This window comes from Delphinus delphis, chromosome 9, assembly GCF_949987515.2.
Source record: "Delphinus delphis chromosome 9, mDelDel1.2, whole genome shotgun sequence".
NCBI classification, from domain to species: Eukaryota; Metazoa; Chordata; class Mammalia; order Artiodactyla; family Delphinidae; genus Delphinus; species Delphinus delphis.
Genome location: NC_082691.1, coordinates 25,969,827 through 26,114,005, shown reverse-complemented (window position 1 = coordinate 26,114,005; position 144,179 = coordinate 25,969,827). Strand labels below are relative to the sequence as shown.

The 144,179-nt window shown below is 35.3% G+C and overlaps 1 protein-coding gene across 3 annotated transcripts; it reads left to right on the top strand.

Moving 5' to 3' along the window:
- Positions 1-46,048: 46,048 nt before the first annotated feature.
- Positions 46,049-129,249, top strand: HGF (hepatocyte growth factor). Of its 3 annotated transcripts, none has more exons than XM_060020336.1 (18): positions 46,049-46,291; positions 54,002-54,167; positions 65,878-65,990; positions 67,486-67,600; positions 72,988-73,115; positions 79,080-79,200; positions 80,596-80,714; positions 95,172-95,346; positions 98,843-98,970; positions 107,501-107,603; positions 111,699-111,832; positions 116,864-116,902; positions 118,120-118,216; positions 120,738-120,812; positions 121,663-121,809; positions 122,326-122,432; positions 122,554-122,699; positions 125,335-129,249. In XM_060020336.1, the coding sequence occupies exons 1-18, from the start codon at positions 46,207-46,209 to the stop codon at positions 125,509-125,511; spliced, it is 2,175 nt and encodes a 724-aa protein (XP_059876319.1). In that variant the 5' UTR covers positions 46,049-46,206; the 3' UTR covers positions 125,512-129,249. The 3 variants fall into 3 exon arrangements, with proteins under 3 accessions (XP_059876319.1, XP_059876318.1, XP_059876320.1); XM_060020335.1 differs by having other exon boundaries at positions 72,973-73,115; XM_060020337.1 differs by lacking the exon at positions 46,049-46,291 and having other exon boundaries at positions 54,077-54,167; positions 65,865-65,990; positions 72,973-73,115.
- Positions 129,250-144,179: the final 14,930 nt, after the last annotated feature.

Below are 144,179 nucleotides of genomic sequence, written 5' to 3'. Positions count from 1 at the left end.
GCCAGAGGCATTTTGTATTATGATTAGCTTGTGTATCTATCCTATGAGTAGCTTGTGTATCTATCCTATGAGCAGGAAGGTGGAGTCAGTTCAGCCTGAACCATAGGGACCAAAATGAAGAGAAATAATTTTCCAAAAAATAACTAGGAAGATAAAATATGATGTCTGTTATGAATATTTTAAAGATATATAACCTAGGTATTATAGAAATAGAGAAGGGCTTAATCAGAGCACAAAGTAATTGGTGTCCAGTATTCTAGAGGGATGGGAAGGGTCAAGGAAGGCTTAAGAGATTAGGAAAACTTTGGCCTGAGTTTTAAAATATAAAGAAGATGTTTAATTTTTGTACCAATGTAGTAAGACATGACAGCAAGAAGAGAGACCCTGAGTGAAAGTATAGAAATATTAAACAGCCTGGGAACTTATTTGTTAGGAACTCATAAAAATAACAAAAACTGGTAAAGCTTTAATCCACAGGCAGATTGATCACTATGTAACTGTGTCTAGATGATAGCAGTTATTCAATAGAAGTTTGTTGAGTGAATAAAAGTTGAACAATTTTCAAATCAAATTGGGAGGAAGAATCAAGTGTGAAATTAGGCAGGAGATGAATGAACATTTGCCAATTACATTGATGCTTTTTGCAACAGTTAAGGTGAGGACTTGGCAGAATTTGAGTTTTAGGGACTTTAATTGCTGGACAAGTTGTTAGAAGAAAATGTGAATAAGCTAATTTCTTCATTATATCTTCATCATCCAGCAGGACATTTAGGTATAGTCTTCTCCTTGAAAGAGAACAGTCATTTTAGATGACACAGAATGCTACTGAAGTCTAGCGGCTGTCCAATGGTGCCAAACATTTATTTCCTTTTCCTATTGAGTTAATTTTTAGCCCAATTAGGATTTTTCCAATGTTCTGAAATCTTGTGACCATAGTCTCCTACTGTCTTCTCCCTTCTCCTCACTGTTTTCTCAACATTTTGCAATTCTCTGTCAAGTCCCCTAGCTCATGACTTAGGAGAAATGTCCTTCCAATAATGGAGACTCTAGGTTATGCTCCCTGAAGGGATGTAGGAGTGACTTACTTTTCATTGCTAGAAGAGATTTTAAATATTTCATATATTTCCTGTTGAAGCATAGCAAAGGCCAAATAAACTTTGCCTGCGCTGCTGTTGTCCTTTTCTTTTACCAAAGATATCCCCTGCCCTAATCTTACCTTACTACCATGGGTGAAGAAGGGAAGGAAAAAAAACGAGGAGGGAGGTATTCTGACCTCCAGAATTTCAAAATTAAGAAATTTATATGTTTTTAAAGAACCTTATGGTGAATTAAGAACATATTTTCTTCAATATTTATTAGCCATTTCCTATTCCATCATCATATGTGTATATATTCTCCTAACAAAAATTATCATGTATTATTTAATCTCCATTCTAAAACCAATCATTTAAAAGTTTTCCCCTGATATTAGACATTTTCCAATATTCTATTAAAATTAATGTGCACTTGTTGATAAAACTGAAATATTTTCTCATTGAGCCTATGAATAGAATGAAGAAATGGACAAAATAAAAAAATACATAAAATTCCAGAATCCTTTGTCTGGACCAGACAAATACATTGTTAGACAATCAGGTATCAAGTCTATGAGAGGTAATACATAAAGAGAAAGAAAACAGGACAACAAGTGCTTGGAATTAACAATGTCCTTTGTGAGTTGAACTATAAAAACCAATGCACAAGGCAATATGCCTAGTGGTTGTGGCATTGGGATTTAAGTTAACCCAAAATATATTTGATTTCCAGCTTCACCATATTTTTTTTTACTAGTTTTACTTTGGGCAAATAACAAATTTGCTGAAATTAGTTTTCTTTATCTCTAAAATAGGAGTAAGTTATCAAGGCAATTGTGAAAATTAAATGAGAAAATGTTTATAAACTACTTTGCATTAGATCTTGTAAATAATAAATCAGTGTTCATGAACATAACTATTATCTGAGAAATCTGCCTTTGAGGAAACAGAATAGATCCCAGTTGATAACAAAATCAAATGACGGTAGCAATTTATGTAAACAAAGAAGGTGTTGGTTAAAAAAGCAGTTATTCAGCCATAGGCATTTTGAGAAGGAACTTCACACGGGCAGTGCTCATTTACCTACATCCAAGGGACAGGAGATAAGGGTATGAACTGTTTAGCCAGGAGGCTGTTATATGTTTGATGTGGAGGTCAACTCATTTGATTGTCCTAGACTGATCCCAGTGCATACTGGATGATCTCTACATCATTCAACATGCACAGTGGTGCCAAAGAATTGTCTGAGTTGCTTTTAAAGTACAATTCCCATGCCCCACTCATAATCTCCAGAGTATGGCTAGATAATCTATATTTTTAGCAAGCTTCTGAGCTTATGACCAAGATATGCTGCCTATGTAATTCTCTCTGTTCTGATATTGTGCTTATCACTTCGAGTTTTGGTTGGGATCCCCACGCCAGTCTCCCAAATACAGAAAATGGTCACATGGGCAAGGTTTTCAATTTCCAATACAACTGTATTTCTTGCTGTAAATAGATAATCGTCATTCTGGCTTGTCCAGAGTTTACTGTGAACCAGATTAATACATTTGCTTTACACCGCTTCTGCTGTGATGACTAAATAAGCTCTCTACACTTCTCAGTTATGAGGATCAGACAACTCCCTTAGGGAGCTGTGCAATGGTGAAGCCTCTTAGAAAGGCACATAGGTGGCAGCCTCCAGTCTCACCCTAGCGGCCTTCTTCTCAATGACCCACAGTGCTGGCCACGGTGACGGCATGTGTCCTGTGTTTACGTACACGTTGTGCTTTCAGTTAGTGTTGCTAGGGGTCACTGAATAGTAGGGACTACTGGGCTGACCCATTCATTCAGTGACTGATTTTCTTCACCAAGTATTGTACAGCACTTTCAGAAATTAAGACTCTTGGATGTCTTAATTTGCTGCCTTCTCTTTCTCCCTAAAGTAGCCTTTGTGTGGTGCCAGAGCAGTCAGCTGAGAAGTGGAACTTTATTCCAGAGGCTTAGCTGTGCTGCATCAGGTCTTGGGGATCTGGTCAGAGCCTCCACATATGTACTGCCTTACTTAGGAAAGAAAAGAGGAATCTTCTCTCATTTGCTTGCTTTTTTTCCAACAACGGACTCAAGACCATTAAATAATACTTAAAAATAATCCTGCTGTCTCAGCAAGCAATCCCTGTGTTGTCAGCGCCAGGCTCTGGTGGACCACATGACCATACAGATTGGTGGGGTAAGTTCAGAGCCTTGCACTGACCGCTGTAAGCAAGTCTTGTAGTATATCTTCATTCCTGAATCCCTGAGAGACTAAGGTTTCTTCTGAAGACAGTATCACTTGCTTCTCTTTTCATCTGTAAAGGACCATTGCTCTGGTGTTTCGTTAAAACCAGACTCTTTTCAGCATGGTAAAACAAATGCCAGAAAGTATCAAAATGTAAAGATTATACCACTATAAAAATTTTTTGTAATAAACTCTCACTAAGTTCCCTAAATTAACTTTGGTATTTCTGGTGTGACCACATACTAAGCTCAGCTTCCCCCACTCAGTGCTTATCTCTGAAGGGATCAAAGTGTCAGTCCCGTATTGTCTTATTTCAGTTATAGATGAAACTATTTTTAAAAAGTCTAAGAAGGCCTCTCTTCTGAGCATGTAAGGTGTTTCCTGGCAGGCTGCCAATAATCCCAAAGCAGCATAGCAAAGATGCATTCAAGCTGTGCGTCTAAGATTTCTTTTCCCTTACCTCTTGCTCTAATGTTCAGTTTAATGTTTTCGGAAGTGTCACAAACAGAATGACTTTCCCTTGGATCTGCGCTCTTCTAAGTGAGACCCGAGTGGCGATTGTTATAAACCAGCTGATAGAAGGCTGAGAGGATGCCTCCTTGCAGCTGTGCAGTCCAGGATAGACAGTAAACCTTGTCCCTGCTACACTCTCTTGAGCGTCTGCAGTTAAAGTTGTGACTGACAGAGAAGCACACCCGAGGTCCAAAGAGAATATGAACTAAACTGTACTGCATTTTGTGTTAGTACACACCCAGCTTGTATTTATAAACTGTGGTTTCATTAGAAGACAATAAATAGAGGCTTTTCAGAACAGTGCCATTGCATCTTTCAGCCCTAAGAAGGAAAGAGTGGTGTGTGTGTGTGTGTGTGTGTGTGTGTGTGCGCGCTGCATGTACACACGCTCATGCCCTTAACCTCCTGCTCCCGGGCCAGTGCCAAGCATGATGGGGGTGCTTAACAGTTTTACTAGGTCTTGCATTGCCTTCAGTGGGTTGCTTCATTGATTGCTCCTAACAGCCTAGAAAGAAAGGGCTGATTAGCCCCTATTTCACAGAAAAGGCAAAGGGAAATGAAATGACTTGCCCTGGAAGCCAAGCTGATGTTTGACTAACTCAGCCTTACTCCAGTGTTTAGATATTTTTGATCTTATCTCTAAATGTAGTAAAGACCAAGCCTCTGAAATTAAAAAAATATTTTATAAAAAGAATTCTATGTGCCAAACTCTGGAATAGAGGAAATTTAATCTTTTCCATTGAAGGCTGCTGGTGCCAGAGAAGATAGCAGAATGTTTGTGAATGATTTGTACAGTATCTTTATGATAGAAATCACAACACTAGACATGATTGTTTCCCTCAGAATGTGAATGAATAGAGAAAAATATCACTAATTTTCAGATGAGTAAACATACAATTGTACATTTCACCGATTAAATATGGAAATGCCTGTAGGAAGTTCAGAGGTTTAGCAAAATGGAGGCAAAATTCCTTAAAATGGAAAATATACATATATTATATTGCCCCATTATTAAAATATTTACTTAAATTTTAATTGAATACAAATGCATTTTATAATTTTGCTATGAATAAAATGAACTTAGTGCCTAAATGCATTAATATATAGTGAAAGAAAAGAGATGTGTTTATAATATGCAAGTTATAAATCCTTAAAACTACTGGATTATTTTTGTTATAATTAAAATTTTAAAATTTCTATTTTAATCTTCATGATTCTAATAATCAATAAAAACTAAAGCTAAATTAAAAATAAATTTATAAGTTTATTTGCAATAGATTAAGACCATCTTCAATGCTTGTTTTCTGTTTTACCTGTGAAAGTAGGCATCTGGATGATTCTCTACATACCTGTTTTCCTGACACTGCCTTGATGATGGGACTAAAATGCTACTTAAATACAGAGCAGATGCCAACTGGGAGAGGAAAATTCTGCCAGTGGCAAACTGTGAGTGGACCAGGACTGCCTTATCTTCCAAGAACACAGGGGTAGGGGTGTCTATCTACTTGCTTGAAGTTCTAGACATCTGTTAACATTATTTTTATCCAACTCTCCTTTGCCTTAAAATGCAACCTTTTTCTCTATTTGAAAGAGATGTTTAAATCTTTATAAAATCAATAGTTTCTGAATTCAAAAATGTTTAATTCACAATACGAGTTGGTTTCTTAATTCCATTATGCAAACTATTCTGATGTCATCACATATTGCAAAACATTTGTGATTCTCATTAAAGACTAATAAAAGATAGTACTTAAAGCTATCACCAAATACTAATATTTACCAAATGCTCTAATTACATTACCTAATGTAAAGGTCACAAGACCCCAGTGAGATAAATATTATCATCTCAAGAGTACATTGAGGGAACTGAATTTCAGAGGTGACATACACTTAAAAAGACTGAAATCAATGTGATGTGCCCAAGGCTCCTGAGGCAGAGTTGGGATAAGAATTTTTTTAAAATATTTTGTTCAGTGCTTTCTTTCATACGAAATTGTAGGGAAGTTCTAAAATATTTCATTAAAGAAATCAAGAAATCAGAAAATACCAATGACTGGATCTCACCTAGAGATTAAAAAATATGATAAACACATTATGAACAGAACAATGGAAATTAGAATTCTCAAGGCGTAAATGCTAAGAAATCTTTGAAAATGTATTATGTGTAGTGAAAGGAGAGGAAAAGGACAATAAAATCTTTACCTTTTCAGTGACATCAATTTCTTTTTATAATAGTGAATTTCGAGGTCAAGAACATCACTATTGTGATGGCACAACAGTGCAAAGGCAGAAAACTCTCTCATTTCTTAGTGTTCCATCCCTTCTATGTCCTGCTAGATGTTGATAGATGATGATAAACCAGACTGACCCCAACTCTAGACTAGCGGCACTGTTTTCAATACTCTGGACCTAAAGATTCTGGAAAGCAAGGACTCCAGGTAGTGGGTAGAGGAGACACAGAAGAATTCAAGTATCAGGGCTTAGAGGCTGAGAAATAGCAGTGAAGTGTTAAAGTGATAAAGAGGGGCTCTAGACCACTTGCTGAAGATTGAAAAGGACTTAACTTTTTCTCCTTTTCCCGTGATTTATTCTCCTTCTCAACTTTACTCTTTGCTTCTTCCTTCTCCTCTTTCCTTTCTACTTCCTCTCTGTTGCAGCAGGAGAACTGTGGAATACTCTGGTTGCTAACAACCTGATGGCGTCTGGGACACAGGGCACTCTTTTCAGACCTCTGCTCTCCTCACTCAGCTGTCAGGGCAGCCATGACCCACTGCTCCCCATGGGCGTCTAGAATGGGAGAACCAGAAGGAATCGGTGTTAGGCAGCTGTGGGGGGTTGCAGTGGACTTGTTAGACCTCAACTGGATCATGTTCCCCATCAGTTGGGTAAGGGAAGTGGTATACTTTACAATAACCCCGAGTATAAGCCCCTTAGCTGGCTAGTTGAGGTAGCTATCAGGAAGTAACCAGCACAGACGTGCATAGTAGTCAGAAACTGCCATATATAGTTTATATCTTATGTACGTATCTTTATATCACTAAGAGTTAAGAACAAAATACAAATACAAAAAAAGAAAAAGATTTTTACCTATTGGCTAATTGACTAACCGGGGAGTTTAAAAAATAAATATAAAGCATAATTAGGATAAAAATTTGGATACTTTCTTTTGAGCTGGGAAAGGCCAAGGTTATTATCCCCAGCTTACAGATTAGGAGAATGATGTGCAAAGTGGCTGAGGCACTTATCCAGGGTCAATTGATATTAAGTTTGAATAAATGAGATTTCTTAATATGGCAGTTTGTTTTTACTTATATTAAAATTGAAATTAGTTTAGGTTTCCCAGTTTCCTGTTTACTAATTTCTATGGCATGCATCCAAGTGTCATAGTGTCATAGAAACACTTATATCTCAAGAGATATATAAACATTTATATCTCAGGAGATATATATCCGATCTTTCAGCAGTTATCCTGAGTCACAACTACTGGTAGGGCATTACCACTGAACTGTCTGCCACTACAATTAATTTATCAAGTCCTAACTGCATCATATCTCTCACAGATACTATTATTCTTCTAGTCATCTGAACGAGACTAGAAATTTTGGAGTCATCTTTTATTCATTCTGCTCCTTCATCATCTAAGTACCATCTGTCCCCAAGAGTTATCATCCCTTCATCTTTGCCTCCCCTGCTGGGTTCCCACAGCTACCTCACTACTCCGGGCTTTCATCACCTCAGGCTTAAATTACTGAAAGAGGCTTCAGGATGACTCCCTTGCCTATACTCCATCATCTGCCACTCTGGCCTCAGACCAGTGGCCCGTCAATATTCACAGCCACTAGCTAGTCCAAACACTTCTTCTGGGATTTTGAGTCTTTCTAATCTAAGTCAGTTTTCTAGGACAGTCTTAACCTTTACTCTCAGCTCAAGGGAAGCCATTTTCCATCCATCCTCTTACACAAAGTCTCCTTATTTCTGCTTCAGAACTTTGTCTTGAATAATTTTCTCTTCCTTCCTTCTTCCCTCTCTTCTTTTATTCAAACTGTAACCACACTTGGAGGCCCACCTCAAAATCATTGTCCTCCATCTTCTATGATTAAGGAAGTTTGTAATGATGTCTCCATTTTCTGAATTCACATGTTCTCATCAGTATCATATGCTCTGGTCCTTCACTGTGCTCTAACAGATATGGTGTATTTATTTTACCAAAGAGAATATAAATACTTCTTGTGTAGAACTAATATTAATTGCACTTTTCATAGCACCACAACAGTTAAAGTCACATAAAAGTAATATTTTGCTAACTGACTAATTCACTAAACAGGCATTATTATTTTTTATAAGCAGATAGGAAAAGCGGGCAAGGTATCCATCAGTATCAAATATCTCAAGGAGGTTAGTGACCTTCTTTAGATTTTACAAGTCTAATAATTTTGGCTTTATTTATATACTTATCCTGAGCCAAATATTCTGAATATTCTGATGACAAGGGAAGTATTGGAATAAGATGCATCCTTTACTTCATGGACCAGAGATTTACATGCAGAATTACATATTGACATTCTTCACTATTTCAAAATGTAACTCTGATGTCTGAGCTGCATCCTCTTTCTAATTGTCTTACCCTATTGAGATATCAAAATGGATGAGCATCTGAACACATACACATGGGCTGAATTTCTGCATTTTTTCATGTCAGCAGTAGAGTGTCACAAACCAAAAAACTAGAAGATACATAGCTCCCAGGTAGCTATCCTTGGACTTAAATAGAAAAACCTCTAAATCAAGTCTTTGCCATTCTTGCCACTTATTCAAAATCTTTGCAAGAAAAGGCAGAAAAGAAACAAGTTGCTCTAGTAAAATGAAACAACTGTGCATAAAATCCCCAGCAGTTCAAAACTTGGCTTTCTGGACTTTTTCACAAATTACAACTGCAAGTTTAACAGCCAGCCTTTGGGACTTCAATGCAACAGGTAGGGGATATTGTTCCATAGAATAATTGCTCTCTGGGGAAAAGGTATTTCGGTGACTTTCATGTTATAAGGCAGCACGAGCCAGTGGGTCATTAATCACTAGTGAGTGTCACTGAAGAGTTTAAATATAAAGAAAAGGGTCCAATGACATTAAATATCAGAGGAAAAACGAATCTTGCAAATTTTCATGGTAATCTGGCTTACTGACACTGAAGTTCCATACCTATATGTGTATGCAAATATCAGGTTTAAAAGAAATCTGATAAAATAAATGTAAAGACTAATTTGTTACATTGAATAAAAGTTTATGTCTTCACAGTGGATTCTTTGGGGCTATGTATAGGAGAGCAGTAGAGCAGATGAAAACGGGGCAATGGTTTGATAGCCTGAAATAAAAATATACCATCTCTATTTTTGATTTGATTTATTTTTTTTAAGTTCTGTTTTTTATTTATTCATCCATTTAAGCATAAAGTGAGCAACCTGGAATACAAGGCAAATCTTTGTTAAAAATTAAAATAAGGTAAAAAACTTCAAAATAAGGTAAAGAAGTACTAACAGGAAAAAAAGGCATTATTATTTTCCCCCCAAATCCTAGTTTAAAGATAGCTACTGTAGTCATGAACTATTTCTGGCTCTAAATTTTCTAGCAACTAAGCAAAAAGAGGAATAGAATAAATTATCTCTTGGGAAGCATAACAGAATGCCAGGAAAACAAATTTTCCCCTAGCACTAATTTTCAGGATTTTATCTCATAAGTGACACTGCACAGCGTTGATTCAGTTAGTCTTCAGTTTCAAACAGCAGAAACCACCTCTGGGTAACTTGAGGAAACGCACTGAAAAGATATATGAGGGAGCTCCCAGAATCAAAAGGATGGTTGAAATCCCAAGCTTGGACCCAAGAGGAAGCAAGCTTTTTAAGAGTCTCAACAGCTGGAAGAATCTGACAGCCTCTCCCAGGCAATAGCATTTCAGTAAGTCCCACTTTCCTGCTGTCCCTGTGTCTGGTACTATAACAAAGTGACTCGTGTCTCAATAGTAGAAAGAATTTGACGGTTTCTCCCAGGCACTATCACGCTAATGAATTAGTCCAATTTTTCCACTGCTCTTGCTTCTATAACAAGTATTTACTTGTGGAAGTCACTTGAGATCGGGAACTGCTTTCCTTTTCTTGCCACCGTTATCAACCTCCACCCCTTCCCACTATGCCAGTAGCTAGTAGTCCTTGTCAGGTCAAGATAAATATGGTTAAGCAAATTATTCTGAGGGGAGAGGGAATACTGAGCTGAAATTGAGAGTGAAATTTAATAATCTGATAAGACTACAGATCATTACACCCAGAGACAGAGGTTTTCAGGAGAAAATGAAACACTTTAAATGGGAATCTTAGTCTTCGCTCCTCCGCACCCTTACCCTCAGGCCAGAGTGCAGGAGGAAAGAGAAGGGGGAGGGAGCAAACCTATCATCCTCAGGGAAGGAGAGATAAAGAGCCACACCTAGAAAAGCAGAAGGTATATCAGATACTTTAAAAAATGGCTTCATGTCAGTAAGGTACTCGGGATCAAGTCCCGCGAGGGAGTGGTTGGCTGAGCTTGGTGACACACAAGCCCATACAACTGCTGTATGGAGCAGAGTGAGGAAGGATCTGATGTGAGGAGGCTCCAGCGAGCTCACTGGCTTCCCTAGTGGTAAAGGAGGCTCTGAATTTACAGTACCCCCAAGCCACACAAAGCAGGGGAGTGGCAATTCCTCAACAGGAGATCAGTGTTATCTTAAAAAAGGGGAAATGGATTGCTGGGCAATCAATCCAAAAGGATCAAGGTCCAGTTAGGGTGGCAGAGGCAAGAACAGCAACCAACAGTACCTCACCCGACACTTAGTGTCTGTTATCTGCCAGGCACTGTTTGAAGTACTTTACATTTGTTCATCTTCACAACCTCCCTATGAAGATGGGGTACTAATTTATAACTGTAATTTTAATAAATAAGTTGCCAAAGACACTCAGATGATCAGGGATGGTTCTAGGATTCACACCCGACCTCTGGACTCATGTTCTTAATCCCTATGGACACCTTCAATAGCTGTTTTAAAATAGATGCAGAAACTGCTTTCATACAGCTTCTTCTCACAAAAATAAATGCAAAATCAGAGCTCCTTGAAAGCACTGAGTGTATAATCAAATATATTCAGAAAAATGTATGTCAAATATATTATTTAAAAAACCCCTCTAGGACACGGGTTCGAACCCTGGTCCGGGAAGATCCCACATGCCACGGAGCAACTAAGCCCGTGCGCCACAACTATTGAGCCTGTGCTCTAGAGCCCGCGAGCCACAACTACTGAGCCCATGTGCCACAGCTACTGAAGCCTGCGTGCCTAGAGCCCGTGCTCTGCAACAAGAGAAGCCACCACAATGAGAAGCCCGCACACTGCAATGAACAGTAGCCCTAGCTTGCCGCAACTAGAGAAAGCCCGCGCGCAGCAACAAAGACCCAACACAGCCAAAAGTAAATAAAAATTAAATTAAAAAAAAAACAAATAATTAATTTTTAAAAAAACAACAAAAAAACAAAACCCCTCTAGTATCAAGTTCATACCAAAAATAAGGCTAAATAAATGAGGCCATAGGTGAAGGTCAATATTATTTTAGAAAAAATAAGAAGTTTTTTTTTCCTAATGGTACAGAATTTAAAATTGCTTTCTCTGAAAACGTATCTCTATTCTAGACAAGGTCTTTTAATTTCTTTTTCTACTTGCATATTTTAAAAAACAAAAACAGTAAGGAATATGTTGCCAATAATTTTATAAAAATTCAGATATTCTCCAACTTCAAAGGAAAATTCCTTGTCACTGATGCCCATATCCTCTGCCAGTCCCATTCCCTAGATGAAAATAGTGTGAGGTGTCATTTTTTAAAACACCCCTGGTCACAAAAAACAGGCAGACTCCTTGATGGCTGTGGGATATTTCTATCCCAGAATTAGAGCCAAATAATAGAGAAAGCTATTAACTGAAATTTTATGTCACCAAATCTTATATGTCTCATATTTCTCTCCAAGAAAATGATAATCAAATTATTTGAGTGGCAAGGTAAGAAATTGAAGAAATATATCTTCTACTATATCCCAACTTCTGTCACTGCTCTGTAGTCTTAGTTTCAAAAAAAAGGAGTGATTTTTTTTAACTTTGTCAATGTTAAGATCCATGGGAGAATTTGATAACTGAATCTACTCCATCTCCTTCTTTTAGGGAAAAAAAAAAAAATATATATATATATATATATATACATGTTTATATATGTATATATATATATACACACCCATACAGACATATGTACTTCCCACAAGTCTATAAATGATTTGGAGGGGGTTCACTGCACAATAAAGTCATTCAAGTGACAATAGTTTTATGGTAAGACCTCTCATTTTAATTTAGTATTCTTTCATTTGAGAATCAACTTATGGAAATGTGTACTAAGAGATTAAACCAGGAAATATGACTTTTATATGCAATGATGTCCATATATATTATACATGATATAATATGCTATAATATAGATTATAAACATATACTATATATGTTATATATGATATAAATAATAAAAGTTATATATTATTTTGCTACAAATTTAAATTGTGTTTCTATCACATAGATTGACATGGTACAGTGAACTTCTATTATTTTGAGTATATTCTGAGAAATATTATTGACTACTAGAAAATTTCACTTTTGGGGTATTTTTCAAATTTTAAAATTAGCAACACTTTGAATATGAAATGGGTGAGAATAAGACAGGTTAAAATGAAACTTGAGTTTACTAATTTTTCTCAGCATTCCCAGGCTTTTCTGAACATTTCTAACCCTCCTCAATGCACCAGCTCTTTCTATAATTAAAAATATGCAGGATGAGGCACCACATATGTGTGTATGGGACACACAGGGTTTAACATTTTCTCATGTCCACAGTAAACATTAAAGAATCTTACCGTGAAGTTCCCTCAGTATCTTCTATACCTAAACCAACTTTCTTATAAAGAGGCTCCTTTAGCTACTCAAACAGCATTTCTTCCATTAAATCAACCTTATCATTTTCTATTGCTTAACTCTTGAAATGAGTCATTTGTTAGATGTTTGATGATAAGATTATGAGATCATCATAGAAGGTGGATTTTTCTAGGAATATAATTTATACAGATGTATTCTGCTACATGTGGGGAGGATAAAGAGGGGTCTGTTTTCATTTGTACCTTGGAGTGACCCTAACTTGAAAGGTGATTGTATCAGTATTACATTTAATTAGAAATTTGTTCCATGAAGAAATTGAATGTCCCAAGAACAAGCTTTAAGTCCCTGCAGGAAGGGGAAGGCTCCTTGTCTGAGCAACTTACGGCAAAGCCCTGTCTGTATACACAGAAATCCCAAGAGCATTTTTAATCACCTCACCTTAAAAAATGCATAGGCAACCAAAGATGGCTAAAGAGTTGTAGAAAAGAAGCATAATGAGGCAAACAATGAGAAGAATAAAGAGAAGAAGAAAGAGCACACTTAGGACCTGGGACAGCCATATAATTTGTGGTGCCCAGTGAAAAACAGTTGGGTCCCTTGTTCAAAAATTATTAAATATTCCAAGACGGCTACAGCAGAGCATGAAGCCAAGAGAGACCTTCTAAGCAGAGGGCCTTGTGAGACTGCATGATTGCACACCCATGAAGCACGCCTTCCCCGTTTAGAACACAGAGCAAACTTGAATAAATCTTTATGGGTTACCCTCAGAGAGACTTGAAATGATAATCATTTCCACAAACCAAGAATAAGACAAAATAAAGAAAAAAACAAATAGAAAACAAGAAATAACTCATGAAGTTTAAATACATTTAAAGCCGCACCAGCCTTTAAATTTCCTTCAGCCTTTAAATTTGGCATGAATCTGCTAATTGGCTTTGGCTTCAACCTCGGCCTTTGGAAAGTCAAAAAGGTGAATGCTTCCACGTCATTTCTGGCATTTCTGAGCTTGTATATGAAAAGTAACTGGGTTCCCATGAACTCTAATTGCCTTATCAATGCCAGTAAAAGAAATAGACCACGCTATTCAGATTTATTTTTCATATCTGAATATTTACTTCCTTTGGAGTAAAAGATTCTTGGGTGTTTCATATGTTGAATCCTATTAGTAATTAAAGTATAAATATGTATGTATTATTACAAGTGTAAAATTCTGTATTATTTATATGATGACTCTATAAATTTGCATTTTTGTGAGAAAAGCAGTTATTTTCAAAGAGTTAAACTGAGAAATAAATGAGCAATCAAATTGAATATTGAACAAAAACTCATAACCTGAATCTGTGGAAATTAGTGGCATAGTACAGAATGCGAACGTTATAAATATTACAAGCACTTTTCTATATTTACCTTATTGGAAGCTCAAAACAGTTCTTTCAGATAAGTAGAGATCATCATGTACATTAGGTATTTCAGAACATGGAGGCTCAGAGAAGTTAGATTTGGCCAAGGTCACCCAGGTTGATAATGGAGGCAAGCAGACCAAACCAGATTCTGTTGCTCAAAACCCGCTGTTATTTATTTCATACCATATGTCTTTTCAGAAGAACTGTGGATGACTCATGTCAAATATTTTTATAAATAAATGGAAGAGATAATTATTTTTCTTTGAATAATCAGAAAGGGAGATGTATTCTTAAGGAATGTGTAGTCATTGTTCTTAATGAACCATTGGACCAAACGTTTTTTTTAACTGTCAAAAGACTCCTGAAAAGATTGTTTCAAACTGCGCATGGTGCACCAAGATGGTAAGATGGTTGGGACGAGGGTATGTAGGCCACTCTGGAAGCTGGAAGAATGCCAGGGTACCATCTCTGCTTCAGTCAGAGAAGATGGAGTTTTATCTGTCTTAAATAGGAGGCATATGAGTAAGCTATCTTTTGAAGTAAGGATTTCATGACTAAACAAAAAAATTTTAAAATAAATAGAATAAAATTATAAAAAGCCAGTGACACACTGACCTAGCTTATTGTTAATAAAACAATGTGCCCAGTGTTTTAACTATGGTCCCACAGATAGCAAATGAATAACTGAAATTTTATCTCTTGCTTAATGATCCCCTCCATATAGATCTTTATGGACAGCACACTGCCTATGATTTAATCTTGAACTTCTTTTCGGTATTATTTTCTACGAAGTAAACCATGACCACGGGCTTTGGTATAATGGCATTTAAAAGAACTATTTTCTAGTATTTCAATCTTTTCCTGAAAGAAAAGTCATCATTTCCATAATTCCTATTGTTATGGGTTCTCAGTAATTCCACTTTCTTCTATGCACGAATACCATGATAAAAAATCCCCTGGAAAAAAAGCCCCATTTTACACAGTCAACCATGTGTAAAGCCAGATTTACTTATAAGTGCATAAATCATGCATTTGCACCTGCATAAAAAATGCTGCATTGTACAAATTATTTGCTCTTGCCAAGATGATGTTTAATAGAGCCAAACCTAGCAAAACTGGCGTTTTCTATTCCTTTCCTCTGTCTGAAGTTTCTCCCATGCTTTGCTGAACCTATGTCCTCCAATCACATCAGTAACACTGGCTATCATTTATTAAACTCCTCTTCTGCACCAGGCATTTTACATGTGTTATTTGTGAAACTCAACACAACTCTGCAAGACATTTATTAGTTTCCATATTTTTCAGATGAGAAAAGTGTGGTTCAGGAAACTAAAGCGAGTCACACCAATAATCTCTACAGTTTCATAGCTACTTTATCACTTCACCTTCTGGAAGACTTTCTTTCCAGTCTTTGAAAGGAAACTCAGGATAAAATTTGATATATTCTCTTAATGGTGCTTTGTACCAAAAATAAAAGTAGCCTAGACCTATTCTGGAAATTAATTCGATCATACTTAGAGGAGTTGCTGAATATTGTTTTTATTCATATTTGATATCTTTCCTGACTTTCTGATACTTTTCAAGATCAAATATTCAGGAGTAAAATTCAAGTAAAATTCAAGAGTGTGTCACAATTTCATAATCAGAAGGTAACATTTTCTAACATTTTTACTTTGCAAAATAATGTTTATTTTTCCTTTTTATTTCACTCTGTAAAAATATCAACTGTAGGTATTGCTGACTTTATTTGTATTATTAACCTTATTATCAGTGACATTGTTTCAAGTCTTTCAAATGCTCATTTCCTTCCCCATGTTGAAGATCTGCACTTCAGCCAAACTGTTGACATTTTTAGTGTCAATTTTGTTGTTCAATTTTGTATATTTTGAATAGATTATAAAAAACAAGAATGATTTTAGTGCAATGGTATTTAAAGTTTTAGGATTTAATGGTGTTATGACTTATATTTCAGTATTTAATATTCACATGAAGGAAATAAATGAATGATCTACTTTGCCATACATAAACCAGCCAAGGAAAAAGAGAGCTGGAGGGCATGAGAGGGCGGTCACTGGGAAGAGGGTACTGCTGGGCTACAGGGAAAATGTAAATGACTAAAATAATCAATAACTTACTTATTCTCAGGATGACTATATAATAATTTTTATAGTTTTATAGATAAATCTATTTTGTCATATAAATTAATATTCTGTGTCCATTTCAATTTTTATTTTATTTTGCTTTTTTTTTAGCTTGGTGTGTGGTTCTGTAACATGCTTTCTTAAGCAACAGAAGTAAAAAAGAAAATAACACAGGGATTTCTACTGATCTTATTACAAAGTAAGATGTGGATGGATAGCATCCTAATTCACAGGAAACACAGTAATATGTTCCTCCCTACTTCAGTTTATGGACTTTGTTCCAATTAGTCAGCATGAATCTAAAATAATTCTTTAAACTACAGGTAAGTCTTAAATGTTTCATGATCAAATTCTTTTATTTAAAAAGGATCAAATAAATAATTTATTCCCTTTTATTAGAAAATTCATGCTCTTGAACCACTTTATTAAAAAAAAATCTCTAAAATGGAAACTTTTACTTTTTTATTATTATTATTTTTTTGCGGTACGCAGGCCTCTCACTGTTGCGGCCTCTCCCGTTGCGGAGCACAGGCTCCGGACGCGCAGGCTCAGCGGCCATGGCTCACGGGCCCAGCCGCTCTGCGGCATGTGGGATCTTCCCAGACCGGGGCACGAACCCAAGTCCCCTGCATCGACAGGCAGACTCTCAACCAACCACTGCGCCACCAGGGAAGCCCTAAAATGGAAACTTTTTATACAGGAATTTATTTAAATTTGTCACCTAGTTTTATATGCTTCCATTTAAACCTCTAGTTAAGTATGCCCACATTTTGTCAGTTACAGAGATACATGCAGAATATTTTATGAGAGACACTATGGAACTGTAAAAAAGTGTTCTGGACTTTGAATCAGGAAAACAGATCTCTAGCTCGTGTTTGCGAGTAACTGTCTGTGCGCACTGCAGCAAGTCACTTCAGTGATCTGGGCTTTAGTTTCCTAATCCCTGAAGTGCAGTGGTTAAATTACATAATTTCTAACTCTTTATGCTCCAATATTCTAATGAGTCTATTCTTTCTCCCCACCTCAGTGGAAAATCACAATGATGGAGAATGATGAGAAAGACTTTATACAGTTTTATTTGTTTCCTTTAAACATGTTTAAACACAAATAAAACAGATGTCATGGTCTTCAGAAGAAATCGCTCTCTCTCAGAGCTATCTATAAATTTTAGGCATTGAATAAATTCACTGTGTGTGTGTTCTTTGGTAGACTGGCAACTATTAACTTAATGTGACATTTCCTTCTTATTTTTCTTTTCAGAGAAAAGAAATCGAATTTAAAATTAAACATTATAATCCTTATTATTTCATTCTCTGTAACTGCATAAAATGGTCTACAAATGAGATTAGTATGTATTTGAGAGAGAAATTTGCAGGTTAACCTTCTTGATATTAGTTAATTGCAACCTTCTGTGAGTCTATGGTAACCTTATTTCCAGGGTTAGAGCCAGTTTTTTGCATTAGTTCTTCCAAAGGGACCACATGTCAAATATCCTTGGAACAGGGTACAATTTAAATTACTGGTGGTCTACTAGTTATTTTCAGTCTAGGAGAACAAACACCAGATGTATTATAGACAGACTTTAAAGGGCATTATAAAGAAAAGCGGGTGGCGGTAGGGGGAATGGTCTATTTCTCAAATTGTGGGATCCACCCATTGTTGCTCTGTGTAATAATCTCATTCCAGAAGAATTCAATTCATATTCGTCACCGTGTTCTTTGAAATGATTCCATGAATGAAGACTCTGTGTATAAAGCAACCTCATATAAGCAAGACAGAATTCACTACTGATCCCTAGCAAGTGACTTGGAATTTGCATGCCTGATTTAAAGAGACGAATTGATGATGTACAGTGTGTCAAATCTTAAGGTTACCTGATAGTGTCCTGTGGTTTTGTTTGACAATCAAAATGTTTACTAATTCAAGAAACTGTTTCAAACAAAAGCCTACAAAATGAAGCTGCTTATTAAAGGTGAAATAAGTGTTAAAGCCCAAATCATTTTTCTTCTCTGCAGGGCAAGGCTTTCCTGGGAATTTTCCCGATATTTCTCTTATAACCCCGTCTCCATTTTCCTTCCCTGATCTCCAACCATACACTGCTTTCAGGGTGACACTGACACTCAGCATAGCTATTAAACATGACTTTGTTAACTGCTCAATGAGGCCTGGTGTGAACTGAGTGGCCACCGTTGCCAGCTGTGCAAAGCCTTTGATCTTTATTTACATTTTGATTTCATGTTTTGGTGCTGGTGGTGGAGATTTTCTAACCAGCACTGGTTAAATGGATTTAACATTCTATACAAATATTATTTTTAGCCACTATCTAATTAGTTATAGTCTGTTAGTAACATTTTCAACATAGGGTTATAACACAGTGAAGAAAATAACGACCACTTACTTTTCCCAAACATAGAGAAATATACACACTATGTCTTAAGGTAAGCATATTTCCCATTGAACCTTGACTATTTTCTACCCTACATCTACATTTACATCAGGAGTAATTTAAATGAAAGTTCTTATCATTTATACCATCTCATGAACTTCACTGAACAATGTGCATTATACAGTTCACCTGAAAATATTTGCATTTTATGTAACAAAGAAACACAATTCCTTAAGGTATTATTTAGAGAGATCAAGATCAATCAGGGAATTCTATTAAAGTATCTATGTATTTGTCAATACGTATATTTTAAAGTTCTTTTAAATCAGAAGTAGGGGTTATAGAAAGAATCTCTCAGGCATGACTAAATATGTCAGCATTTAAATCTGGAAATTTTACATGTTCTCATGCGTTTTGATTTAGTAAAGCATATGTATACTTGCAATCAATATTTATAGAACAATTTGTATATCTATCTCTATCTTATATGGGATCAAAGAATTATACGAAGCCAAAGAATATTTAGAAGCTAATGATATCATTCTCTTAGACATTTCAGAACACATAATCTATAATGTTTAACCTGTTTCTTAATGAAAAGATATTATTTTAGAAGATGAGGTATTTAATCTAGAATTATTTACTATAAATCTAGAACCAGCCAAATCTATAATAACCCTGTTGGTCACCTAAAGGAATATCTTGAATGATTAATCTGATGTAATTATTAGCCCCTAAAGATTCTGGAGGTATAGTATTCCTTTTTGTCCTTTGAAAGAGTATCATATGGCATCTCCATTAGCATTTTAAGTGGATCACACTGTGTACTGAAATGTGGACTTAAAGCTTTCCCCAAAAAGAATGTTGTTCAAAGATAATTGACAAATCTTTCCTCCTGGGAGTGGCTTTCCAATGGTCTCAATGGTCATTGAGCAATCTCAGCAATCTCAATGGTCATTGCTTCTTCTTCCTTTTCTTTTTTTAAATTTAGTTTTTTTTTAATTTAATGTTTTTTTTCATTGAGCAATCTCAGCAATCTCAATGGTCATTACTTCTTCCTTTTTTTAAAATTTAATTAATTAACTTATGGCTGCTTGGGTCTTCATTGCTGTGTGCAGGCTTTTCTCTCGTTGCGGTGAGCGGGGGCTACTCTTCGTTGCGGTGTGCGGGATGCTCATTGCGGTGGCTTCTCTTGTTGCAGAGCACGGGCTCTAGGCACGCGGGCTTCCGTAGTTCTAACTCTTGGGGTCTAGAGCGCAGGCTCAGTAGTTGTGGCGCACGGGCTTTGTTGCTCCACGGCATGTGGCATCTTCCCGGACCAGGGATCAAACCTGTGTCCCCTGCATTGGCAGGCGGATTCTTAACCACTGCGCCACCAAGGAAGTCCCTGGTCATTGCGTCTCTTGCTGTTACTCTTTAGTGCCAACAGTAACATCAGAATTTGTAAAAGCTGATTAATGCCCTGAGTTTTTGTTGTTGTTGTTTGTTTTACATATTATATGTGAGATAGATATAATTATCCCCATTTGCAAACAAGGAAATGAAACCCAAAATATTGTGTCCAAGCAGATTGTGGATGAACCATTCACATTAGGGACATTGGTTAATGGGCTTCCTGGAATTGGGATGGGGGTTGAACAAACTTCTGAATTCAAAAAAGTAACCTAGCAGTTCTATCAATCTACACTTCAGAATTAGTAGAAAACTTTTAAAAAATATATTCTTCTTTAGTCACAAAATATTTAGCATTTGTTTTTTCAACATTCATGTTTCGTTCCTCTAGTATGTGCCTCAAACTGAAAATACATGACATTAATAAAGTCCTTGCCCTCAAGGAGCTAAGAGCCTAAAGTGAGAGAGACAGCCACATGACAAATATTGTAACCAGTTCATTGTACAAATGAGGAGGGAGGAACTACTTTTGTCTGGTGAAGACAGAGAAGATAATTCAGTGAAGGTGTTGGATTATAAGAGAGAATGATGAAGAAAGAGCCAGAAGGTAGATAACTGGGAAAAGTGTGTTCCAGGTGGAGGGGACACTCCATGGACACTTCTGAGTTAAGTGCATGGGACATTATAAAGTTTCCCAGTAGTTCTGATGAGCATTTCCTTGAGTGGAGGAATTTGCCATGAGATGAAACTGGAGATTTTGATTAGAACTGGGTTGGGTTCACCACCAAGCTGTGTACATGTGGATCTAACAGCCGACTAGACTTTGAGAACTGAATTAAGAGACAGACCACCACCAAGATTGCAGACTGGCCCAGACTTTGAGAACTGAATTAAGAGACAGACCACCACCAAGATTGCAGACTGGCTCCTGGTGATACACACATGGGGCTGATACACGTATCACCGGTAAAGTCTTTGAAAAAAAGAAACATTGAAGGCTTACTCACTGAAGTCTGATCAGAACTTGTGGTCTGAACCAAACCAAGTTTTACCTGCTAAAACTAAAATATCAACATTCACATCAGTTCCTCAGGCAAAGAAATAACATGATCATATTTTGAGATCATTCTGGTGTAGAATAAATTTGAGGACAGATAATGGAGACAACGGAGAAATGTAGAACATTATTAGAGTAGTACAAGAAAGAAGTGATGAGAATGTAAACTAAGTAGTAAAGAAGAGTAATAGAGGTTATTTGAAAAAAATGCATGAACAGGTAGATATTGGGGATAGATTAAATATAAAAAGGTAAAAAGAGAAGAAAAAGTTAAAATGAAACTGCTGTTTCTTCCTTATGAAATTCCCACTAACAGAGATAAGGAGGAAAGGCAGTGAGGGTGTATGGAGAAGATACAGTCACTTTTGGATTTTAGGACTTTCAAAATATCCACATAGATGGTGCTCAGTAGTTAGCAACTCAAATCTAGATCTCAGGAAGAGGTAGAGATGTTATGTAATAGTATTGTAGTCATGGGACTGTACAGAAAGCGAAAAATTAATTATTATAACAATAATATTATTAATATTAATAAACAAATACCATCTGTCTTAGATTAAGTTCCAGAGAGGCAAACTCTGAGACAAGGATACAGCTATGAGTGATTTATTAAGGAGGAACCCCAGATAAAGTGGGAAAGGAGGGGAGAAGCAGGGCAAGGTAGGGGAATAAGCCAAACCAAGGAGCATCTAAGGCAAAATCCTCCGGAGTGTAGCTTCAGCCTGATGCTGTAGAGGGACTCAGAAGTTTAGGATGTGCCTCAGGGTTATTGCCCCAGGGAAAAGGGAGCTTGAAAACCCTCAGGACTGCTTACCATTTAGAGATAAAATTCCTAAGCGCTTGCAGTCACTCTCAGAGGAAGAGGCACAGGTGCTGGATTTTGAAAGTGAAATCACACAGTGGATGGGTGGAGGGGAAGGGCACACACTGGGGGGAAGGACAACAGCATCCACCACTGTCTAAACACAGTGGTTAATTATAATTTGTTTTTAGAATATTAGGCACTCTTTGATGTGGGAAGGAAGCATGAAGTGTCTGGAAAATTGGAGTAGGAATGAAGAGATTTGGCCTTTAGACTATCTCAGTCCAATGTAGTGGGAAGTGGTTAGTTCCTTGACCTCTTTATACTACAGTTTTCTGATCTGTTAAATGGGCAAAATAACATTTGCCTTGCTGCTTGGGAAGTAATTTGGTGTAATTAAAAAAAAAAAAAGGAAAGTAAAATTTCAAACTGGAGCTGAAGAATCTGTTTCAAAAATTTCTTTTTTGGAATGTTACAACCATTAAATAATCTTTAATAAACTACATATTAATGCCAAGTGTTATGATCAAGACCTCTCTCTACTGTACTACCAATGCAAGAATGATTTAAGGACTGGGGAGAAATCAGCTTTATCAGTAATGATTAAAATGTTTCTCTTGAACATTAACTCCTATTGTTCAAATTCAGAAGAAAGGAAATTGTTGCCATCAACAGCTAAGAACTTTGAAAAAACAAATATTCTTCTTTTCCTGGTTAAAAGTTCTGTTCATGGTTAATATTCTTGTATTCATCCATCTTCTGTGGAGAGAGATGACCTAGATTTATAACCACTAATAGCTGTATGAGTATAGGACATTTGTTTAACATCTCTGTGTCTCAGTTTACTTATCTACAAAATGGGAGATAATACATATTTCATCAGTTGTTGGAAATATTAAATAGGTAAAGTGCTTTGAGCAATTTCCAGCACGTAAAAAGATTTCTGTAGTTGCTGGCTGATATATATATTTATTATATATCATATACATTTATTATATATAAATATCATATCCTATAGATCATATATGCATACATCTACTATATAGATATATATAATAAAACATAAATAATTTTTTGCATACCAGAGGATTATAACTGCTAAGGCCATAGAGAGAATTCAAAAAATATATGTTAAATGAGTGGCTGAATTCTGTCCTATGATTCTTCGGCTTCTAAAAATAGGGATAATAACTGAAATTATTAAAAATAAAAAATTTTCTCTCTTCTATTCTGCCCCCAATAATGTCCATGATATATTGAGCCTGGGGAAATTTACTTACTTTTGTGATCACAAATGTATTTAGTAGATTATGCAATTTATACAGTTTATATTCTTAAAAAGGGGGTTTAGTATTTTGCTTTTATCTTGTATGTCACATATGGGATGAAATAGTTAAAATTTCAGTTATTTATAAAGTAGCTTTTTTTTTTTTTTTTGCGATACGTGGGACTCTCACTGTCGTGGCCTCTGGCTCCGGACGCGCAGGCTCAGCGGCCATGGCTCACAGGCCCAGCCGCTCCGCGGCATGTGGGATCCTCCCGGACCGGGTCACGAATCCGTGTCCCCTGCATCGGCAGGCGGACCCTCAACCACTGCGCCACCAGGGAAGCCCTAAAACAGCTTCTTTTTACACATAAGATGGTGTTGGACTAATAGCCAAGATATTTACTTAACAAGATTGCTGAGAGAATGTCAACCAAATTTGAAAAAGATTAAATAATTTACTTAAGATTATTTACAAGATTTACAAGATTATTACAAGATTATTTACAAGATTAAATAATTTACTTAAACATGATTAAAAAGAGAAATCCTTTTAAAATGTTTCATTGTATATGCTATTTATGGAATATTTCATTTTGTAAATGTCATAATGTTTTCTGTTTGGTAGAATCTAAAGTTTTACTCAGCATTAATGGTTCACAACTCTCTTACAGTTAAAAAGCACACAATAGAACTGGTGGACCAGCTCCTACACCAAGAGTAGTTGGTTATCTGTGTCTCTAAAAACATCCAAGTTCCACATTTGTTTCTAGACCAATTAAATTCTGCCACCTATAATTAATTTACAAAATCCACTAAGAACCTTAGAGAATGATTAATCATTAAATGGAATGGAATACCTAGAGGTAGGATTAAATACTGTTGATATTATATCTATCATAAGAAAATGCTTGCAACATGGACAAAGCCGTGGTGAGGAAGGCAGCTGGGCTGCATCACTTTCTGTTCATCCAACTTGACCATGGGTTACCAGGGTTTTCAAAGCCAATGCTCTTTTTATTAATGCCTTATTCCCCTACATCACCAGGCTCGTTGTTTAGTCTAATATACTTTCTGCTTAGCCAGTTCCATTCAGGATTTTCTAGTTCCTTCCCATTTGGCTGTGGCAATGCATTCTTGTGAATGGGGGACATTCTGAAAAGTTTCCATTTTTCTCTTTGGGAAAGAATGTGGAACATAGAGCTATTCTAATTTTTATTCAACAGAATTCCATTTAGTATGATTTTCCTGAGAAAATAATTATAGTACTGACAATAACAATAATAGCTGAAATGTATTGAGTATGTAATCCATGCCAGGACGGTGCTAAACACTGTACATTTATTATTTTATTTAACACTTAAAACAACCATAAAAAGTAAATGCTAGTATTATCACCATTTTATAGATGAAGAAAATGAAGTGTAGGGATGGTAAGTAGCTTACTTCTAGGCCCTGGCAAAACGTGGTAGAGCCAGGATTCTAGTCTTCACAAGCTGACTCCAAAGACTGGGCACTCATGATAAGTTTTTTAAAAGATGTAGATAATTATCTCATGAGCTTCTTGGGACTTATGAGAAACTCATACATTGAGTAAGTAATAAAAATGTATACAATTAAATACTGTACTTTTAGTAGTTACCACAGACAACCGAGAGAAATCAAAAGATAAATGTGAATCTGGGAATCTTCAGGGAAGATGGTCAAGTTTTTGCTTTTTTAGGAAAAAAAAAAAAAAGAAGAAAAGAAAAAATCAAGAATTGAAGGTAGGAGCATTGGAGTGTAAAAACAAGTTAGAGGGTAAAAAGGAGGAAGCATTTCAAAGACATCAAGAAAACAGCCTGGCTCCTTCTGAAAGGCCAAAGCACCAACAGCAGACAAAGATGCATGAATACTCCTCAAGCCCAGTGGCTTCCAAGGGCTCTCCTGACCTCTAAAATTCTTGGAGTCAAGTGACACCATGACTGCTTCAAGTGAAATTGCTCTGCATCTATCTGCATATATGTGGATACAGATGTACATTCTGGCAGACACACAGCAAGCTTAATCCAGCCTCATGGCTTGTTTCTTTGCCCTAATCACTTTTCTTGAATAGTTAATATCCACAATGACAGTTTATGTCTTTTTTTAGGTTTACAGTTCACATGAATGGGTTTCATGACATGATATCCTTTAATATTTCTTACAATCTGGAGCATAGTAGGTGTTCAGTAAATGAATTAAAAAAGAAAAAAGGAAAAGGAAATGTCATAGATATATCAGGGACTCCTACTTTCTTGTTCCCCAAGAACAAGATTTTAAACTTTCGAAAGTTTATTTTCCACTATTGTCTCTCTTCTGCCAGATTAGATCTGAAAATAAAGAAATGTAGAGTACTGGGTCTCTTTCTCCCTGCTTGTAATTATTTCCTCCAATCCGGATGTAGTTTCAAGGGTGGCCAACACTGTCAATCACCTCTACCCTCCTTTGAAACTCCTTGATTATGGGAAAGTGCTTTGCATGTAATCACTTCAGTTACTCAGTAAAACTTCTCGTGTTCCTTCTGCTGTTTTTTGAATTTGGGTATTTAAAGAGGCTTTGCTACCTTTTCCTTACATTCTTTAAAAAATATATTTGGAAGGAATACAACAAGATGGCTTTTAAGTATGATCACACATCTAGTTGTCCAAATTAGCTTACCCAGCCTGGAGGGTCCCTAGGATTGGAGCAGACTATTGGGATGGCAGAGGCATCAGAATGAGGGGCTTTTAGCTGAGGGTTAATCTGAAACTGCAGATTCCAGGGAGATCACAAGCTGGGAACTTGGTAGCAAGCTGTTGCATTTGAAACCATTCATTTTGTCAGAAATTCCCTGGCATGAAGTTCTGGGGTAACTTTATGGGCGATACACTTCTCTGGCCTTGAATTTGGTTTTTTTAAAAAAAAGCAAAAACAAAACAAAACAAAACCAAAAACAAATAAAGCGACCACAGCAAAAGACCCTCTTTGCTGGACCTCCCAGTGCAGGGAATGATAGCTTCAGAAAGAGATTCTCTCTTGATCTTTGAGGGCTATGACCTGCTCTATGATATTATAGTCACTCTGCTGGCAAAATCTGCAAAGGAAGCTGCCAGGCTCCTGATCACAGGGGGTGGTATGGGGTTTACAGGACTGGGCGAGGACTCCCTTCCCAATTGGCTCAGTGACTACAGTCCTTTCAGAATAACCAGTCACTCAAACCACACAGTGCCAGGGGTCACAGATTTCCCCACGTGAACCTCTGCACCCTTAGAAACTCAATCATGAGAAGTATGATGAACTTTCAGATTCAGTAATACATCCTCCTCTTATTTGAAAACTTACTCAAGACTGTATCAGCATCACTTGAAAATAAATACATTTATTAAGCACCTACAATGTTCTAGGAACTATGCTAGGCACTGGTGATACTGAGGTGAATGAGATCTGGCTTTGACCTTCAGGAGATCACAGTTAAATGGAGAAGTTTCTCCTTCTAATGGAGATTGGAATCCTCCTTCTAACTTGCACTGGGCTTAGGCCTTCATTCCCAAGGGATTATTTCTGGTGGAGCAAAATCAAATGATACTTGAACTGCCACAACTCTTCTCAAAGACAGTTTCTGTCCCCTATAACCAATTCCAGTCAAAATCTCCAGGCTGTATGCTCCTGTGTCCCAATTTCCATTTGCTTGATGTAAGAGAGCTAAAGGCAGAAGGATTCTGAATTTTTCACTTAACAGCCAAGAATTAGAGAAAAATTCAAGTAAGAAGAAATGAGGATTTGAATCAGATGGTGACATTGAGAAGATAAGAGCAAAACAAAACAAAACAAAAAAACCTGACAAAATATTTTACATCAACAGGAAAGTAGTTTCTATATTAATTCCTTCAGTTCCACAATCAAAAGGACAAGGAAGGTTGCTTAACACTCATTAACTGTTTGTCAGGTTTTTTGGTGTAATATCTTCACCTTATTCTTTATAAAACTCTTGTGAAGCAAGTACACCATTTCTATTTTATGAATTCTCTTTTTATAAGATAAGGAAACTGAGATTAAACTAAGTTGTCACATAGAGACGGTGTGGAGAAAAGGGAAACTTCCTACACTGTTGGTGGGAATGTAAACTGGTACAGCCACTATGGAGAACAGTATGGAGGATCCTTAAAAAACTATTAAAAATAGAGCTACCATATGACCCAGCAATCCCACTCCTGGGCATATATTCAGAGAAAACCATAATTTGAAAAAATACATGCACCCCAATGTTCATTGCAGCACTATTTACAAGAGCCAGGACATGGAAGCAACCTAAATATCCATCAACAGAGAAATGGATAAAGAAGATGTGGTACAGGGCTTCCCTGGTGGCGCAGTGGTTGAGAGTCCACCTGCCGATGCAGGGGACATGGGTTCGTGCCCTGGTCCGGGAAGATCCCACATGCCGCAGAGCGGCTGGGCCTGTGAGCCATGGCCACTGAGCCTGCGCGTCCGGAGCCTGAGCCTGTGCTCCGCAATGGGAGAGGCCACAACAGTGAGAGGCCCGCGTACCGCAAAAAAAAAAAAAAGAAGAAGATGTGGTATACACATACAATGGAATATCACTCAGCCATAAGAAAGGATAAAATAATGCCATTTGCAGCAACATGGATGAACCTAGAGATTGTCCTACCGAGTGAAGTAAGTCAGATGGAAAAAGACAAATATGATATTGCTTATATGTGGAACTTTAAAAAAAGGCTACAGATGAACTTATCTACAAAACAGAAATAGAGTTACAGATGTAGAAAATAAACTTATGGTTACGGGGTGGGGGATAAATTGAAAGATTGTGATTGACACATACACACTACTATATATATAAGAGATAACTAATAAGGACCTACTGTATAGAACAAGGAAATCTCCTCAGTACTCTGTAATAGCCTATATGTGAAAAGAATCTAAAAAAGAGTGGATATGTGTATATGTATAACAGATTCACTTTTCTGTATACCTGAAACTAGCACAACATTGTAAATCAACTATACCCCAATTAAAAAAAAAAAAAAAAAGGAAAACAGACTTGTAGTTGCCAAGGGGGATGGGGGGAGGGAGAGGGATGGATTGGGAGTTTGGGATTAGCAGATGCAAACTATTATATATAGAACGGATAAATAGCAAGGTCCTACTGTATAGCACAGGGAACTATATTCAATATCTTATGATAATCCATAATGGAAAAGAATATGAAAAAGAGTATATGTATATTCTATATATATCTCAATCACTTTGCTGTACACCAGAAACTAACATAACATTGTAAATCAACTATACTTCAGTAGGGGCTTCCCTGGTGGCACAGTGGTTAAGAATCCGCCTGTCAATGCAGGGGACACAGGTTCGAACCCTGGTCCAGGAAGATCCCACATGCCACAGAGCAACTAAGCCCATGTGCCACAACGACTGAGACTGCTCCCTAGAGCCGCTGAGCCACAACTACTGAAGCCCATACACCTAGAGCCCATGCTTCGCAACAAGAGAAGCCACCGCAATGAGAAGTCCGCGCACCCAACAAAGAGTAGCCCCCACTCACTGCAATTAGAGAAAGCCGGCGCACTGCAACGAAGACCCAACTCAGCCATAAATAAATAAATAAATTTATTTAAAAAAACCTATACTTCAATTAAAAATTTTTAAGAAGTAAAATAAGTTGGCACAAAAAAAAAAGCCAAAAAAAAAAAAAAGTAAAAACAAGTTATCGCATTTCTGAGGCCATAGCTAATAAGTGGTGAGCTACATTTTAAATTTGTTTACCTCTTTCCAAAACCCTTGTTATTTCCTCTAGAAGTGTATACAATCATTACTTCTGTTTTACAGATGAAAAATTGTTTTAAGGAAGTCATGGAACTGGTCTAGGCTGACATATCGAGGCAAGTTAGAAGAGAGATAGGAGAGCATGGCAAAAGAATAGTAGCTGATGCTTCCTGAAAAGAAAGGATGTGGGTGTCAGCTAATTCAAGATTCTGAACCTGATATGAAAAATGGTAAAGTCACCAAAAACGTTTTAAAGGTAGAAGGGTTAGTAAGTTTAAAGAGGAAGTTAATATGGTGATTTGTTAAACTGACTCTGAGTTGATATACAAATATTTTATTGAGATGACCAGAAGGTAACTAAAGATAATTGAGAGGGTAGGTTATGTGACAGGCTTATTCTGGACATACAGCTTTGAAATTATACCTGCTATTTCCTTTTGATATTCTGGTCTTAACTCTCTTGTTAGCTCTTCCACTTAGCCTTCCCTAGTCCAATCTAAATTTTCCATTCCTACCTACCCATCACCATCTTTTTATGTTCTCATAGCACTTATTATTTCTGAAATAACCTTAATCATTATTTATTTACTTGTATGTTGTCTTTTCCCACTAAAATATAATCTCCAGGTGACCAGGGGCCTTTGCTTATCTTGTTTACCAGTGTATCTTCAGAGCCTAGAACTATTATTGGAAGAAAGGCACTCAATAAATTTTTATAGAAAAAATAAGTGAAAGAAAGAAGGAATAAATGTAAATAATTAAACCAAAATATATGTGCGTCTCTGAATTAAATACTGAGGATTCATAATTTAGTGAAGCTTACTACTTGGTGTTAAGGAGTTAAGGCATGACTATAAAGCAGTTTTCTGTGAGAAGGTATTTAGGTATAAGAAAAAAATGAAAGACTAAACTCTGGGGAGCAGCCAAAGACATGGTGTGTGGGACAAAACTGATGCAATGAAAAAGAAAAAGAAAAGTATGATAGAATAATATAAAAACTAAGTGAGAAAATTGCATTGTGGTGAACATTTGTGATACAGGATAAAAAATTAAATTGCATTCACTGATTAATTTCAGAGATAACAAAAATATGTAGGGTCTAGTTAGATGCTAAGTTATTAACTCTATCTTCAGTCTTTCTTATTCAAAAATAAGTAATACGTTAAAAATTTATAGTAATTTTGCTTTTGGCCCCTAACATTCCTGAAATGTTTCAATGGTAATGTGTGAAATACAAATTTGCCTGTGCTTTTTGGATCATATTTACGTAGTATAATAAATATATAATAACAATAGAAAAAATATAATAATCTATGCTACATCTGAAGAGTTAAGTGGAATTATCCTTCTCTACAGCAGAACACATTATTTGGCCTGTTACATATTATCATTTTCCTCTGAAATCAGTGGCCCTATGTGGAGATATGTGTAACATTAGTGGTAGTTCAATAGCTGGAAAAGATTAGCAAGAATGAAAACAATATTTCTCTTGGCAGAAAATTAAAATTACATTTTAATTACTACCACTAAAATTTTATTTTAGTGAAAGTTATACTCAGTTTGTAACTCATGGGGCCACTGTGTACTTTATAGTTAGTTTAGTCTCCAAATTTGTTTGAGTTTTGACTATTTTATCTTGAATGTCTTTGTTGTTATGATATATTCAATGGGAGGTAAAAAACTGACTTCTCTGTTTTTATTTCAGGAATTAAAATAAAGAACTTACAAAACAATTCTATTTCTTTCAGAAGTCATTTTCCTTTCTGTCATTAACAACAATCACTTTAAATTATAGATCCATCTAGAAAATTCATATCCTCTTTTTACATGACTAGATCCTATGCACATTTTTAACCATAGTAGCAGAAAATTAGGTTAATCATGAACACAATTAATGTACCACATTAGTAAGGCCTTGGGTAATTTTTATTCTATTGAAAACAATTATTTTTCATTCTTAAATGTATTGAGTCATTAAATTTTAAAATGGACTTATCTTTTTAAAATATTACACTTCCAGAAATCTTTAACGAATAGTTATCAAAATCTTGGTAAATAAAAGCAACACAGTAATTTCTCTGCACACATTTTGAGTAAATATTTATACATGTGCATTCATTTTTCATTAATATTTTCTTAATTTATTAATAAAGAATGGTGATTTAAATGCATTTTATTTCTATAAATGTTATGAAAGACTTCTTATCCATTGTTTTATTGTTTATTTTGAAACAGCTGCAGTCTAATGTTCCATGCCTAAAGTCCAGTAATACAGGCGTGATTCACCAAGTTCTATATAGATTCAAGTTTTAGGTGAACACAAATTTTAAGAATCAGTGTAGGTGACAGAATCATCTAGTTAAGATGTTTATCTTCATCTTTCTCCCTCATTTTCATGACACAGATTTACTTCAGTAAGATTTTGATTACATCTGCCAGAATGAACAGAACTCAGGTTGCAGTAAATCTGCTTTAGAACTTTGTTTCAAAAAAAAAAAAAAAAAGAATGGTAAGCACATGATAGATAAATACTAAAGGAACTCATTATTTCACCAGTTAGCTGCAACCTGCTTTGCTCTGCTGCTCGACTTTCAAGAGGTTATTTGTCTTACTCATTTTAAACTTTATTCTGAAATATGATTTTTTCTCCCACAGGCATTTTGCCAAACCTTAATAAATTTAGTGAGGTCTGACAAGTCTGTTTATATTTTTGTGAACTATGAAGATCAGGGGTTCCTGGAGTAGATGTGAAAGAGTGTAAGGTGTCATTTTGTTAATTTAAAACACATTATTGGACAGTTATTCCTGATCCTAACGGTATCATAATTAAATTTTATTCCAGTTAAAAAACAGGATCTTTAGTTTTAGATGTGGGTGAATATTTCAAAGGTTTTTCTTTGTGATTTATGAATACTTTTTGCATAGTTGTTTTAATTTTTGTGTTCCAAACAGCATTTACTTAATGATATGCATTTTCCCTAATTATGGTGGATTTCAATTTTGAACAAAAGATAAAAATTCTAACACCAAATATTTATCTGTAAATATTACATAAATCATATGTAAATATACGAGCTGATATAACCTTATAAGCATGAGTTAAAGCATGGATTACATGGGAAAATAACCGTTTAAAATTACTGCATTTATGAGGATTTATTATGTGGGAATAGTTTTACTACGTCGTTTTAATACTCCTATAAAATATATTTATGTACATTTTATATTTTATTGTTCCTAAATATCCATGAAGTATGTGAATATTCACAAGGCTGCTTGAAGAAGTGATACTGAGTGGGCACTGAGAGACCACAGTGAACAAAACGTGGAGAAGGAAAATTTGCATCTGGATAGAATTGGTATGCTTTGATCCCCACAGTATCCATCTCCTGGGGTTGTTAGGAGGGTTAAATGGTATGTTGTTATACAAAATTCTTTCCCAGTTCTGGGCACATAATAGTTTGTCAATAGATGGCAGAGTCTACATTATAAGAATTGAATCCAATTGACATCTCTTTAGTTTTTAATTCATGAATAGAGTTAATCTGAGTTTCACTCTGTGTGGATTGGTTCATGTTTATGGCATTCCCTTCTCCTCTGGACTTGGTGATTTACGAGGGCAGTTGAACTTAAGAAAAAGCTGAAGTGAGTGTTTGAAAGGATTGGAATAAGGTGCACTGCTTAAAGAAGCAGTACACATCTTTATGTGTTTGAATGGGAGTAGTTTTATTTTTCTGGCTCCGGGAGGCAGAATCAGGACCAAATACATGAAAGTTATAAATGGTAGACTTCAGATCAAGATGAAAGAGAATTATCTAATGGTACAAATGCTCAACAACAGACAGAGCTACCTAAAATGATGGTGGAGTTCTTGTCTTTGAAGAAGTAAGAGGGGATGAATGACTACTAGTTGAAGGTGTCGCTTGCAACAATGGGTAACTGGGATTTTGGAATCGATATTTTATTTCAATATCGAAGAAGCCTGTAACCACTAATAGGGTTCAGAAAAAATGGAAAGTTATATAGACGTACACAGGAATGGGGCAGTCCTGAGTAATGATCACGAGAAATGACTAATCCCACTGCCATCCACCAGATGGAGAAATCAGTTATATTAATGGACAGGTTTCTCCCCATTTTCCACATTTAATTCAAGTTCAAATTAGAGGAAACCCTTTATCCCTTGTCCTTAGACAACCGTGCAGTATATTACTCTTTTTGTTTTGTTTTGCTTTGTTTTGATAGAGGCTAGTAATGTAGCCTTCAGAAGCAGAATGCTTGGGTACAAATCCTATATCTGCCATATACTAGTTTTACGTAGTAAAACTCAGACCCTCATCTGTAAAGTGGAGATAATAATAGTACCTATCCAGATGTCTGTTGTGATTTTTTTTAAATATCTTCTATATTTTTCAAACATACTATTTCACATAACTCTGTGCCTTATACTTTTTTTTTAAAAAAATAATTAATTTACTTTGGCTGCCTTGGGTCTTCGTTGCTGCAGGCAGGCGTTCTCTAGGTTTGGCGAGCGGGGGCTACTCTTCGTTGCAGTGCGCAGGCTTCTCATTGTGGTGGCTTCTCTTGCTGCGGAGCACGGGCTCTAAGCACGCGGGCTTCAGTAGTTGTGGCTCGCGGGCTCTAGAGCACAGGCTCGGTAGTTGTGGTGCCCCAGCTTAGTTGCTCCGCGGCATGTGCGATCTTCCCAGACCAGGGCTCGAACCCGTGTCCCCTGGATTGGCAGGCAGATCCTAAACCACTGTGCCACCAGGGAAGCCCCTGTTGTGATGATTTTTTAAATTATTTTGTCTCATATTATTTTTTCCACATCTTTATTTGAGTATAATTGCTTTACAATGTTGTGTTAGTTTCTGCTGTACAACAAAGCCAATCAGCTGTGTTTTGAATAGTGCTCCCATAAATGTTTATTATTATTTATGATCTGGAGTTAATACGTTTAACTTACGGCAAAATTAATAAGGGAGATAACCTGGTGATTTCCCATGCACATTTCTTAAATTAATGAAAATGGCATGTCTAGTTAGTTTTAAATTAGAAAATACAGTGAAAATATTAAGGCTGCAGAAACTGGAAATGGATGGATAGTACTGACTAGCCATCATCATGACCAAAAACTACGATAAGTGAGGAAGAAAGGAAGAGAATAAACCCATTTCTACTTGCTTACTCAACAGTTTAAAAATCACAGGAAATGTAATACAAAGAATGGAAACACAAAATGAAATGTAAAAATACATGAAATAATGTAATATATCTCTAGTGGCTCTCTAAGGTTATCATTGCTAGGCTTATTGGTAGAAGATAACTCATCCTATGGATGGGGATCATATCTCCTTTCCTTTGTATGGTCTCATATCTATTAGCACATTGGGCAGTCAAAGATTATTAACGTTATTTCCCAGCAGGTGCAAGAATTGGAGTAGGTTTTGACATATGATTTTATGTTTGTAGTAAGATGTGTAAATACAACAGTCATCCAAGAAACTGTAAATGGGTTGGAGGGGATAAAAATACTTTCAATTACCCACTTTACACCCATAGGTCCTAGAGTATGTGGCCAGGCTTTTTAGCAAAATCCATCTGTGTTTGACAGACTTTGTGTAATTCCTATAACTATTTTTCTGCTCCTTTTTAATAAATTATTTGGCTTTTTCTTTGCACTGCTAAGTCAATTTTTCAGTTACTTTTGCACAAGAACTTTGGATTTACATCCCAGAGGAGGCTCTGGGAAGTTTTAGGGTATCAGATAAACTTGGACTGGAGGAGTGCCAGACATATAAAAGAGTCTCCAACAAGGATAATACTAGTTGTAAAATCCTCCTTCCTTAGGAATCTGAATAGATAAAGGAAAAGATAGTTTTGCAACTTCCCCTTTCAAACATACAGATCTCTGTCTTTCAAAACAGCAGTATTGTTTGCTAATCTTCCTGCACTGTCAAGTGTGATTTTTTTGGGCTTTCTCCTGATTACTTGAATAGACAGCACATTGCAAAACGTCTCTCTCAGAGAGTAGTTAGTGCATTATTGCACAGGGCAAGGCAGAAACCACTATGAGGTTAAGATTGCCATCACAGACTGGTTAGTACAGACGGTTTTTTTTTTTTTTTTTAAACTTCCATATTATATCATTCAATCAGGACTTCTTGAATACTTACTAAGTGAAAATACATATGAAGTGAAAGCATCTTTCCAAATTACCTTTCCAAAGGTAATTTGGAAAGATACAAGGAAACACAAGGCTTAACTCCTACCTTTAAAGAGTTTACAAACTACTCAGGGAGGTTAGACATACACATATGTATTAGTTTTTATTGTTGTTGTAACCAGTTACTACAAACCTGGTGGCTTAAACAATAAAATTAATTACCTTAGTTAGTGTAAGTCAGAGGTCTGACATGGGTTTCGCTAGGATAAAATCAAGATAACAACAGGGCGATGTTCTTTCTGGGGGTTCTAGGGGAGAATCTGTTTCCTTGCCTTTTTCAGCTTCAAGAGGCTACCCCAATTCCTTAGCTTGTGTCCCCTTTCCTTCATCTTCAAAGTCAGCAATTTGCACTTCTCTGACTCTTTATCAGTCATCATGGCTCTCTGAAATAGCTGGGAAAGTTTTTCTGATTTAAAGGACATTTGTGATGAGATAGCACCCACTTTGATAACCAAACAAAATCTCCCATCAAAAGATCCTTAACCTTAATCACATATGCAAAGTTTCTTTTTCTCTTTTGCTATGTATATTCATTGGGTTGATGGGTTAGGACACAGACATCTTTGGGAGCAATTCTTCTGCCTACCACAACATGTGTAATCACTGTGGCATCTTTAGCACCTAGCAGAGTGCTCCATAAATGTTTTGAATCAATGAATGGAAAGATTTATAAAGCAATATATTAAAGATACAAGGAAAGTGTGTTTTGGGTTTTGGAAACAGATATCACTTGTACATAAATTTACAAGACCTGGCTATGGCTACAGAAATATATAGTTGTTTGAAGGAAAAGATTTCAAGTCAAAAGATTCAAAGATATCTATTTAGAATTTATTATAAGTACATGCTTATAGATATGTCATTGGATGTTGTTAAATTATCAAAAATAAATCTAATTTGATGCATGTAAATAGTTCCTAAGTTTTGCTATTACAAATCATGCACTGTTAAGATAGTATTTATTAGAGCTGAAATCAATCTCAATAGAGCATCAACGGACATAGACCTTGGGTTTTGCCTTAAATCAATGTCTAAAGATGTATGTCTGAGAACAGGGGATATTTGAGTGTTCTATAAAAGTAGAACTTTGCTTTCACTTTAAATTTCTTTTTTTTGTAAAGAGCAGACTTTGGGTCACTTAAAAATGTAGCGGTCTACTAAACAGTAAACTGGCTTTCCTTAGAGGAGTTTATGGTAGTTTTGACCAATAGATTTTATTTATGCACTCATGTGTGTATCTGTAAGCCTATGTGCATAAAATTAAATGGTGAATTTACTACTATTTTGTCATGCTGTTTGAAGACAAACGTCAAATATTTTGGATACGTTAGGTGAAAATTCATAAAGCTTATTCAGAATCTAAATAGTTTTTGGTAGTCACTAAGATATTCCAGACAGTGCTGTAGGCTCTAACTGGCAAGGTGGACAATATCTATTCAACCATTTCCTCTGCAGACTTGAATGTAAAATGAGTGGGTAGCTTGAGTTACTTGGAAATAGGAAAAAAGCAGTGAACATTTTAGCATTGAGAAAGGGAGTTGATAAGAATCTTTTGGATAAAACATGCTGGCATTTAATACCTTTTTTACTGATTTAATGGAACAGAACACAAATACTGTTAGTTTCTTGATGCTGTATTTCCTTTAAGTAACTTCAAGGAATTTATTTTAATGACATTTATCCAAGCAAGATGCCAATGCAAAGCTGAGCATGCCCAAAACTTTTTACATTTTAAATTGCCAAATTATTTTACTTATATTTAATTTTCACTCACATTACTTTATACTATGGAATTCTGTGGCTCTTTCTACTTCCCTAGATTAGTTAATACATGGATACATATGGAAAACTTAAATTCATACTTAGTGCCACTTAAAATTTATCACAAAATATTAACAGACACTTCGGATTAAATAACTGTTAAATACTAGGGGTTTTCCTAACATCATCATGCCAAGAACATGTCTTCCCACTGAATTTTAATTTAGGTATTTTCTGTTTGAGATATTAAATGACAAGAGCGTCTAAAAGGACAATAATAATTAAAATTGTATTGCATTCCTAAATATTTCCCACGTGCTTTGTATGACTATTCACTAATCACTATGTTACCAAGGCTACTGCCCCAGCATCATACCCCTGCCTCTCCCTTGAATGGAAACCAATCACTCTTACCTAAATTTCAAGAGGAAACTGCAAAGAGAAAACAACAAGAACTGGTTAGAACCAACTAGGCCCAAGATGGTGGAAGACTTGACTTCCAGCAGTCCTTGAGCCTCATACACTCATTGTAACACATTAGCATGCTAAATGACACATCCGCCAGTGCCATGACAGTTGACAATTGCTATGACAACAACCAGAAAAGCCCAAGCAAGGACTGAAAAGGAGGGTTGCATCAGTTCCGGGTCCAAACCACACCCATGTGAATAAGTCATGACTATTCCTTCCAATTTTTCCTTTTCCCCACCCTTTACCTCAACCCTCCTATAAATTTGGTGTCTCTGCCCAAATTGGGTTGAGAAGTTGATTTGTGAACTAAGTTCTTGCTTTTCAATTCTTTGGGCATCGAATAAAGCTTGTGCTGTTTTAGTCTCAGCATCAGTTTCATTATTGGCTATGCAAATCCAATTGGAAAAAGAACCTCCCTGGCTGAGACAAGGAGGTCTAGGCTGTGGCTAGGGCCCCGGCGTGGGGGCCAGTCAACCAATTCAGCAACAATTACTATAATTAATAATTATAAAATAAATATAATTATAAATAATTGTTACAAGAAGTTGTCCTCTCCCTGGACCCACAGATCAGGCATCGCGAGATTTTTACGCTCTGACAGGCAGAGTCGATGTTCCTACTCAGCCCTGAAACAGCTACAGAAGACAGACCATTGCCCCTCTGCTTCCCATAAGATTATGGGAGTAAAATCTCTGAGCTGGGAATGAGACAGGAGGGAAGGGGGCAGGGCACAACTATTAGCCATTGAGGATAAGACAAAAACTGGTTAGAACAAACTAGGCCCAAGATGGCAGAAGATATGACTTCCAGTAGACCTTGAACATCATTATATGCTCATTGTAATATATTAGCATGTTAAATGACACACCAACAGGCGCCAGGACAGTTCTGAGGCCGACCATAAAAGGCCAAAAATTGAGGGGACTTCCCTGGTGGTCCAGTGGGTAAGACTCCTCGTTGCCAATGCAGAGGGCCCGGGTTCCTCCCCGGTCAGGGAACTAGATCCCACATACATGTCGCAACTAAAAATCCCACATGCTGCAAGTGAGACCTGGCACAGCCTAAATACATAAATAAATATTTAAAAAATTAAAAAAAAAAAAAAAAAGGAGGTGGAGAGGAACATGGGTTAAAGGCCTATGAAGCACCTCAGGGTCTTGTAAAACTGAGCAATGACCCAATTCCTGGAAATTTCCTCCCCTTCCCCAAAATGGCTGGAATAATCCTCTCTCTCATTAGCCTATGAAATTACCCAGCCTGTAAAAACTAACCACCCCATATTTCGGGGACTCTTGCCTTCTGAGATGGCCCACCCACTATCTATGAAGTGTGTATCTCCCTGAATAAACTTGCTTTCACTTAAAAAAATTATTACAACCCTAATTTTAATCAGTTTGCCAATGAATAGAGTGAATTAATTTTTCCAGTTTGCTCAGTAAGTGAAATAATTAGGACTTGAACTAGCTAGTCTTGACTTTGCACTCTTTGCATACATTAAGAAAGAATTAAATAAATCCATAATAAGGAATGTTAAATTGTAGGGCCTTAAGGTTATATATTGTATAGAAATCCTGAATTAAAAATTAAGCAAGACACTGTTTTTTTTCTGATAATTAACTTGTCAGATGATGCAGAATAACCATAACATGAAATAGCACTTCGGAGAGTTAGGAAGTTGTTTCTGAGCAAAAAGTTAGGGAGAAAAAAAGCAAAACAAAACCTAAAACCTGGAAAAAATATTAGTATACCTTTAAACACAAGAAATGTTATGATAAATATATTGTTTTGGGGTTGGATAGAATAGCTAAAGAAATTATTTTATTTACTTTTAAAAGGAGGTTATAACCTCTCTTATTCATAAAAATAAAAAATAAAAGTTTAAGATAGCTATAATCGAGTGTTCTCCATTGTGGGTGTCCTGCTAAATGTCATCACCTATTCAATAAATGAGGTGGAATTCTGTTTTAGAGTTTCAGGGTGAGAACACTTGGTTCATTCTAGAGTTATTTTTCTCCCGTCATTCAGGATTAGATTAAAGCATCCAGCAACATACTTCATCTGTCCTTTAAGGCTGGCATTTTACATAAGTTTGTTATTTTCCCCTAATATTGTGAATTGAAACAGCATATAAATTTAGCAATTAAAAAAAAAAAGTTTCAGGAACCATGAATTTGCCTCCTCATATTCAATGCCGCATTGCCAGTAAAAAGTGATGTTTCTGATGGATTTGGCTCTATAAAGTCTCCAGGGGTCCAGTGAGTACAAATAGTCCCAAACTTGAAAGGGGTAAGAAGTCAGCCAAGGACCCTACCGTTTAGAGTAAGGAGTCCCAGGCTCATAGATTAGGAATTTAAGGGTAAGCTTGCTTAACAACCTAAACCCCATTGCCTTACAAACAAACTAGATAGAAATTCAGTCATTTAAAAAAATTACCAAGGTTATTATGTTATATGGGACCATGCTATCATAGCATTAGTTAAATAGCTCTTTAAGTAACTCATAAGTAGGGCCAATAGACCAGATGAGCTATGTACAGTATAGAATATTATAAGGAAAAAACACTCCCCCCCCCCCGCACCCCCCAACACACATACGTCCACATTCATGTGAAAGCAGTACTCAACCAGGTGAAGCCTTTTTCTCTCAAGTTTGAAATATAATTCCTGGTATTGAGTGCCATCTGGTAAACGGAGTTGCCCTCAGATATCCCCAAGACCACAATAAACATGCAACATGTATAGATAATAAAAAGGAAACCTCAATTTTATTGTGTGGCTTTTTAGATGTAAAAAATAAATGGATCAAACAGTCGCTTTGAAAAATTCCTTACTGTGAATATTTGTTTTCTTATACTAATGATTTTATCACTGTGGGATTCTAAACTCAGAAAAAAGACATGATTCCCTAAATTCATACATTTTACTAATACGTCAGTGTCCAATGTACCAGGTGTGGAATACTTAGGCTTTATAAGTTTGGGGGCACTCCACATTTAACAAAGCAGCCAACACCTGGAAATACATAAACGCTGGCCTCTAAACACAAGGTGATAAGTGTTAGTTAACGAGGCCCCCTGGATTCAAAGAATGGCCCCTCGTGGCTCAAAAAAGAAAACTGAAAATGCAGCATCATAGTTTAGTTTTAGCTCAGATTTCCTGGTGTTCTCAATGCCTATCTTCTCTTTACTCCCCAAAGGCAAGGGATAGCTCTAATCATGACTGTCCTTTTGGTTTCAGAGGAATTTTTTCTAACATACCCTGCAATTGCTTTATAGACATTAATGAACTGCATGAAGAAAAATGAAGATTTCTGCTTAAGTATGTATGATACATTTCTACAGAAAAAATAACCCTGCTTTTTCACACACTGGACCATTCCTACCTTGTGATGATGTTACTGTCATTTTCCTGGATGTTGCCTTGTGGTCTTACCACAAATTCTGCAGCAGATTTCCTGGGAGTGTGGCAAAAGTCAGGGGTAAGGGTTGAGCCTATGATTTGATTGAGTAAACATTAACCTTTTTAGTGGTAAATCAATGTTGAATTAACTTTAAAAACTTTACGTTACATCTATAATGCATCCTAAAGTCCTGCCAGCCGTTTTCAATTAGGTCATTTTTTTAAAAAATGTAATAGACAAAGACCTACCACTTTCCCAGAGACCCTATACTTGAATGTATGGGTTGTATCACATTCCTTAGTAGACAGGTGTTTTGTTAAAAATACCTATTTTAAAAACATTTTCTCACGACAAATTTTTCTGTGCTTGGTCTGTCCTGTGCGCCTGACATATCCTCCGAACAATGACCTGTCTTCTGTTCAAAAGACAAAGTAATTTGGAGTCCTGTTATACTTGTTCAAACTATGTAAAATACTAATAGAAAGAAAGTTGGGGGATTTCAAAGTAAATGTCACCAACGTACAGATTAATTTTTAGTATTCTTTTTCTTTCATCTTTAACAGCCATTGTTTTGCTCTACCCTTCTGCTTGAGCCTACAATCACATTAAAAAGACATTTAAATGACATCTTAGACTAGATAAACATTATCTAATAGAACTTTCTGCAATGATGGAAATATTCCGTATCTGCATTGTTCATGATGGGAGCGACATACATTTGACGGTTAAGTATTTGAAACATTGATAGTGCAACTTTGAAAGTTTAGTTTTAATTTTACTTAAGTTTTTACATAGCCACATATGGCTTGTGGCTAACATGCTGACAGCACAGGGTGAGGTTTTTACATGGCCATTGTACCCTGTCTTGAAGAAATTTTCAAATAAACATGCTATCATGCCTACTTTTATCATATTGTTTTCTGATTCTGCTTCACTTATTTATAAATGTTTTCTATCTGCTCCAAAGTTTTAGTTGAACTAGTACTCAGTGTTAGACATTAGACACTTTTAAATTTTGTTTTCTGAACAGCAATTACCCAATAAACATTTTCTATCCCTAGAACATATACTCCTTCACTAGGAGCTACTGTTAAAGGTACCTGTGTCCTAGTCTTTTTGAGCAGCTACAACAAAACACCACAGAGTGGGTGGGTGATAAAGAGCAGAAATTTATTTCCCACAGTTCTGGAGGCTGGAATTTCAAGATCACGGCACCAGCAGATTTGGTGTCTAGTGAAGGCCTACTTTCTGGTTCATAGATGGTGCCTTCTTGCTGTGTCCTCACATGGTGGAAGAGGCAAAGAATCTCTCTGGAGTCTCTTTTATAAAGGCACTAATCCCTTTCCCAAAGCACCTCCCAAAGACTCTACCTAATACTACCTAATACTATCATCTTTGGGAGTTAAGATTTCAATATTTGAATTTTTGGGGGGACACAAACATTCAGACGGTAGCACCTTGGATATAAGTCAAGGCAAATTAATGTGTCGACTAACACTTTATGTACATGCTCTGAAATGAGCTGTATTATCTAAAGGAAATCAATACAAATCATAATGAATTTTGCAATATTTCCTACATTAAAGGTAATCAACACAATTGTTTAGTGGTGAGGCCTACAGATGAAAAATTACCATTTAGAGGGTGGAACAAATAAGTAGGGAAAGAATGAGAAGATATGGTTGCATGGGAAAGATAAGCCATCTCAAAGATGACACAGGTACTTTTTTTCTTACATTGAAGGCAAGAATTGCATAAAAGTATAGTGACCACTAAAGAATTCATATAAGTAGAATAATGAAATTTTAAAGCTAGGAAGAAGGTTGAAAATCGTTCAGTCTGGATCTGTCCGTGTGGCATAGTATTTGATAGCAGTGACTTGACACCTGGATAGCTGTGGCTTAGAATCGCATGCTATTGGCAATTTAACCTAAAGCGAGTTACTTATGATCTCTAAATCTCAGTTTTTTAAATCTGTAAATCAGAGACAATAATAATACTTACCTCTTATACTTATATAGCTTCTGTTCAGGGGTGGGTGGGTAAGTGAGATAACACATTTGAAATGCTGAGCCAAGTATCAATACCTGCTACAGAGTATCCCACTTTAGTGGTAGGGAAACTGAGTTTTAGGGAGATTAATTAACTTTCTCAATTGTAACTGGGATTTGAAACCAGGCATACGACTAAACTGAGTCTACAGGAGTAGCAGTAGCAAACAGAATGGTATCACGTATGTGCCAATCACTTAATAAATGAAACGACTAGTCCAAGAGTGCAGAACTCATTAGTGGTCTGCAGAGCACAAAGTCCTATCAGTTTCACTCTGATGTAAATGCAAACATCACTGGTGCTTGAGAAACAGGAGGCTTTTGACGACAAGGACCTTTCTTTTCTTTTTGGGGGGGAACCAAGTGCAGGCTTTAAAAAAAACTACAGGGGCGTACATTTTTCCATTCAATCAATCCAGTTTACATGGAATACTAGAGACCTTAAACTTATGAAAGATTTAAAATGATATTATATGGGCAATGAATATCTATCCTGTATTTAAGTAATTACACAAATTATAGCATTTAAAGTATTCTCCTTATATTTTGTTTCATCAAAAATTTTTCAGAAACAGTTTTGGGGATTTACACAGTTTAACACCTAAGGAGTATAAAGGTAAGAGCAGGGCATGGGGAAAACATCATTATTATAATTTAGAAAGAAAAAGTATTATCAAGACAAAGTAAAATAACAGCACAATTCATTATTTTATTTGTGTAATTTATCATAGTTTTGGGAAATTTTAAATTGTTTATATTTTGGTTTGTTTTGTAAATTATTATTAAGCATCTCCTATGTTTGGTCTTAGGCTAATTTTAGTGATTATAATCTTGTACAAAAGACATGTGGTTCTTCTTATGAGGTTTACAGAAGTTAACCCCATCCTATGGGTTGTGACCAACAATGTTCAACTCTCCCACCTGAGTCTTTATTCCTTTGGGATCTTGAACAAGTTATTTAATAATAATAATAATTTACTTAAGTTTCCTCAACTATAAAGTGGGAATGATAATAATTCTTTTTAATGTAGGTTTATTGTAAGGATTAAATAAGAATCTTTTTAAGAGTACTTGGTACAATGCTTAGCATACACTAAAAACTCAATGCATATTAGCTGTCATTTCAGTATAGATAAATCAAATAACCTGTCAAAATAGAAATATAAGTAAATAATTCTAAATAAGGTTAAGCATTTATTATATTTAATGTGCCAATAAAAAATTGTGAAAATATGTGACCTGTTAAATAAGTTTATTCAATGTCTTTTCAGTGCCCTGAATCTCTTATCCAGGATAGATTTTGCCCCAAGCTATAATGATAATTGCAATTATGCTTATGGCCCTGATTCTGTTTTCTCTGAGAAAGAGAAAACAAATAGAAAGACTGGTCTTCATTCTTTACCTATAAGAATTTACTTACAGAAAAATCTAGCTTCTTTAAAAGGCGTCTGAATCCCTAGTAAAGCACAGGAGATACCATGGGGCAATTCAGAATCATGGTCACGCAATATACTGAAATTGAGCATTGTAATAGAAAGTGAAAAGGAAAGTAAAATAGGCTGACAAATGATTTTTAAGTTTGCTTGGTTTTGTTTCTATAAGGAGAAAATGATCAAAGAGAAGGATTAACAATAGGAAAAGGTAAGATGAAGTGGATTCCTCAAAACTAGTTCTTAATCACTAGCTTCTCTAGCTCTCCCCCAACCTTAGGTTCTTTCTGGAGGTGGGGGTGGACGGAACTGGAGGATGAGTGAGCACTGTGCAGGGAAGGCTGTCTGTGGATGGTTTTAATTTCGCCCACTACCATCTCTGTACAGCTGCACACTGCTCCAGAGACATTCCACATTATGCCCACTTTCCTTTCTTCTGTGGACAGAGACACTGTTCCTACCTGTACCCATTTCAGAGATACACAGGGGCAACTATCCTCCCAAATCCATTAAAAATAAAGCAAGCTCTTACCTAAAGTAATCAAAGCATCACCTCAAGGTGCAAAGACAAATCTCTAGATAACAAGTGTCTGTCCCTTATCTCCACCGCCACCCCAGTGCAAGCTCCTCCTCTCTCCGCTTAGATTTAGGGAGGCTGCTGAGCGCATGCAGGTGGGACGGAGCTAGAGAAGAGAGGGGTATGAATTATTTATGAATTCAGCCCCCTTAAGAGATTTCCAGTGAAAGTCAGTCTTAGAAGTTACCCACATGTGTGAGTGTGTATGTGTGTGTGTGCACAAGGACATCTAATCCATGCCACATTTATCTGTCAGGGAGAGGCAGTGGGTGATCCCAATGTCTTAGACGTTTTAAGAGGAGTACATGACCAGATTTTATCACAGACCCCAAATCAGACACATTTCTTCTATGTGCTTTTGGTACCTTTGTGGTGACTGGGGAGCTTAGCTCAGCTTCTGAAAAAAGCTACCTGCTTTGAGCCCATTGGGCAGGGGCAATTTTCCTGCCTGACAATGTGGGTGCTTTTGTTTTGCTTGTTTATTTATTTTTACCCCACAATAACATACCCTTTTCTCACCGGACCTCTTGCTACCTGGGCTGGAACTGTCTGCGCTCTGCCTGCCAGCCTGCCTCCCCCCTCTTTCCCGGGCTCTGACCACCTGGGGAGCCTGTGTCCGTGTTTGGAATCCCTGGATTGCTCCAGTAGTGAAACGAGAGAGATTAGGAGCTGACGCACATTTGACAGAAAGGCAGTGCTTTGCTTTCTTCTTATGCTGCTTCCCCTTCCTCTTTTCCCAAATAGAGATGTAAACACGTGTATTTTCCTGTTTTAAATTTAGCGAATTGGTCCTCTGCCTGTGCCTTGATTTAGCTACTGGGCTGAGCCTTGCAGCTCCTTTCCCTGCTCGGATAGGAGCCACTGGGATCTGGAGCTCCAACTTCCAAATTGAAGCTGGCCTCAGGCCAGGTGACCTTCTCTTTGTAAGTTTCTTTCCTCAGCAGAGTGGGGGTGGGGTCGTGGGGAGCTGGGATCTGTTTGGTGCTGTTGGGGGGTGGGGGGTGGTGAGGAAAGGAGGGGGGTGGAAGAGAGTAAAGGGCTGTTGTTAAACAGTTTCTTACCGTAAGAGGGAGTTCAGACCTAGATCTTTCCAGTTAATCACACAACAAACTTAGCTCATCGCAATAAAAAGCAGCTCAGAGCCGACGGGCTCTTCTAGGCACTGAGTCGGAACAGGATTCTTTCACGCAGGCATCGCCAGTGGGATCCGCCAGCACATCCAGCAGCACCATGTGGGTGACCAAACTTCTGCCAGTCTTACTGCTGCAGCACGTCCTCCTCCACCTCCTGTTTCCCATTGCCATCCCCTATGCAGGTTAGTTTTCTCTTTTCTTCCTTCTTCTTCTTCTTCTTTAACTCTCTCTTGCTAACATCTCCTTTTCCTAATGCTCTCTCTTTACCCGATTCCCAGCATCCTTCCTTAACTCTGTATGTGGTATGGGTTTTTAAAATCTCTCATTCAGCTTTCTTTTGACATTCTCTTTCTGTTTGAAAAGCATTTAAAAAGATACTTAGCATCCCCTCTGTTGTTTCCATCCCCCTCCCCATTGATCCAGCCCCCTCTCACTTAGCCTGATAGGGATGGTGGGATGGGAGCGAGATGCTAACACTGGCTGAGCTTTGCTGGTTTGGATAAATTTAAAGCTGAAGAGAGGGGGGGAAAGTGATGGTCAGTACAGCAGGGACATGGTTTTTTTTTTTCCCAGAGGAGAATTTTCCATGACAATCCACTACCCCACATCACTCAAGTCAACATTCAGGGCCAAATCATGACTTAATAATTTTCATTTGGAGAAGGCAGATTAAAGTCTGAGTATATGCATGTTATAAAAATGAAAGAGAAAGCCTCTCTCCTAAGGTCTCATTCTTTCTGGGTATGGATGCCTGCCCTTTTGAAACTGCAGGGCCAAGGAGGCAAAAATTGTGTGACTGATTATAGCTGTAGAAATGCTCCTTTCAGTCTCCCATTTTCTCCCCAGAATTTACAGGTTGGGAAGGAGTTGCTTGGGAGTTCATATTGCCTGGAAGTTTAGAGGTTTCATTTGCTGCTTTGGGAAGTTTTCTGTTGTTATCAGGGCAAGAGGAAACATCTGTATTTGGTTGTGTTATCATTGTCGTGGCTGGGATGCCAACGGGAGAAGGTAGTGAGCATCATAGGTGGGCACAGGGGAATAAAAGAATGGAATAAATGCCCAGACAGTAGACATAGTTTTTTTAAATAAGACAGAGAAATATCTCAGTTATATCTTTTGAGATAAGTTAAATATGACATCTATCAGACCTCCAATCTAGTTTCCAATGTAATACAAAGGTTGAAAACACCAAGAATTTGCAAAATGATGAGGAAAATCAGTCCCACCTGGCTTTCTTCGATTTTGTGATGTCCCTTTTGGAAAACAATGCTGTGTGGCAAGTGTCAGTTCGAGAACATTTATGTTAGATTTCTGAAGAGGTGAAAAAAAAAAAGTTCAATCTAGCAGGTTATCACCTTTGAGATGGGTCATGTTAAAATTGATTCTTATATGACATTGCTGCTTTGTGGGATTCTGAGTATAAATTGAAATGACAGCTAATATTTTGAGGAGTTTCATTTTCAAAGATCAAAATGTTGATGGGCTGAAGTAGAATATGGTTACCTGGAATCATCTGTGCTTATGCATGGGGAACACAGTGTGGAAAACCCAAACAGTAGATCAACCATAGACAATGTCTATTTGTTTTTGGCATGCATTGCGAAGTTTTGGCAGGAGATATACATTTGTAATTATATTTCATTTTGGCTAATGTTGAAATGACTGCGTTTCCTGAGGATAGGGGGAATGCAGCCCAAGAGTATGCCGCAGGCAAGGAGAGGCCAGTTGGGAATTACAAGTAATAGAATAATTCCTAAAGTGGATAATGCTAAAATTGTTAACAAAATAGGGTCTGCCTTTGTCTGGGTGGCAACTTTATTTTGATAGTTTTTAAAAAAAATTACATTCCTCAAAGTGGAAAACATGGATAGTCCTCTTAGAACATATAAAGAAAGTCTGTTCTTTTTTATATCATCTAACATTGAACATTTAGAATTTTGTTGTTACTTGCTTAGGTTATACTTTTTGATTTAGCTTATGAGTCTGCTTTTTTACCTATTGTGAAATAAGACAATATTTGAAAAGAAGTGGATACTATAATGAGGTGACAACCAGTTATGAGCAGAATATATTATGGAGATATTTTTAGAGAAGTTTCAAAAAACTTAAAGAAATGTTCAATATAATAGACCCAAGCCATCTTTATAGGAATTGGTTTACATAGGATTATCCTCTGTCCACTCCCACCTACACTGGATACAAATATCCAATCCCCTCTAACAACAACAACAAAACATTAAATGAGCACCTACTATCAAGGAGGCTGTGGGAGATGTACAGATGAACAAGCGAGAAAGAAACCTACATTTGTTTTTTTTGTTTTGTTTTGTTTCTTTTACTGACTCTGCACCCCAATACCTTCATTTTTCTTTTAACATTTTATTGGCGTAGGCGTATAATTGCTTTACAATGGTGTGTTAGTTTCTGCTTTATAACAAAGTGAATCAGCTATACATATACATATATCTCCATATCTCCTCCCTCTTGCGTCTCCCTCCTACCCTCCCTATCCCACCCTTCTAGGTGGACACAAAGCATGGAGCTGATCTCCCTGTGCTATGCGGCTGCTTCCCACTAGCTATATATTTTACATTTGGTAGTGTATATATGTCCATGCCACTCTCTCACTTTATCCCAGCTTACCCTTCCCCCTCCCCGTGTCCTCAAGTCCATTCTCTACATCTGCGTCTTTATTCCTGTCCTGCCCCTAGGTTCTTCAGGACCATTTTTTTTTTTTTTAGATTCCATATATATGTGTTAGCATACGGTATTTGTTTTTCTCTTTCTGACTTACTTCACTCTGTACGGCAGACTCTAGGTCCATCTACCTCACTACAAATAACTCAATTTCATTTCTTTTTATGGCTGAGTAATATTCCATTGTATATATGTGCCACATCTTCTTTATCCATTCATCTGTCGATGGACACTTAGCTTGCTTCCATGTCCTGGCTATGGTAAATAGTGCTGCAATGATCATTTTGGTACATGACTCTTTTTGAATTATGGTCTTCTCAGGGTATATGCCCAGTAGTGGGATTTCTGGGTCATATGATAGCTCTATTTTTAGTTTTTTGAGGAACCTGCATACTGTTCTCCATAGTAGCTGCATCAATTAACATTCCCACCAACAGTGCAAAAGGGTTCCCTGTTCACCACACCCTCTCCAGCATTTATTGTTTGTAGATTTTTTGATGATGAAACCTACATTTGTTGAGCGACTGTTATGGACCAAGTTCTAAAACAAAGCTTATTTAATTCTAATAAGATTGGCATTACTGGATTGACTCATCTTACATGAGGAAACTGAAGTTAAAGATCTTAATTTTTTTCTTATTATCTTACATATTGGATAGAGCTGAGATTCCTACCCAAATCTATGTGAATGAAATATGCAATGTGCATTTTTCCCTTTTATTTATATTGAATACAGCAGCGATGAAATCAACTGAAACTCGCTCTAAAAAATCCATTTTGCTAAGTAAGAACAATTCTGTGTTAGAAGTATTATTATGTTACGGTTGAGAGTTCATTTCTAGTTCAGAAGATCGAACCAGGTTTAGGGAGTATGCAATACTCAAGTTGAGTGTGAAAATACAGGTAGTAGTACGGTCATTACTTAAGTCAGAGGAACACAAAGTGGCTGAAGGTACCGAAGCGAGGACAGGCAATCATGTAGGGCTGGTGTACTGAGTACCTGAGGAGGAGTATGGCCTGGGTTTGGAAAAGTAAGAGAGACTAGCACGTACGCTTGAATATCATGCTAAATTACACTATTTTAAACATTATGGGTCACAGCTGGAAGGTTCTGAGTTGACAAGATACCTGACTGAAGTGTGGTTGTTTTAGTTGGTGTGTGGAGGAGAGCTGCAGGCAGAAACAGACAGTGAAGGAAGAGACCAGGAGGAGGATGAATGAGGAAGTGGCATGGAAGTAGGAGGAGGGAAATATCTAGGGAGGTCCCTATTCTCACACTGAACATCATTTCATTTGTAAATCTTTTTGGAAGAGATACTTATGCTGCTTCTCAAATACCAACATTTGATTTAAATCTGACTTGATCCCTTCCTGACATCTTTATTTATGATATTGTTCCCTTCTCTAAAGAAGGGATGAAAATTGTCCACTTGTGAAACCCAAGTCCTAGATAATAGAAATGAAGATTTGGACTTGTATTTATGATTTTTGCCTTTGGGAAGTAAATCCCCAGTCACCACCATTCCCTTCCATTAATTATTTGTGTACTTTCATCTTAACATCTTGCCACTTCAAGCTGTTAATCACTAATCATGTGGGTAGATTTCTCAGAATATGTGGAGCCAGATTCCTGCTTCTTTCCACACCCTGCAAATCCTTTCCTTTGCATGATTTTTCTTTGAAGTCAATGGTTAGTCCATACAGAGAAGAAAATATATGAGGTACTGAGAGAAATGAGTGTGAGGCCCAGGGACCAGAGGGAGAAATGTGTCTTTCTTCAAGCACCTTGATACATTTGACCCTACTTTCTGTTTGTAGCTTTTCACTAAGAGCCTAATGATTTCAGTTTTAAAATAGGGACTTTGGTTTCTTCAGGAAATATAGCTACAGAATGTTTTCCCATACTGAGGGAAGAGGGAAAAGGAGTTGCAATTTAAAATATAAGAAAGCATGACAAAGTTGCAGTGATCTCTTACCCTTTGATTTCATTTCAATGTTTTGTTTATAAACTTCAACTAGCAGTCATGCACAAAAAATAGTAGGGAAAAATCTGATCCAAAGATATTTTTGAGTTTCTTCCCAAATTAAGCTTGTTTTTTAACTGTTGTTAAAACAAGCATCAGTTGTTAATACATATGGAAGAGAAAGTTAAAAGTATTTTCAGCAAAGGAATTTTATTTTCAGATGCTGTTTTTTGAATGACTTCTGTTTTGAATTTTTCTTTTATTGAAGAAGGAATTAATTTTATTGATGTGTGGATTACATGACGTACAACTAGCTTGAACTTCGCATTTTTGAATAATTAGTTACTGACCTAATGATATGACTGAATTATAAGGGAAAGCTTCTAAGTCATGAGAAATAAAGAGTGAGAAGGGAATCTTAGTATCTGGTTCTGATTGCCCCTGATTAGATTTGTAGCCCCAGACAAGCTTTTCTCTCCTATTTATTATCTAGTAAAGGGAAATCATAGATTTATTTGCTTTTCAGGATACTTTTTGATCTTTAGATGAAAGGTAGTGATCGAAAGTTTATCAGCAAGCAAGAGTAGACTATTTTTATGACGTACAGCCAGGCATTAACACATTTCAATAGGACAGCTGAGGATCTGCAGAATTAAATATAATCAACGATCCCACAGAAACCACTTTTCTCTAGTCATCCTCAGTGCCTTCCTTCATGTTGTATGGTTCTGAGAAAAGAAACCAGAGCATTGACCAGGTATTCTATTTTATTTGGTAATTGGTAAAATACATGTCTGAACTCAATGTTTGTCTTAGACTTTTAAAATTTAGTTTTATGTTCTTCTCTCACACTTAAACATAGGTAATAAATACATAATACATTAGGCCAATTTTAATCCTATACTTTTAGTTAATTGAATTTATTTTATATATATGTGCATATATACACATATATGTATATATATACACACATATATATGTATATATATACACACATATATATACATATTATATATATACATACATACATATATATATATATATACCACAATTTTTCCACTTTGGCAGATAGTTTTTTGAATAGATTTTCTGCGTCCATTAACCACTATTTGTTTCTGAGAAGTATTCCAATTTATACAGGAACTCAAATGATTTTTATGCTGTGAAACATTTCACAGCACCTAAGAAAGAGTGCACTAATGTCAAAAGAAGTGGAAACTCTTAGTGGAGAAACGTATCTCCCATTAACATGGTCCTGTGGCAGAAACCAAAATTTGAAAAGACTAATACCACTTCTTTGCTTGGGAGAATAACGGTTTCTTCTCTTATGCCAGAAATTAAAGGATGAAATTTCAAAAACAAAACTAAAACTTTGCATATTCATAACATTTTTAACCCAAATTGATTTCCAAATGATTGTAGTTTAAATAGCTCCTTTTAGTTCACATATAATATAACTTTCATTTTGTAAATTGAGTAATGGGATATTAGCATTTAAGGTAATTAAACAAAGTCACTTGGCAAGTCAATAAGAATGCCAGAATTATCATCAGTCTGCCAACGTTATGCAAGGCGTTTGGTCCACACTCAATAAATAACATGTTGAAGGATTATTTGGTTGACTGAATTTCTATGTTAAGATGTCTTTTAAATTATACCTGTTCTACCATAGCCATTCCATCTTATAGGGCAAAGAAAAGTTGAAGAAAAGAAAAGAAAAGAAAATGAAAGCGTTATTACAGAAATTAGTACCAGTCTTTTGGGGACTGTGTTCTGGAGTTTTATAGAGAACCAAAATTTAGAGGAATTCATGTTTTCTCTTATTTACTGTGGACTTCAGGTTAGGATAGATATTAATGGGTAGCATCTCCATGTTTAATAAAACAACTGGAGCCAGTGGTTGCTGGCAGACCTAAGAGTATGATGGCATTCTTGGTACCTCACTCTGTTAAGCCATATTTCCAAATTTTCTGCAGAAAAATTTTCACCCTCTTTTCTTGGCACGTTTCACCACGTTTAAAGACAAGAATTGATTTCCTGTTCTGCCATCCAAGTCACTTCTCTACTGATAGCTTTAAGCAAATCTTCAGAAACTGTTTACAAGCCGTTATTTCCACATGCTTTCTTAGCAAGTCTTAGAGAGAGATGGCATCATACGTGTTTAAGAGTGGGGGCTCTGAAGCCAGGCAGCTGGATTTTCAATCAGATCTTCTAAGTCATCAACTTTCCCGTGTCTTGGTTTCATATCTTAAAAATGTACGTATTATTACTGCCTTTGTTATAAGGGTATTCAAATGAATTGACAGGCAGGGGAGGGGCACAATTATATCCATCCTTGTTCTACAACAGCTGCAGTCTCTTAGACAATTTGATCCTCATTGTGAAGAGATGATTATCATTAGAAACCAGGTAACTTTGGGCAAATTAATAATGAAGAAGCAAGTTCTTCATATTCTGAAGTTATCCATAAGATTAAGTCTCTTGGGATGTTTTAGCTTTGCTCTTCAGCTTTTTAATAGGAGGCTTCATGCTATCTAGGGGCCTGGTACAATACTTTGATGAAGAAAAATGATATTGCTACATTAAAGGATGAAGTTTTACATACATTTGATTTACAACATTTGGCTTGATTTCAAAACAAACACTTCAGTGATACTGAGAAATAGTGCCCAAAAGCACAGAAAACACTTATGCAGGAAATGAAAGGGCTAGAATATGAATAGTATGAAATACTTTAAAGACCAAGTCAGAAGAATTTACCCAGTGCACCATTTTTAGTGAGAAGTTTCTCACCTGTCATTGACTTGGCTTATCTAATTAGTACTATAATTTACATAAGGACCAATTGTAGAAGGAAATGACAGATTTAATTATAGAGCATGATATGATATGTCCTGGCACTTCCTTTCATACTGTTTGGAGAATACCATGTTATTTATTTCTTAAGAGTGAACTCTGTCCTAATTTTTAAAAGCATCCTTCATTTGAAAGAATGTAGATGAATGACTCTGTATGTGAAGTTATTTTTTCTTCACTGATTAACTATTCCTCTCTTGCTCTTAAGTATCTGAGAGTATCATTACCCATATTACTCCACCCCCCAACCCCTGGAGGTCTGGTATGTTGTCAGATAAAATCATTACCTCGTAGATGATTCTTAGGGATATTTTTTTCTATATGAGCCTTAAAAGCTTTTCCCCTATGTTTTTAAAAAAATATTATTATTAATAGAAGGACAGAAGAAAAGAAGAAACACACTTCATGAATTCAAAAAGTCAGCAAAGACTACTCTAATTAAAGAAGACCCATTACTGAAGATAAAAACAAAAAAAATGAACACTGCAGACCAATGTGCCAATAGATGTATTAGGAATAAAGGACTTCCATTCACTTGCAAGTAAGTTGCTTCATTTCGTTCTTAGAATAATTTTCCAAATATAGCATGGACTCATTATCATCATCTTTTTTGTATTCAATGCAATGTACTCTTAAAATTGTAAGCTTGATTTTAGTTTTAACTCATTGCAACAGCAGACTTAGCTCTATTTGATGGAAATATGAGTAAGGGAGAACACATAAACTGAGATCTTTTAGAATCCACAGTGGCTTTAGTTATGGAATTTATATTTTCTCATCTTATGAACAGTTGAACTTTAAGAACTAAAATTCAATTAGATTAACTTTTTATCTCTCTAATATTTTACAATATTCAGAGTAAACTTTTTTTTTTCTTACAAGAGGAGTGGAGGAATTTTCAGAATAGAAGTTGGCCAACAACCAAAACTTACTGCAACTTGTATCATTGTCTTTAGGGATGTAAATAAAAAACATTGAGATAATTAGTTTAAAAAAACTAGAGGGACTGTTTAAAAGAAGTTAGCGGGTAGTGATGATGAAGTTTTAGGTGAAAAGTGTTGGGGCAATTCAAAGAGGCATGAGGGGACTCAAATGGAGAGTTTTCTTATCTTTTGAAAGTTTCTCTGTGACCTCCCAGGGAAAAATTCCTTACAACTTTGCCAGTATGCCAAAGGATAAAACTTGGAGTTTTGGGCCATGAAGGTGACAATTTCATCTGAATAGTTTTCCAAATTGCCAGAAGAAAATGCATTTCCTAGTTCTTCATAAATATTCCCTCCCCACACTTACTTTCCACCTTTTTATTCCCTATTTCATCCCACTTTAACAGGAGTGCACATGGTATCCTGTCACTTTTGAATTCTACTCTATTACATTTAGGTAGTTAACACATAATGTGAACACAGATTTTAGTAATGTCATGGCAAGAGGTCCTAAATTCGTCTTGCCTTTCTCAGAGAAGTAAGTGTTATGGGCCCGAGGAGAAGGGACATGGTTAGAGGAGCTCTTCAATAGATTTAGCAGGAGGAAAGACTATCTCTTTTCTATTCATTTAGATCTCCTCTGGAAGTATTTTTATAGCCAAACTGCCACTTTCAGGGAGATATTTCCTGGCACTGGGAGTGGGGAATTAACTTTCCAAGTAATTCTTATGATAATTCCTTCTTTCCCTGACTTTCCTAGAAAAGCCTTGAGATTAAAAAAAAATAAATTAGAGAAAACTACTCTCAATCAACAACTCAGCTGTGTAGATTTATGGAGATGTTCTTCTGGCAATTGAGGAGGTTGGATTTATTGTATTTTCCCCTTTCAGGGTTAGAAGGGCAGGGCAAAGGGAATGGAAGAACCACATCTCATTGTTGATTTTTAACTTTGAGTTTGAAAATACACTCTTCTGGATCCACAAGTAAGGAAAGTATTGCTAAGCCTCGATTTTCACATTAGTCAGCCTTATGCCTAGAAAAAAACCCAAACAAAACAGCTTTCCCTTTGTTTTATTTAGGAGAAACTAAAATGATTTTGCTGCATTGGAGAACATATGTGACCAGATTAATAAAACTTTACATATCCCATATATATGAGGTTTCATGCTTTTCAACCATATTCTGGTTGAGTTATATTTAGTCTCCAAATTTATGGCAACCTGTGCAGAAAACCACATGTAGTAATACCAATGTACAGCTAAAGTTCTCTGCTCAGAAATGGTGTCATCCTTCACACTTGTGTATCCTAAATATATATACATACTTATTTGGAATCACTAAATACATTTCTTATTCAGAATTGAATGGACATACTTGTGATACGCTGAAAGTAGGTTCTTAATGAATTAAAGACCTTTTTGAGGACTTGTTACATGAACTAGAATCATTGAAAGACAGTGGCAAACACACTAAAATGTTTGGAAAATACCAACAATGCTGTGTGAAAGCATCTGTGATTCAGTGGGCATAAGGTGGAGGTCTCAAATTTTGTTTCCTCTTGAGAAGGTATCAACAATATTGACTTTATAGAGACTGAAGTTGGTTTTTGCTGGATGAGAAAGATGACCAGAATGCCTGATTCTAAGCGTTTCAAAAAAATTACTGTACATGAACTGACTCAAGAGATGAAAATTTCTAACCATGACTGAGTAACTGGTACTGGAATTGCCCTTCTGCCATAAACAACTCAACAAAATAAATTATTGAAAGGAAGATGATAGTTAAAATAAGGCTAAGAGAAAGACTCCTAAAGTCAAACTTCAAAGAAGATATGCAACGCATGGAATTTGTCAGCTTGGATCCAGTCCATATGGAGGTGTAAAATGATACAAGCAAATACAATTTTCTGAGGGTATATGGAATTGTAACGGAATGAGAGAAAAGGGTGAATGAAATCAGCAAACTGGAAACCCTGTCACCCACTTTCCAGATGGAATCACCTTTGTATTCACAGAAGCAAATCTCAAATGTTCCTGATGGGGCTTATGAGTCACTTGCAAGGCAATCTCATGTCAAAGCCATATTACTGAAAAAAAAAGTAGTAGTTTATATATGTGTGGTACATTTTTATTTTAATGTTAACTAGTAGGTATTTGAGTCTGTAATTTTAAAATTTCTTTTTAGATGTTCGTTTAATTATCTTCATATGTATTCTTTATCTAATTACCGTGCTTTCAAGGTTATTTAACTCTCCCCCCAACACCCTACAATAGGGATATAGGAAATTTTACATGTATTGCATAAGTTTACTATCTACCAGATCAAAATTCAAATATATTATCAGCTAGTTTTTCTCTTTTCAAGTTATTCTGCCACAGTTGCAAAAACAGACTTTTATGTTTGTTCTTTAATACTATTTCAACTGTAAAATGTTCTTGTAGGTGGACATTTCAAAATGTCTACGTGTAAATCAAAGCACAAAGTTTATACATATAATTTTTGTAGTTAGATATAGAATAAAATGTACTATGTAAAAATATAAAATAATAGTTAAAATACTTTAATTTTATAACATCTTTTTAATATTTGTTTTATAAAAGTTATTTCCCCTTATTTAAAATTACTTAAAAGTTGTTACAATGTTAAGAAATAAATGACTAATTTGAACTACATAAAATTATAAGAAAATTATGTGCTTTCAAAAATATATGATCTGGGGCTTCCCTGGTGGCACAGTGGTTGAGAGTCCGCCTGACGATGCAGGGGACATGGGTTCTTGCCCCAGTCCGGAAGGATCCGACATGCCGCGGAGCGGCTGGGCCTGTGAGCCATGGCCACTGAGCCTGCGCATCCAGAGCCTGTGCTCCGCAGCAGGAGAGGCCACAGCAGTGAGAGGCCCGCGTACCGCAAAAAAAAAAAAAAAAAAAAAAAAAAAAAAAAAATATATATATATATATATATATATATGATCTGGAGGAGGACCTTCAAGATGGCAGAGGAGTAAGATGTGGAGATCACCTTCCTCCCCACAGATACATCAAAAATACATCTACACGTGGAACAACTCCTACAGAACACCTACTGAACGCTGGCAGAAGACCTCAGACCTCCCAAAAGGCAGGACACTCCCCACGTACCTGGGTAGGGCAAAAGAAAAAAGAAAAACGAGATACAAAAGAATAGGGACGGGACCTGCACCTCGCGGGGGGAGCCGTGAAGGAGGAAAGGTTTCCACACACTAGAAGCCCCTTCATGGGCAGAGACTGTGGGTGACGGAGGGGGAAAGCTTCGGAGCCGTGGAGGAGAGCACAGCAACAGGGGTGCGGAGGGCAAAGTGGAGAGATTTCTGCACAGAGGATCAGGGCTGACCGGCACTCACCAGCCAAGAGAGGTTTGTCTACTAATCCGCCAGGATGGGTGGGGGCTGGGAGCTGAGGCTCGGGCTTCGGAGGTCAGATCACAGGGAGAGGACTGGGGTTGGCTGCGGGAACACAGCCTTAAGGGGGCTAGTGCGCCACAGCTAGCTGGGAGGGAGTCCGGGGAAAGGTCTGGACCTGCCGAAGAGGCAAGAGACCATTGTTTCATGGTGTGCAAGGAGAGCGGATTCAGAGCACCGCCTAAATGAGCTCCAGAGACGGGCGCGAGCCGTGGCTATCAGCATGGACACCAGAGATGGGGATGAAACGCTAAGGCTTCTGCTGCTGCCACCAAGAAGCCTGTGTGTGAGCACAGGTCACTATCCACACCTCCCCTCCCAGGGGCCTGTGCAGCCCGCCACTGCCAGGGGCCTGAGATCCAGGGACAACTCCCCCCAGGAGAACACACAGTGCACTTCAGGCTGTTGCAACTTCACACTGGCCTCTGCCACCACAGACTCACCCCTAATTCCATACCCCTCCATACCCCCCAGCCTGAGTGAGCCAGAGCCCCCTAATCTTAAAGCTGCTCCTTTAAGCCCCTCCTCTCCGGGCAACAAACAGACGCCAGAGGGCATCCTACATGCAGCAGCAGGGCCAAATCCAAAGCTGAACCCCAGGAGCTGTGTGAACAAAGAAGAGAAAGGGAAACTTCTCTGTGCAGCCTCAGGAGCAGAGGACTAAATCTCCACAGTCAAGCTGATGTACCTGCATCTGTGGAATACATGAATAAACAACGAATCACCCCAAAGCTGAGGCAGTGGACTTTGGGAGCAACTGTAGACTTGGGGTTTGTCTTCTGCATCTAATTTGTTTCTAGTTTTATGTTTATCTTAGTTTAGCATTTAGAGCTTATTATCACTGGTAGATTTGTTTATTGATTTGGTTGCTCTTTTCCTTTATATATATATTTTTTCTTTTTTTTTTCCCCTTTTCCTCTTTTTGTGAGTGTGTATGTGTATGCTTCTTTGTGTGATTTTGTCTGTATAGGTTTGCTTTTACCATTTGTCCTAGGGTTCTGTCTATCCATTTTTTTTAGTATAGTTTTTAGTGCTTGTTATCATTGGTGGATTTGTTTATTGGTTTGGTTGCTCTCTTCTTTTTTTTAATTACTTTTTTATTTTAATAATATTTTTAATTTTTTATTTTAATAACTTCACTTATTTTATTTACTTTCTTTCTTTCTTCTTTTTTTTCTCCCTTTTCTTCTGAGCTGTTTGGCTGACAGGGTCTTGGTGCTCCAGCTGGGTGTCAGGGCTGAGCCTTAGAGGTGGGAGAGCCAAGTTCAGGACATTGGTCCATCAGAGACCTCCAGGCCACTTGTAATATCATTTGGTGAGAGCTCTCCCAGATATCTCCGTCTCAATGTTCAGACCCAGCTCCACTCAACGACCAGCAAGCTACAGTGCTGGACGCCCCATACCAAACGACTAGCAAGACAGGAACACCACCCCAACCATTATCAGAGAGACTGCCTAAAATCATAATAAGTCCACAGACACCCCAAAACACACCCCCGGATGCAGTCCTGCCCACCAGAAAGACAAGATCCAGCCTTATCCATCAGAACACAGGCACCAGTCCCCTCCACCAGTAAGCCTACACAACCCACTGAACCAACCTTACCCACTGGGGGCAGATACCAAAAACAATTGGAACTACTAACCTGAAGCCAGTGAAAAGGAAACCCCAAACACAGTAAGTTAAGCAAAATGAGAAGACAGAGAAATACACAGCAGATGAAGGAGCAAGGTAAAAACCCACCAGACCAAACAAACGAAGAGGAAGTAGGCAGTCTACCTGAAAAAGAATTCAGAGTAATGACAGTAAAGATGATCCAAAATCTTGGAAATAGAATTTAGAAGATACAAGAAACATTTAACAAGGACCTAGAAAAACTAAAGAGCAAACAAACAATGATGAACAACACGATAAATGAAATTAAAAATTCTCTAGAAGGAATCAATAGCAGAATAACTGAGGCAGAAGAACAGATAAGGGACCTGAAAGATGAAATAGTGGAAATAACTACCACAGAGCAGAATAAAGAAAGAAGAATGAAAAGAATTGAGGACAGTCGCAGAGACCTCTGGGACAACATTAAATACACCAACATTCGAATTACAGGGGTCCCAGAAAAAGAAGAGAAAAAAGAAAGGGTCTGAGAAAATATTTGAAGAGATTATAGTTGAAAACTTCCCTAATATGGGAAAGGAAATAGTCAATCAAGTCCAGGAAGGGCAGAGATCCATACAGGATAAATCCAAGGAGACACATGCCAAGACACATATTATTCAAACTATCAAAAATTAAATACAAAGAAAAAATATTAAAAGCAGCAAGGGAAAAGCAACAAATAACATACAAGGGCATCCCCATAAGGTTAACAGCTGATCTTTCAGCAGAAACTCTGCAGGCCAGAAGGGAGTGGCAGGACATATTTGAAGTGATGAAAGGGAAAAACCTACAACCAAGATTACTCTACCCAGCAAGGACCTCATTCATAGTTGATGGAGAAATTAAAACCTTTACAGACAAGCAAAAGCTAAGAGAATTCAGCACCATCAAACCGGCTTTACAACACGTGCTAAAGGAACTTCTCTAGGCAGGAAACACAAGCGAAGGAGAAGACCTACAATAACAAACCCAAAACAATGAAGAAAATTGTAATAGGAACATACATATCGATAATTACCTTAAATATAAATGGATTAAATGCTCCAACCAAAAGACATAGACTGGCCGAATGGATACAAAAACAAGACCTGTATACATGCTGTCTACAAGAGACCCACTTCAGTCCTAGGGACACATACAGACTGAAAGTAAGGGGATGGAAAAAGATATTCCATGCAAATGGAAATCAAAATAAAGCCGGAGTAGCAATTCTCATATCAGACAAAACAGACTTTAAATAAAGACTATTACAAGAGACAAAGAAGGACACTACATCATGATCAAGGGATCACTCCAAGAGGAAGATATAACAATTGTAAATATTTATGCACCCAACATAGGAGTACCTCAATACATAAAGCAAATGCTAACAGCAACAAAAGGGGAAATCGACAGTAATACAATCATAGTAGGGGACTTTAACACCCCAATTTCACCAATGGACAGATCATCCATAATGAAAATAAATAAGGAAACACAAGCTTTAAATGACACATTAAACATGATGAACTTAATTGATATTTATAGGACATTCCATCCAAAAACAACAGAATACACTTTCTTCTCAAGTACTCATGGAACATTCTATGGATAGATCACACCTCAGATCACAAATCAAGCCTTGGTAAATTTAAGAAGATTGAAATCGTATCCAGTATCTCTTCCGACCATACCGCTATGAGACTAGATATCAATTACAGAAAAAAAAAACTCTAAAAAATACAATCACATGGAGGCTAAACAATACACTACTAAATAACCAAGAGATCACAGAAGAAATCAAAGAGGAAATCAAAAAATACCTAGAAACAAATGACAATGAAAACACTATGACCCAAAACCTATGGGATGAAGCAAAAGCAGTTCTAAGAGGGAAGTTTATAGCAATACAATCCTACCTGAGGGAACAAGAAAAATCTCAAATAAATAACCTGCGCTTACACCTAAAGCAATTAGAGAAAGAAGAACAAAAACAACCCAAAGTTAGTATAAGCAAATAAATCATAAACATCAGATCAGAAATGAAGGAAAAATAAATGAAGGAAATGATTGCAAAGATCAATAAAACTAAAAGCTGGTTCTTTAAGAAGATAAACAAAATTGATAAACCATTAGCCAGACTTATCAAGAAAAAAAGGGAAAAGACTCAAACCAATAGAAATGAAAAAGAAGTAACAACTGACACTGCAGAAATACAAGGATCATGAGGGATTACTACAAGCAACTGTATGCCAATACAATGGACAACCTGGAATAAATGGAAAAATTCTTAGAAAATCACAACCCTCCGAGAGTGAACCAGGAAGAAATAGAAAACATAAACAGACCAGTCACAAGCATTGAAATTGAAACTGTGATTAAAATCTTCCAGCAAACAATAGCCTAGGACCAGATGGCTTCACAGGCGAATTCTATCAAACATTTAGAGAAGAGCTAACACCTATCCTTCTCAAATGCTTCCAAAATATAGCAGAGGGAGGAACACTCCCAAACTCATTCTATGAGGCCACCATCACCCTGATACCAAAACCAGACAAAGATGTCACAAAAAAAGAAAACTACAGGCCAGTAACACAGATGAACATAGATGCAAAAATCCTCAACAAAATACTAGCAAACAGAATCCAACAGCACAATACTACACCATGGTCAAATGGGGTTTATCCCAGGAATGCAAGGATTCTTCAATATATGCAAATCAATCAATGTGATACATCATATTAACAAACTGAAGGAGAAAAACCATATGATCGTCTCAATAGATGCAGAGAAAGCTTTTGACAAAATTCAACACCCATTTATGATAAAAACCCTCCAGAAAGTAGGCATAGAGGGAACTTAGTTCAACATAATAAAGGCCATATATGACAAAACCACAGCCAACATTGTTCTCAATGGTGAAAAACTGAAAGCATTTCCACTAAGATCAGGAAAAAGACAAGGTTGCCCAATCTCACCACTCTTATTCAGCATAGTTTTGGAAGTTTTAGCCACAGCAATCAGAGAAGAAAAGGAAATAAAAGGAATCTAAATCAGAAAGAAGAAGTAAATCTGTCCCTGTTTGCAGATGACATGATACTATACATACAGAATCCTAAAGATGCTACCAGAAAACTACTAGAGCTAATCAATGAATTTGGTTAAGTAGCAGGATACAAAATTAATGCACAGAAATCTCTTGCATTCCTATACACTAATGATGAAAAATCTGAAAGAGAAATTAAGGAAATACTCCCACTTACCATTGCAACAAAAAGAATAAAATACCTAGGAATAAACCTACCTACAGTGACAAAAACCTGTATGCAGAAAACTATAAGACACTGATGAGAGAAATTAAAGATGTACAAACAGATGGAGAGATATACCATGTTCTTGGATTGGAAGAATCAACATTGTGAAAATGACTATACTACCCAAAGCAATCTACAGATTCAGTGCAATCCTTATCAAACTACCAATGGCATTTTTCATAGAACTAGAACAAAAAAATTCACAATTTGTATGGAAACACAAAAGACCCTGAATAGCCAGAGAAATCTTGAGAAAGAATAATGGAGCTGGAAGAATAAGACTTCTGGACTTTAGACTATACTACAAAGCTACAGTAATCAAGACAGTATGGTACTGGCACAAAAACAGAAATATAGATCAATGGAACAGGATAGAAAGCCTAGAGATAAACCCATGCACATATGGTCACCTAATCTTTGATAAAGGAGGCAAGAATATACAATGGAGAAAAGACAGCCTCTTCAATAAGTGGTGCTGGGAAAACTGGACAGCTACATGGAAAAGAATGAAATTAGAATACTCCCTAACACCATACACAAAAATAAACTCAAAATGGATTAAAGACCTAAATGAAAGGCTAGACACTACAAAACTCTTAGAGGAAAACATAGGCAGAACACTCTGTGACATAAATCATAGCAAGATCCTTTTTGACCCACCTCCTAGAGAAAGGGAAATAAAAATAAACAACTCAGACCTAATGAAACTTCAAAGCTTTTGCACAGCAAAGGAAACCATAAACAAGACGGAAAGACAACCCTCAGATTGGGAGAAAATATTTGCAAATGAAGCAATGGACAAAGGATTAATCTCCAAAATATACAAGCAGCTCAATATCAAAAAGACAAACAACCCAATCCAAAAATGGGCAGAAGACCTAAACAGACATTTCTCCAAAGAAGATATACAGATTGCCAACAAACACATGAGAGGATGCTCAACATCACTAATCATTAGAGTAATGCAAATCAAAACTATAATGAAGTATCACCTCACACCAGTCAGAATGGCCATCATCAAAAAGTCTGCAAACAATACATGCTAGAGAGGGTGTGGAGAAAGGGAACACTCTTGCACTGTTTGTGGTAATGTAAATTGATACAGCCACTATGGAGAACAGTATTGAGGTTCCTTAAGAAACTAAAACTAGAACTACCATACGACCCAGCATTCCCACTACTGGGCGTATACCTTGAGAAAACCATAATTCAAAAAGAGTCATGTTCCACAATGTTCTTTGCAGCTCTATTTACAAAAGCCAGGACATGGAAGCAACCTAAGTGTCCATCAACAGATGAATGGATAAAGAAGATGTGGCACATATATACAATGCAATATTACTCAGCCATAAAAAGAAACGATATTGAGTTATTTGTAGTGAGGTGGATGGACCTAGGGTCTATCATACAGAGTGAAGTAAGTCAGAAAGAGAAAAACAGATACTGTATGCTAACACATATATATGGAATCTTAAAAAAAAAATTATGAAGGACCTAGAGGTAGGACAGGAATAAAGGCTTAGTCATAGAGAATGGACTTGAGGACATGGGAGAAGGGGAAGCTGGGACGAAGTAAGAGAGTGGCATGCACATATACATGCTACCAAATGTCAAATAGATAGCTAGTGGGAAGCAGCCGCACAGCATAGGGAGATCAGCTTGTGCTTTGTGACCACCTGGCGGGGTGGGATAGGAAGGATGGGAGGGAGTCGCAAGAGGGAGGGGATATGGGGATATATGTGTACCTGTAGCTGATTCACTTTGTTATATAGCAGAAACTAACACACCATTGTAAAGCAATTATACTCCAATAAAGATGTTAAAATAGTATATATATATAATATATATATATTATATATATATATATAATATATATATATAGTCTGGAAGCAAAAAATCTTTATTCTTAGAAAATCTATGTGTTTTTCTTAAGTAGATGCTTATACATGGTGACATTATAATTAGCATGAACATGGTTAAGAAGGAGTTTTAATACTATTTCTTAATGGAAAGAAAATAGTTCAGAATTCGAACTTTATTTCCTGTATTTTTAGAAATGGTAACACTTAATGTGTTGAAAATTTTAAGTACTTTATATTCTCAGTTAAGGGATTTTTGTATTTATCATTTTTCTTTAGAAATACTTTTTTTAGTGAGCAAGAAAATACCAATGTAATACTTAGCTATAGGAATGATAATTTTAGGAGTTAACACATTTCAGCAATTTTTGTCAAGATGATATATCAAAACTGTATTCTCTCTGATATTAGTTTTTTATTTAAATTAAAAATGCTTATGCAAGCAAATCCATTTAGGAAACATTGACTTATGCAAAGTTACCTAAGAGCAGGATTTTCATCACCTTTAATAAGCTTAAATGCTTTATAACTCACCAAGAAGGGATATGCAAAATTTCCCAAACATTTGATTTTAGATCCTTCTTTGCTGGAGAATCTCCTGGGGTGGTGATTTGTCTAATGCATTTTAGGACATGTCACTTTAGAATGTGCTTTATACAATTACAACCTTTAGAAGTTAATCATGATATTTCAAATATAATAATTTGTATATAACTGCAAAAATATCTTCCAACTTGCTGTGTACTTACAAAAAAAAATAAAGTCTTCAGAAATATTCCAAGTAGTTGTGCTATATATTGATTTTGCTTGTTGAAGACCTCATTCTTCTATGTGTCATTGAGAATAACATGAGAACATTTCAAATTTTATTCTATCTGATATTTAAATCTACACCTATAAAAATTTAATTTTGTTCTGTCTTATTTGGCTAGCAAAATGGTAGGTTCAAATATCCCTCATGTTTCTGTATATGTAATAATGCGTCTGTTTTTATATTGCCTTCCTTGTTTAAACCAGGTGCCTATTCTTTAAAAACTGTATAAATAGTAGTATTCCTTCTTTTCATTCAGATATTTTTTTCAGGGCCTTTGTTTTTGACAAAGCAAGAAAGCGATGCCTCTGGTTCCCTTTCAATAGCATGTCAAGTGGAGTGAAAAAGGAGTTTGGCCATGAATTTGACCTCTATGAAAGCAAAGGTAACTTCCTTCTCCCTAAATATTTCGTAATGAAACCAGTATAAAATATATGTAATTGCCTGCCACAGTGCACTTTCTAACTGATTTTTTCATTATATCATGGATCTATTATGCAGTCAATTCATCTATTAAGACAGATGACACTACTGCCTTGACTGTTTTCAGTATGGTACTTTAAAGAGAGCTTTTCCCAAATTTTCCATAGTTAGATTATCCCTCCCCTCTTTGTTTATTTCTAGTAACATCTCCCGGAACTGATATTCTCCACAGTCGTTTTAGAAAGTGCCACCTTAAGTTATTAGTTTAAGACATTTTATATAACAGCAAATTTTGAGTTTACTAAAGTATTCTAAATTTTAATAACTTTGGATAATTAATCTAAGTTATAGTGATGATTGCTGATAACAACAAAACGTGGAGGTTTTGAAAAATTAGTTGGATCTATTCCTAGTTACATACTTTTAAAAAATCTTTGAAAGAATTGAGACCATATTATTAATTTGTCTACTTCGGTAGTTTGATATTATATTCACAAGGTGTTTATTTTGTTCAACAGTGGATTTATAATAATAAAATAATTGAAGAATGTTTACTAAATGTGTATTTTACAGAATAAATCTCTCATTACACAAAATAATAATCATGAATTATGTTTATGATAATACTATTTATTTCAATTTTAATGTTTTCTTAAATCATACTGTGTTTTTTATTAAACTTAGGTATTTAGTAATATACACAGACATTTCTTTGTTAATAGGGAAAATGTTTAAATGAAATTAAAATTAATTCATGTTAGAAAATAAGATGATCTCTATACACCCCAATAATTCTGTAAATCCTAAACATAATTCATAATCTAGTATAAAACCATCTTTAATCTTCTAGGTTGCTAACAACTGTATATACTATTATTGGATAGAAATGTACAGCTTGTTTCAATTTGATTGTCCTATAATTTAGCAGCTGATCTGTTAGCAAAAATATGAAAATAATAATCAGCATAATGTAATTATCACATACACACACATACACAAAAACCCACACAATTTTACGGATATAAAGACAAATCAGTTATTTCCATTATCTTAAAGTAACTTTTTGAAGTCAATATAGGTTTACAAATTTTTGTTTTTAATATGTTCTTAAAATGGTCTGTGAATTTGAGCAAATCATTATGCTAAATTAAATTTGCCTGTCCAGTTGAGTATATAGAATAATCTACATTAAGTAGGTAGACTAATCTCTACAGTTATCCAGGTATATACTCACAAAATTAAAACTCCTCAATGGTCTTTTTTGTTTTGGATTACTCTGAAATGTATTATTTTGAAAATATTAGTAGAACTTTTAGGCAAGAAATTTCAATATGATTTGTGATGGTTTATAAGCATTACTTAAAGATTTGCATGGAATTTTATCATTTTTATTTTTAATATACACAGCAGATATGTTACACATAGTGATAGCATTTTTCTCTGCTTTCTTCTGGTAGACTACATTAGAAACTGCATCATCGGTAAAGGAGGTAGCTATAAGGGAACGGTATCTATCACTAAAAGTGGCATCAAATGCCAGCCCTGGAATTCCATGATACCACACGAACACAGGTAAGAATAGCATGAAGAAAAGAGGATAGAGCCTCTCTTTTATAGGTTTGTTACCAATCCCAGGTTAGTGCTTCAGAATAATCCTACACTTCTATAATAATTTAGCCAACTCTGCAGAAGTGTATTAGGCCAAAGCTTATCTGAATTTGTAACTGCTATTTAGCCAAAGAATAAAAAAATTATCATTAAGATGTAGCCTAACATTTTTTCACCTCAAAACCTCAATTTATAGATCTTGATGTTTGGGAAGAAATAATAAAAAAATAATTAAAAAAATTTTTTCCCTCTCTTTGCCTGCGAAGAGGCACAGCACTCTGCAGCTGGAGTGGAGAGGTTGCCTGTGATAAGTTGGAGATGGAACAGATTCTGATCTTACATAACCAGGGCCCAAATGTTCTTTAACCATGGTGGTTCTCAAACTTGACTGCACATTAAAATCACCTGCTACAAGCCCTTAACAAATCCTACCACCCGGTCATCAACACAGACCAATTAAGTCAGAATCACTTGGCACCAGTATTTTTTTAAAAGTTCCCCAGGTGATTCTAAATCACAGTCAAAATTGAGAACCTCTGCTAAAAATTCATGCCTCAGATTGACCAACTTTCCCATTTCACCTAGTGCCTAATGACTAGAGAAAACTTCTTATTCCTTGGAAATTAAATGTCTACAGTGAAGAGAAGAATTGTGTTCATTATAACAGATGAACGCTATTTAGGCTCATTAGGCTCATTAGTCTGAGAATTTTAATCATCATGGAGGAGAAGTATAGATATCTACTCACTAGAGAGCCATATATAGCCAGAGTTTTTCAAGATTTATTTCACAAAGAATTTTAACAGGAACTAAAGTAGTTTAAAACAGCTCTCCCTGGTTATTAGATGAATTGGAAGACTTAGTTTACCATGTGCCAAGTACCTTGTTGAGCAGTATACCTGGTTTATCTCATTTAATCCTCTCAAGAACCACAAAGTAGGTGATTTTATTAGTTCTGTTTTTTACATGGTGAAACTGAAGAGCAAAGATCCTTAGTAACTTTTCAAGGTCATGTACAACTAGCAAGTGGTATGGCCAGAATCTGAGGCCAGCCAGTGTCACTCTGTATCCTATGTTTTAACAACCCCAGGGCCTTAAACACCCAGCAAATCAGTAGGATACATGCTGTGACCTGTTTTTGCAATAGAGGTAGTAACTTGCTTGATGAATTCACTTTTTATTCCATTTCATTCATTTGGTAGGGGGCAAAACTATGCAAGATGATTTTACTTCAGTAAACAGAAACGGAGTTCACTGGCCCACATAAAAACAAAAAGAGTTGGTTGCTCTACACTGGGATCAAACCTGTGATTTTGGTCTTGTTAACAACAGCTAGTAAGTGTCCAAGCAGATCAGCTTTACAGTGTTTCAATAACAGAAAACAACTAATTTTTCCAAATTCATTACTTATGAATTACATGAGTACCTCCAAAACGTAGTTTTATCTTTACATTACAAAACAATGTAATTGGTTTTGTCCTCTCATAAGGATTTGCATGGTGTCACTCCCTGCATAGTGAGGAAAACATTTTGCTTAAATAGATGGATCTAAGTTTTTCATGAACAAAGGAATGGCGTTTGAAATCAATCCTACCCTAGTTGAGGAGAGTGCACTGGATGACCTACTAGAGGTCTTATTTCAACCCAAATTCTCTATGATTGTCATTCTCTGCTACAGGAGTACATGTGAAATAGATCTCCCTGGGAACTGGCTTCCCAGTCCAATCAGCTATTTTACCAACAAACATTTCCTTGTGATATAAAGCTTTAGGGCTGTGAGGACCTTGTACATTAATCAATTTTTTTTATTCAATGGGAGAAACACATTTTCATCAATTAGCAACTTATTGGAATATCTACATGCTAGGTTAATACTTTTAAGTGTTAACTAAAGATTAACTCTATGGAAAATTGAAAGAGAAATATATATCTATATACATCTGTCTAGAGGAGTGATTTATTGTCAACTCCCTAAATTGAAATATTTTACAAATGGCTTAATGGGAAGATGATGATAGATGATGAAATTAGTACAGAAGCTTAACTAGAAAATCAGGTGACCTGATATCTACATCTATATCCTTCACTGGCCACCCAGCATTCATTAAAGAAGCAGATGATGGAATGGATCAAGTTTCCTATGAACACAGTTCATATTAAAAGAAAAGAAAAGGTGGCCAGCACCCAGAAGATCTAATTTATGTTTCAAAGTATATTTGGATATAACTCAATTTTAAATATTCCTTCACTTATCTCTCTAAAAATAAAGCCTTGCTCACAAGGACAGAGAACCAAAAATAGTATATATGTGAGTAAAAGTTTGTTACAGAGCCTATTGACTGGCACAGGGTGTGTGTGTGTGTGTAATAGGTTCTCATAAACATGTGTTGAATGAACACATAGAGTGCAAAGATCAGGGCTAGGCTTCATCGCTTGGTCAAGTATGGGATACTAAAGAAAAGCAGGCTGAAAACTTCAGAATACAAAAGAAAACCAGTTAATCGGGGTAAAAAGTCATATACACCAAAGACTGAAGAGAAGAGATGACCCAGACTGCTCTTTACCCTGCATGTCCTAAAGAGGAATGTGATATGCATTGATATAGAATTGTGGGAAGCAGCACACATTTTTCTCTTCATTTTTCATTTTTATTAACTCCAGTGGGAAAACTTTATTCATCTTTTAACCATAGCTAGTTTTGATTTCTACTTTATCTCTTTCCCTTCCTACTTGCATTTTTCCTACTAAACTGTTGACTTATTCATTCACTACTTCATTTTTTTTAAATTAATTAATTATTGTCTGTGTTGGGTCTTTGTTGCTGTGCGTGGGCTTTCACTAGTTGTGACGACCGGGGGCTACTCTTCATTGCGGTGCACGGGCTTCTCATAGTAGTGTCTTCTCTTGTTGCGGAGCACGGGCTTTAGGTGTGCAGGCTCAGTAGTTGTGGCTCACGGGTTTAGTTGCTCCACAGCATGTGGGGATCTTCCTGGACTGGGGCTCGAACCTATGTACCCTGCATTGGTAGGTGGATCCTTAACCACTGCACCACCAGGGAAGTCCCATTCGCTACTTCTTCACAGCTTCTTCTTTGCTTTACAAATCCCCTGGAAGGGTATATATGTGTATATGTATATGTGTGTGTGTGTGTGTGTGTGTATGTGTGTGTAACAAAATCTCTAAAACTGTAGATATTTTATATGTGTGCATTTAACATGTGTTAAATCATTATTTAGTTTTTTAAACTTAATACATAAAATGATATAAAATGAAGCTTATAATAATCTAATTCATTCCATTCATCTCGTAAGTGAAGTTGAAAACCCAAAGAGTTAAGTAAATTATCTAAGGGCTAGTGTCATATACTAGTCGAGTGATACATATGGGGCAACAATGTAGATTTTTGTGATCAACAATAACTTATTTTCAGTACTATACTATACCAAGCTTTTTCAGAAAATAGAGTTATAGGGGGATTTTCTTAGGTAAATTTGATTAATGTGGTACTTTATGAAAAAAATATAAAGTAAAAGTCAGTTTTCATTCTATCAGAAAAATGTGTATTTCATTATAAATTTAGTATGAAAAATTGAAGAACTGGCAAAGTGAAAGGAAATAATTTTCACACAATGGCACAAAGATTATCTTAAATTATTCTGGAATAATGGGGCTAAAATTAAGACAAAAGATGACTTATTTTTCCTTTGAAAATTACTGTTAGGAACTGTAAAGTCATGATAAGTTTTCATTATATTATAAGTTTTGTCAGTCATAAGACGTAATGTCTAATTTTTGTTCCCCAATATTTAAAATGCTAGTGAAGTAGGGATATAAACTCTTTATGTAAAGACATTTTGGCATTTCATGTTTATAATACTTAATAGATATCTTGAAAATGTTTGGTTAGTAGTAAGTCTCTTGGACTCTTTATTTTTGACCAATAATTTACATTTTCTGAGCACTTAACTCTGGTGTATTTCCTGTCCAAATTAAATAATTTCATTGCAAAATGTTGCTTGGTACCCAAGGCATGTCCATATTTATTTTATGCCACAGCAAAACAAAAATGATTATTTCTTAACTAGAGGTTTCAGTGGGTAGGAAACATATTTGAATGGTATTTACTGAGAGACTAAGATCTTTGGACTTCACTGTAATTTAAGTACCATTTAGATCTCAGAGGTCAGTAAAAGTAGAAATTAAGCTTTATAGCAAAAATTGAACTGAATATTGAAAATGTAACTGGATTTTCAAAAAGAAGTGCTTACTAATGTTACCTATAGATATATATTGTTTACTTATGCTTTTTTTGTGTGCAGTCTAGCAGACACTTGCAGCATCATTGAGGCCAAGGTACAAGCAGTACAAAAGAATAAAAAGGGCTTTGAACTCTTCTGCTCTTATGTTGAAGTACTGTGTGCTGGTAACAAAATTATAACCAGGGCATTAGACATTTTAAATGAAGGTAATATATTGCAGTCTGCATGCAATGGCCAACTATTATGAACTAAACCTGAAAGCACCAAGCCCCAGTCACAGGGAAAACTTTTAAAATTTTTAACGAGAATAAGCATTTCTGTTTTTTACTATGACAGTCTAAAGACTACTAAGTGGAGTGTGCTTAATAACAGATGGAGTTTATTAAGTGTCAATTACTCTCTCATCTCTTTGAACTTCTCGAAACAACCACATAGGTGTAAGATGTTATAAGTTATGGTTATACTCAGTGTATAGGTAAGCTAGTAGGCTGAAAGAGGCTAAATTGCCCGCTGGGGTTTCCAGTTAGTAAGACAGAGCTGAAATTTGAGTCCAGATTCAATTTGTTTCTAGACCCTTTGTTCCTGTTACTTTATCAATCTATTTCTCAATTGTGCAGAAAAATGGGGGGCTATCATTCATAAGAAAAGCAATAAACAAACAAATAATTATCTCAGATAAGCAGTGTAATAGTGAGATTTCAAGGTCTAGGGCAGTGTTTCTGCAGTCCTCTCCTAAGTGGCTTTCCTCAATCATTTGCTGCCTTTGAGTGGAACTTTGAAATTGTGGCTCAACCAATGTCAATTAGGCTCTAGAATGATTGGCTCTTAGTGAATCCAGAGATGAATCATTCTTAAGGCTGCTGAATACGAGAATTCAGTTAGGTAAATGTCTATAAAATTTAAGTATCTTAAGCATAGATGGAAATGACAGAATTCAAGTTAATATCTATGGAGGTCTGAGATAGAATAAAGGATTTCTCCACTTTTGGGAAAACATACCCACTAGTTAGTAAAATTAATAGCCCCCCCCAAAAGTTGCATGCTCTTATACTGTAATGATTATCATTTTAAAACTAGCTTTTTGCCTTCGAGCTATCGGGGTAAAGACCTACAGGAAAACTACTGTCGAAATCCTCGAGGGGAAGAAGGGGGACCTTGGTGTTTCACAAGCAATCCAGAGGTACGCTACGAAGTCTGTGACATTCCTCAGTGTTCAGAAGGTAAATGAACCTGAATGCCATGTGGGGCACTCTGCTCTCCCTTTGTGTAAAACTGCAACTCACATTAAAGGTTAACAGAATTGAATCAAATCACAATGAATATGATGTTCATTCAATTGCAACTATAGATCATAATTCGAGCATTTTTATAGGATGTTTTAAAAACTGATTATCATCAGATTAATGCAAAATAATGGAGCAAGTTATCAGTTTGAATTTCAAAAGAGCCTGAGGTATCTCTTTGGGGAGAGTAAAAGTTTGGGCTTCCTCATCTGCTGTTTTGAGCTCATAATAGCTCAAAATCTGCTCCCATACATCACCTGAAAGGAGCAGAATGACACTTAGCCCTTTATGAGTAACGCTAATTCTACTCATCCAGAACCCACTTCTGCAGAAGTTTTGTCAAAGCTATTTTGAAGTGGTGTGGCAAGGGTATACGGACCCAGAAGAGAATAAAGGAAGGGGGTCACTGAAAGTCCGAGTGCCCTGTGTGTGTTTTGGTGAACCAAATTTGATACATAGTCTGGAACTGAATACCATTCAGCATGGTACCTGAAGAGATCAAAACAGTAGATCACAGGCTGTATGGAAGGCAGGCACTCTAAACCCAGGTCTGTGTCTGCACCTCCTCTCACAGCATGAAAGGGCACTGTCCTTACTTTTACAGTGGAAACTGAATGACGGGCAAGAAGGAAGAGTAACCATTTCAGCATTGTATATGGTTTCATTTTTCTTGGTTATCTGGCTACTGAATAGCTGGCTTTTTAGTTCTGTCAGAAACTAAAATACTGAAAATCAAAATGAAACATGGATTGAATTCTGATCAAAATTTAGTAGCATTTTGAAGTACCTGGGGTGGGGATTACGGCTGGAATGCTGTCCAATTTTTATAGTAAGGTATTTTACCTGTTTGTTATTAACCAGATATTTTTTGAACTATTTCTTCCATAATATTCATTAAGTATTAGGTTGATATTTATCACATAAAAAGGCCATTGTTAGCTAACTGTCACAGAGAAGGTGAATTTGTTTTCTGTTGTTAGTTAATTTAACATTCTTGAATTCATGTGCTAGAGCCAGTTCCATCTGTTTGTAAATTCTTACTTTCCATTCCATATCATATTCTGTTCACTATAACTTCTTCATTGTTTTTCTTTTCTTTTAAAAATAATAAACTGATCTGTGATAACGTTATGAATGTCTGTTTTGTATGAATAAGTCTGTAATGTTTGTCTTAAATTTACACATGGAAGAAAACCCTACTTTTAGGGAACTCTCCGCTATCACAGTTTTCTGAGGTTGAAAGTTATTGGCAAGGAGTTTTCTTTATTGGTTTTGTTTGATCTGGGACAGTGTTTACAAGGGAAGGTAAACCGGTCAAACTTTAAACAGTTTAGCATTTACCTTGCCTGCCTAGTCTGTGGGAATGTGATTTTTCAACCCCTGATTTAAAAGAAGAACCTTCATCAAACTATATTGGCATATATCTAAAATGACAGGCAATGTAGAATAAATGTGATAAAAAATAAATGCTTGGAAAAATTTCTGGTATTCCTTAGCTCATTAGAGTATACGTCCCTAATATTTTTTAATGATTTGAGGTCATCGCACCTCCCTTAGAAAAGGGCATTGATCATTAGTATGAATGGCACATGATGCTATTGGTCACGGTGGCATTAAAGGTTGCAGATATGCTTTTTCTGGAAACAACTAGAAGTCTGAAAGAGTAGAATAACCCTCCTGTGAGAGAAGTAAACCAACACCTGTCCTATAGGCTAAACATATTTCAGGGACTGTGAATTGAGCTGTCATATTTAAATTCATGCTAACATAAACAATGTTTTAGCAGGATTTTAATGAAGAGGATCTAAAATAAGAAGAAGCATTGTCAATACATTAATGAAGAAAAATAGCTATTTATAAAATGGGTAATAAAAAATATACAAAATAATGTTGATATGATGTAAATTTCTCTTAAAATACATATATGAGGAAAAAGCCTCAAAATCCACAATGCTTAAATAGTGTGATGGGTGAGACATTTTAATCTATGGATATTGTAAATGTCAAGTTCCAAAGGTTATATTATTATGGATGAAATATTAATGATCACATCATTTTGTATATTTTAAAATTAAATAAGAAAAGTATGTGGTCAACTTTGGACTGTTCTTTGGAAAAGGACAAGTAGAACAGTATATATTTTTTGAAAATTTTTTAACTATATTAAAATATTTGCTAAATAATCACCTGAAATTTGTCTGCAATTTTGGTTCATAAAAATATATCTGGTATTTAAAGATTAAAATTATTTTCTTTTAATTTAAACCTTTGAAATATATAAAGCATTCCAAAATGAATACTCGTTTATCACATTTAGAACCTTACATAATTATGTAAGAAAATATTACTATTAATGTTTAATTCAAAGATTATGGAAAACAGAGGTATATAAAATTTGACTTCTTGCTTTAACATTTGCTTGGGATTTAAAAGAAAGCAATCACTAATCACTGAAACAGATTTTTTAAATGATAAATATTCAAGTAAATGCATTTTATTAAGCCATAATCATTATTTTTAAATACCTTACACTTAAAATACCAAATAATACTGCCATAACTTTAAATGTGTAATTCCATACTCTGTGTGGCAAAAGACTTTTAAAAACAAAGATTTAAAGAAAACTATTATTTATAAATGTGGATTTGTGAGACTATTCATATTTTAAACATTCAGTTTTGCTGAAGTAATCATTAGAGTGGATTTGTCTGAGAGATATTTTCAAAATAGCTGTTATAGTCTGTAAACCCAGATCACTTGTGGTTTTATGATTGATAAAAATGGAACACAGTAATTTTTGAGTTTAGTTAGTATATGAGAAAGGTGTTAAATTAATCCTAGTTATATTACAATTAATGTGTAGTTTTGGGGGTTTTCTATTAACAATTAGAGCAGAACTATAATTAGAAAAAGGTATTCATTTACTTATGAATATAAACATTTATTTAGTTTGAGCTTTTGTGAACTGGGACAGTATTTTGCTTTTGTTTGTTTTTTTTTAAGGGAAGAACTTGCTGGAATGGTTAAATAATACACTGGCAACAATAGAGAGAGGCAAAAGGAAATACAGCAGGAGGTGCAGTCCTCACCCTCTTGCACTCCTATATAGATAATGCTTTCACCTGAGTCCTTGGTAGGTAGGTGGACTTGGTTTCCACCTATACGGCTTGACTTTGAGCTGGGAAAACTTAAAAGAGTCTTAGAATTCTTGAAGTTTGAGAAGTAAATATGAGTTCAAAATTTGCCTTTCTCAAAGTAATTTTTATGACTAAATTGATGGTTTGATGCAATGGAGAAACCACAAATTTTTCATCCTTGAATAAGATGGCCAGTCTCGTTTCTCCTAGCCCCCAGTAGGTGAGAATCCAACAGGCGGGCAACCTACTGCTATAAACAGGAGCGAAGAGGGTAATGAGGACAATACTGAGCAAAGGCAGGGAGACTGACTTTCTAAAAGTTTTGCTTTCAGCCTATCTTAAAGTATGACCAGTAAGCATGTGTAGGAAACAAGTTAAAATATGTAGAACAAAGAGGCAATTAGGGAGAATGGAAAGAGCGCTGGACTGTGGGTCAGAGGACCTATGTTCCAGGCACAGATCTGGCATTTTCTGTTTTAGGTAAGTCCCTTAAAACTTTTGTGAGCCTTGTTTTCCTCACTGCAAGGGTCAAATGATTTCTTATATGTTAAAATTACTGAATAATCAAAGAATATGTAACTATAATATACTTAGCATCTCAGTCCTATCGCAGGATTCACTTAATTCCCACCCCAACAGCAACTTTCATTGCCTTCGAAAACCTAACATTCTTTGGGTTAACTTTTATTATTTTTCAATCTCATTAGTTCTGCACCTGCATTCATAACTCTCTCTTCACTTCACTATAAACAGCATACTAATTTATGTTTCTGTACCGTTTATGTTATTTTGCCCCTTTGTAGTTTATCCACATCTTATCCATCCTTCAAGGTCTAAGTAAAATCCATTCTCTCCTAAAAGCCAAACACTAAGCACTTTCAGAATTGAATAAATTATCTACAAACTTGCTACTCAATGTGAGGTCCAAGGACCAGCATCACCATCATCCTCTGGGAGCTTGTTATTAATGTCCCAGTCCTGACTCACTGAATCAGAACTTGCCCTTTATTTAACAAGATCTCAAAGTAACTTTTATGCACATTAAAGTTTGGAGAAGCACTGATCTACCGCTCATGCTGGAAAGCAGTCACCTTACAGAATCACCTGTTTCATTTGTGTAGCTATGTTTCCTTAAGAAAATTAAAAATTCTAAAGTTTCAGGAGAAGTGTTTTTAAATAATGCCCCAACACAGTTTCCCGGAAAATACTTTTATTCACTCTAATTAGAAAAGGATATACTCTTATAAACTGCATTTTCTGACTGAGACAAAATAGGTGTATTTTGATTCCCGAGTACTATACAAGATTAGAAATTGTACGCATGGATATTTTATCCCCTTATTTGTGATCACAGGATTCTATTCTACTCTTTCATTCAATACAAAGGAGCAAACAACAATGATCAATGTTGTATCGTTTTCTGTGAACATATCAAACCTTGCATTCTTTTTAAAATGGGAACTAAGTTTGTACCCCCATTCAGATGGAAAGCTGAAATGTGATACTACATAACCTATGTGGGATTGACCTTGGCCAACCAGAGCACCTTTATCGGTATGCTTTTGGATCCCTGTCATTTATATTTCAGGAGCTTACTGACTGTTGTCTGGGGGATCTCAGTATCAAATGAGAGGAAGCTGAATTGGTCCCTTGTCTTAGTTCATAGATCAACCTGCACGAAAAGAAGCAGATGGATCAGGCCAAATGGTTTCATGTTTTAGGGATTTAGTTATTAACGGCCTATTAGGTTATAAAAATCAAAGTTCAAAAGTGACGATTCTAATAATATATCCCGAACTTCTACAAATACTCATTAGGCTAGATCCCGGTGGATAAAACTAAACACTGATATCTTTTCCCACTTCAGCTAATGTTAGACAATCAGTAATCACGAGATACAAATGATGTGTTTGGGGAAGTTTGCCGGATCTGTAGGAAAGCCAAGCAATGATTTATTCCACAGGATGCCTGCCGTGCTACAAATCAACCTGTCCATTTGAGAAGCCTTATTTTCAGCTAGTTGATGTGATTCAGAGTTTTCAGTGTGGTATAAGAGGCCAGCCAGAAGAGAACTATTAATTAACTTCACAGAGTCATCAGCAATATCCAGCATAATTAGATCAACTTACACATTTTAAAAACAGTGAGTACAAGAAGTTCAATAGCAGGTCATGTTCTATCCTAAGCTAGATAAGTATGCAAATCTGCTCAGTTATTCGATGTGGATACTCACTGATAGAAAGGAACCGTGATTTCATCCTGTAAAATATTCACATTCTCAGATCTGTCTGGTCCTGATCTTGGCATTAACTGTAGAAGTATGATGTGTACTCATTTTAAATTGTGTATTTTCTGTGTATGTGTTGCAGGGTAAGTTGAGAGAAGAGCACTATCGTGTTGACAGTATAGATATTGAGAGCCCTGGCATTTTAGAACAACAAAGGGAAAATCCCCAAGAATTTTCAGTTTCTAGGTACCTTTTGGACAGTTATGAAAAAATTAGAAAGGCAGCATCTTGGCCCTATGGTAAATCTGTATGACACTAACTACAAAATTCCCATTTAAACTGTATGAAAAGTTCAGTAGGGAGTATTTTATAGCACTATTAATGGATATTAAGCCCTAATTTAAAGTTAAAAGGGTATATAAGTTTTTCTAAAAATATCCTTGCTAAATAGGTGATTTACTGTTCTTTAAATGGAACAGTGGTGTTCTTGATTTTGCTGTCAGAAGCAATTAACATGCCATGCTTTAATTTTATTAGTTGAATGCATGACCTGCAATGGGGAAAGTTATCGAGGTCCCATGGATCATACAGAATCAGGCAAGATTTGTCAGCGCTGGGATCATCAGACGCCACATCGGCATAAATTCTTGCCAGAAAGGTAAAATACCACCAAATCCTGCGTCCAGTGATTCTATTTACAAACTGTTATTTGCCCCATGGCAAGTTACCATGGAAATTCTCTTGATATAATGTTTTCCTGATAGTCTTGGGGCACAGGGATTTATGATGAGGTATATGAGAGTGCTGGCTTCACCTCCAACTGGGCTTGGCTGACTAGGTTAAGAGTCCCTGAAATCAGGATGGTCCTGAACACAGAAGCATCAGTGGCTGGAGAAGGAAAACAGTAATAGAAGCTTCCTCTTTCCCTTCCACAGCAGCAAAAAGAGAAAAGCTCATTCAATAATAAGCACTTTGACAGGCCCAAGCTGGGGAGGGCGGCATTACTGTTAAATAAAAGTGAATGTGAATCTCCTTCTAATGCCACACCTTCCGTGACTTAGGTAAAGTGGGGTCAATGTGTGACACCGTGATGCAGGTCATGCCCATAGAGAGGGAATGAAAGGTGGAGCAAACAATTCTTTGGCTGCTTTCTTGTGGTGGATTTTGAAGTTGCCCATCTGGAAAAGTCAGGCAACCAAGTCTACTTTTCTCCTCAGGAGTAGGTTTTGAGTTTAAATGGTTTAAAAATTATGTGTATTTTCGCCCATTCATTTCACAGGCAACATTTTAGTTGAAAAAAATTTTTCCTTCTTTTTATTATAAAGAATAAAAATACAAATAACTACAGAAGAAGGTCTATCCCCACCTTTCTTCTGAAATTGCTGAAAGGTGTTTTTTCTTTCTTCTTTCTCTTTTTGTCTTGCTCTTCTAGATGAAATTAAAACTGCTTTGTTTTTTAGTGCATCTCTTGTCTTTTAAGTGAGAGCAGAAGGAATATGGTAGCAATTAAAAACAACTCACCAATTCAGGACCCTGTTAATTTAAAGGGAGGTGGGTATAGAGAAAGTGGTGTGATGGAGTGTGTCTCTAGCTCTGCTGGAGGTGAGGGCATGACCTAGGAAGACTCTAGCTCTAAAATTGAGCTATCATTAGTAACATAGCTATTGAAACCTAACTTTCAGTTTGAACTTTAAGTCTGCCCTAGAAGAGGACCTGTTTTCTTAATGAGCATTCTACACGAGGTCATGTTTATGTAATCTGTCCTTAATTGGGCTTTGTAAGAAGGGGATTCAGTTTGGGACCTCAACCAGTGGACCGGTGCCAAGTGGACCTAACTTATTAGCAAAGGGGATGGTACTCTAGCCTTAGTAGAATATGCACAGTAATAGATTCAGCAGTTAATGATTAGCAGTCCTTGTAAGGCAAAACATAGAAAATCTCTTCTTTCCTCAGCTAACAGTATCCGAGCTAAGTCAAAAGTTATTTTGTGAGCTGAGAGCTGGGTGGTGTTCCAGGCAGATTTACATGACACTTTTCTTGGTGTGGTTTGCAGATATCCCGACAAGGGCTTTGATGATAATTATTGCCGCAATCCTGATGGCAAGCCGAGGCCATGGTGCTATACTCTTGACCTTGACACCCCCTGGGAGTACTGTGCAATTAAAATGTGCGGTAAGTTAGGGTCAAATTTATTGCTTCCTTTTCCTCTCACAGACTGGATCTAAGCAGGCGATTATTAGTGAGACAGGTTAACAACTATTTTACTTGATACTTTAACGTGTATAGGTTTTAACATTTTTAGAATGTGTTACATAATCCTACGCAATCTTTTCCATTTTCAGAGAGCCATTATTTTGAAAGAGATACACACACAAGTGCACACGTACACACAAAACATTTATACTTATGGTAAAGACAAACATTCTCATGTTACCAAGAAAAAGGGAAAAAAAATCTACAGAGGGAGGAAAATGATCAGGGATTATGTGCAGTATCATAATGTCATTAGGGCCATAAGAGCTAGGACCTCGGATTCTTACCTTCCAATCCTGTATCCTTTCCCTACCTATCCTCCCAGACATAACATGAGCTGTCAACTGACTATGCAGATCTTGTGGTGAATGACAGAGGCTGCAATGTAGAAAACTAAGTCTAACAGAAGCTTCTCACAGACATCTTTAATCTCTAGTAGCTGATCCTCACCTCTCTGGCTGTCCTTATAACAGCCTGCATTCTCTTTCAACCTGTTTTTTTTTTTTTGAGGTACGTGGGCCTCTCACTGCTGTGGCCTCTCCCATTGCGGAGCACAGGCTCCGGACGCGCAGGCTCAGCGGCCATGGCTCACGGGCCCAGCCGCTCTGCGGCATGTGGGATCTCCCCGGACCGGGGCACGAACCTGTGTCCCCTGCATCGGCAGGTGGACTCTCAACCACTGCGCCACCAGGGAAGCCCTCAACCTGTTTTTTAGCAGTCCTACTATCCTTCTACATACTGGCCTTTACCCAACTTTCCTGAGTTTATGATAAAAGCTTCTTTTCTTACTTGCTTTGTGATATCCCTTTAAATCTTGGTCCTCTCCTCCACAGTTAACTCACACACTTTTATTCTTCTCTGAAATAATCCTGGATAATAATTAGACATAAACATGCTTTTATTTCTATGTGTACAGTCTTATGTTTTCAACTGGATCCTAAAATGCTTTCAAATCAGAATTGCATAAATTTAGTAAGGTGGAATCATGTTATAAATTGGCTGGCTAATATAAAGATATGTATATCTAGAGAGAAAAATGTAAAGACATACAATCAGGTACCAGCACCCAGAATGATAAATGTACAACTATGAGGCTATGGATAGGGATTTGCATATTTCCCTAGATTGGCATGATGAGGCTCTTTCTTTGAACAGACTTATTCAGTATTATCTACACTATGATACTGCCAAGGTAAATATCTCTCCACTTAGACCTGCTAATAAAAGGAAATGTTTTGGACGACTCAAATAAAGCCCACAGAAAGGAGATGTGTCTGGCATATGTGAAATAACTGCAGAATCTGGAAGGCTCTCAATGTGAACACAGTGTTCCAAGGAAATTGAACCATCTGTTTGGTTCTTTAAAATAAGGGATGACTCTTGTGACAGTGTTTCTCTGTATAGATTGGTTAGTTCAACTCAATGAGTTTTTAAATCTTGTTAATGTGTCCATAATTCTAGACCAGCTAGGTACAATAAACCAATAGTTTCCCCTCCATTTTTCTTTTTGTGTGTGTTTTAGGCACTCAAAAATCATCTCTGGAATAAGACCAGTATAAACAGACACACACACACGCACACATACACACACTCACATGCATATTCACGGGCACGTTCACCTTTCAACTGGCATGCATAAGACTGGCTATTTTTAAAAGACATTGGGAGAGGAAAAAAATAGAATGAATATGACACTTCTAACTATTAGATAAATTTCTTTTTCTTTTCTGTCCACATTTAGCTATTTATACAACTAACGTGCAACAATTCTGATGGCTTTTTTAAACAGAGGGTGATGTTTATAGGATGCTAATTCTGAGAAAATGGTGGCAGAATTTGTGACCCAAACCTATATACAGTATATAGTATATACAACCTATATAGTACATACAACCTATATAGTATTAATATATACAACCTATATACAGTATATAGTATATACAACATGATGATTAGGGGGTGCTGAACCTCCTGGGTTCCTCTGTATCCGTGAGTTCATCCAACCTTGGGATCATGTAGTACTATAGCATTTACTATAGAAAAAAAACAGCGTATAAGTGGGCCCATGCAGTTCAAACCCATGCTGTTAAAGGGTCAATTGTAGTTAAGATAAAAATATTTTCAGCTTTGGGAATATTTTAAAAATGTTTTATTACAGGACAGATTTTAGTTTCTAATTTATATAGAGAGACTATATTTTTATTAAAATTAATGAAATAAAGTGACATTCAGGAATTTTGGAAAGCATAAGAGAGAATGTCTTCCAGATATTTTGGCTTATACATATAGTAAAGGCTACAGTGCAAAACTAAGGAATTTGGTGATGGTTTCAATTGTGTATTAATTTTCGATTGCTGCATAACAAATTATCAAAAACTTGGTAGCTTAAAATAACACATATTTCTTATCTCATGGTTTCTGTGGGTCAGGAGTCAAGACATGAGTCAGGTGTGTCCTCTGCTTAGGATCTTACAAGGCCACAGTCCTGGTGCCCACCAGACCTATTGTCTCATCTAAGACTTGGTGTCCCATTCCAATATTCTAATTCAGTTTCTTGTGGTTGTAGTGCTGAGATCCTCAACTCCTGGATACTGCCTGATGTTTCCTACCACATGACCCTATCCACAATATGGCAGTTTAATTCTTCAAGGCCAACAGGATAGCTTTCTGTTACTTTCAACCTCTGACCTCTGCACCCTCTTCCATTTATTTATTAAGAATATTTTTCAAAGGTATTAAAATTTTATAAGCCAACTTTACCCAAGATTCTGCACTGGGAATGAATGTCAAAAGGACTTGTTCAGAAATCATATCCTTTAGAACTTCCATATAATTTCTTTCCCCTTAACACAGAGTTGTGAAAGGTAAAAATAACAGTGTTTTGTTTTCCTGGGAAAATAGTATATCTTTATTTGGGAAATGATTGAAAAATAACTGGTCAGTTTTTGCCTCCACACTGTGATTCAATGCAGAAGGCTCTGCACCTGCTTTTAAAGAGCTCACCTGATTAGGTCAGGCCCACCCAAGGAAGTCTTCCTTTAATTAATTTCAGGTCAACTGACTGGGAACTTTAACTACGTCTACAAAGTCTCTTCACTTTTGTGGTACAACATAAACTAATTACAGGAGTGGCTCTCCCATTATATTCACAAGTTCTACCCGCACACAAGGGGAGGGGATTACAGAGTTTACATCAGTGGATAGGAATCTTAGGGGTGTATTAGAATTCTGTATACCACACACATATTTACATGCACTAGTTGTAAGAGAATATTGATTGTCACTTTTTATTTGTATCATTTGATTCTTCGGTGAGCTTTCTGGTTTTGTCTCAGTCCCAATTGCTTGAATTCATTCTGAGTTTTCAATATGTTTGAAGAAAAGAATAGAGTTTATGATTGTGTCACTTGTCTCCTCTAAAGCTGAAGGGGAATTTTAAAACTCTTTTTTAAAATTATATAATAACTGTATAAGAAGGTTATAATTGCTACCATTTATTTAACATCTACAGAAAGGTGCTTTCCATCTACTGTCAATAATCCTTATTTCAATTGTACAAAATGTGATTAGGTAGGCCAGTGAGAAAGGTGTGCAAAGACATGATGGGTGAAGCAGAACGGCAATATTCAAGACATGGTAATTAGGTTGATATGGGTAGGGATGGGGTAAAGACAGAGAAATGGAAGAAGATAAGAAAAATAAGATTGACGTGAGGCAGATGAAGTAAGATCCAAGAGTAGCCCATCCAGTTGCCATGAGAAACACCGAAAAATTAAGCAGGGAGAGTGGTCTTATCTGATTTGTCATCTAGAACAGTAGCTTCCAAATCGGTATCGATGAAACCCCGGGGAACACAAAGACTGTCCTAGGGGTTTATGGGCATGGATAGGTTAAAGGGCTGAAATTCCAGCTCCTAGTTTTCTATATGAATTCTTTTCCAAAGTCTTCTGCTTGAGATGCATGTGTTCCCAAGGAGTCAGTCAAGTTCAACTTCCTCCCTGCCCATTGACAACTGCCCTTTGCTACTTTATTGAAAAAAGCCAAACTGCTAATCCTTCCTGAATATTAATGTGGTGCACTGTCCTGGGGACACTAAACAAAGAGACCTTTGAAAATACTATATATTAATGCTGTTTATCATTTACGTTCTGCTAATAATTGTATAACTCTATCCATAACATGTATACATATATATGTATAATTGTGTGTTTGTGGCTGTGTGTGTGTTTAGTACAGTGTACATTTATCTCTTAGAATTTTGTGGTCACAAGAAATTTTTTAAAAATTTAAGTATATAAAAATCTTTCAGGAAAGTATGATAGGTGAGGAATAAAAGATTCTCCAACATAAAATAAAATACATTACACTAAAATAACATTCTGTGGGTAAAGTGGAATGGAAAAATGATTCAAGGAGAAAAAGAACTTGATAATGTACATTTTATCCAGAAAAAGGTACAGGTATCAAATCACTGTGGTATTTAGAGTCCATTAAATCCATTTAGAAGAGTGATATAAAAATTTTCAATTTAAAACTATCGATAGTTAAAACATGCTAGAAACCACATCTTTTGCAGCTATTTAAACTTAGCACAAAAAATGTAGATGTCAACTTTAAAAACAAGAGAGGGAATATAAATATTTTTTCAAAATTATTTTAGTAACAGGAGCAAAAACAAAAACAAATTAAAGAAACCAACAACATTTGAAGACTACTGGTCCAGAAGAATTACTATGTATTCTGGGTAATTAGCATGGAGGCCGGTGCATCTGATAAGAGTTCATTTTAACAGGCAAGTAAGAAAGAGAATGTGAACTAAGGCAGTAAGCAGGGACAAAACAATGTGGAGGAGGATGTGAGCAATATTAAAGAGTTAGAATGTCCCATATATAATGATGAATTGGATAATGTGGGAAATGAGAGGGAAAAGGTAAAGTCTAATATTCTTCCTAAGTTATTGGGTAGATGATACATATTTAAGAGAGGTATAAATTTGAGGAGAAAGATAATAAGTTTGGTTCTGCTTATATTGAGATGCAGGTGCTTCATGTTTGTGCTCAAAGTACATCTAAGTTCAGTCTTCCCTGAAGGTCATGCAGAGTCATAAGTGAATGTGATAGCAGAAGCCTTGGACATAGTAGCAATCCCAGGAAGCATAGAGAGAGCATAATGAGTTTTTGCCCCTTTTCTACAGAATTCATTAAATAAATATTTGTTGAATAGCTCTTATACATCACATGCTTTTCTAGTTGCTGGGAACTTTCCTAGAAGTGAACAAAACAGACCAAGATCTATGATAAAATTAAAATTTCAGAATTTTAGCATGAACTAGTAAAGTAAAAGCTGACACTGCCTTGACACTGGGCTGTTTACACCAGATCCAGAATTGAATACTGCTCTCAATTCCTTTTATTTGTTAAAAAGCTGAATGAACTACAAATTTATTCTTGTCACTTTGCTTCCAACTTTCAATCTTACAATTAGTATAACACTGAAAGTGAAGGATGAACATTGCTCATCCCCTGACAAGTGTGTAGCAGGGTATTCTGGGACAGGCCTTCTCAGTCCTCCTTCACACCATGTTCTTCAGAAGGTGATGTCTACCTAAATGGCAGCAGCCCACACATATTCTGGCTGTGTAACTTTTAACAGACTTCCAAGAATATGAAATTTTAAGACACTGCAAACATATAGCAAGATTGGAAGTCCCATGCAGTGCTTAAATGAAGTACTGATATTTTTATGGTTTTCCCCTATAATAATAATTTCATATTCTGAATAAGAGTTTGTTCTATACATTAGTTCACTGCTTTTCAGAGAGAAATAATATTTGTTGGGACTAATCGTGCTTTTCTGAAGTGAACTTTAGTAGCTATTTGGCAACTGAAAAGCTAACTTGTGGTTAATGTCCCTTATCTTGTGGTTGATGTCCCTTAGATATCCCATTGAGTATTTAAATCAGTTGGACTGAAGATATCTTTACACATTATTGAGAACCCCAAATTGTCTGCATGGGTTACATGAATCAATATCTACTGTATTGGAAATTAAACCATAAATTAAAAAACATTTAATTCATTAAAAATAATAAGCTCATTGGATATTAATAAATATAACATTTTAAAAGAAAAATAACTATTTTTTTCAGAAAAATAGGGAGGACAATGACGTTGCTTTAGATTTTTTGTAAATTTCTTTAATGTTACCTTAATTAGAAGTCGATAGCTGAGTGTCTCATATTTGCTTCTGCATTCAGTCTTTTGGGATATCATACATCAAGTGCAACTGGAAATTCCACTGTAAAAAGGACAAGTGACATCTTAGCATTGTTATGAAAACAGTTTTGACCTCCTAGATCCCTGAAAAGATCTCTGGAACCCCAGGTATCCCTCTGAGAACAACTTTCTTGCTACATGTCATACGTGTAAGGCTGATGTCCCATTAAAGTACACCTGCTAGGATATACCTGTTGGCTGTTCCAATTGTTCCCCACCTTTTACCACCGGCAACTTGCCTGGTTGGAGACTTTTATCATTTATTATCTATTTCTCTGATTTCCTTCATTTATCCTATAGGATGGTCTAATCTGCTTTTTTTAAGCTCTCTTTTGCATGATTGGTACCACCATTTACACAGTTTAAAACCCAAAAGCCTAGAACAATCCTAAACATGCTCTTTCCTTCACTCCTCACATTTGATCCATCATTAAGTCCTGTCAATTTTATTTTCTATGTATCTATCAAATCTCCATTTCACTTCATCACTGTCTCCTTTATCCAAGACAGCATTATTTTCATCTTGAATATTTGGGTGGCCTTCTGAGTGGAGCTATATCCACGTTCACCAGCTTTTCCCTCCAATCCCTTCTCCACACTGCAAACAGGATGACATTTAAAAAAAAATCTGAATATATCATTCCCTATGCCTAGCATACCACACACATACACAACAGTTTAAAACTCTTTAATCATTTTCTTTGATCTTAGGACACAGACAAAACAAAACCATCCTTTACTCCTCCACCCCTATCTTTAGCCTCATATACATTTCTCTCCATGCTCTCTGTTCCAGCCAGAATAGTTTTCTCCCTGTACCTCATATTTTCCATATTCTCATTATAGTTCCTTCACCCCTGCCATCTCCTCTCCCCTGAAAAATTTCCTCTTCCTTCCTCACCTAGTTGACAGCTACCCATTGTTCAAATTTCAAGTCAGTTATCATTTCTTCATTTGACTTCCCCTGACTCGGTCAAATTCCTTATTGTATATTTATAGCAACATAAACCTCTCCTTCCATGTACTTCTCAGAATTTGGTTTTTACATTTATTTCTGAAGTTATTTGGTTAATAGCTGTCTCTATCAAAATTTGTAAGCTCCAAAAGAGTAAGGACCAGGTCGTTTTTGTATTCCACAGAGTTACCACATTGCCTTGCACGTGACAGGAGTTCAATAAGTCTTTGTTGAATGAACCACGGTTACCTTCCTGCTCAGTGGTAGTTTTCATTTTCTTTTAGTGTCTCCTGGAATTTCTTCTATGCTTCTTGATTTTCATATGAAAACTTGGCTTTTCCCAAACATTGCCAACCAGGAAGATTTGCTTCATACCTTCTTCCCATCACCTCAACTCATTGTCAGTTTTCATGCTTCCATGAGCTAGTCTTGTTCCTTCATTGCTTGATGTCTTGATGGCTTTTCATTCAACAAAATAAACAAATCTTGTCATATTTTACCTTATTTTTCACTTCCTCTTTCTTTTCCTTCTTATTTTTTAAACTTCTAGATATGTAAGTGTCCACAGCCATTTTATATTTTTAAGAGCTTTACTGAGGTATAATTGATATGTCAAAACATCACATATTTAATGTACACAGTTTGATAGGTTTGAACATATGCATACACCCATGAATCCATCTCCACAATCAAAGATTATAACCATATTCATCACCTGCAAACATTTCCTCCTGCCCCCTCTTGCCTTTGTGTGTGTGTGGTAAGAATACAACTCTCTTAACAACTGTTTAGTATACAACACAGTATTGCTAACTATAGGTACTATGTACAACATAGTATAGTAGATCTACTATACATAGTAGATCTCTAAAACTTATTCATCTTGCATAACTGAAACTTTATTACCTGTTGAACAACTCTCCACTGCAGAAGTGTGGCCGAGGCAGATCTTTGATAGTTAAGATTTCTATCAAAATTATCATTGTGGACTGAATTGTGCTCCCCAGCACCCACAATTCATATATTGAATTCTAAGCCCTGAATGCATTTGGAGCTAGGGCTTTTAGTAGATAATAAAGGATAATGAAGTACAATGGCGGGATCCTAATCCAATGGGATTTGTAGTCTTATAAGTAGAGGATGAGAGTGATCTCTCTCTCCATACCATATGAGGACATAGCAGAAAGGTATGTCTATACCTACATCTACAAGCCAGGAAGAGAACTCTCACCAGGAACCATTGGCTGCCACCTTAATCTTGGACTTTACAGCTCCCAGAATTATGAGAAAATATATTACTGTTGTTTAAGTCACCCAGTCTTATTTTGTTACAGTAGCTTAAGAAGATATGTTGCCATTGGTACTACATAAAAATAATCCTTCCTCCTAGTAACTAGTGTACACTGGCATCATTTTAAAGGAATATGTAACATTTTAAACTTCAGTGTCTTTGTGTGTTGGGAAAATAATTTTAGCAAATTATTTTCTTTCTTAAAGAAAGCTGATTATTTCTCTAAATTTTATTAATTCATCCAAGGCCAGAACAGAGATTCATAGAAATATAATCCTCTTATTGTATTCTGTGTCAGGAAAAAACAATGCTATCAATATCCTTTCTCAAGGGAAAGATCTTGTATTGGAGGTCTTTTCCAAGTCATCTTCTAAGGAGTAAGAGTATAGGATTGAAGACCTTTCATGAAAGTCTTGTCTTTTGAGTATTTTATACCAGAAACGTCTTGGATAAAGTCCAGAGAAAAGTTTCAGACAGGAATCCCAGGTCCACATGGAAAGAAAACGTGCAAGCAATTTGAGGTTTGTGCTTTGGAGGTCTTTATACTATTTTCCCACATCAATTTTAAAACAAGAAGCTCTTTAAATTTACATTGAGCCTGATCCTGCCCTCTGTGGCCCAAAGAGCACAAGTCTGTTGATGGGAGAGTAGCTTTACACACTGTTCTAAATATCCAGGGACCATCATAAAGTAAATCCTATATTTCAGTTGCTCTTCAGTAGCTGGGAATAAGAAGTGGGTTGGGTTGAATTATTCCAAGAATAATCAGGTATTGTTCTTAACTACAGGCAAAAGAATAGCAATAGCTTGTCACCACTAAGAAATCCAGGTTTTTTGGAGGGTTAAGGGGACAGTAAACATAAGGATTTACTTATTGTCCATGTAAAGCTTATGGATCCCTAGGTGTGGTTTTCTGTAATATACATTTGCACTCACATTCTCCAGTTGCCATTCACGGACCTCTGTCAGGGCCTTGTGGCCTCTCCGCAAGGATTTGGCTAGTCTTTCATAGAGAAAAAGGTTCGATTTATTCTATGTTGTCTTGTTGTGTTGATCTCTTTCTGTTAGGGGGCAAGAGGGTCTTCCCAACAATTACATAACAGTTAATGTTCATTCTCTCAACAAATGTATTCAAACCTTAAAGTTCTCTACCAAATAGTAGAGCAATCAGATCATAGCAGGTCCACACCAGCAAAGTGAAATTAGTGTTCCAAGAGGTAACCATTATATTTGATCATGTTCTAACAGGACAGTGAAAAATTTCAAGAGCAAATGTTGTTTTCTTTAAAGCATTTCCAAATAGAAAACTTCATGTCAGTCATGAAAGAAAAACATTCCTTCACTCACAGGCCACTGAGGATCATATAAATATCTTTGCATCTGCTTCCAAAGGGTGACCACCACTGACACCCCTGGCAAAATGTTTTGTGAGGAACTCTCAGAAGAGTTCCTGGTATTTTCACTGTGAGCTTGGTAGACATACTTGCAAAAACATTTGTGGATGCGGGGATGCAGTATTTTAAAAACATGTTGCTTTGGCTAAACTTGATAATCTTCAGCTGATATTGGGGATGTTTCTGTGTTTCTTTAACTCTTCACTAGGCCACTGGAGACTCTTCAGAGCCTTCCCTTTTTCAGGTCTCATGTTTAAGTATTAAGTCCAAAGGAATAGCTTTCCCAACATTTAATAGCCCTTTCCCAATCAATTGGCATGAAACATTTGTTTTGTTTTGGCACCAAATTTTGATGTTTATATAGTGGGACAGCTGAAGGAGTCTGTTTTATTGCGGTTCAGGAATAATTCCTTTTGTTCGAATCATAAGTATTCAAGCAGGCAACAAAGATCAGACATTTATATCAAAGTTAAATGGTCTATGGACAAATCATTCATCATGGTCCCCATCAGATAATATTTATTAAACAGCTGCATGAAGTCGCAAAATAACTCTTACTAATTGATGAAAACTGTAGTTACCTTGTTGTACTAATATATCTTTTTTTGCCTATATTATTTATTCTATACATTACCACCAGAATTATGTAGCTTTTGTTTATGGGGTTACTTTTAGCAGCTGAATGTGAAATGGGATAAATACAGATGCACTAACTTCAGAGGGTACTTTTTAAATAAAGAAAAATACTATGTGAATACTGCTAGTTTGTAGTTAAAATCAAAATAAATATTTCCACTGAATTAAAACACAACAATAAGTAACATTGTCAAGTTGTTTTAGTTATATATTTCAAAGTTACAGATGCTTATTAAAATGAGACAAAAATAATAATATTATTTAGATTCTTTACATCTTGATAGGGCCTGACTTAGTCAGCTCAGGCTACTATAACAGGATACCAAAGACAGGGTGGATTCTAAACAACAGAAATGTATTTCACATAGATCTGGAGGCTGAGAAGTCCAAGATCAAGGTGACAGCAGGTTTGGTGTCTGGAGAGAGCCTGATTCCTGGTTCACAGATGGTTCACACTTTGCCCTGTGTCCTCATATGGTAGAAGGAGCAAGGAAGCTCTGCAGGGTCTCTTTTATAAGGGTACTAATCCCATTTATGAAGGCTTTGCCCTTACAACCTAAACATTTACCAAAGGGTCCAACTCCTAATACCATAACATGGGGATTAGGATTTCAACATATGAATTTGAGGAAGACACAAACATTCAGTTTATAGCAAGGCCTAATGAAAATTTGTATTTATTCTGTACAATATTGTATTTTATTAATGTGCAGTAATTCTTTGTATTCTGTAATTTTTGTAATTTCAAAAGGTTCTAGTTTCCACCTCCAAATTAGAATCTGTTAAATAATCCAAATTATTTAATCCAAATCCAAAATTTTGGTTTTCAATCTAACCATTTTAACTTACATTGTCTTTTAGTGAATATTTAGTGACCCCCTTAAAATAAGTTTATATCATAAGTTTTAAAATATAATAATGAAAGTTTAGAAAAAAATCTTTGACATAATTGTTCAAATGAGGATTTCACTTTTAAAGTGAAAGATTCTTTAATTAAATCTTGCTGGGAACCTCTGCAGTTGAGATGCAAAGTTAGTACAACAATTCAGATCTCTGAACTTGACACTGAAATTTTAGTGTATCAATCAGCAGTGAAATATTTTCCTCAGTATTCTTATATAGGTACTCTTTTCTCTGACCTAAGGTTTTTGTAATATAGATATTTCTTTTCACAGGGACTCCTAAAATTTGAAAACTTTACCCTTAAATTAGAAAAATTTTAATCTTCTACTAGCTTTTAAATTGTATCATTCCTCTTTTTTCATTGTTTAGGTTGATGTATGGAAAATCATACTAGAGTCCAAGGAGCTCGGTGTGTTAATCTCTGATGGGCTTAGCCTTGAACTAGATACTTAGTGAAATGTGATAGGCCCATATCTAGCCAAAGGTGGCCCTGGTTGACTCATCAAGACTGGATCCTTTGGTTACAAGTTCACAGTGCTAAAACAGTACTGAGAAGAATGGATCAGTAATACACGAATAAAACAAAACACACACAAATAACTAAGAAAGTAAGAGAGCTGTAGTACCCAAGTCAGGCAATGAAATCTGTGATTAGTGGAAGTGCTTTTGCTCTGGCTGCCCTAACTCTGACCTTCCTCCCATTGTCAGTATTCTGAGTCCTAACTGAGGTCACAAATTTGCTGCCCAGGAGCTTGTACCCAAGAAGTGGGGGAATCAAAACTTTTCTTCTTAAAATGTTAAGCTAATCAATTGATAGATTCCTGGGGACATTCGTTTTGTCTTCTTTCACATTATAGTTTTACAATTAGAATGATATATGTCAGTACAAGCTTGAACTTTTTCCTGTTTTACAGTTGTCACCCTTTAAAGACTTCCCACACATACTCATTTTCCTCAAATCATGTAACAATCAACTCAAATCATCAGAAAAATAGCTTAGTAGCATTTGTTTTAATGAAATATAGTTCTAACCCTCAGAACCTATGAAATCCATCTTATTTTCTATTTCATCAAAGAACTTCAGGTAATATTAAAATCGTAATGAACTTGGTTAAACAGCACCAACTTCTTCTATAGAAGTCATTTCTCTCAGTCCAAAAGTTTTGTTCTTCCTAAATCAATATATATTACAAATATCAATACATATAAATTCTCTAAGCCATCAACTCTCAATAACCATTCTATAGGTCAATCTCTGGACATTTTCTCATGTCCATTTGAATTTCCTTTTAATTTAGGATATTTCTGAGCTGCATTTCTATTCCCTAAAGTAGATACATAAGAAATAAAAACACATTTTAAGATGAGCTGAAGAAGAGATTTGTTTTTAAAAAGAAGAGTTATTAAAAGGGCAATTTTTGGAAATCTGTACATAAAACATTCTAGTGATTGGGATGGTCATTAATTAATCCTTTTTTTCCCACAAAACTTCACAGAATAACTCCAAACTTAGGCTCTACTTAGTTTGCATGGGACTCAATGAAATAAAGCATTCAGCCACATAAGGTAGTAATTATTTGTAAGAAAGAAAGAAATTTAAAATAAAGTTAAAGAGCCACTTTAAAAGAATTTACACCATTAAATATGGAACACTATTATAGACATCCCTAGCCTCTGAAGGCATGTCTAATTCTAACCTCTCCTTTGGAGAAATGATGCACCGAATTCCAGAATGGGTGAATCAAAGACATTTATTTATTCACTTCTTAAACTATCCTAGAGGCTGTCAACTTGAGTTTTATGCAGAGGCACCTTGAATAACCATTTAGGTTATAAAGGTAATTGGGGAGTTTACATGGAAACAAACATTTTCATGAATGTTTTGAGAAGGTATATGAATTTTAGTTGCTCCAGAATGTTTTGAGTTATATTTTATGCAAGTGAGTAAACCTTAAGACAAAAGACAAGAGTTCAAGTTGTGGTAAATTTAATTTTGTACTTTAAAAATTTTCTTACTGAGATTTTCAGGATCTTCATGAAGTATGGTAAAGCACTGCAGTTGGACTAGGAAAAAGGCATCAAATAAATCTGCCCAGAAGCAAGTAATATTTCTTAAATGCCAACAAGTTGATTAAGAAGAAAAATGTAACATATCAGCTTAGAATATATTTATTATTTTAGAGGAAAACCACGGTTAATACCATTACCAACTTTTTAACTATTTAAATAAACTAATTTTAGGAGTAATTGTATAGTAATTTCAGAAATACTGTATATTTGGCACGTATAAGTTATAGTGACATACGGAAGTAAAATGCCTTTAAAGAATTTTTCAAGAATAAACTAATTTAGTGTTTGAATGAAAAGAACTGGAATGGAGATAGTAATAGTGACAAACTGATTTTTAAAAAATAACTCTGTTCTCTAGACTAGCATTAATTTTCTTTTTCGTACTTTTTTTAATGGTCAAACTTACGGCACAGTGCTAAAATTTCCCCACTTGGTCACTATATTATTTGTAGATGTTTTCCAATTTCAAAAGTAAGAAAAGTGATTTTTAAAAAACATATACGCAATACTTAAGCATTAATAAATAGAGAGATTTTACACCTATTGTTAATAATGAGTAGATAGATCCAGGAAATTTAAATATTATTAAATGATGCTTTTTAAAACAGGTCTAGATAAAGTCAAGCCAGAATGTTCTTTTTATAAGTAGAGAAATTCTATGGTTGAGTCCACCATGTTAATTCCTCCTTTCGTTTGAGTGAGACAGTAGTGATAAATTGAATTTTTTATTCCATTCAATTATTATAAAAATTATGTGACAGAAAACCCTGCTAATAAAATGCAAGTGAACACTAAGAGGTAGATGACAGATTGAAATATTTTATTTAAATTTATATTTCTTTTTACCAATAGCTCACAGTACTATGAATGACACGGATGTCCCTATGGAAACAACTGAATGCATTCAAGGTCAAGGAGAAGGTTACCGGGGTATCATCAATACCATTTGGAATGGAATTCCCTGTCAGCGTTGGGATTCCCAGTATCCTCACCAGCATGACATAACTCCTGAAAATTTCAAGTGCAAGTGAGTAAATTAGAGAAATATAAATTTCAGTAGGCCCTGGGGGAAATGAGGCAGAGTGGTTGCTTTTTACTAATTTCTGTGTGAGTGATCCTTAAACTTTAGTGTGCCTAGGGAAAATTCAGCAATGAAAAGGCAGATACATCCCCCCAGAGACTTTGATTGCTCAGGTCTGAAATTTGGACTTGAAATAATACATTTTAACAAGCACTCTTGGTGATTCTGAATCAGATGGTTGATGTACCATCCATGCTTTGGGAAACACATCCCTAGGTTTCTGATCACAGCTTTGCTCTTGCAGGTCTATTTAATAAACCTATTAGTGGTAATGATAACCAGGCAAGTTTCAAACTAGTGCCTTCTTAAATTTTCATATTAACTTTAGGGGAGATTACAAGGCACACCTTGATTTCAACCAACATTGTAAACTGATGAGTTTTCAGCCTTGAAAAAAATTATTTTTAAAATTTTGAATGAGTGATTTTTATTGTTTCTAAATTTTCTTTAAAAAGTGGGGAAATACAACAGCTGTTTAGATGAACCAAGCGGAAGAAACTGCCCTTGAATATCAATTACATAGCTGTTATGTTCTTCTCCATGGCTGCTTTTCTTCACCACTTGACTTTTGTTAGACAGACAGCCACAATGCCATGTGTTTTTAAATTGCCCACCTTGTTATTAGGAACATAAAATGATTGCTTTTAAAATTTATAACACACGTGTCATTCATAGTGGCTTTGCTGAAATAGCACCTATAAATAACATATATTGCCTTTATGTAACTGGCTTTTAATAAGAGAGCTTAACATTTCAAGATGGAGAACTATGAACATTAGTTGGCCCATCCACTGGAGAGGGGATATAGTCTATGCTTTTTATTTTATTTTTAGATTTTAAAAGCCAATTCAGAGTTCTTTGCTTAGACAGTAAATATTCATCTGTTATGTTTTTAAAATTATTTTATAATAACAAATTTAGAGTTGCCACTCTGGGGTTTATTTCCTTCATTTTCTTCACACCAATTCACTCTCTATTTTTGACCCATGTGTTTCATACCTCAGAAATAAACATAAAAGTAGAGAGAGAAAAGAAAATGAGAAACGAATAGTTAAGGGAGACAAAGGAGACTGTCAGTGCCATGCACACTTTTTGTCAACTTCTAATGACTGGTAATACTCAAGTTAGAGATTGTGTATGTGTAAGTACCCAAATGAACCTCATCTGTAAGAAAAAAGATAATAATTATAGAAATTGAATCCACACATTTCACAATTAAAAATGATCAAAAGTTTAGCTTACATGTTATTGGAATTTAAGCCATTCTTTCTTAATTGGTTATTTGGTCAAGGTAACCAAACATAAATGTCAAAACAACCAAAAAGTGAGCTGTGTTATAAAACTGATAAAATCTGACTCAACATTTTACTCAGAGTATTGATGCCTTTACTGTTTGTGGGCTAGCAGAGAATGGAATACTGGTTGGGTATCTCTGGTTGTACTAAACACGATATGCCCCAAAACTGAGACTCTTTACAAATGACGATCCTTAAAACACTATTTGTAGGGCAGGAATAGAGACGTAGACGTAGATGTAGAGAACGGACATGTGGACACAGGGTGGGAAGGGGAGGGTGGGACAAATTGGGAGATTAGGTTTGACATAAATACACTATCATGTGTCAAATAGATAGTTAGTGGGAATCTGCTGTATAGCACAGGGAGCTCAGCTCGGTGCTCTGTGATGAACGAGATGTGGGGGGCAGGGAGGGAGGGAGGGAGGTCCAAGGGGGAGGGGATACAGGTATACATATAGATAATTCACTTCATTATACAGCAGAAACTAACACAACATTGTAAAGCAATTTTACTCCAATCAAAACAAAACAAAACAAAACAAAAACACTATAACTGAACAATACTGCCTGTGGTGAATGTACATGAATCATATAATCATTAATTCGATTTAATAATTATAAACACTTCTCTCTTCAAGTGAAGGGAAAGAACTTAGAAAAAATATTTGAGCAAACCTTGACTCTCATTCTTGCTTAATCTAGATTAATGAGGTGCTTCTCGATATAGATTATAAACGCAGGCCTAAACTAAGATTTTTGATAGCCTCAGATCTCTGTTTAATTATCTTGCCTTAAATTAACAACTTGAAATAATTTAACCAATTATTCATCTAAAATTGCAAATTTGCGTACACTTTATGTAAAATTCAATGCACGTATTTTGTACTGACAGTTTTTTTAAACATGAGTATAAATTGGTCAGAAGAAAGAAAAGATTTTCTTCATCATTCCAGTTAATAATTTTATAAGAAGGGTAAAGGCTTGAATATAGGTTATAAATAAGAATATTTGCTATACAATGGCCTTAGCTATTGGCATTCACTGTTCTTACAGCCTTAAATAACAGTTGTGTCAGGACCTATTTTGGCTAGATAAACTATTACCTGTTGATTTTATAATCAAACTCAAGCTTCTTCTTTAAAAACTTTTCAGTTTCTAATGGTCAATTTGGATAGTAATAAAAGTGTAGTATTTTTAATTGGGCCTAAATGAAATAAATAATGTACCTTCCAATAGACTGAATATTAATTTTGTTAAATTATTAGCAGGGATTTACGAAAAGAAAGTACATGCTTTCTCCAAATTAGAGAGCATTATCAGGAGAGCAAATCATAAATTTCACATTTTATTTAACGTGAACCTTGCATTAAGGTAAAATCCTTTTATATACAGATAATATTAGTTTAGACTTTTTTCTTATTGTGAACTCTAAATGTCTAACTATATCATTGGTAAAATAAAGGAAGTACATGTATTACATTGACAACTTTTTCTATAGTTAGGTTATCTATATTGTAATTAGGATTTAATTTTACAGAAATATAAAATTGCATGTTGTAATCTCTAAATCAAGAAAGAACTACGTTGGAATTAAAAGAAATCTATGTAGTGAATTAAATAAATCAAAGAAATACAGAATTTAAAGAAGAAATATCTGTCATGTGTTTTGTGGCAAATGTTTGAATAGGTGGAACTTCATTTTTAAACAAGAGAAATTAAAGACTACTAATTATAATAGCCTTTCTTCTGTAAAGAGAATGTGTTTCTACGTTATATACAGTCCATGAAAAAGTAATAACAGACCAGTTTTTAAAAATTGTAACAGTTGAGAGTCCACGTCTTGAAAATGAGTGAGAAGAATGAAGTGGTACTATTTCTCTCTTTCACGAAGCAGTAGTGTTTGTGTGAAACTCCAGGTCTGTGGAAGAAAAAGAATTCTGACATCTGACAGCATTTTATTTCAGTAATGTGGGCAGTGTCAGTTGTGTATACTGAATTCTAAACTGTTATAACTATCCTAAATCTAAAACGTAGGGCTCTATTTATAGAATGCATACATTCTAGGATTCTAGAAATGTAATAACACTGACTTCACCAATGTAAGAAACCCTGGCAATTTACATTAACATGTTTATTCTCAATAGGGACCTAAGAGAAAACTATTGCCGAAATCCAGATGGGGCTGAGTCACCGTGGTGTTTTACCACTGATCCAAACATCCGAGTTGGCTACTGCTCCCAAATTCCAAAATGTGATGTGTCAAGTGGACAAGGTAATAGCTGACATTTTGCAGTGTGGGCATGATTAAATTCAATGGAAATGCCTAAATGGAGTACACATTACAGCAGAAGACTTATTTCTTGTTGCACTGTTAGCAAACAAAGTCACCAAGCCTGAAGTTGGATTTCTTTTATATATTAATTTGTTCAATATCCCTTTATTTATTTGAATGTATACTAGTGCCAGGGACAGTTTTAGGCACTGTGGATATACCAGTAAACAAAACAAAATTCTCTGACCCCATTGAACTAATGTCCAGGAAACAAAAACAAGCAAAATTAAAATGTAGGTGGGGGGCTTCCCTGATGGCGCAGTGGTTGAGAGTCCGCTTGCCGATACAGGGAACACAGGTTCGTGCCCCGGGCTGGGAAGATATCACATGCCGCGGAGCAGCTAGGCCTGTGAGCCATGGCCGCTGAGGCTGTGCATCCGGAGCCTGTGCTCTGCAACGGGAGAGGCCACAACAGTGAGAGGCCCGTGTAATGCAAAAAAAAAAAAAAAAAAAAAAAAGTAGGTGGGGATAGTAAGTTAGTTTGTGTAAGTGCTAGAGAGATAAATGTCCCAGAGTTAGAGGGAGGAGGATGTTGCTATTTTATCTTTTAATGGTCTGAGAAGATCTTACATATTAAGGTAACATTTAAGGAGAACCTGAAATAAGTCAGGGAGCAGCATGTGCCACGTGCACATACTTGTAAAGAGCATTCTAGGTAGAGGAAACTGCAAATGAAAATGGCATGAGATGGGAGAGTGCTTGAAAAGTTAAAAAAGAAACAGCGCATCATTGTGGCTGGTACAGAATGAGCAAGGTTAGAGAGCAACTGGGCTAAAATTCCATAAGCCTAGTAGAAACTGGAAGGATTTACACTTCTATTCTGAAAGGGGACAGACTCTGTTGTAGGATTCTAAGATGGGAACTAAATGATCTGTCTGACTTAAATTTTAACCGGATGACTCTGGCCGCATTATGAAAAATAGCCAGAACTCCTGACAAAGGGCCAAAACGGGAATCAACTGAATGATTGCTTCAGTAATTTAGGCAAGAGACGAGAGTGATGTGGACTGGGGTGTTAGTAGTAGAGATGATATGTAACAGTGGGATTTGGGATAAATCACCATTGTGCTTGGAAACATAGACACCATTGAAAATAATTGTTTCGTGGAGCAGTGGTTGAGAAAAGTCACATTGAAATAGGTTTAAAAAATCATTTGTCAAAAATTAATAATAATGGGCTCTGGGCATTTATTGGTATATAATGAATTAGGAGTTATGATTTTTAAATAATCACATTCTTTCACATAAATTTAATTATGATGGTCGTGGCCATGGTCAGTCCTAAATCATTCTAAAAAGTCCAAGCCAAATTTAAAACTCTATTTCATGGATTTATTGCCCTGTACATACTTCTTCCATCCCCTGACTTTCCTCAGTGCCATTTTTTGTGAACAACTCGGAAAACAGTTGTAGAGGGAAGAAGAGATGAGTCCCTTTTCAATCAATTTCACTGTTCTTGGGCAGACTTTAAAGGTCAGTTGGAAATAAAGTTGAAACCAATGATTAAGGAAGGTTTGGTACCAGCTGGATCTTCTTTGTCCCTGCCTTAGTCATTTAAACAATTACTGACAATTTCTGAGTGATAGAGGCAAGTGAGAACAATTGTTTTATAAGCTTCTGATGTGTATTAAGATGCTTTTATGTACATAAATATCACTTATCAAAGATCAGGTAATAGAATATGAGGATTTGGGGTTTTGAAAGTTAAGCTGATGTTATTGCTTATATAATAGAGCTGCACATTAATAGATGAAGAAATTAGCTTTAGGGAATTTAAATAACTTGCCTGAACTCTCAAATTAGCACAACTGTGAGTCACTCAAATTCTCCTTAAAATGACCTTTCCATTACTCCATGCTTTTTCCTTTTCATTAATACTTTAACAATATATTATATTCCTTTTCTTTAACAATATATTATACCTGATTTATGCAACAATGTGCTAGGCTCTGTGGGGCAATTTGAAAATGAATAAGTCCTACTTAAGAGACACTGTTAGCCAATTCAACATACAGCTGTGAAATTTTAACAGAGAGTTATGTCATTGTATAATACTGCCAAGCTAGTAGTATGGATTGTTACATATTTGATATGTATGCATGCATGCACACACACACACACACACACACACACACAAAAGGATGTTGCTCTTATCCTTCTCTATATAGAAGGAAATATAAATTCCACATATAGGTTGATGAGTTAAAAACTTTTGCTCAAATCTTGCAACATCTGATTTAACATATATATATCAAAGCTCTTCCAGTTGGATATTAAATAACTCTGTTAAAAAAAAGAAAACTGAAATTGCAGAATTTCTTTAAAAATACTGATAAAACACAGTGTATTATACTATATAAGGTACATTTAAGGCAGGAAACAAAACACAATTCACAGCTTTAAATATTTATATCAATAATATACATAATGAAGACAGGGAAATGAAATTTCCCACTCAAAGAGGTGGAGGAAAAAGTAAAACAAAAGCAACACACGAAAGAAAACAACTAAGATAAAAGCAGACATTAATAAGGTAAAGAAAAGAAAACAGTAGAACTAATGAATAAAGCCAAATGATGATTCTTTGAAAAAATTAACAAAATAGACAACCACCAGATAACTGACTCAAGAGAGGAAAAATATATGAAATAATAATTATGAAGGCAGAAATAACCAGTGAAACAGGAAAACATGAGATTATTTTATACAACCTCATGTAAAAACTGAAAATGAAAGTTAAATGGGTAATATACTAGGATAATTCAAGTTATTTGAATTGACCCTGATAGAGAAAGAAAACTTAGACTCATTCCTACAGAAGAGACATGGAAATTTACTAATAAAATATTCCACCACAAACACATCATGCCTAGATGAATTCATAGACCAGGTGATCTCAATGCTATGTAAATTGCCCTGTAGCTTAACCAATGCAGTAAAATTTCCAAATTATTTTTATGATGGAATTATAATATTGAAACCTAAACATGATAAAGGTATCACAGAAGAAAACTATAGACATCTCATTTGTAAATATTAATAGAAAAATCTTAAATGAAATTTGAGTGAACAGTTCAATAAAGAAATTAAGTAAATAATACATAATGATTGAGTGGCGTTTAGGCTGAGAACAAAAATGGTTCAGTTTTAGAAACCCATTAATATAATTCATCTTAGATGTAAGAAAAACAACCATATAACAAATCTTAATAGATTTTGAAATTACTGTGACAAAATTCATGCATTTTTCATAAAAGTACTCAAGAATCTGTGGAATACACACATACTTACACACACACCCATATATCCACTCATATATATATATGTGTATATATATATATATATATATAGTACATACATATAGATATATAGATGTAGATGTATCTCAGTCATAAAAACACCACTTACTTGATGCGAAAACATTAGAGGTATTCTTACTAAGGTCAAAAAGAAAACAAGAATGTCTAGCATCTCCTTTACTATTTAATATTGTAAATATAATTTAACATTATATTTCTCTTTAACATTGCACTGTTGATATTATTTTTTACAATAAGATAAGAAGGCATATTTATTGATTGGGTAAAAAGGCAGAAGATTTTTGTGAAAATGATATAATAGTAATATACTTGGAAATCTGAATTCAAATAATAAAAAAATCACTAAGGTAGTAGGATACACAATTAATATACAAATATTAATAGCATTCATATATGGTTTTGAAAATCTAATTAAAGAGAAAACTACATCTATAATAGGAAACAAAACTGAGAAAAACTTAGGAATAAACTTAGGAAAGTTGTTGAAATCTATGTAATTAAATTTTAAATTACTACTGAAAGCCCCAAATTGTACTTTAACATGTAGAAAAACATCCCTTGTTCTTGATATGAGAACTCAACATCATAAATACATCAATTCCATCTAAGCTAATTTGTAAATTTAATGTGATATTTTCTGATATCAAAAACTTCATTCTAAATTTTTCCTAGGAGAATAAACATGTAACTATACTAAGAAAAACCTTGAGAAAGAAGAGTGATGAGAGGTAAATAACCCTATCAGATGTTAAAATATTTTATAAAGAGTTTATAATTAAAAGAATGTAGTTCTAGCACATAAATAAATTGACAGAACACAGAATCCAAAAATAGACTCCTTACTGAGATTACATTTAAAATGTGGCACTATATGTCACTGGGTAAAAATAAACTTTTAAAATATAATAATGGATCAATAAAGTACCGTTTGGAAAAATAATAAAATTAAATCCATGCCTTACACCATACCCGAAAATAAACTCCAAATGGATAAGAGATGTAGTGTAAAAAGGGATACCATATATATACTAGAAGTAAACTTGGAAAAATGCCTTTATAACTTAGATGTGGCGATATGCTTTTAATTAACACTAAAAATCTAAAGGCAATAAAAGAAAAAAATAATAAGCTACATCAAAAACTTGCCATGGCAAAAAACATAAACAGACCCATCATATTTAAATTCAAAAGACAAATTTGGAAATAAGTCTTAAAATGTATATCACAGATAAAGATACATATTTTTAATATATAAAAACTGTGAAAGCGAAAGGTATAGGACCAAAAAATTAAATAATGGACAAAATACATGAACAGAAAGATTTCTTTAGAGAAAAATATAAAAATTCCCTTAAATACATGAAAATTATGCTTAAATTCACATGTAACAAGAAAAAACTAAAATATAAGTGTTGAGATTTTTCATAATATGAGACTTTTATTTCTCACATATAAATTCACAAAAATTGGAAAGCTTGACAACACTATCTTGGCAAAGCTGTATGGGGAAATTAACTCTCATGCTTTGCTCTTGGGAGTGCAAAATGATAAAAATCCTTATGGAACAGAATATTACAATAATTAAATTACATATACATTCACCTTTTGGACCAATAATGCACTATTTGAATATACAGCTCCAATAATATGCAAAAACATATGCACGAGTTTTTCATTGCAGCATTTTCTGTACTAGCAAAACAACCCAAATCTACTCTGGCGAAATCACACAATGGAATACTGCAAATGTGCAGAAAGAATGATAAAACTTTTCATGAACTAATATGAAGTGATTTTCAGGTATATTATTAATTAAAAAAAAACAAAGCACTAAAATATATATTTGGTATTCTATTAGTAATAAATAAACGGATTTACTACTAGTAATAAAGAATGGGATATAATAATACATATATAGAATATATATACATATAATTATATATTTATATTACATATGTATGTGTGTGTGTATACATCTTTGCCAAAAAAGTAAAAAAAAAAAAAAAAGAAATACAAGAGCCATAAACAAGAAACTAATGAAATTGGTTACTTGTAATGGTGGGTAGTAGTGGGTAGAAATATGACACAGAAGCAAGAGGGAAAATGAGAACACTCTGAATACACACTTTCATATAGTTTTGACTATCAACCAATATTAATGTTTTAATAATGCTTTAAATGTTCAAAAAGTAATCTCAAGAAAGATGGAAAAAAACACGGAAATGTGCCTATCTGTATATCAAATAGATACCATTACTACAGAATTTAGAAAAAAATTCCAAATAATTTTTAAACACAATTTTCTGACTATATATAGCCTCACTGGAATACATTTAAAGTTAGATAACTTTAAATACCTTTTGAACTTTAAGTGTAATTTTGCTGTATTAGGATGTAGCAGCTTTAACATTATTTTGTGTGCATTGGAGAATTCAGAAAATGAGGAAAAATACTGATGTTACCTAGAATCATGGTTCTCACTATGGGAGAAGAAATACACAAATGAAGAGGAGACAAGGAAGAACTCTGGTGCTAGACTGGAGTCAGAGGGATCAGTTACTCATGAAGACACACACACACACACACACACACATGCACACACTTCCCAGCTCTATCAAATGAAAGGGACTAGAAACAATGGTACCAAATAGCAATGAGCACACATAGCACCCACGTCTTCTCCTTACCTTTCATCACTAACATAAACAATGGCTCCTTGGTGAAATTGAAGATTCCAGGCCTGGGGCAAGAAAAACATAAAGTGAAGCTGGAATATCTTATGCCAGCAAGTTAATAAGTGCTCAAAATTTATGTCTTCCTCTCAAAAACCCATAACCCAGATCTAATCATGAGGAAACCATCAGACAAACCCAACTGATGGACATTTTACAAAATACTAGTTCTCCTTAAAACTGTCAGGATCATCAAAAAACAAAGTCTGAGAAAACTGTTACATCTAGAAGAGCCTTAAAAATCATGACAGTTAAATGTAAGGTGGTATCATGTGGGATCCTAGGACACAAAAAAGTACACTAGGAAAAAACTAACAATTTAAACAAAATATAGGTTTCTGTTAGTAATAATGCATCAGTATGGTAAATAGTTGTGAGAAATCTATCATACTAATATAAGATAGTAAAAGTAGGGGGAACTACGTGGTATATTAGAATTTTCTGTACCAACTTACAACTTTTCTGTAAATTAAAAACTATTCTAAAAAAAGTTTGCTAAGAAAAAAAACACCTAGCTCATATTCAAATAAAACGGTGGTAGTGGTAAGGAGGATCTCTTTCTCTAATACAGAAAACACAGGTGTAAAATCAAAAATGTATCAAAGAGCAGTACCAATATATCACATTGCACAATTGTTTTCTTCAGTAAGAAATTATCTGAAGAATTTACTACCTAACAGCCAGAAGTTTAACCTTTCCTAATGTAGAAAAAAATAGCACTGTCAGAGGAAAATACTTTAACTGATATATTCTGCATATGTACAAGAATTGGATTTTACAAATTTATGCTTTCTGAAAACAATTTTATTGTATATGGTAATGACTGATATATTATCTGTATCAAATCCTATCCTATTTGAGTTTTTCTATCTAAATTCAAATTTATGGATATCAAAGCATGACTATTGAATATATTATTATATTTCCTTTTTACTAAATTAACTAACTCCTGGACAAATTATTATTCATTTAAAAATTTTATTAGAATTTGTATCTATTATTTATTCTAATCACATAGCATAATTAAAACCAATGATAATATACTATGGCTTACCAGCTTTAAACCAGAGAATAATCTTAATGTTAACGTACGTTTGTAGATAATATTTTATAGTTAAAACTACAGTTTTTATTCATATAAAAATCAGAATTCTTAAATAGTTACTATTAAAATATGCAGGATTATTTCAAAATACGGAATAGTGTTTCTTTTCAAATGTAGAACTGCAACTTACATATTTGAAAGAACTTAACTTTTTTATTATTTTTTATAATTCCAAATACGGACACTTCTATAAATGTTTAATAGAATGCAAACTGCTCAGTTGAGAAAAAGTGAAAAATAAAACCACATGGGAAATGATAAAAGACACAGGAGCCATTTTAACATGGCTTCCATTGGCTAAAGATGGAACAATTTGAGCATCAAAATGAACAACAGGAATAGATAATATATCATGCTGAATAAAAAGAGAATCCATGAGTCCATATTTACATTACTACTTCTACTAGAAGACTACTACTACCACTGCTACTACTACTAGTAGTAGTACTACTACTTAAATGGAAGGAGTAGAGGAGAAGGAAAAACTTTCATTTACGGAAGAATAACAAGAAAGAAAGAAAAGTAGGAAATAAAAAAATCATTTTAAAACCAGCAGAGTAATAATTGATTCATGCAAAATTAATCAAAGTATGCCTAAGCCATTTTGTGAAAATTTGTTTGGGAATAGGATGTAGTCAGCCTCAAAGGCCTCAAAATTTTTTTGTTTGTTTATCTTATATATGAAGAGAAGTTTTTCCTTTATACCACTTAACCAAGTTATCAAACTCATCAACGATAATTGAACAAACTGCCATCATGTGTCACATGAAATAATCCTGAAAAAAGGACAAAATATCACCTAGGCAATATTTCTGTATTTAACTTGATTTCATTCATGAGAAACTAATCAGGCAAAATGAAATTAAAGAGCATTTGTGAAACAGCTGGCTTGGATGACTCAGAATGTCAATCTCACGAAAGACAAAAATCAAAACACAACAAATGTGACTGGTATACGAGTGCTCATTATATCATTCTTGTGACTTTCCTGTGGAGTAAAATTTTTCAGAAACTATTGGAAAATATGTCACTCACAAAATTCTCATTTCTTTGGTGTCCCTAAGAGCCACTCACTTAATTTTTTCTTTGAATTTGTAATTTGATACATAAACTTTCATTTTAATGAAGAAGAAATTTGACTAAAAATAAAGATATTTTATGAGAGATAGTTAAGTGTCTTTGCTTTGTACAGATTTCAGTGCTTTGTTTTAATTTTTATGTTGATTTTCATGAATTCATATGCTTGTAAAAGAAGTCTTTGTCCTATACTCCCTAGTATTCATTAGTCTTCTTTCCATATATTTTATGTTTAGATTGTTATCGTGGGAATGGCAAAAACTATATGGGCAATTTATCCAAAACACGATCTGGACTAACATGTTCGATGTGGGACAAGAACATGGAAGATTTACATCGGTATGTAAATTTCTTTCTTTCAATATATAGTATGTAGTGATAACAGCAAATAGGTATATTGAGGTACATTGGTATTTCTTTCTATTCATTTATATATTATAGTAAGCTAATAAAAACATTAGATTGATCGTTCTGTGCAACTCAATTTAACATTTTCTCTCTACGTGGCAAACTTAAATAAACAATTCAAAGCAGTACATATTTATTGAGGATTTACTATGTGTTCTGCTGTGTAACAGGTGCCTCAGGAACATTAACAAAAAGAACATTAACATACATTTGGGCTCCACCTTTAAGCATGATATAGTCATACGGAGAAAACAATTACACAACTGGATAAGATATTGTATAATGAAATGCCAAATCTAGTGTTTCAAATAGTATATTATAGGATTATATTCTCATAATTATTTATTAATATTAGTTTATAAAATTGATAAGTGACCATCTTCATGTATATACACACCTTAAAATTCCACTTAACTACTAAAAACTTATTGAGACATGTTTCCTTGTATAGCTTTATTCTGATACACATGATTTTTCTATAATTAAAGAAATGGATATGTAATTGAAAAAAATCTATATATTTCAGAGAATTAGAGATTTTGACATTGGACATATTCACAACAAAAGCAGTTATCTTCCACTTGACCCCAGCAGTAGTGCTAGTGTGTTTGAAATGACAAAAGACGTATGAGACATAGTTGCAACATAGAACAGAGTTTTATTAAATATCCTGGAATATATACAGCAGGATTAAAAGAAAAATGGTAGTGTCATTTTTTTTTTTTTTTTTGCGGTACGCGGGCCTCTCACTGTTGTGGCCTCTCCCGTTGCGGAGCACAGGCTCCGGACGCGCAGGCTCCGGACGCGCAGGCTCAGAGGCCATGGCTCACAGGCCCAGCCGCTCCGCAGCATGTGGGATCTTGCCGGACCGGGGCACGAACCCGTGTCCTTTGCATCAGCAGGTGGACTCTCAACCACTGCGCCACCAGGGAAGCCCAGTAGTGTTATTTAATAAAGTATCTACAACATGGTTGCTTTCTGTGAGTTGTTATCTCATTTGACCATCATAATCCTATATGGAAGATATTTCTGTATGTGTGAATAAGAATTTAAGGATCCAGAGAAGTTGAGTCATTTTGCTCCTGGTTCCACTTTAGCTTTAAAGTTCTTATTCTCTTTCAAAATTTACTCACTAGTGGATGGTATTTTTTCGACTAATTTACTTCACAAATAGTGATAGTTATAAAGCAGTGTTCTCTAACATAAATATGCAACTGACATATGTAATCGCACTTGTACTTTTTACGTTTTCCAGTAGCCATACTTACAGAAGTAAAATTAAACAGGCAAATTTTTAAAATAATGTTTTTATTAATCCAATATTTCTAAAGCTTTTCATTTCAATATGTATTTAACATAAAAACTATTAATGAGCTATTTTACATTTTTATATTAAAGCTACAAAATTTGTTGTATAATTATAGCACCTTTCAATTTGGACGAGCCACATACTAGCTTTTCTGTGGTTACTCTGGCTAGTAGCTACTGTATTGGACACTGTAGCTCTAGGACTTCAAAGTTAAGCAGAATTCTGCCATCATGGATCTCACTCTAGTATGGAATGGCAGAAAACAGCAAATGCCAATGTCATATTAGAAAATCCACGAAAAAAGCATATTTTATGTTATGGGGCTGCAAACAAGTGACACCCACACTTAAATGGTCAGGAAGTTTTCCTACAGGAAGGGATGTTAGTTGGGACATACGTAATAAGAAGGAGTTAGTCAAAGGAAGTGTAGGAGGAAAAGTACAACAGGCAGAAGAAATAACTTGTTCAAAAGCCCCAAAATGGAAGTGTATAAAAATCAGAAATAACTTTAATAAGTTTGAAACAGCATAATTTGGTTAATGTCCAGAGAAGAAATTCTCCAGTGGCAAAACCATACAGGACCCTGTAAGCTGTGTTAAGAAATTTGAAGAAAAAAGAAACGAAATTGAGTTATTTGTAGTGAGGTGGATGGACCTAGAGTCTGTCATACAGCGTGAAGTAAGTCAGAAAGAGAAAAACAAATACCGTATGCTAACACACACACATATGGAATCTAAGGGAAAAAAAAAAAAAGGTCATGAAGAACCTAGGGGTAAGACGGGAATAGAGATGCAGACCTACTAGAGCATGGACTTGAGGATATGGGGAGGGGGAAGGGTAAGCTGTGGCAAAGTGAGAGAGTGGCATGGAATGGACATATATACAATACGAAACATAAAATAGATAGCTAGTGGGAAGCAGCCGCATAGCACAGGGAGATCAGCTCGGTGCTTTGTGACCACCTAGAGGGGTGGGATAGGGAGGGTGGGAGGGAGGGAGATGCAAGAGGGAAGAGATATGGGAACATATGTATATGTATAACTGATTAACTTTGTTATAAAGCAGAAACTAACACACCATTGTAAAGCAATTATACTCCAATAAAGATGTTAAAAAAAAAAAAGAAATTTGAGTTTTATCCTAAGCATTAAAGGAATTCATTCAAGAATTTTAAGCAAGAATTGGCATGATTAAAATTAATGCTGATTTCAACACTGATATTTTTAAAAGCATTTTTAGAAATATGGTGGGGTGGATCTAGCTCTTCACGGACTTGTGAAAGACAACTGTAACCAACTCTGCCTTCAGTGATTCCATATTAGAAGTCTGACAGTTTTATGGTGGAAGTAGTTACAGTTACACTACAGAAATATGCAAGAACAACAAATAAAGACCCTCTGCCCCCATACACACTTCAGAGTGCTAGTTGTTAAACATTTACCAGCATACCAATGGAAACACGTCGCATATTTATTCAGGGATGCAATGGTTATAACTCAATTCATTGAGTTTAGGTTTGCCTTTGGAAATAGTTAAAAGTCATTTGGAACCAACTTGTAGGATACTGATGAATGATTAAGTTGCACGGTACCATTTTGGTTTAAGTACAAACTATGACTGAGTAAAGAGGTAACACTGTGTGGTGGTTTTGAACACTGACTCTGGAAAGAGCCGTGTGTTCAAACACTTGTTCTACAGCTTAAAAACCATGTGACCCTAGAAAAATTAATTGTCCTCTGTGGATTTCAATTTCGTCAAATACAAAATGGCATAATCTTCGAGCCTGTCTCATCAGGTTGGTCTAAGGGCATATATGTAAGTCATCTGTAATAGAATATGTCACATAGTAAGTATTGTATGTCTTTACTGTCGTATTGGTCCAAAAAGTAAATCCAAGTTTAGTAAGATAGCTCAAGTTTCTATGTTGAAGCTCTTCCCAGTTTTTTAAAATGACACATTAATTATGTTCAAGCATGGTAGTAATTAGTAATCCAAAACAAATTAAGTTAGGATGTATAGTTTTCATGACATGGTCAGGATGGCCATGTGGAATTTGACTTCTTTAATGTTACTGAGGTAAATGTAAATATTGGTGTTATATGAGTGGGCATGGTCTTATAACATAGAGTATTTTTGCTTTACTTCTGTAATAAATTTAGTTAAGATGTAAAATGAGAAAGGCTGAAGTGTTACTCAATTATCTGTCAAAAAATCATATTTTGTAACTATATGACCAATGAAATTTTAGAATTTAATAATTTTATTAGCACATTATTATTGTTTTCCATGTATCTTCCAGTACGTTGTCATAGTAATGCTGCTAGTGATGCTTCTTTACATGTTTCTGAAACATGAAAAAATACTTTTGCAATAGCTTGCATTTTCTATGCATTTTCTAACTTAGATCTTTGTCACAGGGGTATTGTTACCTTGCCAGTATAGTTATTAAATAGAAGCAAAGTCATAAGATCTTTTATCACTTTATCTATGCTGATTATTCAGCCTTATTCCTGAGTTAAAGAACATCCTTCCAAACTGCAAGAACAACAACAAAATAAGTCTCAAAAAAAAAAAAACAAACCCAAAATTCACAGCAGGTAGCTTGTGTTGTATCTGTAATGAAAGTTATGCACTAGGATTATATCTTCTTCGTGACATTTTGTTTCTCTTGGACAAGATGTGCATTTTGTGATGTTCAGAGTTTGTTGTTTATGCAGGCATATCTTCTGGGAACCAGATGCTAGTAAGCTGAATAAGAATTACTGCCGCAATCCTGATGATGATGCCCATGGTCCCTGGTGTTACACGGGGAATCCTCTCATTCCTTGGGATTACTGCCCTATTTCTCGTTGTAAGTATATTTTGTGATCTTTTTCAGGTGAACCATTTTAAATATACTGCATGCCCTCTAAAATGATACCTTAACCAGAGGTGGAAATAGTATAGGAGGGCTAGAGTTGATCCCAAAATAAGGATGCATTCCAGACAGCAACACACATACAACTTCATCTCTCCTCTAGACAAGGGGACAATCTGCTGAACTTTTAAAAGAGATTTTCCTCCCTCAGAAGATTTCTATTTGGAATTCAGAAGTAATACATGGCCATTGTTCTGACTGGGCTAGAAAGACCTCTCCGCCCCCCACCCCACCAATAAATACTAACTGTTCAGCCTCTGAAAGTAGCAGAGCTCTTAGCAAAGTCCCCAGCCCACTAACAGGCCCATAAACACATCAGAGATAGTTGTGCTTCCATTATCTTCTCAGCTGTTTAGGCCAAGACTAAGAAGCCTAAAACATTCCATCTACTTCTCTGAGCCCAAGATGATTTTGTTTAAAAAGTATTAGCACATAAAGTAAAAGATATACGTAAAATGTATAATATATGTCTGATACACTTCATGTAAAAGAGCACCTATATAGCAATAAGTAAAAGATGAGATGATTCGAGAAAACTGAAGATGAATCTTCAAGAATAAACTTAATAAACAAATGAAAAGATGTTAAAACTTAATAGTAAGAAAATATAATAATTATAATGAAAAGATAAAAGCATAAGAAATCATTTCCACCTATCAGGTTGGCAAATAAGAAGGTGATTGCTAATGCCTAATATTAGTGAGAACCTGGGTAATCAGACTCTCTCAATACTGTGCTGCTCTGTGTACTGGGAAGCCTGTATTGAAGTCAGTTTGGGGAAACGTATCAGGATTTTCAACCTCTGCACGACTGACATTTTGTGCTGGATAAACCTTTGTTATGGGAGGCTGTCCTATGCACTATAAGATGTTTGGTAGTGTCCCTGGCCTCTACCCACTAGATGTCAATAGTATCACCTCCACTGAGAACTGCTAATGGAGAGTAATGTATATTGAGATGAAAATATATCCTCAATATGTTATTGATTGAGTGAAAAAGACTTATAAAGCTCTCTTAGTAGCAAGAGACCATTTTACTGTAGTACATGTCTCACAGCTCTGTTTATAGTAGATATCTATTTTTTTTTTTTTTTGCGGTACGAGGGCTTCTCACTGTTGTGGCCTCTCCCGTTGCGGAGCACAGGCTCTGGATGCGCAGGCTCAGCGGCCATGGCTCACGGGCCTAGCCGCTCTGCAGCATGTGGGATCTTTCCGGACCGAGGCACGAACCCATGTCCCCTGCATCGGCAGGCGGACTCTCAACTGCTGCGCCACCAGGGAAGCCCTATAGCAGATATCTTTAAACACTATGTTAAACTGCCTTCTTGTTTAAAAAAGACTCGTTTTATATGTTCAATAAGAGTCCTGTTTTAAGAATATTTGTCACGTGAGACAAGGCAGTAGCAAGTACCTTGAAAATAGCAGCAAAAATACTCACTTTAAAAGAGATTAGATTAAGAAATGATATTTGCTTTAAAACATAAAACACAAACACAAGTCTATATTTTCCATAATATACATCAAATTAAAGAGATAATTTCTCACCATAAATTGTAACACTAGTCACGTTTCCTGAAATTTTAGCATAAAAGCAAACTTTTAAAACATGATGTTAATCAATTATATCTATAGTTAAAACTTGGAACTTCGCAATCTATTTTTAATTAAGAAATTTTCTATAATAGTAAGTAAATATCTTATATGTTCACAAAGAAATAGTATTTCATATTGTTATATTTCATTTCATCAGCTTTAATCATAGCCTTTCAAATTAATTAGTGTTCTCCTAATGTTCCTAATTTATCCCAGATTAGGGTTTGCATAGGTCCTGAAAATGTTCTTTTATAGAAGATGTCTTTCTGGTTTTAACATTAAAATAAACAAGCAAACAGACCAACCTTTCCAACCTCTCTGGTGTACAAAAAAAATTTTTTAATGGTGAAAGTTGTTATTTTTTTCTAAGTATTAGTTTTATTTCATGGTACCTCTTTGTGAAGTTTCTACGATTAAGAATAATGGAGGCTAATAGACTCTTCAATGACCTAGGAAGAAGGATAAAAGTCAATGACCTGGCTTCTAAAACAAGTTCTATTGCTTTCTCTATAGAATTCCAGATTTCTAAAAATCACAGTAGCCTAATTTTAGTACGTAGATATAGTTAAGAGTAAAATGTTCCCATAGAGAACTGTGATTTGGCTTATAAATTTGAGATAAGACTCTAATAACTTTAAAGTTTTTAAAGCATATTTTCAACTAACATTTTTAAACTAAAAGTAATGTGCTATTGAAAGACTTCAGGGTGTTGCTAGTATTTGATTAAATGCTACTGCAGATAACTCATTTATTTCAATGTATTCTGAACATTAATTAATTTCAACAAATATTTCTACACTGTCATTTTTCTAAATAATATTTATAGCCAGGATTTATTTACAGTTTTCTTGCTGGTGAAAGGCTAATAAAATTTATCTATAGAAGATTTGAGTTCTTATTTATTTAACTTCAGAGACTATATATCATTTTCATACTGCACATTTGTATTACAAACATGTAAAGGTTTGTATTCCTTTTAAAAAAATGCTTACAAAATAATATTTAACATATATTTTTAAGGTTCTCAAGATGCAAAAATAAAACTGTAGAAATGTCTATATTTGTCTATACACATATACACAGTATATCTTAGAAAATTCTTAAGTATTAAGAGAGCATAGTGGTTTAGAGTTTCAACTCTGATTTCCTGGGTAAGGATTTCAGTTCTATCACTTTAAGTGCCTTGGGTAAATTACCTCCACCTCAGTTTGTATTTATTTATTCATTTGTTAATAATTTTAAATTGTGCTCCTATCGTGTGCAAAGCCCTATATATCATTCTAGGTATAGAAAATATAAACAATGTTTCCTACGCTCAAATCGTTTTCAGTGTACAGAGGAGACATTTTACATACATAATCGCAAATAAAGTCATTTAAATACATACATATTAATATTAAAATATATAATAAGAATGGGAATACAAATGTCAGCGTGGAAAAACGTGTGCTGTTCATAAAGTTTCGAATTTGAGTTGAAACTTTAAGGATCTATTAAAAGAAAGTTTTATTTATGTTTTCAGTAAGAGCACATGTTTGGTTCTGAGGCCATACACACACACACACACACACACACACACACACTCCTACACTTCCATAGGAAAAACTTTTATCATTGATATGTTTTCCTTCTTCAAATTTAAGGTGAATCAATATAAAGTAAGATTTGTATCATATATAGTTGTTCAGATTTGAGTACTATGGTGGAGACGTAAGGGAAAAGTAAAAGAGGAGAAGTGAAAATAGTATTTTAAGGTAAAATGGAAAAGGCCTAGAAAGCAGAAGAAACTAGAATGCTTTCAAAAAATTCATAATCTAACCAGCAACTCAGAATCTCTAGAAATCTGATTTTAAGTGGTAATGCAGCTTCTTCTAAATTGTGAGAAATGTTGGCTTAGAGGAAAATCTATATATATATACTCTTAATTATTAAAGCCCCTAAATGATAAGATCTACACATTTTAAAAAATTTAAATATTTTAGTAAGGTACAATAATGAACGAAATACTTTGTTGACGTATTAACTTGATGCATAGAAATCAGAAACTTGATATGCAGTTAAGAATACAATGAATAGTGTAGTCTTTCTCACCACAAACGATACAAAGAATAGATATCTAGTTTTTTATTTTAGAATTTTTATGTAAATAACTTGAGTGGAAAAAGCAATATCCTTGATGTTTTAATGACCACAGTCGGCCTCCATCCTAATTTGTACTGTGAACTAAAACAATGACCTCAGGTGACTAAGACAAAACCATCCCCAAGAATAAACTAAAGGGAAAGGGAAATGATGAAATTTGTATGTTTACGCTTATTCACTTAAAATATCTAGATCTGGAAAATGGACATAAATAAAAACGCTTTAGCATGTATTAATTTTCTCAAGATTTCCCATAAATAAAAATCAGATTTGCGTCTATTACAAAGGAATCCATAGGCCATTTTTGTTTTGTTGCCGGTTTATTTGAGCTCAGGGCACTTCCAGAGACTAACAACCAGCTGGGTCTAAACAATGCCTGACTAAACTCTATGTCATCAGTTTTGGACAGTCACACACTAAATTCCAGGAAATGTACTTCATTCATTGCTACTTAAGTATTTTCAAATCCTAGCATCCTCCAAGCCTTTCTCTTGGCAGCAATTAAACCCCACTCAGTAGGGAGGTTGTAAAAAAGTAGTAAGTATGAAATTTTAGTTATAATTTATTGGCAGTTTCTGGTGTTCTTTTTTTTAAATACTTTTCCCCTTACTACCTAGAAAAACCAGTCTTTGAAATATACTAACAAAGCATAATTATATTTGGCTATCCCTCTTTTTCCATGAGTGACCTTGATTTCTATCTTCTCGAATTCTTAAAAAAGTTTTCTGAAACATAGGAAGTTTTAATTATCCTTAACCATAAGTAAAAAAAGTAATTTTCAGAAAAAATATAAATGGGTCAAATTAAAGCTACATAGTTTATCTATATGAATGGCCCAAATAAACAATAATAAGCATTAGTGCTGTTCGGTGGAATGTTCATTGTGTACGATGTTTGGCATCTTGGGAGAATGAGGCAGCTCCTTGGTGCTAGCAGTGTAATTCAAACTGCCAACATCCATCAAACCACATACCTGATAACCTTCACAGTCATAAAACAGGCCTTTCCTCACATGACCCACTACCAGTAGGTGCATGCTTTCAACTTTGTCTAAAAGTGATACATAATTACTCAAAAGAGTATTTTTGCATTTTATTTTTGAATAAAATGTAAAGAATTGTAGTAAATTATCCATTTATGGATATTTGGATTTCAATACACAATTCTGGTTCTATATAACAGAAATATGTATGTAAAAATTATGTATATATATATATATTTGTTTTTACAGGTGAAGGTGATACCACACCTACAATAGTCAATTTAGACCGTAAGTAATCTTTCAAAATAATATATGAGTCTCTATGTGTCAGAAGTGATGTCATTATTTTCTTCATAGAAAAATAACTTATCATTATATAAACTTCCATCATAAAAATAAAATAATCTATTTTATTTTATTTGAACATTTTTTTCTGTGTGCATGTGTAAAGGTGTTACAAAGGCAACTGCATACTGAATATCAAAATTCAATGTTCTGTCACAAAATATGTTATATTTAACTTTGAAAAAAGCATGTATATTGCTTTTACCTAATTGGGGGCAGAAGGTATCCATTGGACTTTCACCATCCTTTAAATTAAATCAGGATGCTACAGTCAGAAAGAATGAAACCAGAAGGTTGGAAAATTATGCAGTGTCTTTATCCTGCTCTATCTTTAAAGCTCTTTGCATGCTCTACGAGGCAAAAGATGACACAATCTGAGAGGTTCAGTTAATCCTCAGCTTAAGGAAATCTGTTGGGAGCTGCTTGTATCCGATTTTCACACATTTCTTGGGCTGAAGGAAGTTACTCAAATGTTTTGATTTAAGAGACCACCTGCTGTGTCCCAGGCTGAAGAGCAAATGGAAATCTATTTTAGACCATGGACAAGAGTGGAAAGGATAAGGCAAGGAACACCAAGGAGGGTCAGGAAGAAGTTTACTTCAAAGAATTCTAAATTATATCTTTTGGATATAATGATTTAGACATAATTATGTCATTTGGATTAAAATTTCAATTAATATAACTTTGGTAACATGTTGCAAAATGGTTCTACATTCTTACTATACAAATTCATGAGTAATAAACCAAATATAGTTTTTTTATTTTCACTTACGCTATTGCTTTTCATTGACATTTAGAAATAAGCACTGTAAATAACATTGTTCCATTTTATGTTGAGGTTGTTAAGGGAAATACAATTAATGTTAGACCTGAAGAACTTGTACCTAGTGAGCAAAGCCACTCTCACTATCATGGTAATGCTGTTGACCTTGAGTTGATTAGTTTTTCTGTTTTACCCATCTACTTAGATGAGGATAGCAAACATTTTGGGCCTGATTTGGCACTGTAGTTACGCTATTTACCTTCTTTTGTCCAAAATGTTCTTCTGACACAATTACAATAGTTACATTTGTGTAGTTACCATTGCACTAAAGAAAGCTGACAGGCACAGATTATTTCAAAATGTTTTATCAAAATGTTATGTTTGGTCCTCTTTTTAGATCCTGTAATATCTTGCGCCAAAACAAAACAGTTGCGAGTTGTAAATGGGATTCCAACACGAACAAATGTAGGATGGATGGTTAGTTTGAAATACAGGTAATTATTAATAGACACAAATCATACATATCTGGATTATTTGCAAAAGTTATATTCCCAGCAGTATGGCCACGGGTAGTCGTGCAGGTTGTGCCCTCCACAAGGCACCTGTATGAGCGGGGGCACAAGAGGGGACTAATCACATTCTGCTTGCCAAAAGCCATGGATTTTGCAATTTGTCCCTCCAGAGATGGTGCCATTTTAAATGCTTACAAAGGTCCCATATGTGTTTGCATTGTCCCTGATATGGCACTTCAATTCTCGTAAAGCAAACGACAACTACACAGAGAACCTACCTATACCTTGATATCACCATATAGTTATACTTATGTTGTTAATTTCCCAATCTAGTATATTATGAGATTATTTTTTAACTTGTCTATGCACAATCATATCAAAAATTTTATATTTGTTTTTAATTTCTGACTTTTTAATTGTCATTCTAATGAAAAATAGCAATAATTTAAAATTCTAGGACATTTCATCATTAAGGAAAAGATTAACAATTTATACTGATAGTTGAACAGTCTTGAAATTATAATATTCAGTGTGGATAAAAAAATTCTTGACATGTCTATTTCTCAATGTTGTAAGGATCAATGCCATGTTCTATGTAAAATTTTTCAAAATATACTATTATACAAAATTAAGATTAGTAATTATGTTGTAAGAATTAAATATTGAAAACAGGAGTTAGCTTAAAACCTGATCATACAACTTTCTATGTACTACACATATTGTACTGTATGGTAATCAGAATGTTAAAATATCTTTGTCTATATCTATCTGTATTGGAGCCTCATCATGCAACATACGCCAAAGTGCACCTGAATTCTAGCCACATTTTCCCTTGTTTTCAAGACACCCCATGTTTCTCTCTCCGAGCCTTTGTGCTGTGGTTCCCACTGTATGTTGTAGCTTTCTTCCTCTGTATTTTATGCCTGGAAAATCTTTCATTCTTTAAATACCAACTGTAATATCTCCTCTTTTTGGAAACCCTCCCTGTTCCTTTACCTCTAGCCTCCTAGAATAGAGGAAGAATATCCATTTTTTTTAACCATAACCAAATCACAGTGGCATTAAATTAGAATAGAGACAACTTGAAACTGAAGTGTTTTTTAAATAAGTCAATTCTTAACAAGCATGAAGTTTAAATACTTTGATATATATATGACTTTAGATACCGGGTAGAAGATGGCCTAAAGTTCTCTTTTAGTGTATCTTTCTTCCAAGGAGTAACTCATCAATTTTATAAATATTTATGTTGATAATTGTAGGGTAGCTGTCCTGGGTGTGTAGTACCGAAATAGATTTATGAAACTCACCAGAATATTAAAGCTGCTGTGCAATATGAAGACTTAATGAAGGCTGTAAAACTGGGGGGGGGGGGGTTATTTTCTTTATTATAGAAAATGTTCCAAGAATCTACATCTTTGAACTAATTAGAGGATCTTTGCAAATCTCATTACTCGAGAAAAAAAAAAGGCAAATACTTTTCAATTTATTCTTATTCAAAGGAGACTTCCTTTGGAAGTCACCATCCTTGGAGAAGCAGGTGAAACTGTTTTTCATCAGATCAGAGTAGTATAAACTTTTTTTTAAAAAGTACTTTTCCTTTGAAATGCAAGTTCTTAGTAACAACAGCTGTTTAGCTATTCTTCCAAAACTCACAGAGAGGAATAGAAATTCAAACTCGATATATATTCTTAACCTCCCGTGTGGTACAGGCCATAAATAACTGTGGTCTTAGTCTGGGAATCTTATTCTATTACCCTCTGAAGCACTGAACATCTGTACTCTTTGGAAATGTAAATTGTGAATAGTTGTACTTTTTTCCATGTGTCTGCCAAAAAATAATGGATTTACAGATTTTGGATACATCAAATAAATGTTCTAGTATTTATTATTCTCTACAAATATTTTATAATTTCCTAGATCTCTCTTGCAAAATTGTTTTGATTTTATAAATAAATATTATATTGTTGGTCTTAAGCTGAACAAACAAATTACTCAAACTCAGTTATACTCTAAGTTAATCTATCAGAACTACATAATGGTAATGAAAGAAGGGAATAGCACATAAATATTATATATGGTTACCACCAGATGGTTTTTAGGTTTTGAATAAAAACTCAAATTTGCAGTTTTCATAATCAAACACTGAATTTAAAATAGGTCTAATTATCCTATATTTGTAGCACATACTTTCTCACACAAGAATAGACACACACACACGTGAACATATGTGTTGGGAATGGGTCTTCATGTGTAGTGACAGGGTTCCTCATACAAAAATAAAGTTGCTTTCATAAAATTGTAATCACATTATGAAAAAAGTTCTAATGCTATAATCATCAAATATCATCCTTCTGATAAAAGGATTACTCGTTTTATTCTAGTTGGGTTATTGTCTACATTTTTCTCTCAATGTGTTTAACAAATGGAGCCATAGGTTTTGCATTAATTGGCAGGCACCCTTTCTGCACAGAGGTTACTTGTTTCTCTTTCCTCTTTCTCTTAGAAATAAACATATCTGTGGAGGATCATTGATAAAGGAAAGTTGGATTCTTACTGCAAGGCAGTGTTTCCCTTCTCGGTAAAGTATTTCTGAAACCAATATTTGTTTTGAGCATTTAAAAATATGTATGGCTTCCATTTAGCTTTTAGGCTTAAGAATGTGTATTCAACAGAGATTCACCAGCATAGGGTGAACAAATTAATTTCTTTTTTTAGATTTAGCTTATAAAATTTACCTTGACTTAATTGATACTTACTTATGGGTACTACTTCTGTTCACCTCTTTCCACGATTGGCACTACTCTCATTTGAGGAAAAATTTTGCTAGAATTATGTTAATAATTTTTATCCCAACCTCCTTCTTGCACTGTATATTTCTAGATATTCTTTTTCTGAATTATCAACAAACTTCTCTCAACCCTCACTTCTTTCTTATGTAGAACAAGCCTCAGAATAATACTGAGAATAATTTTCAATGGAAATTAGCCTAAGGAAAAAATAAGGAGGTAGCATTTGTAAGCTTACTCCTTGATTCCCATTAAGGTCACATTGATTTTGTTAGTATAAATATTCAATCCCTATTAACAAACCAAACACACACATTTGAGATAAAAAGGAAAATTTGCAATAAATTATAACTCATGTAATGTGCTTTACCTGAGAATGTTTCATAAATGACCTACTCTCTAGCAAAAATAAGCAAGTTTTCAAAAAAAAAAAGCCATTTAGAATTTCAGCAATTTAAAGGTTCTTCCTGCTTATATGTTCTTGTAGTATTCAGAATCTCCCATAACAAATGTGTTGCTCTTTATTATATTTTAAAGTTTAAATTTAGGTTATTTATCTGCCCTTATAAGCTAATATAACAATATATGTGATTAATATTACATATTTTAAAGTTATTTTTTATATTTTAATTTTTTACTTAGAAACAAAGACTTGAAAGATTATGAAGCTTGGCTTGGAATTCATGATGTCCATGGAAGAGGAGATGAGAAACGCAAACAGGTTCTAAATGTTACCCAACTGGTATATGGGCCGGAAGGATCAGATCTGGTATTACTGAAGCTTGCTAGGTGAGTTCCTTTAGATAGTTTCATATTTTTAATATAGACTGGAATTGTTGAAGCTTTTTCTTCAACTATGTTCTTATTCTTTCTCTCTCATGTAGATGTATTATAAAAGCATATGTCACATGGTGTGTGTGTGTGTGTGTGTGTGTGTGTATGTGTGTGTGTGTGTATGTGTGTGTGTGTGTGTGTGTTCAGAGGCAGAGAGAGGGGCATTTTCAAATTTTTCAAAAGTGAATAAATGAAATTGGACCAACAGTATGATCAGCCTGCTCTAAAACCAAAGGTTAGTGAGCAATTATATGATAACTTTAACAGGTAAAATAATGATTAAAAAAATAGCAGTGACCATTTGTTCTTAAATATTTGTAAGTAAATATTCATTTCTCTACTACCTACTCCGAAGCACAATTGTTTATTCTCTCTAAATGAATCATATTAAACATTCACACTACATTTTAATATGTTAATTTTGTGTTGAATCCAGTCAAGGTTACTTACCATTATATTTTCTCTTTTCAGGCCTGCTGTTCTGGATGATTTTGTTAGTACAATTGATTTACCTAATTATGGGTGCACAATTCCTGAAAAAACCACTTGCAGTGTTTATGGCTGGGGCTACACTGGATGTAAGCTATTTTTAGAAAGATAAGGCAATATCATATGTATTTTGTAAAAATATTTTGTATTTCTTTACTTTTCTCACCTTACCCTGCGCTCGTTAACTGTACATATTTTGTGCCATTCTAGTGATCAACTCGGACGGTCTATTACGAGTAGCACATCTCTATATTATGGGGAATGAGAAATGCAGCCAATATCATCAAGGGAAGGTGACTCTGAATGAGTCTGAAATATGTGCTGGGGCTGAAAATATTGTATCAGGACCATGCGAGGTAAAAACAGAGATTTTTATGTAAGGAGTATGTGATGGATAGCATAGTTTCTTGTGCTTATATTTTCTATTTTTCTCAAATGAGAATCATTATAAACCAACCTGTTCTAAGAGAGAGGAATTGAAAAAGATAACCCTTATTATCCTTGTACAATTTTTTAGCTAAATAGTGAAGCAATCCATGTTTCATTAGCAGCAAACTAAGATGACATTTGTCTCTCAAGAAACAAGAAAAGAATACAGCCAAAACTCTTAGAGAAAGCTGTTCAAATTAGAAGTATCCAATATGCAGTTTGATACAATAGCTTGCATTTTTCTAATGTTTTTCTAAATGTATCTGATCTTCCCAAATTCTAACTTAACTCTATTAATTTTAATAAGAGATACATGCCTGCTTTTAAACTTTTAAATATGTTTTTGGTTAAGCCAGTGTGTGTATGTGTGTGTGTGTGTGTTTAAACAAATTCTATTTAAAAAACCAAAAGGTCAAAGTTTATGATTTTAAGAGCTTGGACATTTTCATTTGTTAAGCAACTGTTCTTTCCACTTGGCAGTGTTCCTATCCCTGTTTCACATAGACAAGCTGTTAAACTGTTATTTTTGATGTTTTTCAGTTAAAGAATTTTAAAATTGCATTAAAATAATACGATTAAAAACTGATTATGTGTTTATAACCACTTTCAAATCTGGTGTTTTTTCCAGTAAATCAGTATCACTAAGGTTTTCATCACAAATGAAAATCTACTAGGAGAAAGAATTATTTATTTATCTGTTTGTTTACTTATTACTGAGTTCTGTAAACACCAAGTTTTGAGCTAGACCAGATCTTTGAGATATTTAGAAAGCTTGCACTTATCCCAGCCCTACTGCCATTACTACTGTGACATCTGCTCTTCAGGAATAGCCTATAATCTGGTTTGTCATCTATACATTCTTAGATTCCTAACTTTAGCACTGAAAAATTTATCACATAGTTATTTTTATCTATATAATCAATCAATTGATTCAGCCACTTCTCAAAAATGCACTCATCCTCCAGGATTTTTTTTTTTTTTGCATCACTGATATTTGAAACAGGGTAATATAATAATCAAACCAGGGAAATCTAGACACCTAAAAAAATCTCCTAAACATTTGTATAATAGCAATAGCATCACATTTAGTGAAAGTCCCTCAAAATCAATTCTCAAAATGAATTGATTTGAAGAGTTCATATCAGTAATCACTGGTGCATTAATTTAAAAACCAGATTAACAGGGCTTCCCTGGTGGCGCAGTGGTTGAGAGTCCGCCTGCCAATACAGGGGACACGGGTTCGTGCCCCAGTCCGGGAAGATCCCACATGCTGCGGAGCAGCTGGGCCCGTGAGCCATGGCCGCTGAGTCTGCGCGTCCGGAGCCTGTGCTCCGCAACAGGAGAGGCCACAACAGTGAGAGGCCCGCGTACCGCAAAAAAAAAAAAAAAAAAAAAACCAGATTAACACCTGTGGCAGAGTTTATATGAAGTCTCTTTGAATAAACTATTTTCCTTAGTGTTTTATCTTCTATTTCACCCCCACTTTGATTTTCTCTGTCACAGAATGTTAATAGCTCTCTTCTTTCCACCTGTATTACAGAACTAAATTTTGCAGTAGTTTAGTTTTATCTCATCACATCAGTACTGGGGGAAAATTAAGATAGTCAGAAGCACTCTTCTGAATACAAAGATGCCAAAAATTAGTCACTGCAATCCTAGGAAGGCTACATGGCCCAAAAAGGTGATGCAGCATTTTTAAATGATTATATATAACAATATGTATAAACATATATGTATATAAAAATATACACACGAATCATTTTATCAATCTATTCATCTTTCATCTATCACCTATCTATATATGATGATACAACAGTCTGTGCCATGAAGTCACAGACTACCTTCTATATCTATATATGATGATACAACAGTCTGTGCCATGAAGTCACAGACTACCTTCCACAAAGGGGAAAAAAATATAAATATAACTATATTGACTACTAAGACTAAGTGGAGAAACATTCCTTCTTTCTGCCTGGGAAAGCAATTTCCACATAGTAAACAGAATTATTTTACCACCTACAAGTTTTTATTTAACTGTTAAAATCATTCTGGGGGCAGGATTGAGGGAAAGGAAAAAAATTAGAAATAAGAGAAAACTTAATGTGGGTTAATCCTTAAAACTGTATGATTACAGGTGAGTTTTTGATACGTGTATTTTTCTACATTTTCCAAATTTTCTATATTGAACATGCTTTGACCATCAGAAGTAAGTCAAAATAAATATGAAATCTACCTTCTTAAAGAGCTATCTATGGTCACGTGTTAATTAGTCTGCATTCAACAAAGGCAAAAAACACTTTAAAACGTGAGTCATACTTAAATGATAACTACACATGATAGAACACTTTGAACTTTTGTACTTATCTCAGTCCAACAGAAAGACAACCAATGGCTTAGTACATCAATTTTATGTCTTCATATTTCAATGGAAGTTATTCTCTTGTTTTGCATATATATATATTTGAGATATAAATCGATACAGGAAATGTTAATGAATTGTCAATTTTTATTTCTAAAATAATACTTTGTTGTTGTTATTGTTGCATGTCTTCTTCCTAGGGAGATTATGGTGGCCCACTGGTTTGTGAACAACATAAAATGAGAATGGTTCTTGGTGTCATCGTTCCTGGTCGTGGATGTGCCATTCCAAATCGTCCTGGTATTTTTGTCCGAGTGGCATATTATGCAAAATGGATACACAAAATTATATTAACGTATAAGGTACCACAGTCGTAGCTGATGTAACTGTGTCTGAAGCTTCCAATAATACAACTCTCCTTTACATGAAGATTTCAGAGAACATGGAATTAAAATGTAACTTAAAAAATCCCAAGACAACTACTTGAGTGTCATGTTTGTTAAGATACTCACTAATATTTATGGGTGTTTTCTGTTGTTTCGTTTGTCAGTGTTATTTTGTAAATGTTGAAGTGAATTAAGGTACATGCAAGTGTAGTAACATATCTCCTGAAGATACTTGAATGGATTAAAAAATGCAAAGGTATAACTGCTGGATGCTAAAGATATAATGGAAAAGATCAACTAATCTCTCTCGGCTGCTTTCCAAGGTTAGTTTCTCAATAATAAATAAGCCATAAGTTAAACATTATTTCAACCTCACAAAAACAATTTATATCTTGTGTCCTTAAATTGTAACTCTATATTAAATTATATTACCTTTAATATGCCATACATTATATTTCATTCATTTCTCCTCACCATGTATCCTGTAATACTGGTACATATACTCCTTTATAAACGCATATACCTATACACAAATGCCTGGGTACACATGTGCATGCACTACAGTTCAAATTGTAGTGTATCTAATATAGCCCCTAAATGTTCTGAAATTGTGTACTTATAGTTTTTTCTTAATAAAAATATTAAAAATTCTAAAGACCAGTAGAAATATTAAAGAAAGGTGCAAGATAGAAGTGACTAGATCATCCTCCATCCATAATCTGCAGATGACCTCTACTGGTTGGCACGTGAGGTGTGGTCATGACCTACGAAATTAAATAACACCTAACCTAGGTTCTTACATATATTTATTATCCAAGTTATTTTATGTAGTTTCTAATTCTTAAAGAGAAGAGGCTAATATGTGTAGTAGTATTATTTCTTTCCTTCAAATTTAGGGACAATTATTTATGCAAGATGTTTTTAGATCTTTTTTCCTAAAGTATTTAAAAAATTCTGAGATGACTAATTGAAGTTTAAAAGTGTTTTGGTCTTTAAAATGTATGTAAATATGTTAACTCTAAGACTTGCTGCTGTGATTGGCTTCTATCTCACCTTCTTTAAATTAAAAACAATATTTAAGAGGAAAATTTCCATGTCTCCAAAATTTGTAAACAGCTTTTCATCAAATTATGCATTAAAATATATATTGAAGAAAGAAGTCAGAACACTTTTCTCTACCTGGAAGTCTTTTAGACTAATAAAACTTTAGTCAAGTAAAGGAAAAAAAAATGTAAAAGGAAAGGAAAGGAACTAGCTTGTCTAAACTCTGTATTCAGTTATTTTTTTAAAGTACAGTTAAATCTGCTGAATGAGATATTTTATCAAAAATATCTTCATTTTATCTTTATTTTACATAGATCTTTCCTAATGCATGGGAAATATTCAGATTTTGTATTCTGTATGATAACAACCAAATCATACTTATTGTTGTATTAGTCATGATTAGCTAAAGATCATGTATTTGCCAAGAAATGAAATAACAAAGAGTAATAGGATAGGTCTGAATTTTCACAAAATATTCCTGTATAAAAGTTCTCTAAAAATAATTATTTGAATATTTTGAATCTAGTATTTCCATTTCTCTAATTTGTTTCTTTTGGATGGTCTCAATTAAGGCCAGGGATTCAAATGATGCTCTAAATTCTCCCTAAGACAATGTTCAATCTTGAGTAAAACGGTTTTAACTTTACTCAAGAGTTTAGTCCACAGAGTATAGGGCAGCAAATCCAGAAATGTTTTTTCCAAATTGTGCCATTTTATTTATTTATTCTCTGTAATAAGATATGTGCTGGTATCAAGAAACAGTGAAAGCAAAGAGAGATCCAACAAGTTGCTAGTCCATACCAGCTTACCTGATTGTATTTCTCTCTCCCTTGTGTACTATACCATTATAATCAACATACAGAAATTTCAAAGGCATATTGTCTAAATATTAAAGTATTTTTCAGTTTCTTCTTGCTAAATGGCAAAATTTTATTGTCACATATTAATGATATTTGTAAAACATTTACTGAATTGTAATTCTTTTAAATACTCACATTTTAAAATATTTCTTTTATGTCTTTTCCTCTAAATTTCCACAGAGACATAGGGATGACCTAGATACAAAATGAAGCTAACTTTATAGACATTTTGAACTCAGTGTTTTCCATTTTATTAAAGGGTAAAAACAAGACCACCAATAAACCATCAGACGTGTAAAATGCAGTTCTTTCTTTGAGAGTTTCCTTTTAATAGGAGGAGATTGATGGAATTGATAATAAAAGCAAGATGAACAAGACCCATGTTATTTTAGGTGGTACAACAGGGAATAATCATGTCATTTTTCTCTGGTGAAAGATACTATTTCCTGGGCATTCTTTTCTTAATAAACTACAAAAAAAAAATAAACAATCCAATTTATCTAAAAATCCATTTCGAGTCACGGAAAAAAGATCTTTTAAATTAGAAGTTTTCAACGTTATTTTTATTTTGGCTGTTTGAATAATGGTTATATGCTGTTATAATTGTGGACATTTTCTTATGTCTACCAGGAATAGTAATGTAAAATTAAAATATTTGTCATAATGCCTCTGCCGTGCAGAAGGGATGATAATCCTTTTGTATACTTCTTTAATTTTATTGTAAAATGTGTAATGACTTTTACCTATCTGCTGTGGGCAGGTCCTCAGTACAATGGTTTATATTGAGTCAATCTCTAGTATTAACAGGCTCTTGCTTGCTATCTAAGTGTTTCAAACTATGGGAAATGTGAGACACTGGAAGGCAAGAAAAATAACAATAATGACATGTGATAGCAAAATTGTATTTCACTTATTCCTGTGAATATTTCTTGTTGGTACCAATGGTACTGTACAAAGTGAATGTTATAGCCACAATATTCTCTTGAAAAAAACACTGTCAAGAAATAAGAAATTGCTGTCAGGAATTTTCTTGTTGTTTCTAAACATTTTTTAAAAAGAAATAATGGTTTTGCAATATAGGGATCATGAGGTAAAGAATTTTAGTAAACTCTCATACTAAAAAACTTTTAAATTGACTTGGTCCAAAAAAGAACTACTTTCAATCAATTATATCCCATATTTGTAGACAAACTCATTTGAGAAATAAAGTTATTTTAAATGAGATATAGTCTTTATGTGAATAAATTACTTCTCACAATAAAATCCAATAAGAATTTATCTTTCAACGTTCAACTGAATTTTCAGCTAAGAATTTACTAATACAAAAGAAGATGTTAAAATTCTCTGGACCTGTAAATCTTGACAGTGTAATTTTAAGTAGGTTCATTTCCATTTGCACAGAAAGTTTCTGTCTTTAGGAAACTGAAAATGGAATACTGTGGATGTTATGACTGTCTTGTGTGTAAATAGGAAATAGATAATCTGCCTATTGAGTGGTATAGCTGGACGCTTACCCAAAAGGGGAACACTGTGGTTATGACGTGTATATACATTTTCTGTAGTTAATAAAGTTGTTATTTTTATAACCATGATTATTTTATTATTAATAATAATAAAATATTTTACCAAAATGCTCTCTTTTTCTTATTTTAGTTATATACATGGATATATTTGAATCTGCTCTAGAGCCTAACGCAGAAAACAACAATGATCTCATTGACAGAAATTACATATACTTTGTTGCAAGAAATGTCATGTAACCTGTCTATAGAACTAAGACAAAAAAATACTATTCTATTCCAACTTGTATCTATGGTAATATCAATGGTCTTCAGTAAACTATTAATCTCTATGCACTTCAATTTCTCCCATTGCAAAATATAATTATTCATTCTTCATATTTGCTAGAGTGGTGCTATGATATAATTTGCTTATAAATATATATATATATATATAGTGTCATCATGAATGATCATCTGAATTTCTTTACCATATCACTATATATTACAAAGGGAATTATAATTCAATTAATCAATTTGGAATATATCTTCAAAATATGCATTAAATTCAGAATAAATATGAATCAAATTCACTCATTTCATTCAAATTGGAAGCAAAATTGGAAGAACTAATTATAAACTGATCTAAACAAAAAGAATTCTGTAACACCATTGCCTATTTCAAGTTATATTATACTGCCTCTCCCTCCAAAAGGTTGCTTGGGCTTCCCTGGTGGTGCAGCGGTTGAAAGTCCGCCTGCCAATGCAGGGTACAGGGTTTGTGCCCTGGTCCGGGAAGATCCCACAGGCCGCGGAGCGGCTAGGCCCGTGCACCATGGCCAGTGAGGCTGTGCGTCCGGAGCCTGTGCTCCCGCAATGGAAGAGGCCACAACAGTGAGAGGCCCGCGTACCACAAAAGAAAAACAAAACAAAACGTTGCTCTACTAATTTTTCTGGCATAGATACTTATCTCAAGTGATGATTAATGTATCTAATTCTAGAGCCCATTATAAAATACTTAATCTTCTTGATGATTATGGTCCAAGCAGAATATATGTACTCAATCTTTTTCGGTGTCAGTAAGAATATTTCAAATGTATATCCTGTTTGATTTTTCTAAATTTTGATTTTTTTACACTCTTTTCTAAAACTCCATTCTATCCTAAACCTATACTGTGCTATTTCCCCCATGATCCCTTACCCACCCCCACTAACCCAGCAACAACATTAATTTTTTCTCTGTATTTATGACTGTTTCTGTTTTATTATGACTGCTCATTTATCTTTTTTAGAGTCAACGTATAAGTGAAATCATACAGCATTTGTCTTTCTCTATCTGACTTATTTCACTTAGCACAATACCCTCAGGGTCTACCCATGTTGTTGCAAAAGGAAAGATTTCATTCCTTTTTTTACAGCTGAATAATATTCCATGGTATATATTTACGATTTCTTCTTTATCCATTCATCTATCCATGGGCACTTAGGTGGCTTCCATATCTTGTCTATTGTGAATAATGCTATAATGAACATAGGGGTGCATATTTTTTTGAATTACTGTTTTCATTTTATTTGGATATATTCCCAGGAGTGGAATTGCTGGATCGTATGTTAATTCTGTTTTTAATATTTTGAGGAACCTCCACACTGTTTTCCATGATGGCTGTAAAAACTTACATTCCCACCAACGGTGCATGGGTGTTCCCTTTTATTCACATTCTTGGCAAGTCTTGTTATATATAATCATTTTGAAAATGGACATTTTGACAGGTGTGAGGTGCTATCTCAATGTAGTTTTGATTTGCATTTTCCTGATGATTAGTGATATTGAGCATCTTTTCATGTGCCTGTTGGACGTCTTCTTTGGAAAAATGTCTATTCAGGTCCTCTGCCATTTTTTAATCAGGTTGTTTGTTTTTCTGATGTTGAGTTGAATGAGTTCTCTATATAGTTTGGACTTTAACCCCTTATCAGATACATCATTTCCAAATATCTTCTCCTATTCAGTTGGCCTTTTCATTTTGTTGATAGTTTACTTCACTGTGCCAAAGCCTTTTAGTTTGATGGAGTACCGTTTGTTTATTTTTGCTTCTGTTTCCCTTGAGGACATATCAAAAAATATTGCTAAGATTCATGTGAAAGACACACTGCCTATGTTTTCTTCTAGAAGTTTTACGGTTTCAGGCCTATGTTTAAGTCTTTAATCCATTTTCAGTTTATTTTTGTACATGATGTGAGAAAGTAGTCCAGTTTGATTCTTTGGCATATAGCTGTCCAGTTTACCCAACACCATTTATTGAAGGGGCTGTTCTTGCTTCCTTTGTCATTGATTAATTGACCATATAAGCGTGGGTTCATTTCTGGGGTCTCTGTTCTGAACCATTGGTCTATGTGTCTTTTTTTGTGCCAGTACCATACTCTTTTGATTACCATTACTTTGTAGTATAGTTTGAAATCATGCAGGACTGTACCCCCAGCTTTGTTTTACTTTCTCAAGATTGTTTTGGTTATTTGGGGTCTTTTGTATTTCCATACAATTTTAGAATTATTTGTTAATTTTATATCCTGCAACTGTACTAAATTCATTTATTAGTTCAGATAGCTTTTTACTGGTGTCTAAGGGTTTTCGATATCTAGTATCATGTCATCGGCAAATAGTGACAGTTTTACTTCTTTCTGTCCAGTTTGGTTTCGTTTTACTTCTTGTCTTCTCTGATTGCTGTGGCTAGGACTTCCAATACTATGTTGAATAAAAGTGGCAGGAGTGGGCACCCTTGTTTTGTTCCTAATCTTAGAAAAAATGTTTTCAGTTTTTCACCATTGACTGTGATGTTGGCTGTAGGTTTGTCATATATGGCCTTTATCATGTTGAGGTATTTCCCTCTACCCATTTCGTTAAGAGTTTTTATCATAAATAAATGTTGAATTTTGGCAAAGCTTTTTCTTCATCTATTGAGATGATCATATGATTTTTATTCTTTAGTGTGTTAATGTGGTATGTCACGTTGACCAATTTGTGGATATTGAACCATCCTTCTATCTCTGTGATAAATCTCACTTGATCATGGTATATAATCCTTTTAATATAGTGTTGAACTCAATTTGCTACTATTTTGTTGAGGATTTTTGCATCTATGTTGATCAGTGATATTGGCCTGTATTTTTTTTTTCTTCATGGTGTCTTTGGTTTTGGTATCAGAGTGGTGCTGGTCATAGAATGATTTCAGAAGTGTTCCTTCCTCTTCAATTTTTGGGAATAGTTTAAGGAGGATAAGTATTAATTGTTTAACTGTTTGGTAGACTTCACCTGTGAAGCCATCTGGCCCTGGACTTTTTTGTTGGGGATTTGTTTTTTATTACTGATTCAAAGCCATTACTGGTAATTGGTCTGTTCATATTTTCTATTTCTTCTGATTCACTTTTAGGAGATTGTCTGTTTCTAGGAATTTATCCATCTTTTCGAGGTTGTCCATTTTATTGGCATATAATTGTTTGTAGTAATCTCTCATGATCTTTTGCATTTCTGTGATGTTGATGGTAACTTTCCTTTTTTCATTTCTGACTTTATTGTTTTGTGTCCTCTCTCTGTTTTTCTTGATGAATGTGGCTAAACGTTTATCAGTTTTATTTAACCTTTCAAAGAACCAGCTCTTAGCTTCATTGATCTTTTCTATTGTTTTTAAAGTCTCTATTTCATTTATTTCTGCTCTATTCTTCCGGATTTCTTTCCTTCTACTAACTTTGGATTTTGTTTGTTCTTTTTCTAGTTGCTTTAGGTGTAAGGTTAGGTTGCTTATTTGAGATTTTTCTTGTTTTCTGAGGTAGGCTTGTATCACTATAAACTTCCCCCTTAGAGTTGCTTTTGCTGTGTCTCACAGGTTTTGGATTGTTGTATTTTTGTTTTCATTTTCTCCAGGTATTTTAAAATTTCTTCTTTGATTTCTTTAGTGATCCATTGGTTACGTAGTAGCATATTGTTTAGCGTCCACATGTTTTTATGGATGCTAAACAATATTCATTATTTTCGTCTTTCTAGTTTTGGTCTTTTCTTTTTCCCTTAGGGAAATTCCTCTAACATTGTGGTAAAGTCAGTGCTGCTGAATTCTTTTAGCATTTTATTGTCTGTAATCCTCTTTATTTCTCCTTCAAATCTGAATGATGGCTTTGCAGGTACAGTATTCTTGGTTTTAGGTTTTTCCTTTCATCATTTTATATATAGTTTGTCGCTCTCTTCTGGCTTGAAAAATTTCTGCGTAAAGTCAGCTGATGTATTCTGCTTTGCTTTTAATGTGCAGTCACCTCCACTCAGTTTAAGCTCCTTGGAGACATCAGCAATGTCTTTTTTTTTTTTTTTTAAACATCTATATTGGAGTATAATTGCTTTGCAATGGTGTGTTAGTTTCTGCTTTATAACAAAGTGAATCAGCTATACATACATATATATCTCCATATCTTCTCTCTCTTGCGTCTCCCTCCCACCCTCCCTATCCCACCCCCTCTAGGTGGTCACAAAGCACTGAGCTGATCTCCCTGTGCTGTGCGGCTGCTTCCCACTAGCAATCTATTTTACGTTTGGTAGTATATATAAGTCCATGTCACTCTCTCACTTTGTCCCAGCTTACCCTTCCCTCTCACTGTGTCCTCAAGTCCATTCTCTACATCTGTGTCTTTATTCCTGTCCTGCCCCTAGGTTCTTCAGAACAATTTTTTTGGTTTGTTTTTAGATTCCATATATATGTGTTAGCATACAGTATTTGTTTTTCTCTTTCTGACTTACTTCACTCTATATGACAGACTCTAGGTCCACCAACCTCACTACAAATAACTCAATTTCATTTCTTTTTATGGCTGAGTAATATTGCATTGTATATATGTGCCACATCTTCTTTATCCATTCATCTGTCAATGTACACTTAGGTATCAGCAATGTCTTGTTATTAATATTTGTATATTCGTTATTTTGCACAGTGCTTACACATAATACCCAATATATATTTTATAATTATTAATATTCTATAATCCATCCTCTTTTTGAGGGCTTATCAGTATTATCCAGAGATTTTGTAGTGTTTGTAAAAATTGTGCAACTCTCACTAAAGGTTAAGAAATTGGGGTTTTATATTTAACTGCATTATTTAGATTTGAATTAGTAAGTGGGACTATTTAAAAATGGTTTATTGTACTTCACACACTAGAACATACAGCTGGAAAAGAGAGGAATTATTAACTTTAAGAGTTTTTACATTTATATTTGTAAATGTAGTTATTAAAATAAAAATGGAAAACTAGATTTTAGTTTGCCAATGGATACAGGTATTTACTTCATACAACCTAATATAATGTTGATTATGTTGGTGAATATTTTACTGTCTGATTTTCGTTTATGAAGCCTTGATGTCATAACTTTTAGGGGAAAAGGATTATGTCAATTACTGCAAAAAAATTCTGATTCAACAACAGTCCACTCAATACTTATGTGCAAATATGCCATCTGCTGTGCATTGAGAAGTTTCACAATATTGTTACTTAATTAGCAAAGGATTTTCATTTGATGAGCTTTCTTAATTGAGACAAATCTACTCAGGTAATATGTTACAATAAAATGAAATGGAGAAAAAGCAGATAAGTATTTTTGTGTTTCTTTTCCATATATTTTTAGCACTTTATAAGATATTGTCTACTTTTCAGATATCTTAGTTTTTAGGTGACTAAAATCCAAATACAATGACAGTATGGAATATAAGACTATACCCTAAAACTTTATTTTCTATAAAAGAATAATAATAAAATATCTAAAAAGTAGAAATTTGACACCATGGATAAAAGTTAATTAGGTCTCTTTAAAGTAGAGAAGAGAAGGTGCACATAGGATTTAACAGCTTTCTTTGGCTGTTCAGAGTCATTCTGAGAGGAAATAAATGCTTAGATTTTTCTGATTAAGAAAGTAAGAATTTGGGAAAAATCAGATTGATATTTCTGTCAGACAGTTTAAGTATCAGGTAGAACTCCCTAGTTCTGAAGACTATAGAATACAAAAATGAATAAGAAAACTGAGAACCTCTTAACTATGGACGTTTCTTAAAATAGGGAATATTTCATCATTGACTTGGGTAAGCTTTACCCAAACTGGTCTGTCATGGACCACCACTCTGCAGGACACTAAAAGCTGTGCTGAGAACAAAGTGTTTGGGGCTTGAACAAGTTTTAGAGATGCTGGGATGTGTTTTTTTTTTTTTTTTTTTTAACATCTTTAGTGGAGTATAATTGCTTTACAATGGCATGTTAGTTTCTGCTGTATCACAAAGTGAGTCAGCTATACATATACATATATCCCCATATCCCCTCCCTCTTGCGTCTCCCTACCACCTTCCCTATCCCACCCCTCTAGGTGGACACAAAGCACTGAGCTGATCTCCCTGTGCTATGCAGCTGCTTCCCAGTAACTATCTATTTTCCATTTGGTAGTGTATATATGTCCATGCCACTCTCTCACTTCGTCCCAGCTTACCCTTCCCCCTCCCCGTGTCCTCAAGTCCATTCTCTATGTCTGCGTCTTTATTCCTGTCCTGCCCCTAGGTTCTTCAGAACCATTTTTTTTTTCTTTTAGATTCCATATATGTGTTAGCATACGGTATTTGTTTTTCATCTAAAGCATTATTCTTTACTATCCCCTTTCCTTCTTAGTCACAATCATTTGTATTTCCTAAATCCACTTGTAAAAACTAAATATAATGAGTCAACCTAAACTTAACAAACACAGAGTATGAGTATAGATTGTCTACATTCACAGTCAATGTCCCATTTTTATTCTCTCATCTTCTCTATTCCTTTTTCACTTGCTGCCTCCCTCGATTGTATCTTACCTGTGACCCAACAGGGAAAAACAAAATTCTCAATATATTAATGTTACTCTGTAAAATATTACAACCCCCTTCTCACCTTCAAGGGCTTTAGCATCTTCTCCTCTGCCATAACATACAAGTGAACTTGGCTGGACCTTCAGCAAAACTGCACAACAGGAAAGAACTGAGGTATCAAATGGAGGCACAAAGGCAAAAGTTCAACTGTCCCCTTGACATCACTACTTGGATGTGCTCTCACCATCTGAACTGAATGCATCCAAAACTAAACACTACTCCCTCTTTTCCCCTCAATCTTCTTTTCAATAAAAGGCACATCAGTCTGGTTTGCACAAACTACAGTCCAGAAAGACACTTTTTACCTATTGGTCTACAAATGTCTATATGAACTGTCCTTGACTGTTTAACTCATCCATTACCTCTTTTCCTTTTGTCCACTGTATTTCAGCTATATCAGACTCTTTCCATTATGGGAGTAGGCTAAACTCTTTACTTCCTCAAAGCCTATGCATCTGCTATTCTTTCTGCCTGGGATTACCCCCCACCCACCAGTTTTTGCCTGACTAATGCCAGCTTCATCCTTCAGCTTAAATGTCACAAATTATCCCCCACCCCCCACTCCTGACCAAGTTACACATCTTAAAGTATGATGCACTTCTATTTCAGAACACTTATCTCAGTTAATTAAATTGTTATTTGCATAGTCTCTCCTACTAGATTGTAAGCTCCATGAGAACATGGGCTAGATTTAAATTCTTCACACGTTTACCTTCAGTACCAGCTAAGTACTACATAATAAACATTTTTTAAGTCAATGTATCAGTAATTATCTGCTTGCAGGATATTTTATTTTTCATTCAACTCCAAAATACAATCTCTTTATAATTTCTAAATTTTGTTTGCTGTTAAAATAGTAACATCTCCAAATTGCTTCAGTTGTAGTGTTGGGGAGGTTGTTTCTACTGGCCTCTGTCATACACTTCTGTTTCATGTCAGCACATATTTATTGATCACCTACTACGATAGGGCTAGGTGCTGGGAATACAATAGTGAATAAATAAAACTTGGTCTCTACCTTGATTCTAAATACAGGCACGTCTGGGAGATAAGCATAAAACAAGAACCTGAAAGTGTTAACTGAGAAGTGTGAATAACTTCTGGAGCATATGGTAAGATTTCACTGAGCTTTTTGCTCATCTTCCTCTATACTGTTGTAGCGTTAAATCCTGCTAATTTGAATATTAGCTTTTTCTATTTTATGAACATTTCCATCATTGCATTACTAATTATTATTTTTTTGATGCAAAACTTCAGAAGAATTTTATTGGATTTATAATTGTACTCATTGAGCATAGGGGTGATATTGCAAATTTTATTCTAACTTTTTTTGGGGGGCTGCGTTGGGTCTTCGTTGCTACGCATGGGCTTTCTCTAGTTGCAGTGAGCGGGGGCTACTCTTTGTTGTTGTATGTGGGCTTCTCATTGCAGTGGCTTCTCTTGCATTACTAATTATTTAACTAAATTTACAGTTCCTTTTCTTTCATCTTTCCCCTTTTTATTCAGTTTTCCAGGTTCCTAATCTTTTAAATTCTGCCCCCTTTTCCTTACATTCCTTACTCTTATGACACTTTTGGTAGACTCAGAGAGGTTTATGCATTTATTATCAAGGAAATAAAGTAAGTTCTCAAAGGGAGAGAACACTAACAATATTAAGAGATGAAATTATAAAGGTTTCTTTTGCTAGTGCAAGATTGATAAATGTTTTATCATGATAAGTGTTTAATTATATTTGAAGATGATCTAATAAAAATAAATAATGTTTATTCTGTGCTTTCTATTTGCCAGACTCTGTTTTATCCCATTTAATCATCATTACAAAGTTATATAGGCAGGTTTTATATTCATTTTAGAGAAAAGGAAGTGTTCAAGTAACCTGTAATAAGAAGATACTTATGGGCAGATTTTCAATATTAATTCTGCTTGACTCTTTCACTCTAGCCTGTCTAATGTGTATTTAATTTAATTATTTTCCAGCAAAGGAGGGCAAAGGGGGAAACTCTTATTTAAACAAGAAAACGCTGCCATCATCTGGGAACTATATGAGCAAAAAGCTATTCAGGGGTCAAATTGCTTTTCAAGCAGGCCTTGCCCAAATCTCTGTGAGGCATCAGCTAAAGGAGCATGGCCTCCTCACCTTCAAATATGAATGGCTAAAATATGAGTTGCTTGTAATGCTAATTACGATGGAGCTGAAGGTCAGTGGGGTAAGGAGCTAGTTCAGCAGGGGAGGTTTCTTTATCTTTGATGGGGGAGGTGGATATAGCTATTGGCAAAAAAAGTACAACAGCCTTGTGAGATATAAATAGAAGGAACCATAGAGAAACAGGTAGTGGTAAGAATTCAAAGGGGCCCCAATGGGGAAAAAGAACTCAGAATTTATTTTGAAACAAAGAAAAGTAGTAATGGTGCTTGTCCTTTACTGCAGATACCAGAGGGTGTTATATGAAAAAGGGAAAAACCATCAAAGGAAATTATAATCTTTTACAAAGGGCCACTGCGGTCCTGGGAAAAACTTGATTTAATATATATTTTTTGCATTATACTCCATGAAACCATAGACTTTGATAGCTGCAAAGGCTGTCAATTTACAGAGAAAAAAAAGAGAAAAGTGTAATTACTTATCTAGGGTCACACATCTAGAGGTAGAGCCTATCCCGGAAACAAAATCTACTCGTTTTTAAAATTCAAACCCGTGGTTTTATTATTTACGTATTTTGAACTGAGGTCATAAAATACGTAATACTGAAATTTAGTCAATACCTCAAAAGAATTACAGTACTTAAAAAGAATTTTAAAAGAAAGGTTAACAAAAACTTAAAATACTGCCCAAGTAAAAGTGACGTCCAATTTACTTTACAGCCTAAAGGGATCTGGCCTAATTCCTGGCAGAGAGGGCCATCCCAGGTAGAGATCTAGAAAACTCCACCACAAGGAGTAAGCCAAGGTGGATGTCATCTGGCTTCCTTCCCTAGCTCAGTTTGTGATCTGACCCGTTCTCTGACTGGGAAGAAGCCTTCTAAGGATAAGCTGGGGGATTATTTTTTGGGCAAAAATGGAACTGAAATGCAGAAGAAGCAAAAACACATGCTAACAAGCAGTAGCATAAAATGAAATGATGTGCACAGGACTGTCCTTTCCAACCCCTGGGGAAATAAACCTACTGGGCTAACCAATTCAGAAATTGATAAGAGTTCCTCACCCAGAGATTTTACTTTTTAAAGCAGTTTTTAAAAGATTGGCTTTATTTGCAGATTAGAATTGGTTTCAGTTCCTCCTCTAGGGTCAGGGCTGTTCTGTGGTTGTGCAACCTGTTAAGGGGATGAGTTTGAAACTCTAGCTCTAAACTTCCCAAATACAAAGTTATACATTGGGATTAAAGGCTTATTAAAATAGTACTTATAATTCCCAATATTATACACATGATTTATATATTCCTCAGCTACCTTAATTCATCAGTTTGAATTTTCAAACTCTGCCTCTATGTACCTCATGAGCATTCTCAGGACATTCACGTCTAAAAACATAACAAAGGCCTACTTTAGTGTAGTGATCTTGCCTCGGAAACGTGCAGTCTCTGCATCATGTAACAGTCCTGTTGGGGGAAGAAGTAGGGTTGGCAAATGTGGCCTCTGGATCATTTCAAGTTTTATCACTTCAGCATATGGTCAATGATGTCGAGTTGGATAAGCTTGAGTTTTGTGGAGTTTTTTTGGCAATAGTAATGACAAACTGAAAAATGTTTTTATTAACCTCACAATAATGTGCCACACATTTTAGTCAACTGAATTTTTTTGGATTTTTCTTACAGTGCTATGCACTGTAATGCATAGCATTACATTTTTTTTCTGCAAATAAAAGAAACTATCGATAAAATGACTTAGAAATTTTGTTTCTCTCTTATGTGAAAGAGAGCTGAAGGTCTTCATACAAAGCTGCTATGAAGGCTCCTTAGTCATCAGGTTTCTTTTTATGTTTCCGAGTCACACCGTCTTGGCAGGTGCTTTCGTCTCAAATCATTTCAGTATCCACAGTGGTCTGTGGTTTTTGTCCGGGCCTGCAGTACCACACCACCTGTCCACACTCAGTCCCCACAGCTGATGTCGAATACTGCCAGTCCCAGGGCCATTTTATAATATGTTCCTCGGGGGGAAGATTCTGTGGTAAGGGCAAAAGTGAGTTATTGACCTGACCTATAATTGGCAGTGGTCCTTTGGTGGTCAACAGTTGAACTCGGATGGTGTTCACTAGTTGTCTCTGGGTTAACGTGGCATAGGCCCTGGGATGATTGCGGCTGGAATGTTCGGTTATAGATTTCCCGTCTCAATTGTTGCTTAAGTAGTCCTTTCATCCTTTCAATTAGCCCAGCAGCAGTGGGGTTGTAGGGCAGGTGGAAATGCCAGCATATGTCATTTTTAGAGGCCCATTCCTGAACTTTGTGGTGGGTTCCTTGGTCACTATCAATGTCGATGGGGGTCCTGTATGTCGTGCACAGCTCTTCTAGACCCTGCATAGTGGGTTTCTGCATTGCTCGATGACTCACATAGGCCTTTTATAATGTCTCCCATCCGTTGTAATGCATTATAGACTGCATATAGCTGTTGTTCTCTCACACTGTATCGTTGCTCTGACCCTTGCCATAGCTATGACCAAGAAAGGGTAGTCTTATCATTTTGCCATTGTCACAGGCCCCAGCCAAACCTGGGTAACTGGCCATTACATTGAGTTTAGTGTATCAAGAGTGCAAAATGCTCTCTTGAGGTTTACTCAGAAAGACAAAACTCCTGTGCCTCTTTCCACCTGGATGTCCAATAGGTACTTCAAACAGTATCTTCCAAACCTAGAACAGGTTCTTTCCCCCTAAACCTGATTTTCCTCCAATATTTTCTATTTTCTATTCCAGTTGTGGCAGTACCATCTGCAAACCCACCAAACTAGAGCCCTGGCTTCTTATAGTCAGAGCCCTGGTTCATACCATTCTTCTCCCCCTTCCCCACCGCTCAGATCTCCAGGTGTGCTGATTTTAACACCTAATTATGCCTTGAAAAGGATCATTCCTCTTCCTTTTCACCTCTTCTTCCCTGGTTGAAGCCCTCATTATTTCCCTCCACTGCCTCCGTATCCTAAAAGGCTAAATCCAAACTGGTTCTCCCTTAAGCCATCCTCTTCCATCCTGATAGAGTGATCCATTTAAAAGGCACATATGACAAAGGCAGAACATACATATGACTCTCCATCTGCTAGGATGCAGACCCCAAGCTTCTGAGTGACCTCAGAGCTCACTCCATCCCTCTTCCCTCCTAGTTAACTCTGCTTCAGGCAAACAGATAGCATGGTAGCTGCTTTAAAGAAGCAATTTGTTTTGTTTTACTGTTTGTTTGTTTTTATTTGTTCCTTTGTTTCTTTCCTCAATAACTTTGTCATGGTCTGTCTTCTTGAAATAGTTCTGCCTACCATCTCTGTGGTTTGCTAACTTCTTAAGTTTTGAGGTTGACCCTAGGTGTAGCCTCCTCTTGTCCTTTATCCCAACCAGCTGACTGGCTGGGTCCAACTTTCTTGTTCAGTTTCTGCCAGCCCTGTTGTCTGGGAGCAAAACACTGCTCTAGATCAATTCCATCTGTTTTCAGATGGATATCCTTAAAGAACCTATTTTCCCTGAAGCAACAGAATCTCATTTCTGTAGTTGTTAGCTGGGCCTAGCCCCTTGGAGCTTGAACAACAGTCAAATGTAAAACTCCTGTGACATTATTCTCACAGTTGATCCCTCTTCCTTGGAGCTTCTGTTTCCACATCATGTCACCTAATATGCTCACAACTGCAGGGGGAAACAGGTGTTTATCAATGAACCATAGATTCTGATATTTTTGCTTTCCCTTCCATGAAATGGAATTTAGAAAACAATACACATAAATGCTTTCTAAAATAATTATGACCTTGGGTTTGTTTTAGTTTTAGATTTTTAGTTAATCAGTAGTAGTTTGGATCACCCTAATTCTTCAGTTAAGTAATTAACTGTCTATACTTTTGATACTTTTGTTGTTATAGTTTGCAAGTATTCTGATAGTAATATTTTTGTTTATTAATACAAAAGAAAACTCCATGGGTATGGGTTTTTCAGTTAAAATTAGGTTTGGCTACAACTGACAAAAATTCAAAATAATAACTTTATTTCTGTTTCATATAAAAGCAATCTGGAGGTAGGAGTCCAGTGTTGGCATGGTAAATTAAGGAAATCATTAGGGATTCTATTTTATTGCTGCATTATTCTCAGTACTCAGCTCTGTTTCAGGTCCAAAATAGCTGCTCAAAGTTCTATCATCAAGTCTGTGTCCCAGACAGCAGAAGAGAGAAAGGAAGGATGGAAAGGCACCCTGCGTGTAAGAGCACTTCCCAGGAGTCCCCTGGCCATAACGTAGTCACATGGCCAAACTTGAGCTGAAACTGTGACTAGGATAATGTGGTCAGACTCCATGTGCCAAGCTAAATACTGCAGACGCTATTACTAAGGGAGAAGTGGAGAACAGATTTGGGGAATGCTAGCAAACTCTGTGATAGGGAGGATTTACTTTTTTAAGGAAAAAATTAAATTTTTTGAGGAGAATGCTTAACATATAGCTCTCTCTTCCTTGTGTAGTAGGGCTTAGAGGGGAAGGGTGGAAAGATAACAAATTAGCATTATTCTAACACTTAGAGGAATACTGACATAATTATCTAACTCACTAATAATAGCATTTTCTTTAAATGACAGGATCAGGCTCTGAAAGGGACAATCAGGTATTCGTAAGGAGTTCAAATAAGTATTCCATGTTATTCAGACTGAGAATGGGAATATATGCTAAAGAAAATTCGTAGCCCCCCACATTCTCCTTTTATATTCTTTTTTTTTTTATTGTTTTCATCTGATCGTAGTCTTAAAATTTCACTTTTTAATACAGTTTACTTCTTATTATGTGTACTTTCTGGGGAAAAATGTATTGTACAGTCAGTGTACAGTCACTGGTATTTTCATAGGGGTTACATTGAATCTGCAGATTGTCTTGGGTAGTATGGTCATTTTAACAATATTGATTCTTCCAATCCATGAACACATTATACCTTTCCATCTGTTTGTGCTGTCTTCAATTTCTTTCTTCAGCATCTTATAATTTTCAAAGTACAGGTCGTTTGCCTCCTTAGGTAGATTTATTCCTAGGTAGTTTATTCTCTTTGATGTGATGGTAAATGGGAAGCTTTCCTTAATTTCTCTTTCTGATACTTCATTGCCAGTATACTGAAATGCAACAGATTTCTGTATATTAATTTTGTATCCTTCAACTTTATCAAATTCTTTGATGAGCTCTAGTAGTTTTCTGGTGGCGACTTTAGGATTTTCTGTGTGTAGTATCATGTCATCTGCAAACAGTGACAGTTTTACTTCTTCTTTTCCAATTTGGATTCCTATAATTATTTTTCTTCTCTGATTGCTGTCTCTAGCACCCCCAAAACTATGTTGAATGAAAGTGGTGAGAGTGGGCATCCTTATCTTGTTCCTAATATTAGAGGAAATGCTTTCAGCTTTTCGCCATTGAATATGATGTTAGCTGTGGGTTTATCATATATGACCTTTATTTTATTTTTATTTTATTTATTTATTTATTTATTTTTGCAGTACGCGGGCCTCTCACTGCTGTGGCCTCTCCCATTGCGGAGCACAGGCTCCGGATGCGCAGGCTCAGTGCCCGTGGCTCACGGGTCCAGCCTCTCTGCAACATGTGGGACCTTCCTGGACCGGGGCACGAATCCGTGTCCCCTGCTTCGGCAGGCGGACTCTCAACCACTCCGCCACCAGGGAAGCCCAGCTGTTGCAATTTAAATCAAACATATTTATATTCTTGTGATAAAACATGTAGTAGATTTATATGGTCTGCCTTCCTGGGTTTTAAGTATATGTTTCAAGGAGTTAAGTTATTTTCTGCTTGTTGATATTCATGATAATTTCTTGCAGCAAGACAACAAACAATTTATTCAAGAATGTGAACCTTGGTCCTGCTCTAAGTTACATTTGTTAATTAATTTAACCTGCACGTATTTATTGAACAGATGTTATGTGTCAGGTACTTTTCTAAGCACTGGGAACCCAGCAGTGAGCTATCCAGGCAGTAAACCAGTAAACAGATTTTTAAAAATATAAAAACAATGGTTTTAGAACTGAGAAATAAAAGAGTAGGAAGATAAACAAGAAGAAAAGCCTGTAGTATTAGACCTATAATCAGGGAAGAACTCTCTCTTCATGAGGATCATATTTGAGTAGAGATAGAAAATATAGGGAGGAAAAAGATGTGCTCCATGGGGAGGGAAGA

Bases quoted from the DNA above. Each gene is read 5' to 3' on its own strand.
- HGF (XM_060020335.1), top strand. From the start codon at position 46,207: ATGTGGGTGACCAAACTTCTGCCAGTCTTACTGCTGCAGCACGTCCTC. The intron at 98,971-107,500 runs GTAATAGCTGAC...TTTTATGTTTAG, and splicing joins TGATGTGTCAAGTGGACAAG to ATTGTTATCGTGGGAATGGC. The intron at 122,433-122,553 runs GTAAGCTATTTT...GTGCCATTCTAG, and splicing joins TGGCTGGGGCTACACTGGAT to TGATCAACTCGGACGGTCTA.